Raw genomic sequence first — 144,179 nt, 5'->3', positions numbered from 1 at the left:
ACTCCTGGGATGGTTCACCACTGTTCCAGGTTTTCTCCATTTGTGGATAATGGCTCTCACCGTGGTTTGCTGGAGTCCCAAAACTTTAGAAATGGCTTTGTAACCTTTTCCAGACTGATAGATGTCAATTCCTTTGTTTCTCATCTGTTCAGGAATTTCTTTAGATCGCGGCATGATGTCTTCCTTTTAGGGATTGTTTGGCCTACTTCACTTTGTCTGACAGGTTCTATTTAAGTGATCTCTTGATTCAGCAGGTCTGGCAGGAATCAGGCTTGGGTGTGGCTGGTGAAATTGAACTCAGCTTTCACAAAAAAGTGATTAAAGTACAGTTGTGTACACTTACCATACATGTAGATGTTTGAGTGTATTCACTGTTGCAGTCACTTGGGTTATCCTGCCAGAGGTAGCCCTCAGTTTGCCCGAATACCAGAGGTTTAGAATTTCTACATCGGTTGCTGTCGCTTCAGGACTGAAGTCAGTGGTATAAAAACAGGCAGCTGACGCCATTACATAAGTTTTTTTTGCCCCAAATGTCAGCAGCCCCCAAACAGGAGCTAAGTTATGGTGGAAAAACAACACCAGTAAAAAGTAAATACCAATAGCCCAGTAAGGAGTGAGGAAGAGGGAGAGAGAGACAAGGGGGCTGGAGAGTGGGAAACCAGGACTGCAACAGCAAATACACTCTAACATCTACATTTATAGTAAGTGTACACAACTGGACTATGTTCTCAGTGTTTCACTGTTGCAGTCATCACACTTGGATTGATTCCCAAAGCTGAAGAAAATACAGTTGTGTACACCTACCATAAATGTAGATGTTAGAGTGTCTTCACTGTTGCAGTCATAACTGTAGGGTGCTCCTGCCGGCAGGCAGCCCGAGGTCGGCCAGAATCCCAAAGTCTGGGTCCGGCGTCGGCTGTACAAGCTAGTACCCTGACGTCAGTACGCTTTGGTACATAGCCCTCAGCCGACACCATCTTCTCCAGCCTTTCTTGCCCTAGATGTCAGAAGTCCCCAACAAAACAAAAATGAATCCAACAAGGAAACACAAATACACCACAAAAAAGGAAAAGGGAGAAAAAGAGGGATAGGAGGGAGGACCGACTGCAACAGTGAAGACACTCTAACATCTACATTTATGGTAGGTGTACACAACTGTACTATGTTATTCGTGTTTCACTGTTGCAGTCATAACTGTAGGGTGGAATCCCAAAGCAGTGTAAAAGGGGAGGAGGCTTTAGATAGAAGAAGGGGAGGCAAGAATACCCTGCAAGACAGCAGAGGCAAAGCCAGCCCTGGACTTAGAAAACAGGGGGAGATTGTAGTGCTTGGAAAAAGTATGCACAGAACTCCAAGTGGCAGCTTCCAAGATATCCTTGGTAGGGACTCCTCTGAGGAAAGCTGTAGAAGTGGCAGCTGCTCTAGTAGAATGACTTCTAATGGTACCTGGAAACTGTTTCCCATGATGAGTGTAACAAAATCTGATTCCATAAGCAATCCATTTGGAAATAGTTTGTTTAGAAATAGGTTTTCCAAGAGAACTGGAGGCAAAAGAAACAAACAATTGATTAGACTTTCTGAACTCTTTAGTCTTGTCCAGGTAAAATCGTAACTGTCTGTGCACATCTAATGAATGCAAAATCCTTTCCCCTTTATTTTGAGGATTTGGAAAGAAAGTAGGAAGGTGAATTGTCTGATTTAAAGCCACTTTCGAAATCACCTTAGGCATGAAAGTAGGATTGGTCCTCAAGGATACTCTGTCCTGATGGAAAATAAGGTATGGTTCCACAGCCATGAGAGCTTGCAACTCTGAGACCCTTCTGGCAGAGGTCAATGTTAATAAAAGAACAGTCTTCCAGGATAAAAACTTAATATCTGAAGATGCAGCAGGCTCAAAAGGAGGCAAAGTAAGTTTTTCTAAAACATAATTAAGATCCCAGGCAGGGACAGGAGGGGTCCTGGGAGGCCGCAAATTTTAGCCCTCTCAAGAATTGCTTCACCAAAGGATGAGAAAAACAGGAGGATCAGAAATGAAATGCGAGAAATAGCAGAAGCATGAATCTTAATGGAAGAAAAGGAAAGTCCTTTAGATAAAAGTTCGAAGGTAAAGCAAAATAGAAGAGAGATCAGGTACCAGAGGATCCGAGCCTCGGTCCTGCATCCAAATACAAAACCTCTTCCATTTAGAGGCATAGGATTTCCTAGTGCTAGGCCGCCTAGCTTCCAAAAGAACATCCAAAACTTGTTTGGGAAGACTAGAGGAAATCAAATTCCTTTGAAGAGCCAAGCTGCCAGGCAAAGGGTCTTGAGGTTGGAATGTAGTAACTGACCCTGATGCTGGGACAAAAGCGAAGGGTTCAGTGGGAGAATCCAAGGAGGCCCCAAGAACAGGTGCTTTAAAGTTGGATACCAAAACTGTCGAGGCCAATTTGGAGCAATCAAGATGAGGAACTTGGGCTTGTCCTGTTTTATCTTCAATAATACCAGAGGCAGTAGAGGAAGAGGAGGGAAGGCATATGCTGAAAGGCTTCTCCAGCTGAAGGACAGGGCATCCACTCTCCAAGCTGTTTTGTGGAAGGACCTGGTGCAAAAGCGAGGCAGCTGATGATTGAGATGGGATGCAAACAGATCTATCTGGGGACATCCCCAAACTGCAGTAATCCTGTTGAATAAGTTGGTGTCTAGCATCCATTCGTGAGGATCTGAAATGTTTCTGCTCAGGCTGTCTGCTAAGAGATTCTGTTTCCTGGAATGAATTGAGCCTGGAGATGTAGATTCAAATTTAGAGCTGTGTCCCATAAAGCCATAGCTAGTCTGCAAAGGGGGTATGAATGAGAACCCCCCTGCTTGTTGATGTACCACATGACCGTGGTGTTGTCTGCAATTAGCAGAGGCCCTGGTTGTAAAAGGTTCTTGAAGGCTAGAAGGGCATTTTGAACTGCCAACATTTCCTTCAGATTGATGTGCCAGTGAAGATGGTCCTTTGTCCAGGTTCCCTGCTGGCAATTGTCTAGAAAGTGTGCTCCCCAAGCATAATCCGAGGCGTCCGTGGTTAGGATTTGAGTAGGTTGAGGAAGACGAAAAGGCTTTCCTTCGTTTAAAGTGCATACCCTGGACCACCAGAGGAACTCCCTCTGAAGGCAGGGGATCAGAGGAATCAGAATATCCAGATCGTGGTAATGCTGTGACCATACACTTTTCAGATACCATTGAAGCTTTCTCATGTGAAGCCTTGCGTTTGGAATCAACAGAATGCAGGAAGCCATGTAGCCCAGAGCCTGCAGGAATTTTTTTGCAGTGAGCTGAGATAGAGTTGCTAAGGTGTTGAAAGTAGAAGCCAGCTGAGTTTGTTTTTCTGGAGTGAGGAAGGCCCTTTGTAAGGTTGTATTTAAGAGGGCTCCCAAGAATACCATTGTTGAGAAGGGATCAAATGTGACTTTTTTGTGTTCACTGAGAATCCCAGTAGGAGGAGAAGACGTTGAACAAAGTCCAGATGTTGAAGCAGAAGATCTTTGCTGTCTGCCTGAATAAGGCAGTCGTCCAAATAGGGGTAAATCTGGATCCCCTGAAGTCTGCAGTAAGCCACTACTGGTTCATAGGTTCATACTAGGCTATCTGCCCAAGGGCATTTATAAGCCTAGCCCATAGTTATGTGGCTTTCACCACCCCTTTAGTTTGAAGAAAACTATGCCTATTATTTTGCTGTGCCTCTGTCAAGCAGTGACACTGAAGTAATCCCTGGGGTATATCTGCAATCTCCCATCCATTGGTCAAGATTCCTCTTGAACAAGGCCAGTGAGGTGCTCTGCCTCACATGTATCGGGATTTTGTTCCACAGCATAGGGAGTCTCTGGGTGATGAATCTGTCCCTCCAGCACGTTCTATTAATAACCGTGTCAAGGTTTAAGTCTCCCGCCCTTGTGGTTCTGAGGGATCTAGATTTTTTGAGGTGAAGCATATTCATCAAATCTGGGTTTGACATGGCCTTATATGTCAGGCACAGGTCATCTCTGAGCAAGCGGTATGCGACTGAATAGAGCTGGAGTTCTTTCAGTCGGGCAGCATAAGACATATTTTTGAGACCCTTTATCCTTTTGGTGAGGAACTTTTGGGGCTGGTGAGGAACTTTTGGGGCCAGGCACTTGGTAAAGACTCTGGGCGCAGTAGATAAACCAAAGGGCAGTACAGAGAATTGAAAGTGCCTCGAACCTGCCTTGAACCTGAGGAATTTCCTGCGCTCTTGCCTGATGGGAATATGTAAATAGGCTTCCTTTAAGTCCAATGTCACCATCCAGGTGTCCTGAGAGAGCATTGGAATTAGTTGCTGCAGAGTAAGCATCTTGAATTTTGGAATTTCCAAAAAGGTGTTTAACACAGAAAGGTCCAGAATAGGTCTCCATGAGTTTTGTTTTCTGGGAACCAGAAACAGTCTTGAATAAAAACCTTTTCCCATCTCCGAGAGTGGAACAGGCTCTATGGCTCTCATGGCCAGAAGAGCATCCACTTGAGTTAAGGCCTCTGACCATTGATGTTTTGGCAGATCTGGCCAACCGTGAGCCCTTGGCAAAGTGTGAAAGTGGAATTTGTAACCTTTAAAATCACGCCCAATACCCATCTGTCCTGGGTAATATGAGTCCAATTTCTGTAAAAAAGAGACAGTTTTCCTCCGAGAGGGGCATCCAGGTGAAGGGGTCCTGAAGCCCAACCGAGAGAGTCATTGAGCTTGCTTTCTTTGAGATTGGGATCTGTCTTCTCCCCTTCTAGGTGAAGAAGCAGTCCATTGTCTAGATCTGTAAGAGGCCTGACCTTGACCACACCTCTGGAGCGCCTATATCTTCCCCTTTGAGGCCTGTCAGACGTGGGAAAGGACCAATTTTTAGAGGGCCAATTCCTGGAAAATCTAGGAGGCTGAACTTGCAAGAAATCTTTTACAGTCTGCATAGACTTTGCCTTTTCTTCCATCTTTTTAATAACTTCCTCAGCCTTGGATCCAAAAAGAACATCATGTTGAACAGGAGCATCTAATAACTTAGCCTTAACCTGTTCAGGTAAACTTTGTTCACAAAGCCAGGCATGTCTCCTAATAACAGTACCAGAGGCTGCAGCCCTGCAAGAAGCATCCAAAGCATCAAAACCACAATGTAAGCTATGCTTGTTCACTTGTTCAGTAGCATGCAAAACATCCTGAAGTTCCTTATCCTCTGCACAAGCAGGAAGGGAAGCAAGCTTTTGCTTTAAAACAGACAAAAGAAATTGCTGATACTTAAACATATGAAACTGGCAATTTAAAGCCCTTACAGACAGGGTAGCAGAAGTATATACCTTTTTTCCCCACCTGTCTAAAGCACGAGAATCCTTCTCAGAGGGAATAGGATTTTTAGAAGTAGCAACCTTAGCAGCCTTAGAGCCCTGAGAAATAGTTTCAGGATCCGCAGAAGGGTTTTTAAATAAAAATAAATGAGAGTCAGGAACCCTATAAAATCTGTCAGGCTTAGAAAGAGCAGGAGGCATGGAATCAGGATTCAAATTAGCCTCAGAAAAAGCATCATCTACAATGTCCAAAACAGGAGGGATAGCTAAAGGCCTATGCTGAGGAAGAAGAAGAAATTCCCTAAGCCTCTTCTTGGAAGCAGAATACTCCTGTCCTTCCCACTGAAAATGTTCCCTCATCTCATGCAAGGTTTCCCCAAAAGAGAAATCCTCAGGCGGAGAGGCCGAGGGTAAAGAGTCCTCAGCATCCGAATCCTCATAAGGAGGAAAGGAATAGTCCTGATCTGAGGAAGAAACAGAAGATACAGAAGCCTGGTCAGAGGAATCCAGAGTAACATCCTGTCGAGGCCTTTTCTCAGGAGGGGGGTGAGAACCCCTAATCATTGTAAGCAAATCTTCAGCCATCTATAATAATTGCTTTTGTGTCTTGGGAGTGGATTCAGAAGCAGCTTGAGCAGGAACTTTAGACTTAACAGGAGTCTTTGTCTTTGAAATAGTGATGTGAGTAGGCCTGAAAACCCCCTCAGAAGCCGGTACCTGCACAGCGGTTCCGGACCCATCTGAAGGAGCGACGTCCGAAGGTCCTGCAGCAGTTAAAATAGTGGGCCTTGATGGCTCCCCATGGGAGTCCGTATCGGCCATCTGTTCAGAAGTGGTGGACGACAGGGGCCGCAAAAGCACCTCACTGACGACAGCCGAATCGGACGCTGGCTCCAGCTGCAATGAGTCCTGTTTGGACCTCGGAGGCCTGTCTTTGTCTTTGCGCTTCTTTTGAACTCCGGTAGTGTCCGACGACATTCTATAATTGAAACATCTGCCAAAATAATTTAAAGCCCAATCGTACCTGCGCTTGATAGTACGAGAGTTGAACCTGGCACAGAACCGACAACAAGAAACGTCGTGGTCAGGGCCTAAGCAAGGTAGACAGTAAGAGTGGAAATCTTTATGAGGTATTTGTTTCCCACACGCTATACAATTATTAACTTTTTCTGACATCGGAGGAACAAGAAAAAGATTCCCCAACGGGGTACTTGGCTTTGAGAAGAGAAGTAAGAACTTCGGACCGACAACAACCAAATACGCTGTTCGAAAATCGCCAACCAACGACTTGCGAGCTGCTTTCCACCGCACGGCAAGAAAGACTGGAGAAGATGGCGTTGGCTGAGGGCTATGTACCAAAGCGTACTGACGTCAGGGTACTAGCTTGTACAGCCGACGCCGGACCCAGACTTTGGGATTCTGGCCGACCTCGGGCTGCCTGCCGGCAGGAGCACCCTACAGTTATGACTGCAACAGTGAAACACGAAGAACATTGGGTGGAGGCAGTCAAGAAGAGCTGGGGCTGGCTAGTATGCCCTGCATGTCTGTGGTTGCAAAGCCCGCCCTGGATTTGGAAAAGAGAGGCAAGTGGTAATGCTTGGTGAAGGTATGAACAGAATTCAAGTTGCAGCTTCCAGAATGTCCCTGGTAGGGACTCCTCTGAGAAAGGCTGTAGAGGCTGAAGTTGCCCAAGTGGAATGTGTTCTGACCCCTGAGGGGGTGGTTTCCCATGGTGTTTGCAGCAGAAATGGATACAGTGTGCTATCCCTTTGGAAATGGTTTGTTTTGATATGGCCTTGCCCTCTGCCCATAGTGCAAAGCTGACTAGTAATTGGTCAGATTTCCTAAAGGGCATAGTCCTATCAAGGTAGAATCTGAGCCGTCTGTGAACATTAAAGCGTGCAGGATCCTTTCCCCCCTATTTTGAGGATTAGGGAAAAAGGTGGGAAAATATACTTGGTTGAGAGCCACACTGGACACCACACTTTAGGCATGAAAGTTGGGTTAGTCCTGAGGGAGACCCCGTCAGCATGAAAAATGATGAAGGGTTCCACAGCCAAGTGCTTGTAGCTCAGACACTCTTCTAGCTGATGTGATGGCCAGAAACAAGGCTGTTTGCCAAGAGAGGAATTTTAACTCTGTTGATGCTGCAGGCTCAAAGGGGGGAGGGGGCAGTGTGAGCCTTTCCAACACAAAGTTAAGGTCCCAAGCAGGGTAGGGGCTCTTCTTGGTGGCCTTAAATTGTTAGCCCCTCTCAGGAACTGCTTGATGAGAGGGTGTGAGAAGAGAGGTAGCTCAGTGATGTAATGAGCAGAGATGGCAGAAGCATGGATCTTAATGAAAGAGAAGGATAGACCCATGTGGAGTAGGTCTGCTAAGTAATTCAGGATGAGAGGTAAAGAGGGCTGTGCTGGATCTGCTCCTTTAGTCTGGATCCGGGAACAATACCTTTTCCACTTGTCAGCATAGGATTTTCTAGTAGTGGGCCATCTGGATTCACATAGGACATCCAGTACCTGCTTGCATAGGCTGGCCACTGGAGGAGAAGAGTCAAGGAATAAGCCAGGCTGCAAGGTTCAGGGTCTGCAATTATGGATGCAAGAACTGTCCCTCCTGCTGAGTCAGGAGAGTTGGGATCTGGGGGAGGAGCCATGGAGGCAACGGTGACAGACTGCGCAGTAGTGGGTACCAGTGTTCGCGTGGCCAGTCTGGGGCAATCAGGACTGCCCTTGGTCTTTCCTCCATTATCTTGAGTAATACTCTTGTAAGAAGAGGTAGGGGGGAAATGCATAGATTGAGAGGTTTGCCCACTGGAAGGATAGGGGATCCACATTCCAGGCCTTGCTGTGAGGTTCCCTGGTGCAGAATTTGCTGAGCTGGTGGTTGTAGGGGGAGGAAAATAGGTCCACCTTAGAGGTACCCTATTTATGGGTCACAAGGCTAAAGGTGTGTGTGTACTTTAATTGCCACTTGTGTGGGTCTAGGAGATTTCTGCTTACGTTGTCTGCCAGAGAGTTTTGGTTGGCTGGCAGGAATTGAGCTTGCAGGTGAATATGTATGGCTAAGGCCGTGTTCCAAAGGGTCATGACTAGCTTGCAAAGTGGGTAAGAGTGGCCCCCCCACTTGATGTACCACATCACTGTGGTGTTGTCAGTTTTGATTAGTAGAGGCCCCAGAAAGAGTAGGGATCTGAAAGCTGTCAGTGTGTGCTGAACAGCTAGCATCTCTTTTTGGTTGATGTGCAGATGAATTTGATTTGGGCTCCAGTGGCCCTGAATGCACCTGCCATCCAGATGTGCACTCCAGGCATAGTCTAATGCATCTGTGGCGTGGGGTTGTGTAGAGAGAAGTCCCTTGTTGTGGTTGCATGCTGCTGCCCACCAAAGTAACTCTTTTCTTAGACAAGGAATCATAGGTATGATAGTTTCCAGGTCCTGAAAATGTTGGCACAAAAGACTTTTTAAGTACCATTGAAGTTTCCTCATATGCAGTCTGGCATATGGAATTTGTAGACTGCAGGAGGCCATGAACCCTAGAGCTTGCATGATTTTCCTTGTGGATAACTGGGTTCTGGTGGCCATTTGAGAGAAGTAGCCTGTCAGATGGGCTTGTTTTTCTGGAGTAAGGAATGCCATCTGGGATGCTGTGTCCAAGCTTGCTCCCAGGAATACAATTTTTTGACTGTGGATTAGTTTGGATTTCTTTTCATTGATAGTGTACCCCAGGGAAGTTAGAAGGTCCTTTACAAATGTCAGGTCCTGCAACAGCTTTTTCTGACTGCCTAAATCAGGCAATCATCCAAGTAGGGGTAAATTTGAATACTTCTCTGTCTACAATAGGCAATGGCTGGAGCCGGGCATTTTGTGAAAAATCTGGGAGCAGTGGATATGCCAAAGGGAAGTGCAGAGAACTGATAATGCATGGGATCCTGCCCTGAAAAGTAGATATTTCCTGCAGGAGTCCCTGATTGGGATGTGTAGATAGGCCTCCTTTAGGTCTAGGATGGCTAACAAGGCATCTTTAGACAGCATAGGGAGAAGCTGCTGCAGGGTGAGCATTTTGAATTTTGGTGCCACCAGGAAGTTGTTTAGAATGGATAGATCTAAGATTGGGCACCGGGTGCCCTCTTTTCTGGGTACCAGGAAAAGTCTGGAATAAAAACCTTGGCCTATCTGTTCTGCAGAAACGGACTGAATTGCCCTTATGGAGAGCAGGGACTGGACTTGGTTTTGTGCCTCTGCCCACTGGTTTGGAGGAAGGTCTGGGAACCCTTTTGGGGTTGGCAGTGTGGGCAAATAAAATTTGTATCCCTGGGATACTATGTTGAGGACCCATCGATCGTTGGTGATGGAGGTCCAGTTTTTTTGCATGGGGGAAAGTTTTTCTCCTAGGGGCACAAGCAATTGGGCAGAGGTGAGGGGAGGAGTTAAGTCATTGTGAATTCTTTCCATAAGGGGGTGGGCTTAGCACTCCCTGTTTTAGAACTGGAGGTACTCCATTGATTAGATCTCTGCATACCTTGAAACTGTAGTCTGGGGGGGATTTGTTTCTCCTAGGTCTAGTTTGAGATGGTCTTGAGGAGGCTGGAAAGGGACAATGCCTACTGAATCTTGGAGGCCGCACTTGCAAACAATCTTTGACTGTCTGCACAGACATAGCTTTTTCTTCCATCTTTTTTAAAACCTCTTTGGCTTTAGTGCCAGATTGTCCTTGTTCATAGGAGCGTCCAATAATTTTGATTTGACATGGTCTGGCAGGGTCTGCTCCTTAAGCCAGGCATGCCTTCCAAGTACATAACCTGTGACTACTGTCCTGCAAGATGCTTCTAGGGCATCAAACCCACACTGCAGGGTACACTTGCTGACTTGGCTTGCAGAATGCATAAGCTCCTGTATTTTTTTATTTTCTGCACAGTCAGGGAAGGTAGATAATTTTTGCTTAATAAGTTCCATAGTATGTTGCTGGTATTTCAGCATGTGAATTGACAATTTAATGCTCTAATGGCAAGAGTTGCAGAGCTGTATACTTTTTTACCCCATCTGTCTAAAGCTTGGAAATCGCTGTCCAAGGGGGTGGGATTCTTAGCTGTAAGTTGCTTTTATTCCTTTAGGTCCTTGGGAGATGACCTTTGGGTCAGCAGCAGGATTGTTGAAAAGAAATTTGTGAGTCAGGGACTCTAGTACCTATCAGGTTTCCTGGGAGTATGGGGTAAAGTATCAGGAATTAGACTGGATTTCATAAAGACATCATCCACAACATCCAGAACAGGAGGGATAGCTAAGGGTCTGTGCTGTGGTAAATCTAAAAAATCCCGGAGTCTCTTTTTGGACAGAGGATAATCCTGGCATTCCCAATGGAAATGCTCTCTGAGTATGTAGGGTTTCACCAAAAGAAAAATCCTCTGGAGGGGAGGTAGAAGGAATGGATTCCTCTGCATCTGAATCCTCAGATAAGGGCATGTCTCCATAAGCAGAAGCCTCAGAGTCATCGGAGTCTTGGTCAGATAAAGCTGCTGGGGACAGATCTCTTTCTTTTAGCAGGGGAAGGCTGGCTTCCCCTAATCAGCATAAGGTCTTCTGCCATTTTAAGCATCTGCGATTGTGGCAAGGAAGCAGGCGCTTGAGTTAGGGTCATCATTTTTTTTTAGGCGAAGCTCATACTCTTTGGCCTTAGAAACTCAGTAGTTTGGAAAGAACTGAAGACGTGAAAGAAGCAGTCTGTGTCAAATATTGGTAGTGCGAAGAACTTCCTCAGAAGCTGGTGCCTGCACAGTGGCTCCGGACCCATCCAAGGTAGAGACATCCGCAGGTTCTGTATTCAAGAGTCGTGCGGCATACCGGACTCCAAACGGGTCTCGGTAGAGGCCTGCAAATCCATTTAAGCGGGCATCAGGGGCTGCGAAAGCACCAGAGTACCAGAGAACTGGCGACTAGCTTAATGGAAGTGTCGTCGGCAGTTCTGGACCTGTGCAGTCCGTCTCTGTCTTTATCCTTATGTTTTTTTTCGGAAGATCGGTAGTCGGATTGCTTGCTGAAGCCATTTCAGAATACGGACATAGAGAACAAAAGTATTTAGCTACAATAAGGGCCCAATGACGAATAGTTCGGGTGTTGAACAAAGCACAAAACTGGCAGCGAGGTACGTCATGGTCTGGGCCTAAACAGATGCAGTAAGAATGGAAATCTTGGTGTGATATTTGCTTTCCACAGGCGACACAATTCTTAACTTTTTCTGACATCAGTTAGTGCAAGAAAAAAGGATCCCCAATGGGGTACTTAGCTTTAAAAGAACTTCAATTTCGGAAACTAAAAATTAGGTAGCCGCCGACCGGCACTTGTGCGAACTGCTTCTGGCTCCTCGGTAAGAAAGACTGATGTAATGGCATTGGCTGGCTGTTTTTATACCAGTGACGACCTGGCGTCAGTCCTGAAGCGAAAGCAACAGACACAGAAATACTAAGCCTCTGGTATTCGGGCCGACTGAGGGCTACCCCTGGCAGGATAAACCAAGTGTGATGATTCCAACAGTGAAACACGGAACATCCACAGTTACTTCATGATTTAACAAGGGGGGGGGGGCAATTACTTTTGCACATAGGGCCATTTAGGTTTGGAGAGTTTTTTTCCTTAATGAATAAAATCACAAATGCGTTTTCTGTTTACTTGGGTTATCTTTGTCTAATATTTAGATTTGTTTGATGATCTGAAACATTTAAGTGTGACAAACATGTAAAAAAAAAAAAAAAAAAACAGGAAGGGGCAAATACTTTTTCATTGCACTGTATCTATGAAGATCCTGTGGAACATAACAAAGATGCTAAACAGACAGAAGTAGTAAAGGGAAGAATAAGAAGTTTAAAGGTACAGGATTTGAAATGGGATGAAGTAACAGCCAGAGAGATTGAAACAAAATTAAGAAAAGCCTTTAACTGGAAAACCCCAGGCCCAGATGAAGTAACTAACTTCTGGTTAAAAGTATTAACATCTTTGTACGAAGATTTAGCCATGAGTAATAACTATTTATATGCGCACCCCAAACAGATAGCAACCTGGCTAACAGGAAAAACAATGCTCCTACTTAAGAATAAACCTGCAAGCTACCCTAAAAAGTTAGACAAATAACTTATCTTCCGACATTTAAACTATACACTAGAATTGATGCCATATAATCATTTAGAAGAAAACTCAATTATAGCAAAAGAGCGAAAGGGTAATAAAGTCATATGGAACAAAGGATCATTTGTTGTTAAAGTCATAGTGGAGAACTGTAAAAAGGGGAAGAATTTAAGTATGGCATGGATTGACTGCACAAAAGCATTTGATAGCATCCCACATTCACGGACACAAGAGTGCTTAAAAATGTATAAGATACACCCTATACTGATCAACTACATTACAGTGACAGACCATTTCGCAATTAAGCCATGATAAAGGACAAATTATTCCAGGGATAAAAATTCAAAGGGGGGGTATTCCTGGGTGACACTCTGTCACCGCTGCTATTCTGCCTTGCCCTTAACCCATTAAGCTATCTACTTAGCTTAGGCCGTGGCTATAATTTGGTTCCTAGAAAACAACAAAGTCTAATGACTTATCTTCTCCTTGTCAAGAATTTAAAACTGTACAGGTCATCAGATGAGGAACTGAAAGCACAACTGCCAAGTTTGAAAAACTTCTTCAGATGATAGAATAAGGTCATTTGGTCTTTATAAATGTGCAAAAGCAACCTTTAAAGCAGGGAAACTGCAGCACCAAGAAAACATCAGTTTGGGACAAGAATGTGATATAAAAACTTGAGCAAGAGGGAGTGTATAAATATTTGGGAATTGATGAAGGATCAACAAAAAGTACAGTTTTGTACCTACCATAAATGTAGATGTTCGAAGATCCACATTGCTGCAGTCCTTACACTTGGGTAGTCCGCTGTCTTCGGTCGGCCCGAATATCAAAGTATAAGGCTGACGTCGGTCAAGGCGCATTTGACTGACATCAGGACGTCAGGGTACAAATGCGCATGACCGACGTCATATCCTCAGTCTTTTCTTGCCCCAGATGTCAGAAGACCCTACAAATAAAGGTCAAAACCAAAAGCCAGCAAACAACCAACCAACCACCCTTGCACTAATTATATGTACAATATATACAATATACACAATATGTACAACCCAACCCACACAACCACCTCTAATTACAGAGGGGAAGGAGGGAGGGTAAATTGGACTGCAGCAATGTGGATCTTCGAACATCTACATTTATGGTCGGTACAAAACTGTACTATGTTCTTCATCTCACATTGCTGCAGTCCTTACACTTGGGTAGAATCCCAAAGCAGAGGTAAGGGAGGATGGCTAACTACAAGGAAGCAGGAGCTGCCAAAATGCCCTGCAAAAAGCAGTGGCAAAACCAGCCCTGGATTTAGAGTAAAGTGGCAGGTGATAATGCCTAGAGAAAGTATGCACTGAACTCCAAGTAGCTGCCTCCAAAATATCCTTGGTTGCCACTCCCCTCAAAAAAGCTGTTGAAGTGGCAGTAGCCCTAGTGGAATGAGGCCTAATCCCAGCTGGAACCTCCTTGCCATGATGGGAATATCAGAAAGCAATGCAAAACCCAATCCACTTAGAAATAGTTTGTTTTGACACAGGCTTGCCCTGAGAACTCAAAGCAAAAGAAACAAACAACTGCTGAGACTGCCTGAACCCTTTAGTCCTGTCCAAATAATAACGCAACTGCCTGTGTACATCTAAAGTGTGCAAAATCTTTTCCCCTTTATTTTGGGGATTTGCATAAAAAGTAGGCAAATGAATAGTTTGGTTTAAAGCCACACTAGAAACCACCTTAGGCATAAAGGAAGGATTAGTGCGTAATGATACCCTATCCTTATGAAAAATCAAGAAAGGCTCAACCGCCATAAGGGCCTGCAATTCAGAAACCCTTCTTGCAGAGGTAATGGCCAACAAAAAAGCAGTCTTCCATGACAAATATTTCAACTCAGAAGTAGCTGCAGGCTCAAAAGGTTGTAGAGTGAGTTTCTCCAACACAAAATTGAGATCCCAAGCAGGAGTAGGAGCTCTTCGTGGGGGTCTTATATTCTTTGCCCCTCTAAGAAATTGCTTGAACAAAGGATGAGAAAACAATGGTGGGTCGCAATCATAGTGAGCGAAATTGCTGCAGCATGAACTTTAATAGAAGAGAAAGACAAACCTTTGTCTAGTAACTCAGTAAGATATTGAAGAGCCACACACAAATTAGGCTCAGAAACATCAAAATCTTTTGCTGCACTCCAAAATAAAAATCTCTTCCATTTGTCTGCGTACACTTTCCTTGTACTAGGCCTTCTAGCTTCCAAAATAACATTCAAAACTTGCTGAGGAAGTGGAGGCCCACTATGGTTCAAAACAGAATATGCCAGGCTGTTAGGTGCAGAGAGTGAAGCTTGACATTGAGCAAATGGCTGTCCTCCTGTGACAACAGGTGTGGAATCAAGGCAAAGGCCATGGAGGCTTCCGTGCCAGACTTTTCAGTAATGGGTACCAGTGCTGTCGAGGCCAATCCGAGCTATTAAAATCATCCTTGGCTTGTCCTGTCTGACCTTTAGAAGTACCTTTGGGAGGAGAGGCAGAGGTGGAAAGGCATACACATGAAGATTGCTCCAATTGAAAGAAAGAGCATCCACTCTCCAAGCTGTGGGATGAAACCTTTTTGTGCAAAACTTTGGCAGCTGATGGTTTAGTGGAGAAGCGAACAGATCTATGTCTGGAGTTCCCCATGACACTGTCAATTTCTGAAATACATGAGGATCCAATTTCCACTCGTGGGGATCCATAATTGCCTGCTCAACACATCTGCTAAGGAGTTCTGTGCTCCTGGCAGAAACCTTGCCTGAAGATTGAGCTGTAAACTGAGAGCAGTCTCCCACAAAATCATTGCTTGCCTGCATAGAGGATAAGAATGTTCCCCTTGCTTGTTGATGTACCACATGACAGTTGTGTTGTCTGTTAGAATCAACACCTGCCCTGGAAGAAGTAATTCCTTGAAAGCTATTAATGCAAACTGGACTGCTAACATCTCCATGTTGATATGTAGATGTTGTAGTCTGGCAGGCCACTTGTCTTGTATCCACTTTCCATTTAGATGAGCTCCCCAAGCTTTGTCTGAGGCATCTGTCGTTAAAATCTGACTCGCCTCTGGCCGGGTCACAGAGAGTCCCTTGTTTAGGTGACATTCCTGAGCCCACCACAAAAATTCCTTTTGAATGCAAGGTATTATTTGAATGACAGTGTCCATATCCTGGCAGTGCTGTGTCCATACATTTTTGAGATACCATTGTAGCTTCCTCATATGCAGTTTGGCATTGGGAAGTACCAGAATACAAGATGCCATGAACCCTAAGGCTTGAAGGACTGTCCTTGCAGTCAGCCCGGACTGATGAGATAGTTGATGGAAGTAAAGGGATAGACTCTTTTGTTTGTCCGGGGTTAAAAAGGCCATCTGGGATGCTGTATTCAGTCTCACACCCAGAAAGCACATGTCCTGAGAGGGTACTAGACTGGACTTTATTTCGTTCACAGAATACCCCAGGCATCTTAGCACTGCTATCACATATTCCAAATGATGAAGAAGCTCTTCCCTTCCTTGAGCCAGAATCAGGCAGTCGTCCAAATAAGGATAGATCTGTATTCCTTTTAGCCTGAAGAAAGCTATCACTGGAGCCAGAACTTTTGTGAACACTCTGGGCAGTAGATAAGCCAAAGGGCAATGCAGAGAACTGATAGTGAGAAGTCCCAGCTCGAAAACGCAGATACTTCCTGCAACTTAGACTGATAGGAACATGAAGGTAAGCCTCCTTGAGATCCAAAGTTACCATCCAATGATCTTTGCCCAGCAGAGGTAAAAGCTGCTGCAACGTCAACATTTTGAACTTGGGAATGTCCAGATAAGTGTTGAGGATAGATAAATCCAAAATTGGTCTCCACGTGTTCCCCTTCTTTGGTACTAGGAACAGGCGAGAATAAAATCCTAGGCCCACTTCTGGCATGGGGACCGGCTGTATGGCCCCTATTTGGAGCAACAGAGAAACTTGCTTGTGAGCCTCTATTCTTTGTTGAGGAGGAACGTCTGGCATGCCTTTGAAAGGAGGCAAGGTATGGAAATAAAACCTGTAGCCGTGGTGTATGATTATCCAATACCCATCTGTCTTGGGTAATTAAACTCCAATTTTCTTTGAAAAGTGCCAACCTTCCTCCCAAAGGTGCTGCCAGACGAGAAGGCTCTGGCAGCTGAAAAGGTAGGTCATTGGGTCTGTTTACGAAAGGACTGACCCCTGCCCTCACCCGAAGACTGTGCAGGAGAACTCCCTGTTCTAGGCCTGAAAGAGCCCTGAGCTCTGCCCCTACCACGTCTAGATCTACCCCTAGACTGGGAATCATAAGAAGGATACGTCCACCCCTTAGTAGGCCAATTTCTACTAAACTTTGGAGGCTGGACCTGCAAAAAATCTTTAACAGTCTGCATAGACTTAGCCTTGTCTTCCATTTTCTTTAAAACTGCCTCAACAGGAGAACCAAACAATACGTCAGATTGCAAAGGAGCATCTAAAATCCTTGTTTTAACATGGTCAGACAAATTCTGATCCCTCAGCCAGGCGTGCCTGCGAAGAACTGACCCAGTGGCAGCCACCCTAGACGAGGCTTGTACAGCATCAAAACCACATTGCAAAGAATGCTTACCCACCTGTTCAGAAACATGTACTAAATCTTGCAACTCTTTACAATCAATACCTTCTGCCAGAGCATCAACCTTAGACTTCAATTGTGAAAGGAGATAGTTTTGGTATTTCAACATGTGAAACTGGCAATTCAAAGCCCTCATAGCAAGAGTGGAAGAAGTATAAACTTTCTTTCCCCATCTATCCAAGGCCCTGGCTTCTTTGTCTGCAGGAACCGGATTCTTTACAACAGAAGCCTTAACACCTTTAGGCCCCTGGCTAACAGTTTCTGGGTCCGCCCTAGGACTCTTAAAAAGAAACTTATGAGCTTCAGGCACCCTGTAATACCTATCCGGTTTAACAGGAGCAGGAGGCAAAGAATCAGGATTAAGAGAAGCCTCTGTAAAACATCTTCCACTACATCCAAAACAGGAGGTATAGCCAAAGGCCTATGCTGGGGTAAAAAAAAAACTCCCTAAGCCTTTTCCTGGAATCAGAGAAGTCCTGACCTTCCCACTTAAAATGCTCCCTCATGGAATGAAGAGTTTCTGAAAAAGAAAAATCCTCAGGAGGAGAAGCAGAAGGAGTAGAATCATCCACATCAGAATCAGAATAAGGAGAGTACTCCTGCAAGTCTTCAGCCAAGACTCTGAAACATCTGAAGCCTGCTCAAAACTCCCTAGCTCAGGCTCCACCCTAGGTCTCTTATCAGGAGGGGGCATAGAACCCCTAATCAAAGTAATCAAATTTTCTGCCATTTTAAGCATATGCTTCTTGGGCACAGTTCCAGAAGAACTAGGGGTGACACCAACTGAAACTGAACCTGGCCTGCCCCTAGGAGAAGCCTTTGAAACAGAAGGAGAGGGCCTAGCCACCCTAGGAAGGGAGGGGAGTATAGTAACCTGAGAAGCCCCCTCAGCCTGACCTGCCTCCTGAGAGGCCACATCTTGCAATAATAAAGTCTCACCCTGGGAACACAAAGAAACCTCCGGTGGAGCCACCGGCTCCACCGACACCTCTAAAGAACCGGCGTCCGGTACAGACGGTTCTTCTAACCTAGGCTTAACTGCCTTGTCCTTGCGCTTCTTCGAAGAAGCGGGCGTCGGTGCATCCGACGGCATTTTATAATTGCACCGCTTCCCAAAGACTAACCTGGCACAATCCAACCTTCTCTTTATAGTGCGTTTATTGAATCTAGCACAAGAGCGACAGCCAACAACGTCGTGCTCAGGCCCTAAGCAAGGAATACACAAAGTATGATAATCTCTATGCGGTATCTGTTTCCCACAAGAAATGCAATTATTGACTTTTTCTGACATCCGGTAAATCACAGAGGCAAGAAAAAACGAAAATATTCCCCAACGGGGTACTTAGCCAACTTTGAACTCGGTCTGAAACTTCGAAATCGAAAAATCTCAGAATGCCAACCGGCACTTGCAATGCTGCTTCTGCATCGGACCATGCGGCAAAAAAGACTGAGGATATGACGTCGGTCATGCGCATTTGTACCCTGACGTCCTGATGTCAGTCAAATGCGCCTTGACCGACGTCAGCCTTATACTTTGATATTCGGGCCGACCGAGGACAGCGGACTACCCAAGTGTAAGGACTGCAGCAATGTGAGATGAAGAACATCATGAACAAATGCAAATAAAACATAGTAAGGAGTACTTCAGAAGACAAATTAATCCTGAAAACAGCATTGAGATCTAGGAAGAAAATCCAAGCTATAAACCAATTTGCTCTTCCTGTCATAACTTACAGTTTTGGAATGACTGACTGGCCCCAAAATATGCTGGATAGATTACATAGGAAAACAAGGATGCTTAATGCTCACCAAATGATTTATAAAAATTAGTGCACACCAAGATTATATGTTTCCCATTCAGAAGATGGGCCTCTTTGAAACTGATTACATGTATAGATCTGCAATCATGGGACTCGCACATCTGCTGACCTCACAAGACCCAAATGTAGTGACATTTTTGAAGCAAGAGGACAATAAGTCTAGGATGACTTTCCAGGTTAGTCTAGCAGACGCATATCAGCATCAAGCAGGAATGGAAACCAAACCAGAAGTAGATAAAAATCAGGCAGCAACTGAATGTGCCAAAAAACAAAAGAATATAAGGTGAAGGACCACATGATAAAGCAAGAAATGTGGAAAATGCATAAATATAGTTGCAAGTATAGAAAGCTTCTGGGAAAAAAAAACTCATGTTGATCAGGAACGAGAGCAGGAATGGTTAAGGAGAGGTGAATTCAAACCAAGAGAGGAAACGTTAATATTGGCGGCATAAGATAGTGGACTACATACACGTTGGTTTACAAAGTCTATTAAACATGTGGGACAAACAGATAAATGTAGGTTTTGTAAAACCGAATTAGAAATAGTTGCACACCTTGTTGCTGGTCGTGACATACTAATGGCAGAAGGACTGTATACTGAAAGGCATAATGTGGCAAGACTATTGCACTGGGGATTGTGCAAACATGGTACTTAAGTGGCTGAAAAACAGTGAAGTCACAAAGCATCAGAAAAAATGATGAAGTCTACATTACATGGGATTATCCATTACAAACAGTTCAAAAGATAGATGCTAGAAAACCAGATACAGTGGTCCATGAAATGAAGACAAAAGTAGCATTGGTCAATGAAATTGCCACACCTAGTGAGTGACTAGCATCTTGCATAGAGAGAGACAAAGTTCATAAAATATCAGGATTTGCACGCAGAAATGAGCAATGTGGAAGAAAGATACCCAGAGAGTTCCAATAGTAGTAGGAGCAATGGGTCTTATAAAAAAGAAATCTACAATCATATTTAGATAGGTTACCAATACATGCAACTCCGTACGAATTGCAGAAGTCGTCAATACTGGACACACTGCAGGTGCTGCGAAGAGCACTTCTGGCAGACATTAAAGACTGAAACAATACTAATTTCATGAACTTTAATCATACTTTGACTTGGTAATGGAGTGCATTCCCATCATGCTATTAGAAACCCAAATGATTTGGAGAAGTTAGGAAGACAGGAACCATTACAAAATATAGAAATATCCCCACCGGCATGCATTTGTATAAACATATCATTCAACTTGAAACACCTCAGACGTTCATAACTAAAAAGATCAGTGGCCTCAAAAACCTTAACTTATCAGGACAGACTAGCAAGGCCTCAATGTACTCAGCCTCTTGTAAACTTCTCTGTAGAAATCTGTGCCTAGCCTTTTGAGCCATGAAAAAAGGCTGACTTTCTAACCTCCTGTTCCTTCACAGAACAAATGGTACCTCATGCCAAGTACAGTTGTGTAATAACTTACTGTAACAGTAGATGGCCTACTGATTATTGTTGCAGTATTCCAAACAGATGGGATTTCACCACTTATGTCTGGCTGGGGTAATCAAAGCTCAATCTTCCATCCGACATGACCTTGGTGCGTAAGCATAGGGGTATACAAGCAGACTATAATCCTCTTTTCTACTTTCCTCCTCAGACCATCCTTGGAGTAGGCCAAACACTTAAGATGTTGCATCTGTAATAAGGTGTTGAGCGAAAACAAACAGGCTAGCAAAGTTTTAGGAAGAAAGGATTGGTAAATGTTGCAGGTGTTGCAGTGTTCTACACCAAGGCAGAATAGACACAGGGTGCGGAGGCCTTTATAGGGAATTTGACTACTGGCCTTGCACTTACCTCTCCTAGCTGACATCCAACACAGATACTGCAAAACAATTTATATAACTAAAGGAAGGTACCCCCAACAGAGCACCACATGAAAATCAGTCCGATGGGTGTGAGACCTGCATTTGGACTGGCAGCAGAACAGTATGAGAATCTACGCCCATGTGTCTGCCTCTATACCCTTACACTTGACAGCTGAAGTCACTCATTGGACGTAAAATTCAGAGAAGATTAAGCTTTGGTACCCTGGCCAAATATCTGAGGTGAAAACCAAACTATTTGGAATAATGCAACTTGATCTCAGTCAGGACAGGTAAACCTTCAGATAAATTCAACATATTGGTGTGACAGACTCACATCCCAACAGATCACTCACTTCTGGAACAAATTTCCACTACAGGTCAAGCACATTAGCACCCTTGCCAACTTCAAGGACAATTTAGGTAATTGGATGAACAGTCTCAAATTCTCCTCAGTCCACCCCGTCTTGATTCTAGAAGGAATGTCCAAATATGGACTACTGCTTAGGCTTGTAATGGTCTGCAGACAGACTGCCTACTACTTCCTTATAATCCTATGGCATGCTACAATTAGCTCTTTTCCAACAGTCAGCAGAAATTATGCCTGTATGCATGCCTGCTACTGACAGATGTACGAGAAAAAGAGACTTATTAGTATAGAGTGGCCTGACGCAGAAGGCAACTACAAACGGTTGTAAAAAGGAACAAAAGCAGGACTGACAGCAGAGATGCATTGCAAAAGTGATTTTGAAGCAAAATGGAGCCACTTCTAAAAAGCACATAGTGTATGCAACAATGATATAACAAGGAAACAGCTAATGACTTCAAACTTGATCAGCAATACTCTCTTCCCTATCACAAGTTAACGATTCAGCTACTAACATTTGAGATGGAATTGCACATCCACTTCCCTGCTTCACAATTTTTTATTTTCTTCATAAAACATGCTTCATTAACTAACTAGCACAGCATTATCCCTATGATGGTCATACACATCAGGGCCGGAACAAGTGCTTGTTCAAGTACTTGAAGACTGACGAAGCGCACACACATTACAGCTGCTAGGCATGGTTTCACACCCTTGATCTTTGGTTTAGTGGCTGGGCTGGGGTGCCTTCTGTATGAAGTGCACATGTTGTCTCTGCATCAATTTTTTTTTTTTTGCCAAGAACTTCAGTTTCTTGCACAGCTAGACATGCCACTACCTGAAGTGGCAGTCCACCTAAACTGCCTGCAGGTCTGTGTGTACTGCGAAGGACTAGTAGGCCACTGCCAAACATTCCAACTCTGACAATAAATCAGGTACTGGAGAATGTACCTTAATGGTATTTTCACAAGTTTGGAAGTATTCACTGTCGATGCATACTTAATCAATTATTTCTAATCAGACTACTTCACTTCCAACAGGTCTGCTGCTATTTCTTTGAAATCACTAGTAGTTACTTCTTTCAAAGTTTTATTTTTCTAAATCAAAACTCAGTGATCAGTTTGTATTAAATAACAGTTTTCTGGCAAACACGGGTATAAACAAATTGATTACTTTCTGTTAGTGATTCAGTATTGAATTTTGTGAAAAATATATATGCCCCTTGTAAAAGCAAAGGTACTAAAACAGTTAATCAAAGTTTACAGTCATCTCTGAAATTATTCCAAGTGCCTGGGCTGTAATAAGGCACAAATCTCCAGTTACTGAGGTAAGGTTGTATAGTTTATACATCAGCATTCTCTTTGTAAACCTTATTTGCATGCACAAGTGTCTTTTAAATCTGTAGTGATAACTCAATGAGGCACGAAGAACAGTCACATGACCACACAAAGCTGGGAACAAAAATACCAGCTTTCACAGCTTCCTTATATAAAAAATGTAACATAGCGGTCTCAAATACCAAATTTTGGTATTCCTATCAGCAAGAAATAAAAAAAGTGCTCCTTGATAAGGATTCAATCAAAAAAAAAAAAAAAAAAAAACTAGTATTTTACTAGACATGTCCTCCTTTCCTTTTCTAGCACCAGACGTCGTCAGCTGTATTAAGTTTTGTAAAAGAAGCTTACAGAAAGGTGTAACAAAACACTGTACATTCCTCCCATACAGAAACTGAACTTTTTCCCCTGAAGTCAGTTCACAGTAGTGGACTGGTTATGGAAGCATTGCATCATACAAGGAAAGAAAAAAAAAAAGTCAGTCCATAATTCAGACACACTCCACAAAAGGAGCACCATTATGGCTGCATTGCACGAAATAATTTCCACGTTTTATAAATTACTTGATGCTAAGCTCTATTACCCAGTAGAAGAAACTCAAGTTCACACATTTCTTCAAATACAGTACTGTTACAAATTAAGACCGAATGTGAAATATCACAGTCGTTTGGCAGTTTATTTCCAGGCTGCCAAACCATTGCACCTTGGAAGATCCTGCAGTGCGGATTTTGGGATTTTGAAAGATCAGTGTTGGCATCAAACAAAAACAGTACTACAGCAAGTGCTGAGCGTAAATAAACCTGTCCAGTATCCAACAAAAAAAAATCCTTGTAGGTTTGTACAAGTTTACACATTATATTTTAAATAGTTTTGATGTAATCTGTATGTGATCAGTAAATGGAGATGGTCAAAAAAGAGCATTTAGTCATTCCTGCAATCCATCAACATATTTCTACACTTTAAATATTCAAGTTCTTCCCAGAAATCTGTGATCAAAACTACACTTGCTCCTCAATGTCTAATGCATAATTTAGCCCTTGCACCTTCAAGCACTTCACTAGTACGCTGATACACGGGGCGATGCATGCGTTTCTTGAACCTCTCGAATCATCAGGATTCTACTCAACATCTGCTGCATGAGCTCTTCAGTCACTGGCTGAGCAGAGTACCATATTGGACTATTTGGCGCAACTACAGGTTCTGGGATCAAGTAGAAGGCATCACTGGGTCCTCTGGCTCCTTGGGGGCTACAAGAAAACAAAATCTTTAGTGTTTTTTTTTTTTTTTTAAACAAATGTTACATAAAACATACATTTATAAAAATAAATAATAAAACATTTATTTCATCATGTTTACTTAATACCATCAGTCTGTTTTACATATTACTGATTAGAATACATGTTTGGGAATCTAAAAAGCTAAAGAAAACACAACAGAAACCACATCATCTCTCAAGGCTTTACCACTTTCATCCTTTTAAATGATACACTTCTTCAATCTTTATACTTTACATAAATAATGAAACTAGAACAAATCCTGGTCAGCTTAACATAATTGTCTCCTAAACAAATGATGGATGTTGACTACTGAAATGTACATAACTGTAAACAAAGGAAGACGTTCTATACAACAGTCTCTCCAAGTTCGAGAGTTCTAATGACATTATTGTTAAAAAGGCTAATTAGCAAATAAACTGAAAGGCACTTAGCAGTTATGTTAGTATATACGCATGCAAAGACTTCAAAAAAAGGACCTACATTAAAATCACACCTTTGGAATGTTTATTATGCATTATGGTTGCAACAGTTGTGGTGTAGTGCGTCTCATGTGCTTAACATGTGGAAGTTAGCCTACAGGACAAAAGAACATCGGCTGCCTATCAAAAAATGAAGATAATTCTATTTTTAGCACACTCTTGTATGCAATGACTTGTTTTACATTGGATGGATGGTGTGAATAAATCACAAGTGATTTAGATAAACTAGAAGTCAAATTTATTATTTATTTACTTTACATTTGTTGGCCGGGCTAGTCTAACTGAATACATATCCATTTTCAGTAGAGGACCGGGGAGAAAAGCTCCACAAAAACTTATAAGATATATGAAGAAACATATTAAGGAACATACGAGAATAGATACAAATACATATATGCATACAAGCACATAAAATAATAAAAAAAAAACAGATCAAATCCGAGATACAAATAAAGAAAATTGACATTAGCAGAATGTTACATCCTTTAGGTATCAAATTTTAAAGAAACAGTTTTCAAAGTTAGTCATGGCTAATAGTAGACATGACTAGCATGATAAGTCAATTAGTAATAAAGGTTAGTATTTAGTAAAAATGTAAGATAGTATTCGATACTGTGAGGTCAGAGAGTTAATCAGGAATGGTACAAGAACATAACCAGTGGTTAGTGAAGAAAAGTCTTAGGTTAGTTTTAAATAGTTGGAGAGGTCTGAGCAGTTAGGTCATGTGGTAAAAGATTCCATATTTTACCCACAGAGTTAGAAAAAAAAAAAAAAAAAAGTCACCAGCTGAGTTTCTTGATAGGGTAGTGAGAATCAATAATTTGTTTGAGGAGCGTAGATTCTTCAGGGTCTTATATGGCATTAAGAGGGTGGAAAGAATTGGGGTGCTATTGGGTTGATGTAGGGCTTTGTGAGCTATAGTGAGTTGGCTGAATTGTAGTTGGTGGGGGAGTTCAAGCCAACCTAGTTGTTTAAGGTTCTGACAGTGATGAGTTATATTGGGAGAGTTTGTCGCAAATCTGGCTATGTTGTTATATGATTTAGAGAGTTTGTTAAGGTTATTTTTGGGAAGATTGGTAAATATGGGGGAGGCGTATAATAGGGTAGAGATTAAGTGAGTTCCGGCTATTGTGGTTCTGGCTTCTAGAGTAAGGAAAGGTTTGATTCTGTATAGGGATCCGAGTTTTCTGTTAATAGTCTTAATAGTATTATTTATGTGCGTGTCAAAATTTAGTTGGTTATCAATAGTAATACCTAGGAGTTTAGTGGTGGGGTCTGGGGAAATGAAGGCACCATTGCTGGATATGAGTGTGAAATGTAGAGGGGTGGAGAAGTGGGACGGTGTGAAGAGCAGAAGTTTGGTTTTTTTGGGGTTGAGGAGAAGACAGTGGTTAGAAAACCATTCTTCTATTGTGCTAAAAGCTTTTTGTGTAAGAGTATGAAGTTCGTTTTGGGATGTACTTGAACAGATGATAGTGGAGTCATCTACGTATTGAATGCAGGTAGAGAGTGGGGTAGAAAAATGAAGGTCATTTATGAAAATGGAAAACAGCAGAGGACCCAATATGGAGCCTTGGAGCAAATTAAGTTGGCAGGTTTTGTCAGTGGCCAATAAATTTCCAGGCCTTAATATTACTAACATTAAAATGTACTTAAACTCATTACCTGCTTTACAAACATATATATATTTATATATATATATATATATATATATATATATATATATATATATGCTCTTTTTTCACTGACGGTTTGTTTACTGTAAAGTGATAGTGCTCAACATTTGAATAAACCTCTGTCTTGGTAATGTTTTTCTTAATATATTTCATGCTCCTCACAAAGTGTTTTTGGATTTTTAAAATCATGATGTTTGCTTGTCATAAGCACAAAGCAGTATTGAACAATAATAATGCACCTACTTTCATGAGTAGCTTGGATCCCATGAATGGCATTATGTTAAAACTTCATAAAGTGATCAAAGCACACATTCTTTAGAACAGATGCAAATTTTCGCAAGGAGTACATTCAAAGGACTGGTTTATTAATGTTAATACAGGTGATTTGGAAGACATGACAGTAGGAGCTAGGTTAGGCAATGAAACTGATGTTGAAGCAGTGATCCGTCAGTGGGCATGATGCATGCAAACCTTTTTATTTACCTATAAATCCATTGTTTCAATGTAAAGTCAAGTACTGCCAAATTTGGTATGGTTTACATCTAATGAAGGTACAGATTTAAATGAATTATTAAAACAATAAAGGAAAAACTGTGCCAGGACAAATCTTTGGTTTGCAACATTATTTTCACAAGTGTTTGCAAAGTTCGCAGGTTGCACTCAGCATCAGGGACTAAGTTTCTGATGTACATTACAAAGCAGGGCCCTACTTACAACGGATGTATTCAATGACACCGGCTTAAGAATCAATTTCTACAGAAACACTCGAGAGAAATTGCATATTTAGATACTGCATTTAGGCGACAGTGATTTTCCTTCTCTTGCTCTGAATTTACTCTAATTTTCTCAACACTGGACAAGCACATAACTACAGTAATTAGGACAAAAAAGGAATTCCACAACGCTGCAAAAGCATATAATTTACCTAATATTAAAAAAAAACAAAGTGACTAAAACATCCAGGTTCCTCACACCAAGAATGACAAAATACAACAAACCAGGTCCAAGGAGGTCTATAGACATAATGAGCAAGATACAGCATTCACTTCCATCCAACACCAACACAACAGGGCAATATCTGACAACACTGCACTAACTCAACACGTAATGGAATCAAAGGACAGCGAGAGGAAGAGAGAGATCCAGAGGTCAGCAAATCTCTACATATACCTATATGCAATCCGAGTTTCTAATGGCCATCATTTTAATGTTCTTTAACTTTGTTGATGCAAGTGATTAAGGATTTACGCATAAATTGAAATTTTACTCACAAAGGAAGATTACTCTAACGATATACTGGGCACATGCTTACAAAAGTGTATTTTCAATCCAGCACTGCATTCAGTCTTCACTTTTGTACAAACTTTTGAAGCAGAGTTAAGGAAAATTTTTAACAGTAGACCTAATTACAGATTTTGAACTTGATGACTGATGAAGACAGCTCTTATGGTGCTGTCCAATAGGAATTAGACAGAGTAAAAAAAGGCTGATAAAGGAAACAGAGTGGCCATCATGAATGTGGATGTTGACATTTATAAAAATGTATGATTTAATTAGTACATGAGAACAGTTTTAATCAGGTCAAGTTGCACATTTAAAATCACTGAACAAAGTTGTATTGGATATCTTGCATCAAAGCAGCAAATGTTTTAAGTTATATGAATAGTTCTATGTTGATTCAAATGTTTTAAGTTGTATGAATAGTTCTATGTTGATTCAAATGTTTTAAGTTGTATGAATAGTTCTATGTTGATTCAAATGTTTTAAGTTACATGAATAGTTCTATGTTGATTCAAATGTTTTAAGTTGTATGAATAGTTCTATGTTGATTCAAATGTTTTAAGTTGTATGAATAGTTCTATGTTGATTGTTGCCTCAACATACTTCCCCTCTGCCCTGTCCCCATAGATTTTCAACTCTTTGTAAGAACATATACACATTCCACCCCGATCCACTGAATCTTATTAAGCAGATGCCCTTGCCAAAAAGTTAGAAAACCTGATAAGCCCAATGACACTGCCTCACAGTAAGGCAGCTACACATGAAGATGTTACCGGGCACACTGAGATCGCTAAACTTAGTGTTAAGTTAAAACAAGAGACATTCTTAAACTTACATTTTATACTTTGAGAGATACACACTTTGAGAGAGAGAGTTAATAGCCTTATCCATCTCGGCTTGGACCCCACACTAACACAACCAAGTAACACTAAGATTACATCCAGTGCCATTCCCAAGTGGTCACATGACCAGGCAGGTTAGGGAATGCAATACAGCTCTCCATGGAAAGAAAGGGCCACAAAGCTTAAGATCATACAGATCACCACACTACCCTACTATGGCTAACATGGGCACACTGACTGTTATCTGTACCTTTACAACTGTTCATTTGAATTTTGCTTAATCTTGTTTTAACAGACACCAAGACAGCATTGGACCTTACTGTTTATCTGTACCTGGGCATTTCAGGGGATTATCAAACTGCTTACGGCTAGATTCCAGTGTAAGCCCTATCCTTTCTTGGATAAGTAACCTCACTAGAATGCACATCCAACTAACACATAATTAAAACACATGCTGGGTCCACATCTTAGCTCAACTGGTTAGTGAATGGCTTGTTCTCCACTTAACCAGAGCACAATCAAAGTTCAGCATATGAAACTAAGAGTTTGATTTTTTTTTTTAAACTCATCTTTCTGCTAATTCATCACAAGGCTCCCCCACACAGCATACCAGTTTGTATATATATTTTTGAATTAGGCAGATCTGAAGAACCTTCCTTTGGCAAAAGCACTTATGAAAGATATTTTTTTTTGTTACTCTTTTTTTTCCCAAACACCTTTAGTAAATTTTCACTTGTGACAGGCAAATTTACATTCACATAAAAGTAATCATACTATAATGTAACCTTTTACTTCACATATATTGCCTATATATATCTTATAACATAAGCAACATTACGTAAATTTAATTCCTGCTTTTTTTTTTTTGACAATAAACATCTTTATTAAGCCATCACGACGTCAGCAATCATACATTTATATAAATGAAAATAAACCACACAGACACCATCCTAGTTGCAAGCATTTTACATTACAAACCATGCTGACACACTCCCAGTTGCAACCATTATACATCACTTACAATCTACCCAATCTTCTTCAGTCAAACATTACATACTTCCTTTAAGTCCTGCCGCCTTTCAAACCTCATTCCTCCCTTGTATGTATTGTTCCCACAATTCCTATTTTTTTCTACGTAGTTTTTCTCCTACCCTTTTCTAAAGATCTCAGTTCCAGTTGTTTTATCTCTGTTACTACATTCACTACTTCTAGTATACTTGGTTTAGATTCCGATTTCCATTTTCTAGTAACTGTTTTTTTTGGCAGCCATCATTATTAAACACAGCAAGGCCTTACCATGCCTAGGCAGTTTCGATTTGGTATCATAGCTTAGAAAAATCATCTCCCTCATCAGATCAGTCTGCCCACCCAACATCTCCAACAGTGCATCCTGCAGGAAACAAGTCCAACTCACTGCACTCCCAGGAAAATGTTCCCAATTACCTCTTTCTTCCCAGTCATACCTCCAACACTTGCTGTCTGCCTGAGGAAAAATGATCTGGCATCTACTTGGGGTACAGAAATATCTACACAGACATTTCCAGACAAAAATCCTAAGCCTTCTAAATTGTGTTGGATAACTGGGAGACATACATATACCCTCCCATTGTTTCTTTGTGAATTGCTTATCCAGTCTCTTCCCAATCCTTTCTAACGTCCTCTGATTGATTCTTATAGTGATCATGAAATATTTTATATGCGCTACTAATTATTCTTTTTTAATGTCAGATTCTGTTCTAGATTCTACTAAAACTCTATCACTGCTTCTCTTTCATTTAGGAACCTGCCCCCCATTTCTCTTTGCTTATACTCCAATATCAAACCCTGATAGGGAAGGGCAATCTCTAACCTGTGGTCCAAATAACTTCTTGGCATCTTCCCATTTTCTCATCCTTCCCCTCTTTTATTTGCTCCCAATACCTTGGTTCCTTTGCCAGTTTTCTCCAATAAGTTCCCCCCACCATTGTCTATATCCCTAACTGCAGTCATTCCTATTGGTAGAATTCCCCTTCTCCATCCCAGTGCTGGCCTAGTTTTTAGAATACTTTCTGCTACTTTATGAATACAATATTTTGTATGGTTATTGCTAGTCTTCTTAAGAGATCTGCATCCAAAGATCACAGTCTCTCTCTGTTTCTTGAGCTTCCCCATTTCACCTTCATCCCTTTGCACTTTGAATGCTTGTGCTATGTACAGGAGCCTTAAAGTACAGTTGTGTACACCTACCATAAATGTAGATGTTAGAGTGTCTTCACTGTTGCAGTCATAACTGTAGGGTGCTCCTGCCAGCAGGCAGCCCGAGGTCGGCCAGAATCCCAAAGTCTGGGTCCGGCGTCGGCTGTACAAGCCAGTACCCTGACGTCAGTATGCTCTGGTACATAGCCCTCAGCCGACGCCATCTTCTCCAGCCTTTCTTGCCCCAGATGTCAGAAGTCCCCAATAAATCATAAATGAATCCAACAAGGAAACACAAATACACCACAAAAGAGAGAAAAAGAGGGGATAGGAGGGAGGGAAACACCGACTGCAACAGTGAAGACACTCGAACATCTACATTTATGGTAGGTGTACACAACTGTACTATGTTCATCGTGTTTCACTGTTGCAGTCATAACTGTAGGGTGGAATCCCAAAGCAGTGAAAAAGGGAGGAGGTTTAGACAGAAGAAGGGGCAGCAAGAAGACCCTGCAAAACAGCAGAGGCAAAGCCTGCCCTGGTCTTAGAATACAAAGGGAGATTGTAGTGCTTGGAAAAAGTATGCACAGAACTCCAAGTGGCAGCTTCCAAGATATCCTTGGTAGGAACTCCCCTGAGAAAAGCTGTAGAAGCAGCAGCTGCTCTAGTAGAATGACTTCTCACAGTACCTGGAAACTGTTTCCCATGATGAGTGTAACAAAATCTTATTCCATAAGAAATCCATTTGGAAATAGTTTGTTTGGAAATAGCCTTTCCAAGAGAACTGGAGGCAAAAGAAACAAACAATTGGTTAGATTTTCTGAACTCTTTAGTCTTGTCCAAATAAAATCGTAACTGTCTGTGCACGTCCAAGGAATGCAAAATCCTTTCCCCTTTATTCTGAGGATTAGGAAAGAAGGTAGGAAGGTGAATTGTTTGATTTAAAGCCACTTTCGAAATCACCTTAGGCATGAAAGTAGGATTGGTCCTCAAGGATACTCTGTCCTGGTGGAAAATAAGGTATGGTTCCACAGCCATGAGAGCTTGCAACTCTGAGACCCTTCTGGTAGAAGTCAAAGCCAACAAAAGAACGGTCTTCCAAGATAAAAAACTTAATATCTGAAGATGCAGCAGGCTCAAAAGGAGGCAAAGTAAGTTTTTTCTAAAACATAATTAAGATCCCAAGCAGGAATAGGAGGAGTCCTGGGAGGCCTTAAATTCTTAGCCCCTCTCAAGAATTGTCTCACCAAAGGATGAGAAAAAACAGGGGGATCAGTATTGAAATGAGCAGAAATAGCAGAAGCATGAATCTTAATGGAAGAAAAGGAAAGTCCATTAGACAAAAGATCCGAAAGGTAAAGCAAAATAGGAGAGAGATCAGGTACCAGAGGGTCCAAGCCTCGGTCCTGCATCCAAATGCAAAATCTCTTCCATTTAGAGGCATAGGATTTCCTAGTGCTAGGCCGTCTAGCTTCCAAAAGAACATCCAAAACTTGTTTGGGAAGACTAGAAGAAATCAAATTCCTTTGAAGAGCCAAGCTGCCAGGCAAAGGGTCTTGAGATTGGAATGTAGCAACTGACCCTGATGCTGGGACAGAAGAGAAGGGTTCAGAGGGAGAATCCAAGGAGGCTCCAAGAACAGGTGCTTTAAAGTTGGATACCAAAACTGTCGAGGCCAATTTGGAGCAATCAAGATGAGGAACTTGGGCTTGTCCTGTTTTATCTTTAGTAATACCCGAGGAAGTAGAGGAAGAGGAGGGAAGGCATATCCCGAAATGTTTCTCCAGCTGAAGGACAGGGCATCCACTTTCCAAGCTGTTTTGTGGAATGACCTGGTGCAAAAGTGAGGCAGCTGATTGAGATGGGATGCAAACAGATATATCTGGGGGCATCCCCAAACTGCAGTAATCCTGTTGAATAAGTTGGTGTCTAGCATCCATTCGTGAGGATCTAAAATGTTCCTGCTCAGGCTGTCTGCTAAGAGATTCTGTTCTTCTGGTATGAACTGGGCCTGGAGATGTAGATTCAGATTTAGAGCTGTGTCCCATAAAGCCATAGCTAGTCTGCAAAGGGGGTACGAATGAGAGCCCCCTGCTTGTTTATGTACCACATGACTGTGGTGTTGTCTGTGTAAATCAAAAGAGGCCCTGGATGCAAAAGGTTCTTGAAGGCTAGAAGAGCATTTTGAACTGCCAACATTTCCTTCAGATTGATGTGCCAGTGAAGATGATCCTTTGTCCAGGTTCCCTGCTGGCAATTGCCTAGAATATGTGCTCCCCAAGCATAATCCGAGGCGTCCGTGGTTATGATTTGAGAAGGTTGAGGAAGACGGAAAGGCTTTCCTTCGTTTAAAGCACATGCCCTGGACCACCAAAGGAACTCCTTCTGGAGGCAGGGGATCAGAGGAATCAGAGTGTCCAGATCGTGGTAATGCTGCGACCATACACTTTTCAGATACCATTGAAGCTTTCTCATATGGAGCCTTGCATTTGGAATCAACAGAATGCAGGAAGCCATGTAGCCCAGTGCCTGCAGGAATTTCCTTGCAGTGAGCTGAGGTAGAGTTGCCAAAGTCTTGCAAATTGAAGCCAGCTGTATTTGTTTTTCTGTAGTGAGGAAGGCCCTTTGTAAGGTTGTATTTAAGAGGGCTCCCAGAAATACCATTTGTTGAGAAGGGATCAAATGTGACTTTTTTGTGTTCACTGAAAATCCCAGTAGGAGGAGAAGACGTTGAACAAAATCCAGATGTTGAAGTAAAAGATCCTTGCTGTCTGCCTGAATAAGGCAGTCGTCCAAATAGGGGTAAATCTGAATCCCCTGGAGTCTGCAATAAGCCACTACTGGTGCCAGGCACTTGGTAAAGACTCTGGGCGCAGTAGATAAACCAAAGGGCAGTACAGAGAATTGAAAGTGTCTCGAACCTGCCTTGAACCTGAGGAATTTCCTGCGTTCCTGCCTGATGGGAATGTGTAAATTAGCTTCCTTTAGGTCCAATGTCACCATCCAGGCGTCCTGAGAGAGCATTGGAATCAGCTGCTGCAGAGTAAGCATCCTGAATTTTGGAATTTCCAAAACGTTGTTTAACACAGAAAGGTCCAGAATAGGTCTCCATGAGCTTTGTTTTCTTGGAACCAGAAACAGTCTTGAATAAAAACCTTTTCCCATCTCTGAGTGAACAGGCTCTATGGCTCTCATGGCCAGAAGAGCATCCACTTGATTTAAGGCCTCTGACCATTGATGTTTTGGCAGATCTGGCCAACCGAAAGCCCTTGGCAAGGTATGAAAGTGGAATTTGTAGCCTTTTAAAATCACGTCCAATACCCATTTGTCCTGGGTAATATGAGTCCAATTTCTGTAAAAAAAGAAAGTTTTCCTCCGAGAGGGGCATCCAGGTAAAGAGGTCCTGTAGCCCAACCGAGAGAGTCATTGAGTTTGCTTTCTTTGAGATTGGGATCTGTCTTCTCCCCTTCTAGGTGAAGAAGCAGTCCATTGCCTCGATCTGTAGGAGGCCTGAGCTTGGCCACGACCTCTGGAACGTCTATATCTTCCCCTTTGAGGCCTGTCAGACGTGGGAAAGGACCAATTTTTGGAGGGCCAATTCCTGGAAAATCTAGGAGGCTGAACTTGCAAGAAATCTTACACAGTTTGCATAGATTTTGCCTTTTCTTCCATCTTTTTAATAACCTCCTCAGCCTTAGATCCAAAAAGAACATCATGCTGAACAGGGGCATCTAATAATTTAGCCTTAACCTGTTCAGGTAAACTTTGCTCACGGCCAAGCATGTCTCCTGATAACAGTACCAGAGGCTGCGGCCCTGCAAGAAGCATCCAAAGCATCAAAACCACAATGCAAGCTATGTTTGTTCAGTTGTTCAGTTGCATGCAATACATCCTGTAGTTCCTTATCCTCTGCACATGCAGGAAGGGAAGCAAGCTTTTGCTTTAAAACAGACAAAAGAAATTGCTGATACTTAAACATATGAAACTGGCAATTTAAAGCCCTAACAGAAAGGGTAGCAGAAGTATATACCTTTTTGCCCCACCTGTCTAAGGCACGAGAATCCTTCTCAGAGGGAATAGGATTCTTAGAAGTAGCAACTTTAGCAGCCTTAGAACCCCGAGATATAGTTTCAGGATCTGCAGAAGGATTCTTAAATAAGAACAAATGAGACTCAGGAACCCTATAAAACCTATCAGGCTTAGAGGGAGCAGGAGGCATGGAATCAGGATTCAAATTAGCCTCGGAAAAAGCATCATCCACAATGTCAAGAACAGGAGGGATAGCCAAAGGCCTATGTTGAGGAAGAAGAAGGAATTCTCTAAGTCTCTTCTTGGAAGCAGAATAATCCTGACCTTCCCAATGAAAATGTTCCCTCATCTCATGTAAGGTTTCCCCAAAAGAAAAATCTTCAGGCGGACAGGCAGAGGGCAAGGAGTCCTCAGCATCCGAATCCTCATAAGGAGGAAAAGAATATTCCTGATCAGAAGAAGAGACAGAAGATATAGAAGCCTGGTCAGAGGAATCCATAGGAACATCCTGTCGAGGCCTTTTCTCAGGGGGGGGGGGGTGAGAACCCCTAATCATTGTAAGCAAATCTTCAGCCATCCTTAACAATTGCTTCTGTGTCCTGGGAGTAGATTCAGAAGAAGCTTGAGCAGGAGCTTTAGACTTAACAGGAGTCTTTGTCTTTGCCTTTGAAATAGTGATGTGAGTAGGCCTGAATACCCCCTCAGAAGCCGGTACCTGCACATCGGTTCCGGACCCATCCGAGGGAGCGACGTCCGAAGGTCCTGCAGCAGATAAAATAGAAGGCCTTGATGGCTCCCCATGGGAGTCCGTATCGGCCATCGGTTCAGAAGTGGCGGACGACAGGGGCTGCAAAAGCGCCCCACTGACGACAGCCGAACCGGACGCCGGCTCCAGCTGCAACGAGTCCTGTTTGGACCTCGGAGGCCTGTCCTTGTCTTTGCGCTTCTTTTGAATTCCGGTAGTGCCTGATGACATTCTATAATTGAAGCGTCTGCCAAAGTAATTCAGAGCCCAGTCGTACCTGCGTTTGATAGTACGAGAATTAAACCTGGCACAGAACTGACAAGAAACATCGTGGTCAGGGCCTAAGCAAGGTAGACAGTAAGAGTGGAAATCTTTATGAGGTATTTGTTTTCCACACGTAATACAATTAACTTTTTCTGACATCGGAGGAACAAGAAAAAGATTCCCCAACGGGGTACTTAGCTTTGAGAAGAGAAGTAAAAACTTCGGACCGACAACAACCAAAAACGCTGTTCAAAAATCGCCAACCAACGACTTGCGAGCTGCTTTCCACCGCACGGCAAGAAAGACTGGAGAAGATAGCGTCGGCTGAGGGCTATGTACCAGAGCGTACTGACGTCAGGGTACTGGCTTGTACAGCCGAAGCCAGACTTTGGGATTCTGGCCGACCTCGGGCTGCCAGCCGGCAGGAGCACCCTACAGTTATGACTGCAACAGTGAAACACGATGAACATCTGTGCAGCTCTGAAATATCCCTTCAACTCAGGTAATCCTCAGACCGTACTGACGTCAGGGTACTGGCTTGTACAGCCGAAGCCGGACCCAGACTTTGGGATTCTGGCCGACCTCGGGCTGCCTGCCGGCAGGAGCACCCTACAGTTATGACTGCAACAGTGAAACACGATGAACATCTGTGCAGCTCTGAAATATCCCTTCAACTCAGGTAATCCTCAGACCACCTTGTTCTATTGGAAGGATCAACTTATCCCACTAGACTCTTGTATTCTTCCCTTCCCAGATAAAACCCTTCAACTCTATTAATTGCTAACCACAACTTCTCCTCTGACTGGTAAAAATATACCTGACCTATATATAAAACTAAAGGGACTAAACATAAAATCAGAACTTCCACTTTTTCAGTTTTTGTATCATCTTTTGTTTGGTCTCTTCTTACACATGTTTAGCTGCCATAGCAGAACCAGTTTTAACCCACACCCCAAGTACTTAACGTCCCCAAGAAAATGCATATTGCTGAACCAATCTGTGTAGAAGTACACAGTTTACAGATATTGCCTTTATTTTATCTTCCTTAACTTTGTAACCTGAAAAGACTTGAAACTTGAGTTCCACAACACTGAAGTGTCTCTGTCTGGGTTATCCGGTAGAAAATAATACCTGCAAATAAATCCAACTTTTCTTGATTACCGTACCAATAATATCCTCCGTTTTAGAGTCCCTTATTTTTTTTGCCAGTGGTTTGAAATATAAAGCAAATAAGTGGAATGAGGACACCCCTGCTTGTTTCCTTTGTTCAACTAGTACATATCAGACAGGAACCCCCATTTAAAGTTTCACCACTGAACCCCCTCATATATCCTCCCAAATATCCTTATGATTGTGCCAGGAAATGCAAATGCTTCCAGTGTCATACTTGAAGTGCCTGTTTTCTCAGTTGAAAGCTTTCTCTGCACCAAGACCCACTAACAGTGGTATTTTCTCACATTCTAATTCCCTCTAGATAACGAATGTTTTATTAATGTTGTCAAATATTTGCCTCCCCTCCACAAAACCACATTGATCCTGATTTATCAATTTTGGCATCACCTTTGCCATTATTTTAGCCATTATAAACAAACACTAATGGTTTGGAATCAAAATGGGCCTGTATGAAGCAGGATCCGATGGGTTTTACCGTCTTTTAGATACTGCAGCCACCTCAATTTTCCTCCAAGATGCTGGTGCTTTGCCTCCTTTTAAAATCATGCTGAACAAAACCTTCCGGACCTTTATCACTTTCTTCCTTCTTAGCTTCCAAACTTTCGCAGGAATCCCATCTACTCCTGGAGACTTTCCTGTAGATTATACATAACCATTTTTGTCTCATCTCCTTCAATCTTGTTAATATTCAGCCTCACCTACCTCTATAACCTTGGCATATGCAATTCTTCCATAAACACTTCCATTTTACTTAATTTCCACACTCCTTTGCTTTATACAGATTTTCATAACATTTTTGAAACATCTGTAATTCCACTACATGATCTCTGGTCATTTTCCTTATCAGAGGCTCTCTAAGCTGAGCAACAACTCTTTCCACTTTGCCATTATGCTAAAAGCTTTTGTGCTCGAATTATCAAAAAATATCTTTCTGAACTCATGTTTATTATCCAGGTAGCCGATTACTTTACATTAGCACTCCGCAATTGCGTTTCTTCTTCTGTGAAATTCACCCTATTCTGCAATACTAACCTTTGTCAGTCCATCCAAATAATGTGCGTTACTTCTTAACCATATCTTTCTTTTATTTCTACCCTATTTGTAAACAATTTCATTTTATCCTACTCTCTACCTATAATTTTCTGAAGAAATGTAATATCTCCTACCCATTCCTTAAATTCCTCTCTGTTTAACAGATAGGTGGGGAAGTGCCAGTGTCTTGTTTTTATTTTATTTATCAGCACTTGATCTGAAATAGTTACTGGATGCATATTGAAACCTTTATCAATTAAATGTGCATTCTTGCGAAAAATAATTTCTATCTACCCTAGCCCAGTTTTTGTACATTGGGGAATAAAATTTAAATTCTCTCCAAGCTCCTACTACTAAATTAACATCTTCCATACCAAATATTTTCATAAATGTTTTCAAAATCTACCCTCTTTTGTTACATTTTCCATTTTAGGCCCCCTGATACATCCCCCACTGTTGCAGATCACAAATATTCCCCGCTGAAAGCAGATTTCTCCCAGAATTTCCTTAAGCTCCATTACAGCAGTTTTAGGTGGAATATGAATACATGCCAGTGTAATCCTCCTAATTTACCAGTAGCCCCTTACTATTACCAGTCTACCATTACCTTTCTCTTCTATCACTATTGGAGCTCCTGTAGCATTTAATAAGCACTCTTTCTTTGTCCCAGATATTTCGCTTAACCATCCTGAAATCCTCTCTATCAAATTCACATGCTCACTTCTTTCCAAATGTATCTGGCTGTAGTGCAGCTATTTGCATTCTGCATTTCTTAATATAATTCACTACTCTTTCTTTTCTGCATGTACCTGTGAGACCATTCACATTCAAAGATAATATGGAAAGTTTTGCCATTATAATAAGTTATTTGCACCTGTTATGTAGAACAGATATTTTTTAAATGTCTAATTTCAGCATTTGTGTTACATGCATACATTAATGTTTGGCAGGTTGATCTTTTATACAGCTATGCACATCTTACAAGACTTTGTATAAATGAAAGCCCTCAAAAAACACTCCTATTAACTTAATACAAACTTACAAAACTGTATACATCTTCAAATAATGACTTTTAACCATTCTAATAGGAACATTTGTCCCAAACTGACAGCGACAGCCACAGGCTTTAAGTGACCTATAATGAAGGTCATCCCTACTATGATGCATGGTACAGCCTACTCTTTTCCTTATACCAAGTACTGTTTTGTTTTACCTTTATTCCTTTCTCAGATATAGAAAACAACTTGAATGCTTTCAGAAAAATTATCTTTTAGACATTGAAAGAAAAAAGTATTCCATTTTTACTGCCCTCATCAGATTGTCTCCATAGAAATACAAGAACCCGATATTTGTCAGATTAAGCCATGGGTCTTAATCCAGTGATTCCATTATTCCACAAATTTTACTTCTCATACTCTATACTTTTATACAATCTCTCACCTCAACAACTTAAGAGTACAGTCTATCATCTCAAACATTCTTTTGTCCATGCTTTCTTCCTTTTTATACTGCAGTGCCTACATTTCTTAAAACTAAATAAGAGACACCAGTTTACTTTAGTATCCTTATAACACACAAAAATAACTGAAATTGCTTTATTATGTAATAGGCAGTTTATTTCATGTTTTATAAAAATACTGTTAAAGATTGTTTTCTTACATTTACCTCTTTCCTTCATCTTCTGCTCTCATTAATGTTCTTCCAAACATTAAGGACATGAAGTGAGGCATATGCTTTGGAGTCCCCCTACAAGTTTAACAAAGTCAAAGTCATCCAATATTTCCAGGTTTTCTTTTTCTCCCTTTTTTCACAAATGTGATTAACGAGTTGTTGATTTTCTTCCTGTTGATTTTCATATCCCAACTTCAACTCCATTTAATTTCCAATGTACTCCTGTTTCTTCTAGTCAACTCCTGTGGTTCTCAGTTTCTCAAGCATTTGCCTTTGGAACAGTGGAAACAATTTGGCATAGTCTCTCTATGAGCTTTATCATCAGAATAAGCAGCACAGTCCATTTCTGCTTGATGGCTCACTTTTTGCTGGACAAACTTTCACATTTCCTCCTTAACGTGTTCTGTATCAAAGTGAATACTCCAGAAAAAAAATATTCTGAAAACTGCTGGATACAGCAGCTTGACTCTCAATACCTGCTTCGTGACATTCCGATTGCTGAAATCAATTTTCTGCCAGTTGAAAATAATTATTCACAGTACATCAAACACTGTCTCCAACTTTTAGTACTTTGCCCTTCTGCCACAGTTTTATCAACTCATTCTGCTGGAAAAATTATATCTTTACTATTAGAGGTCTGTGCTTTCTCATGGCCAAGCTTGGAACATACACTGTGCCCTTTGAATTAGCAACTCTTGCTGTGGAATACCAGGTCCAGTTTGTTTGTGCTTTCATCAAATTCAGTCTTTTTTTCCAGTTTCACTGGTACAGCAGGCTTTCCCTGTGTGTTCTGCCCTCTAATTTTACCATTTTTAAAACGGCTCTCCTTGAGCAGTCTCATACTCAGCCAGCTTTTTCTTCATTTTGACTTTTGCAGTTTTATCAGCTCATCTGAACATCTGTTTAGAACTTCTTCCATTTTTTCAAGCCTTTTATTTGGGTTGATATACTCCCTTTGGGTTTCAGATTTCATTTATTTTAATCAGCTCTGAGCACATTTGACTATTTCTTCCTCTGGATTACTGGAAATCCTATTTTAGACCAAAGTCAGTGCCTGAACTGCTTTCTGCTGAACAGCTGCAAGATTCTTTCCAGTTTTCTCCTCAACTTTTGTGAATGATTTTCTTTCATGTTTATCTAATTTTTTTTCTTTGCTGACATCTAGGCAGTACACTTACTATCTAGTAACTGAAATTTACCAAAAAGACACATTCACTGACTTCCAAGATGGCTGCACATTAAGTAAAGTACAGTTGTGTACCTACCATAAATGTAGATGTTAGAGTGTATTCACTGTTGCAGTCATTACACTTGGGTTATCCTGCTGGCAGGCTAACCGCAGTCGGCCCGAATTCCAAAGTCCTGGTCCGGCGTCGGTTGCCACCGCCTCTTCCCTGACGTCAGTGCGACAGGGGTATAAGAAGCAGCAGACGCCATTTTCTTCAGTTTTTCTTGCCCCAGATGTCAGGTGCCCCCAAAAGGGTAGGCTGTAAAAATTATGATCATAAAAAAGCATGCACATAACCTTCATCCACAAGCAAATACACCACATAGGTTGTATAGAATAGAGCAGTACAGATAAATCCCAGCAAAGAAAAAAGGGGGATGGTGGGAGGGTAACCTGGACTGAAACAGTGAATACACTAACATCTACATTTATGGTAGGTACACAACTGTACTATGTTCATCGTGTTTCACTGTTGCAGTCATTACACTTGGGTTGAATCCCAAAGCTGAAGTTTGGTGGCTGGGCCTAAATAGAGTTTGGAGTGGCTATGAGGCCCTGCAGAACTACAGTGGCAAAGCCTGCCCTAGATTTAGAGTAGAGAGGTAAATGGTAGTGCTTTGTAAAAGTGTGCACTGAAGTCCAAGTTGCAGCCTCCAAAATATCCTTGGTTGGTACTGCTCTGAGGAAGGCTGCTGAAGTGGCTGCTGCTCTGGTAAATGTGGCCTAATGCCCTTGGGCACTGATTTGCCATGTTGAGAATAGCAGAAACGAATGCAGTGGCCTATCCATTTTGAAATAGTTTGCTTTGAAATGGCTTTTCCTTGGGAACCTGCAGCATATGTCACTAAGAGTTGCTCAGTTTTTCTGAAGGCTTTAGTCTTGTGCTGTGTATGTCCAAAGTATGCAGAAGTCTCTCCCCCCTTATTCTGTGGGTTTGGATAAAAGGTAGGCAAATGTATGGTTTGGTTAAGAGCCACGCTGGACACTACCTTAGGCATAAATGTCGGGTTTGCCCTTGGAGAAACCCTGTCCTGATGGAAAATAATAAAAGGTTCCACAGCCATTAGTGCCTGTAACTCTGAGACTCTTCTTGCTGAGGTTATTGCTAGGAGAAGAGCGGTTTTCCATGACAAGTATTTTATCTCTGCTGTATTGGCTGGTTCAAAAGGAGGCAGTGTGAGTTCTTCCAAGACAAAATTGAGGTCCCATGTAGGGACTGGAGCTCTCCTTGGAGGTCTTATGTTTCTGGCCCCTCTGAGAAACTGTCTTAGCAGTGGATGAGAAAAAATAGGTGGGTCCGTATTGTAAAGAGCTGAAATGGCAGAGGCATGGATCTTAATTGATGAGAAGGATAGGCCTTTGTCCAGCATCTCAGTTAGGTATTGCAAAATCTGAGGAATATTAGGTTCAAGCGAGTCAGTTCCCTGCGCTTGGTTCCAAGCACAGAATCTCTTCCATTTTTCTGCATAAGATTTTCTGGTGCTGGGCGTCCTGACCTCCAAAATAACATCCATAACTGCTTTAGAGAGAGGTGTGTTCTGAATGATTACATTATCTGCCATGCAGCCAGATTTAGGGTTCTGAGTTGGCTGTGCAAGATCTGATTGTTCTGTTGGGTCAGCAAATAAGGTATTAGAGGCAATGTTCAGGCTAGGCCTTGAGACAAGCTCTTTAGGATTGGGTACCAGTGCTGGCGTGGCCAGTCTGGGACAATCAGTATCATTTTTGGCTTCTCTTGTCTGACCTTTAGGAGTACTTTGGAGAGGAGAGGCAGAGGAGGGAAGGCATATACTGTAAGGGCTTTCCAGCTGAATGAAAGGCCGTCCACTTTCCATGCTTGCTTGTGATAAGTCCGAGTGCATAATCTCTGTAGCTGGCAGTTGTGAGGGGAGGTGACTAGATCTATGTCTGGGCATCCCCATTTCCCTGCTATCATGTTGAAGATTTGTGGATCCAGTTTCCACTCGTGAGGATCCATGAGGTTTCGGGCTTAGTTCGTCTGCCAAAGTATTTGTCTTTCCTGGCAGGAATTGTGCTTAAAGATGCACTTGGTAAGTCAATGCTGTGTCCCACAAAGTCATGGCTTGCCTGCAGAGGGGGTAGGAATATGTGCCCCCTTGCTTGTTTATGTACCACATGACTGTAGTATTGCCTGTCTTTATCAGTAATTGTCCTGGATGAAGTAGGTCCTTGAAGGCTGTCAGGGCATTTTGTACAGCTAGCATCTCTTTTTGATTGATATGAAGATGCATTTGGTTTGTGGGCCATGTGCCCTGAATACATTTTCCTGCCATGTGTGCCCCCCAGGCATAATCCGATGCATCTGTTGTTAGTGCCTGCCTGGCAGTGGGTAAGGTGAATGGCTGTCCCTTGTTGCGGTGACAGGTCTGTGCCCACCACAGAAATTCCTGTTGCAGGCAGGGAATAAGAGTAATTACTGTTTCCAGGCTGTGGCAATGTTGAGTCCAAACACTTTTTAGATACCGTTGTAGTTTCCTCATATGCAGTCTTGCACATGGAATTAGTAGAATGCAGGATTGTCATGTAGCCCAGAGCCTGCAGAATTTTTCTTGCAGATAACTGGGACTTTGTTGCCATGTCTTTGAAGTAAGAAGTCAGATGTCTTTGTCTGGCATGAGATAAGCCATCTGGGCAGTTGTATTTAAGCTTGTACCCAGGAATATTATCTCTTGAGAGAAGAGAGGGCACTAGTTTTGATTTCTTTTCGTTTACTGTGTACCCTAGGCAAATTATTAGTGTTTTTACAAACGCCAGATGCTGTAGTAGAAAATCTTTGTCCTTTGCTTGAATGAAACAGTCGTCCAAGTATGGGTATATTTGAATTCCTCTGTCTGCAAAATGCAATTACTGGTGCCAGGCATTTTGTGAAGACCCTGGGCGCAGTACATAAGCCAAAGGGCAATGCAGAGAATTGGTAGGGCATTGAGCCAGCTATGAATCTGAGGTATCTTCTGCAAGATTGTCTGATTGGGACATGCAGGTATGCCTCTTTGAAGTCCAAAGTTACAAGCCAAGCCTTCTTGTCCAGCATGGGCAGAAGCTGCTGTAGAGTCAACATTTTGAATTTTGGGACGTCCAGAAAAGTATTTAGAATAGACAGGTCCAAAATCTGTCTCCAGGCTTTGCCCTTTCTTGGTACTAAGAAAAGTCTTGAGTAAAATCCTTGTCCCTGCTCTTGTTGTGGCACTGGCTGAATAGCCCCCACGTCCATGAGAGATGAAACTTGTTTTTGTGCCTCTTGCCATTGGTTGCGCGGCAGGTCTGGCATGCCTTTTGCCTTTGGAAGGGTGTGAAAGTGGAACCTGTAGCCCAGAGAGACTATATTTAAGAGGGTGTGAAAGTGGAACCTGTAGCCCCGAGAGACTATATTTAAGATCCATTTGTCCTGGGTGATCTTGTGCCAGTTTTTTGAAAAGAGTGCTAGCTTTCCCCCTAAGGGTGCTGCCAAAAAATAAGTGCTTGGCATTGGCAGAGGGAAGTCATTGGGACCGTTTTCTATAAGGCTGTGATTTGTCTTCTCCGCTTTTGGAGGTAGGAGCACCCCATTGTTTGGGCCTGTATGAGCCCTGGGGCTGTTGCCTGTCTCTAGGGCATCTGAATCTGCCTCGTTGTGGTCTGACACTGGAAAGGACCAATTCTTTGAGGGCCAGTTCCTGCTAAATCTGGGTGGCTGTACCTGTAAGAAATCTTTTTCTGTCTGCATAGATTTTGCCTTATCCTCCATTTTCTTTAACACCTCCTCTGCCTTAACACCAATCATTCTGTAATGGAGCATCCAATAATTTTGCTTTAACATGATCATGCATATTCTGTTCCTTTAATCAAGCATGCCTTCTAATAACAGAACCTGTAACAGCGGCCCTGCACGAGGCCTCCAGTGAATCATAGCCATATTGCAAAGTATGCTTTCCCACTTGTTCAGCTGCATGCAATAAATCCTGCAAATCTTTGTTCTCTGTACATTCAGAATTTGTCAACATTTTTTGCTTTAACAAAGACATTAAGTATTGCTGATATTTGAGCATATGAAAATGACAATTTAAAGCCCTTACAGCCAAGGTAGCAGAAGTGTAAACTTTTTCCCCCCATCTATCCAAAGCCCTAGAATCTCTGTCTGAGGGGACAGGGTTTTTGGCAGAAGTAGCCTTGACCCCTTTGGGACCCTGTGAGATAATTTCTGGGTCAGCTGCAGGGTTTTTGTAAAGAAATTTATGGGTGTCTGGAACCCTGTAGTATCTGTCTGGCTTAACAGGGGCAGGAGGTAAAGAGTCTTGAGACAGGCCGGACGGGAGTCTGGGACCCTGTAGTATCTGTCCGGCTTAACAGGGGCAGGAGGTAGAGTCTTGAGACAGGCCGGACTCTGAGAAAACATTATCCACTACATCTAGAACAGGGGGAATTGCAAGAGGTCTGTGCTGAGGAAGCAAAAGAAAGTCTCCAAGTCTTTTCTTAGATTCGGAATAATCCTGGCTCTCCCAATGGAAATGCTCTGTCATGGTATGTAGAGTTTCCCCAAAAGAATAGTCCTCAGGAGGAGAAGCTGAAGGAATAAAATCTTCAGCATCAGAATCCTCATAGGGAGGAACAGAATATCCCTGATCAGAAGAGGAATCAGAGGAAATGGAAACCTGATCAGAGGAATCATATACAGCGTTTTGCCTAGGCCTCTTATCAGGAGGGGGATGGGAACCCCTGATCAGAGTAATAAGGTCTTTGGCCATTTTGAGCATCTGTTTCTTAGGCATAGAAGCCTGTCCTGGAGAATGGTGCACTGGTTTCCTTGTCTTTAAAACTGTTTTAGACTTTTATCTTGGATGCTGAAGTAGGCTTTATATAAAGTTGTGTAGGCCTGAAGACACCCTCAGAAGCCTATGCCTGCTCAGCGGCTCCAGACCCATCTGAGGGATTAATTTCCGAAGGGCCAATACCTTGAGTATCCAGAGGCCTAGATGTCTCCACGTGGGAGTCGGAGGTGGCCTGTGGCTCTGAGGTAGCAGGAGTCAGGGGCTGAGAAAGTGCCTCACTGAGCACTGGCGACTGGCCTAGAAGAGGCTTTGTCGTCGGTTTTGGACCTCGGATGCTTGTCCTTGTCTTTATCCTTGCATTTTTTATGAATTCCAGTCGTCGGTTGTTCCGACGGCATTATATAGTTAAACCTTCTGCCAAAATAATAAGCAAAATCGTACCTACGCTTAATAGTGCGTTGGTTAAATCTAGCACAAAACCGACAACTACCAACGTTGTGGTCAGGGCCTAGGCAAGGAATACAGTAAGAGTGGAAATCCTTATGAGGTATTTGCTTCCCACAAGAAATACAATTGTTAACTTTTTCTGACATAAGTCTGGAGCAAGAAAAGTTTCCCCAACGGGGTACTTAGCTTTATTGAAGACTTCGGATCTGAAATTCGTTTTCGAAAATCTCAGGAGTTAGCCGACCGTCACTTGCAAACTGCTTATGCTTCGGGCACCGTGCGGCAAGAAAGACTGAAGAAAATGGCGTTGGCTGCATCTTTTATACCCCTGGCGCACTGACGTCAGGGAAGAGGCGACAGCAACCGACACCAGACCAGGACTTTGGAATTCGGGCCGACTGCGGGTAGCCTGCCAGCAGGATAACCCAAGTGTAATGACTGCAACAGTTAAACACGATGAACATCAGGTTAAATCTAGCTCTCCCAGTCAGAAAACAGAAACTAAGCAGAGAAAGCCAGTGGACCTAGATTTCTGGGTAAATTTTGATAACTGGCTAGTAACACTGCCTGGATGCCAGGAAAAAGAAATACAGAGGATCCAAAGGAAAATCAGATACAAAAGGTTACAAAACAAAAACTGACTAGAAAAACTACTGCAGCTGTTCAGCATAAAACAGTGCAAGCTCCATATAGGATTTCCAGTAACCTAGAAGAAAGTACAAGGCAACTGCACACAGACCTGGCTAAAATAAATGAAACACTGATGGACCATACCAGCTTAAACAATAAAAAGCTGGAAAAATGGAAGAAGCTTTAAACATATATTCAGATAAGGTGATAAAACTGCAAAACCAAGAGGTTGAAATGAAGAAAAAGCTGGCTGAATATGAGACTGCACAAGAGATATTTCAAAAAATAATAGAATTAGAGGACAAAGCATGTAGGGAAAACCAGAGATTTTCTGCTGTACCTGAGAAGCTGGAAGGAACAGACTTTAATTTTATGAAAGGACAAATGAGCAACTGGACTATTTTTCCACAACAGGAATTAACTGAAAGGGCACATTGTGTGTATGCTCCAAAGCTACCTATGAGAAAACAACCTACACCTTCGATAGTAAAGATGCAATCTTACCAGCAGGAGGAGAGGATTCTGACAAAACTCTGGAAAAATGACAAAATACTAAAAGTAGGAGGCAGCAGAGTGTTTCTGGAGAATGACTACTCATACACCAGGCAGAAGAGAAGTAAACTTATTCCATTATACAGAGAATGTTGAGAAGCAGGCATGAGATATAAACTGCTGGACCCAGCTATCTTTAAAATACTTTTTTCCTGGAAGAAAAAAATATTTTTTGATGCAGTACATGCTAAGGTAAAAATACAAAAGTTTGTCCAACAAAAAGTGAGCTGTGAAACAGGAGATTCTGCTTCTTGTGCTTGCGATAATAAAGACTACAGAGAGACTGCCAGTGAAACCTTTTCCACTGTTTCAACAGAAAATGTTCGAGAGACAGCAAAAAAGAAAGAGTTGACTAGAATTGAGAGTACGTTGGAAATGAAGCAGAGACAGGGTTTGGGAGAAGGGGATGAACATGAATTGAAGAAAATCTGGAAACATTGGACTTTCTTGGACTTTGCTAAACTTGCAGAGGACTCTAAACTTGTATATTAAGCAGAGATCACCTCTGAATAGAATCTCCTGTTTCCTGTTATGTCATTAATGCTCTGAAAAATATTCAGGAGAGGGGGAGAAAGCTAACGAAGTAAACCATTTTTTCTTAGTATTTAAATGGCGCATGATTTTCTTTGCATGCTGTAAAGTTTTCAGTCATCAGGTGTAACAGCGATACTAATGGAAACGGGCGCCTTTTTTCTCCCTTCTCTCTTTCTCCGTGCTCAGTTTTAAGGAATATATGCCTTGCAATGTAAAATCTGGTTAAAAGAGCATGACAAAAAAAACTATGGTGCTTTTTCTCATTCTGGTATAGGAGAATGACTGAGTTAAGGCCATTAGCATAATCTAGTGACAAGTTTTAATAAAAAGCAAATTGAAAAAGAATATTGATTATAATAAGGCTTTTTTTTTCTGGTAGACAGTTTTGCATCTGGTTCTCATGTCGCTAACAGCTAAGGAGAAATGGCTTGGACAAAATGTTTTCTGAAAGCATTCAAGTGTTCTCCCAGCTGAGAGAGCTGTAATAACACAAAACCAGACAGCACTTAATAGAGCCACAGACTATATCATGAGTCTTAGTATGGATAATCTTTCTTTTAGGTTCATAAGGTTGGTAGTAGGCTATCGGCCCTATACAAGCCTAGCCATAACAATTCCCTGGATATTTCTTCCCACAATATTTACTTCCCTGGACCCCTGTCTAGCAGGGTGACTGACGTGATCACCAAGGTGAATTTCCTATCTCCCATACAATTGTCCAGGGTCCTTTTGAATAGGGCCAAGGAGGTGCTCTGCTTGACATGTATGGGCAGTCTATTCCAGAGTATGGGGAGTCTCTGGGTCAGGAACCTATCCCTCCAACATGTTTTTTTCACTGTCATGACTAGATTTAGATCCCTGGAGCGTGTGGCTCTGAGGGATTGGGATTTCTTTAAGTGGAGCATGTCCAACAGCTCAGGGTTTGACATGGCCTTGTATGTTAAGCAGAGATCACCTCTGAATAGATGAGATGCCACAGAGTATAGCTGGAGTTTTAGACGGTCAGCATAGGGCATCTGCTTTAGACCTGTGATTCTTTTAGTGAGGTATTTCTGTGGCCTTTCCAGTTGTTGCAGATGTCTTGTGAGGTACATACCAAACGGGGCGTTGTACTCTATAATGGGTCTAATGAGGGAGGAGTACAGTAGGATGATGACCTCCTTTTTTCTGGATGAAAATCCCTTAGTGATGAGGTGTGCCACATAGAATTTCCTGACTGTTCTGGCGATGGGGTTATCGAAGGTGAGACCACTGTCCACCTGTGTCCCTTAGTCCCTCATTACAATTTCAGCATTTAGTGTACTGCCACCTATGTGGTAATTCATGGGTACATGGTTTTTCCCAAAGGGGATAACTACACATTTCTAGGCATTAAGCTTGAGCCCATGGCTCTGGCACCAAGCATCTGTTTCTGTAAGGCCCTTTTGTAGAATATCCACATAATTTGGGGATTCAATAATGGCTCCCAGTTTGCAGTCATCTGCGAACTTTGTTGCCAGAGTCCCTTAGTGTTGGGCCTGTACTTCAGAGAAGTGGATGCTAAACAAGAGTGGTCCCAGGACTGAACCCTGAGGTCTGGTGCTGGATTTGGAGTCGGCTACTTCTACAGTCTGGGTTCGGTCAGTAAGCCAGTTGGCAACCCATCGAGTGATGTAGGGATTTATGCCTACCTTAGTAAGTTTATCTAGGATTCCAGAGTGGGGGATGGTGTCAACGGCCTTGGCGAGGTCCAGATAAGCTGTGTGGACCTCCATACCCTCGTCCACAGCTCTGGAGACTGATATGAAGTCAATCAAGTTCAGGAGACAAGATCAGCCCTTCACGAACCCAAACTGGGTGGGGTCCAGTGTTTGAAGGTTGCCAATGTCTTTGTTTATAAGTTCCATGACAATGCCTTCCATGGCCTTGCAGATCAGGCACGTCAGACTGATGGGATGGTAGTTCCCAGGATCCAAGGTGGATCTCCCTTTGTGGAGTGGGATAACTGTGCGCCACTCAGTGGGCATGAAGCCTGAGGTGAGGCTATGATTAAACATGACACAAGTGAGGTGCCAGTTCATTTTGTAGTTCATGTAGTACACAGCCCAGGATGTCATCTGGTCCCATGGATGCTGTATTCTTGGCTTTGGAGAGTGTGGTTTCTACCGGTGTGGCAGTGATTACCGGAATTTGGCAATCTTTTGGCATTGAGATGGGCCCCTTTAGGGGGTGAGAGGGGAGTGAAGATGGCACTAAATTGATCTGCCAGGATATTGGCAATATCCTTGGGATCAGTTTATTTAATGCCATTCTGTTGTAGCTCAGAGCAGATCTAAGCATTGCAATTTAGATTCTTGACAACTATAGAATGCCTTGTGGATGTCTTTGGAATCTTTAGCAATTTTATTTTCATAACTTACTTTGGAGGATTTTATGAGGGATCTCAGCTTCTTACTGAGGCTGGTAAGGGAGTTTTTTGTTTCCCGGGATTTTCCTCTTTTCTGCAACAGTTTCTTCCTTCTGTTGTATAGTTTAAGGCAGGGGGAACACCACATTGGCTTCCTTTTTTTGGAGGAGAGCATCTTGGTTCTATTTGGGATGGCATGATTCACGCACGGGTGGATGTGCTCATACAGTGCCTTCGTGTAGGATTCAGCAGTTGAACTTTCAGCTCCAGTCTGCATGGGTGCCATGAAGTTTGTCACTTCTGACTTGAGTAGCATGAAGTTGGCTTTGGAGAAGTTTTTTTACAGGGGTTTCCTTACTGGGGGGGTGCGGGTGGGATGTGGATGTCAAGGGTGATTAGCTTATGGTCAGATCTGAACAATGAGGGGGTGACCACTGGTGTGGAGCATCTATCTCCCATATTGGTAATGACCAGGTCTAGGATACTGGAGCCCCTGGTGGGACAATGGATTAGTTGATCCATGGCATTGTATTGGAATTTATGAACTCCAAGAACTGTTGGAAAAAGGTGTTGGTAAGAGTAGTTTTCAAAGTTAATGGCAGGGTAGTTGAAATCACCCAGTATTAGGGTGTTTGGTTGTATCTTAATATTTTTCAGTATGTTTAGAAAGGTGTACTGAGAATCTTGGGGGATCTGTAGCAAGCTACAATATGGATTGTAGTCTTACCTAGTGTTATTTGCACCTGGAGAAATTCAGATGCATTGCGTTGGGCAACTAGCCAGGAGGTGTGAATATCCTTGGTGAATATGGACACTGCACCACCTTTAGTGTTTTGGTCTTGGTTTGGTAGCCGAAAAGTATGGTAAGAGTTGTAGCCTGGTATTGCAGGGGTGCTTTCTGGAGCCTTGAACCAGGTCTCAGTTACTGCACAGACATCGATGTTCTCCACTTTTAGGAGTGCCTCAAGAGAGTGCATTTTGAGGTTTAGACTTCTAGCACAGAGTAGCATTACCTTCAGATTTTGCATGCTTGTATCGGTTACAGTGGTGGTTTTGTCCTTTGAACCTTGCCTAAAAAAGGCACTATAGGGGTGGCAAGAGCTTTAGCCAGTAACCTGAATCCCAGGGGTGACAGGTGCAGGACATATCTGGCAACGCATCGTGGTTTGTCAATCATGTCGTCCCAGGCAGACAGATACTGAATCCCCTTTGAATGACGCCAGAAGCTTAGCCAGTTGGTGAAGTCAATCATTTTGTCCTTATACTGTGGTATCATTCTGGGCGAAGGCAGTTAGCTCGAGTCTGTGTGTTTGGCTGTCAATTTGGAGCATCTGTTCCTATTAGGAGGATAAAACTTCAATATCTGAAGACGTACATAGTTTTGTGTGTTAAGTTAACAGGTTTTAGGCGGGTATTGGGTGTGTATTTTTGTTTGAGGGTTTTCAATACAACAAAAAGTTCTGTAAGATGTGACATAAGCTCAAATGGAGATGACAAAAAACTGTATAAGAGATTAACCTGCTAAACAGTACATGCATGCAACACAAAAGCTGAAACTAGACAACAAAAAAAGCTGTTCTACATAAAAGGTGGGAATAATAATCTCTACGAATATGATGTTTCTAATCACTAAGAATTTGATGTTTCTATAATGTCTTTAAATGTTAATGGTCTCACAGAAAAATACAAAAAGAAAGCTTTGTGATCTATATTAACAAAGAGAGGGCAAATAGCTATGCTACAGGAGACGCTTAAAAATAACTGAACACTTGAATTTGATAAAGAAAGGTTTTTGGGTGGCTATTCAGTGGAATACCTGGGACAAAGGAAGAGGTGAGTACTTATATTAACTGTAAGAGGAGCTCCAGTAGTAATAGAAGAGGATAAAACAGACAATGGTAGATTTGTAGTACTAAGGGTCTATTGGCAAGGGAGGAGGATTACACTGGTATGTTTATATTTCACCAAAAACTGCTACAGTGGAGCTGTCTGGTGCAAAAATTCATCAGATTACACACACTCAATCTCTCAGCAAGTACCATTATGACTCTGTCATAGTTCAGGTTGGTGTCACCGACTTGAGACATACCTCTCTAGACTATATGATTGAGTTCTCTGAATATATCACCCAGGCAGGTATGTCCCTAGCTTTGAGCAGCATTTTACCCTTGTCTAGGATGATACCACAATATAAACAAAAAATGACTGAGTTCAATAATTGGCTTAGTTTCTGGTATCATTCTAAGGAGATCCAGTTCCTGTCAGCCTGGGATGACATGGTAGATATACCCCACTGCTTTGCCAGAGATAGACTTCACCTGACACCTTTAGGCCTCCTCCATAATGCCTTTTTTAGGCAAAGTCACAAAAACAAAAAAAAATTTCCAATGTGAAAATATAAAACACAAAGATATTAAGGGTCAAACTGAAACTTTAGGAGTTTAAATCAGAAAATGCACTCTCTGGAAACACTGCTCTCCCAGGAAGGTGTTTACATCTGTGCAGTCACATAAACCTGGTTCAAGGCAACAGAAAGTACCCCGGCCTTACAAGGGTACAATGCCTTAAAACACTTTGACCGCAAACTGAAGGTGTGACAACCAAAGGAGGTGGAGTACCCATCTTCATTAAAGATAATTATATGCCCTCTAGACTGGTTAGACAAGACAGCTCTATTCAGTTACTACAAGTCCAAATTACCGTGGGGGTAAGACCCCTTCCTTCATGTCATCATCAGTTACAGGTCCCCTTCCATGAATCAAGAAGCCCACACAGCTTATTTAGACCTATGTGGGACAAAGTACAACCTAACACTCTAGTCATGGGGGATTTCAACTATCCTCCCATTAAATAAGAATCTTATACGAGCTCAAACTCACTTGCACAAAAGTTCTTGGACAGTGCACCATCCTACAAGAGGCTCCAATATTTGAAACCTAGTCCTCACCAATATGAATGACCTATGCAACACCTCAAGTGTACGGCCCACACTGGTTAAATCCGACCATAAATCAGTCATACACTGGTGCCCTGTATAAACATCTACACAAATGTATAGACGCAACTGTGCCAAAACAAACCATCCTGTTAGACTTCTAGCATTAATAGATTATACAATAAGTGAAAGACGCTCTTCTTTTTCTTTCGGCTTTTCCCGGTTAGGGGTCGCCACAGCGGATCACCTGTCCGCTCATGATTGGCAGTAGAGGTTTATGGTGTCGAGTTGCCAGCCCAACCTTCCACAGAAGGCACTAACAAAAGTGAGAACTGAGAGCTGGAAATCACCCTCCTTGGACTAAATAAGCAAATAAGACAACTAGTAAAATCCTCAAAGAGCAACAATCAGAAAAATTTAGCAACCAAAGCCAAGGATAACCATAAGCCCTCCTTCAGCTACGTCCGCAACCTAAAAGGTAGGACTCAGATATGTGCTGAACTAATTGTGGATGATATCAGACACATTGACACTGTGGAAATTGCAAACCTGGGAGCAGACAGGTTTGGAGAAAATTTCACCCCCCCCCATGCCCCTCAAGCAGCCCACAAACCATGTCTTCAACATCACCTCCTCCCTGCATCTCTAAAGAGCAAGTCATCAATGCTCTCTCCAAAACTAAGAACACAGCCTCCATGGGACCAAACGGCATTTCAGGCTGTGTTCTTAAACAGCTAGCTACTCCACTAGGCACCCTATGTAATCACAGCCTGAGTACTGGCTTTGCCTCCACTGAATGGAAAACAGCAACTGTTTCCACCCCTCCACAACGGTAGCTTGGCAACAGACCCAAAAGTTCAACCAGCCTCATCTGTAAGGTAATGGAACGAATCATCATGGATCTCATAAATAAGGGTATAGTTGATCTCCAAACCCTAGATCTGTACCAGTTCAGTTTTGTCAAGGGTAGGTCATGCCTGCTAAACCTGGTGGACTTTTTCAACCCACAAGTGTCAGTGCTGGGCCCCCTGTTGTTTAGCATATACTTCTCTGAAGTCCAGGCCAAAACAGAGGGACTGTGGCTAACCAAGTTTGAGGATGACTACAAATTAGGTGCTATCATTGCATCCCCTAGCGATGTCAGCATTCTTCAAAAGGGGCTTACACAGATCAATGACTGGTGCCAATGCCATGGTCTTAAACTAAATGCTAAAAATGCATAATTGTTCCTTTCAGTAAAAACAATGTCCCTGCTGATTATAAAATAATCAATAATACCCCAAGTACAAATTCTGTACTGAGAGATTTGGGAAAACAAGTTGACTGACCTCAACTTCAACCACCATGTGTCTATTGTAGTGAGGAAGGCATTCTACGTTGCTCACCTGATTACCAAAGGCATCGCAAAAGAGGTTATAACTTCCCTGTACTCATCTCTCATCAGGCCTATTACTGAATAGAATGCTTCCTTTGGTATATATTGTACCAGACACCTGCAGCAACTGGAGAGACCTCACAGATTTCTAAGAAAATTCAAGGTCTCCAGCATATATATGTCTTTTGCGGACAGACTGAAGTCACAGTCACTGTACACAGCAGCATATAGACTACATATATACAATTTGTGTCTGGCTTACAGGGCTATCTAATCCAAATCTAATGAAAATGCTGCATATCCATAAGTCAAATGGGACTAGAGTCACGCATTCTAGAGACCTCAATCTATCCTGCAATATAAACAGGACCTACTGGAGAGACAGATGCATCTCCTAGAGGCTGCTACTACTCTGAAACAGGCTTCCAATCCATGTCAAGCACAGCACCTCCATGAACCTGTTTAAGTGCAACCTGGATGACTGGATGTGAAACCATAAATTTCTGCTGGAGACTGCCCCTGCTTCTCTCCTGGACATGGGTAATGCTTGCTAGAAAAATCTTGGGCACAGACGATATCACTTATCTAGTATTTTATTGGGATTTTATGGCTAGGCCCTCGGATCAATAGCCTAGTAACATCCTATGAAACTGTGAAAAACTTCTGGGAGAAATAATCAGCTTTCAGCATGGAATATTGCTTCTAGATGGGGACTGGAATTTGATTTGCGTAAGTGAAGATGCATCTAGGTGGCCCAAAAGGTAGATTTTTAAAGAAATTTGTGAAAATATTTGGCATGGAAGATGTGAATTCAGTACTATGAGTTCAGAGTGAATTTGCATATTATTCCCCAATATATAAAAATTGTGCCAGACTAGACAGAATTTACATTTCACAGGAACGTGTATTTAACTGAAGGTCTTGATATCCACCCAATAACTATTTCAGATCGTGCGGCAGTAATAAATAAAAACACGGGGTAATGAAATGAAAATAAGACATTGGCGCTGTCCCACCTATCAGATAAAGAGAGGAATTTAAGGAACGGGTAGTGGAAATTATTCAGGACCTATAAGAGAAGATATAAATTTCTTCTGAAAATATAGCTAGGGAGTGGGATAAAATTAAAGTGGAATTTAACTCATTCACTCCAGATCAGCTCAGAAAATGTTGCCTGCTTACTTCCACCACAGGAAGTGCAGCCTGAGCTTTTTTTCAGATAATCCATTTGTAATGCCATACAGAAAACAAATGTTCATAACTCTAACCATAAGAGCTAGACTAAAAAGGTTAATGTGAAAGTTGTTCAGCAGACACTGACCTTTTCAACAGTGTAAATGTTGACAGTGTGTATGTAAGTCATTATTAAATATTTGCCAAGGAATGTTGATATTGTGTATATTTTTTACTTTTTTGGTACAGCAAATAATAATATCTTGGTGAATGCACCAAGTAGACATATACAATTTGTAATTAATTTGTTTCTATTAATGTTAGCTTTTAAATGATAACTTAACCATTACAGTGAGATGCTCCATTACGGAGATTTTCACAGAAATATGATATTTCTCATAATTCATAAATAAAGCATAATATCTTCTCACCTGTAACAGCCGACTAAATGTCAGTGTACAAGTTGCGTGGCTCAATGTCAGCTTCAAAATGATGCCTCATCTGTGTCGTCACCATACTCCCTTGCAAATATATTGACATAATAATGATAAATATTGCAAATGTATAATTTTCATAATTCTACAAGAGTAAACAAACTGATATCTGTGCATGTGCACAGCATACAGACAGTTATTTTTCCACGTTGTAAGGAGTAATACTGTCTTCAAAATGAGGCATTACTTGGGACACTAACATGCTCTCTTGCAAAGTTATTTTCCAAAATATGAAAAAAATTGATAATTTTCATAACCTTAGTCCTAAATAAACTTTGATATATGTACGTGTGTACAGCATACAGACATAGTGCTTTTATCATGTTGTAAGGACCAACTGTATTCAAAATGAGGCATCACTTGGTACAATTACATGCTCCCTAGAAAAGTTATTTACTAAAATATGAAAAAAATCATAATTTCCATAACCGAAGTCCTAAACAAAACATGAAATGTGTACATTTGTCCAGCAGACACAGTTCTTTTCCATGCTGTAACTACTAACACTGTCTTTAAGATGAGGCATTACTTAGCCTGTTGACATGTTCCCCGACAAAGTTATTTAGCAAAACATGAAAAAAATATCATAATGCTCCTAACCAGGGTCCCAAACAAAGCGTAATATCTGTACATGTGTATGGCATACAGACTGTTCTTTTTATATCTTGTAAGTACTAATACCAACTTCAAAATGAACTACTACTTAGCATGCTGACATGTTCCCTGAAAGTTACTGACCAAATATGAAAATCATAATTCTCATAACTGGAGTCCTAAACAAAATGTGACATCTCTGCATTCGTCCAGCATTCAGACAGTTCTTTTTCCATCCTATAACATCTAATACTGTCTTCAAAATGAGGTATTACTTAGCCTATTGGCATGTTCCCTGACAAAGTTATTTAGCAAAATATGAAAAAATATCATTCTCATAACCGAAGTCCTAAACAAAATGTGATATCTGCACATTTGTCCAGCATACAGACACAGTTATCTTTCCATCCTGTAACTAATACCGCTTTCATAATGAGGTATTACTTGCCCTGATGACATGTTCCCTTGCAAAATTATTTAGCAAAATATGAAAAATATCAAAACTCTCAACCATAATTGTAGCAAAACTGTGATGTGTACACCATACAAAGTTTTTTCCATCTTGTAAGGACTAAAACTGTCTTTAAGATGACAAGTTCCAGACTTTTACAACTAAATCTGAAAAATATGTATAGCACTCAAAAACTTATGGAGTGTCCCACACCTTTGCTTGCAATGTGACAATGACTTTTAGTAATGTGAATAACAGTGACAGCAGCCAATAATTTTACCTGCAAGTGTTAATGAGTCAGTGTTGTACTGTAACTGTACATATTGTTACAATGTTACCTGACAAGTGCTGAGTCAGTGTTATACTGTAACTGTACATATTGTTACAATGTTACCTGACAAGTGCTGAGTCAGTGTTATACTGTAACTGCACATATTGTTACAATGTTACCTGACAAGTACGGAGTCGGTGTTATACTGTAACTGTACATATTGCTACAATGTTGCCTGACAAGTACTAATGAGTCAGTGTTACACTAACTGTACATATTGTTACAATGTTACCCGAGTACTGACTCAGTGTTATACTGTAACTGCACATATTGTTACAATGTTACCTGACAAGTACTAATGACTCAGTGTTATACTGTAACTGTACATATTGTTACAATGTTACCTGACAAGTGTTAATGAGTCAGTGTTACACTAACTGTACATATTGTTACAATGTTACCCGAGTACTGACTCAGTGTTATACTGTAACTGCACATATTGTTACAATGTTACCTGACAAGTACTAATGACTCAGTGTTATACTGTAACTGCACAAATAATGTGATAATCAGATGCATGTGTTGACTGCAAGATTATGCATGCTCTTACAAAGGTGATAATTACTCCACATAACTTTTTGAGCAAACATTCATTACATTCATGGTGCAAGTGTTCTGTAAGACAGAGTCATTACCATCCATCAAGAAAAGTCAGAAGTACTGCTGTAAAAGTTTTATAATTGTTCTGTATTACTTAACCCTTCCTGTCATCTAAATTCTACACGACTGATAAAAAGCAGAAAAAAAAAAGTATTGCATGATGGTTATTGACATATTCTCTTAGACTTGGTAGCACTCTCCTCAAACAGTTGTCCTTTCTCGGCATACTCAACAGCTCCCTACCACAGTTATTTGCCAAAATAAGAAAAATATCATAATTTACATAACATAATTCATAATCAAATGGTTATCTATACCTGTGCACAGAATACAGATAGTCCTTTTACAATCTGAAAATGAACAGCTACTCAGCATGTGTACTAGTTCCCTAGCAGTTCTTTTCCTGTGTTGTAAGCAGTGACAACGGTGTTCATAAAATATAGCAACAGAATTTTACTTACCACACTGGTCCTACTTAGTTATGGCCGTTTTCCATTCATTCTCACTAGCTACATGGTACCAATTTATCGTGCATAACTGTCATCACGCCATTGTGGAGGTCAGTCAAGAACAACACAATGCCATCCTCAGGTGAACGCCATCACTTCTAAAAAGGTGAACATCATCTGTGGTGATGCTGTGATGGCAGATTGTTGACCCTCTGACCCTGTGCATCAAGCCATGCATGAACCCATTCTGTAAACATCTGGCCTTGTGCGCTGCCGATTGACTGTTTGCTGTTTTCCATATCTAGCAAGGAATTATGTCAGACCACACAAAATGACAATGTGGCCATCATGACTGCAGCTGTTCAAAAATTGTACCTTTCACCCTTGACAACACCAAATGACACACGAGTGATGCTGCAGAGGTACATACCTACCAGCCCTTTCTTCTTCTTTCGGCTTTTACCGGTTAGGGGTCAACCACAGCGGATCACCTGTCCGCACAGAAAATTACACACAATGACTGAGAAGGGGGCACAGAAAGGGCACATGTAAAGAGAAAAGCAAGGCAAGGACAACCACTCCACTAATATGCTGAGGACAGGCATGGGGCTTCAGCTGGTGGGTGTCTGAAGCATCCCATACCTGTGCTAAAGCTAGAATCACAACCTTAATTTCCCTGATAGTTATGCGGGCTTGTCCTTTGACCATACACTCTGCACTGGTCTAAAGCATCTGATTCTAGAAGCTGATAGGTAGGGGGTTGGAGGGTAGGTAGTTGAGAAAGAATGACAAAAAACAAATGGATAACACAGATGGAACATTATGGACGGCACAATGGTGCAGCAGTAGCTTTGTCACCTCACAGCAAGAGGTTCTCTGGTTTGATTCTCAGCTGGGGTTCCTTCTGTGTGGAGTCTGCATGTCCTCCCTGCGTTCATGTGGGTTTCCTCTGGGTGCTCTGGTTTCCTCCCACCTCACGAAGACATGCATCTGGAGCATTTCTCCCCGAGCCTCTGCTGAAAACTGGCTTTGTTCCAAGTCGGACTTTACCAGGTAACAAATGTTAAATAAATAAATGTTAAATAAATATTTTTCTGATTATGTCAATTTTCATTCTATCCTCAACCTGTGGGACATAGTTCCCAGCTACCATAAACCCTGGGTAGCTCGTGGAAGGATGTTCCTCAGCACCACTGAACCAAAAGATGCTCTTCCCCTGGAGGCCAGACACAATTTCATGCATACATACACATAGACGTGTGTGTATGTTTTTATGCATATATGCAATACACACATACACGTACATATACAGGGAAAAAAATCCAGTTAAATCAAAATTACTGACTACAACACAGAACATGTATAGAAGCTTAACTAAATCAACTCAAAATGTATAAGTTGTGCCAGAGTAAGCAGGTACTGTATGTATGTACAAGGACTTCACTTACTCCAACATTAACCATTCCAACCAGTTACCCCTTCAGCAGTCTAAGTATGCACAAGCATCACAATGAAACATCGCCCCAGTGAGCCCTTCAGCAGTCTAAGTATGCACAAGCATCACAATGAAACATCGCCCCAGTTACCCCTTCAGCAGTCTAAGTATGCACAAGCATCACAATGAAACATCGCCCCAGTGAGCCCTTCAGCAGTCTAAGTATGTACAAGCATCACAATGAAACATCGCCCCAGTGAGCCCTTCAGCAGTCTAACTATGTACAAGCATCACAATGAAACATCGCCCCAGTTACCCCTTCAGCAGTCTAAGTATGCACAAGCATCACAATGAAACATCGCCCCAGTGAGCCCTTCAGCAGTCTAAGTATGCACAAGCATCACAATGAAACATCGCCCCAGTGAGCCCTTCAGCAGTCTAAGTATGCACAAGCATCACAATGAAACATCGCCCCAGTGAGCCCTTCAGCAGTCGGTCCTACTATGCACAAGCATCACAATGAAACATCGCCCCAGTGAGCCCTTCAGCAGTCGGTCCTACTATGCACAAGCATCACAATGAAACATCGCCCCAGTTACCCCTTCAGCAGTCTAAGTATGCACAAGCATCACAATGAAACATCGCCCCAGTGAGCCCTTCAGCAGTCTAAGTATGCACAAGCATCACAATGAAACATCGCCCCAGTGAGCCCTTCAGCAGTCGGTCCTACTATGCACAAGCATCACAATGAAACATCGCCCCAGTGAGCCCTTCAGCAGTCTAAGTATGCACAAGCATCACAATGAAACATCGCCCCAGTGAGCCCTTCAGCAGTCTAAGTATGCACAAGCATCACAATGAAACATCGCCCCAGTGAGCCCTTCAGCAGTCTAAGTATGCACAAGCATCACAATGAAACATCGCCCCAGTGAGCACTTCAGCAGTCTAAGTATGCACAAGCATCACAATGAAACATCGCCCCAGTGAGCCCTTCAGCAGTCTAAGTATGCACAAGCATCACAATGAAACATCGCCCCAGTGAGCCCTTCAGCAGTCTAAGTATGCACAAGCATCACAATGAAACATCGCCCCAGTTACCCCTTCAGCAGTCTAAGTATGCACAAGCATCACAATGAAACATCGCCCCAGTGAGCCCTTCAGCAGTCGGTCCTACTATGCACAAGCATCACAATGAAACATCGCCCCAGTGAGCCCTTCAGCAGTCGGTCCTACTATGCACAAGCACTAGAATGCAGCATTGGCACTGATAAACCCTTCCAAGTCAGACACTATTGCATATGTATCCATTCTTTAAATGAAAAGGATGGTGGCTATATTCTTTGTTTTCAGCACGTTTTTGCTCTAGATAAATCAAATGCAGATCACTCTGAATATAATTCTGAAAGATGTTCCACTTCTCTTTGGTCGTGGAAAATTATGAAGGTATTCTATCTACTTTCATTTTTTTCCAATAAAATCATTTCTGGATTACCAAGACTCATCACTAATTTCAGAATAGTCAAATTATTTCTATTTCAACAAGTCTAACTGCTGACAATTGATTTTGCCAACAGATATGCTACTGAAGGTCCTATGCAGGCTCTGAGGTTCAGAGACAGGGTTAAGAAAAAAATTAGTACATTTTGCTTACATTTTTCACTTTTTTCCTGAGATTGAATGATCTCAAAGTAAGTATATTTGAAAATTAGGATTTGGGGGCTAAAGCCTTCATAATGAAAGGGAAAGAATGCACAGACTCCATATAGAAACAATTTAGTGTGCGTTTTTGTGTCATGACATGAAGCTACATTTTGCATCTGCCTGAATTGTTGCTGGTTTGACTCACTTTCATTCATCAGACCCCCCCCCCAAAAAAAAGCAAGATCTATTTCAGCATTATCAGCCCTGCTTGCCGCCCTGGAAGATATGAATGATGTAGCATGTTATACTCAGCATTTATTATCCTAGATTGCACGTAATACATATATTATTTTTCGCTCTCAGCGACATTGTTTAAAACGACATTCAGCTGACACATACTTGTAAAGTTTGTTTTATTTACATCAGAATACTTTATGCTGGACAAAATGAACCAAAAAATAGCAAGTTGCATTTACCTTTTCATTAGGGTTGTGATGAACTATCTGCCCACTCTTAAAAATATCAAACTCTGTTGTCTGATGCCTATCATCACACGATGAACTATAATCTGCAAAATTTGTGTGTGTGCCTCAATATTTATACCACCACTATGGCTACAGGTATGTAAGAAAGTCACTGTTCTCACCAACAAGAATTCCCATGGATTTTGTGACAGGCCTCTCCTTTGGTCCATTCTGGCTACAGGTTTTGTCACGTCAGTACAGCCTAAACGAGTTGGGATTATTAAAATAGCCTTAATCATGTACGAGTTGTTAAAAGACCACAAGAGAGATTGTGTGTACAGACCTAACAAGGACAAAGTTTGTGTACATCTCTGTCTTCAACACAGTGCAACTTACTGCTAATTTGGACTCTGTAGATGCTTTAGGTAGTGAACGCTCAGCCATTTAGACCTTGACAAACTGGCAGGTTAGCCAATCATATGTCTGGAGTGTCCACAATTTTCAGGGATGTCCCTGGGTTTTCCTTTAAATGCTGCCCTGTACCTCATAAAAAACTGAAGATTAAAGTCACTACACATTTCTGGACATAACTACAGACTTCTCATTTGTCAAAATATGTACAGTAATACAAATTCTCTTATGCTATCATTTTTAAATGATTGCTATCAGTAAATTAAAAATGTCTACGGCCTTTGTCCCCGAGGTCCAGGAGTATTTTTGACTTTCTGCATGCAGTCAATACATTACAGGCCATACCACAAATTTCTCAGCTGTCCCTGATTTTGCTGAAAATGTGAGTTTGGCAACTTTTTTGTTTGAAAACTGTTCCCAAACCCTAAATGGCCAGTTTTGCGTGCTGCTTTTAATAATAAATAACTGGATCACGGGCAAAGCTAGTAATGCTAGGTAATCGGCTAGTAATGCAGCATTTAAGCCAGTGAGATCTGGTGAAAAACATATGAAAACAGATAATGAAAGAGGACGGTGCACAGCTGAGCACACTTATACCATGTATTCACGTTATACATGACAAACTGTTCTCATCTGCACCAACAGATGACAACCATGCGCACACTTCTCAACTGTCTAGATTGTTCGCCAAGTCCAGATTTTTCATCACATTTTTGGCATGTTACTCAAAAATGTGTGGTTTCAGACTTCATATCCTTCAGAAAATGAATGCCAACTCAAATCCCGTTATGGAATACTGGTACCTCAAAATTCCTACCTACCCCTACCGGAGTTCCTCAGGGTTCTATTCTCGGGCCTTTGCTCTTTAACATCTTTATCAATGATCTCCACTCTTCTATTCCTCTTGCTCAAATAGTACAATACGCAGATGACTCCACTGTTATCTGCTCTGCTAACCTTCCGAGCTCCAAGCCAAAACCCAATTGGCCTTCACAACCATAGAAAATTGGATGCTTCAAAATCATCTTTCCCTCAATGCCAATAAATCCCACATCATTCTCTTCTCCCCCTCAAAAGCTCTGACTCCTGATAAGTCATCCTTCATAATTTCCAGCCTCTCCCAGTCCTCAATAGAAGTTGTTAGTAGTGCTAAATTACTCGGAGTAACCATTGATGAACACTTGAAATTTAATAATCATATTCAACTAAACAAAGAAAACTCATCAGAAGCTCGGTATGCTTTATAGAAATGCAAACTTTCTTACTCCATCTTCAAGACAAACTCTCGCCACTACCTTCCTTCTCCCTTCTCTACTGTATGGTGCTCCTCTTCTATCCAATCTCTCCACTTCTATCTCCACAAAACTTGAAAGTTGCTACTACAAAATTGCCAAATTCGCTACTAACTCCGCTCATTCTACACACCACTGCATCTGCCTCCGTAGTCTTCAATGGCTAGAACTCCCTAATCAACTCAATTTCCTCCAACTTACTACTGCACACAAACTAATCTTTAAACCCACTGCTTGCCCAGCATTATCTAATACCTTCACCATATACACTCCCCTCCAAGGCCCCTAAGATCTAGCCACCAAAATCTTATTTCAGTTTACAAACCCAAACGACCCCCTGGCCAACTCCTACTTTCTTACACTACAGCAAAAAAATGGAACTCACTTCCTTCCCTTCTAAGAGCCACTACAAACTATGAACACTTTAAATCTCTTCTTCATTCTCACCTTTTCCAAAATTGGAAATGTAATTGTTTACTTCCTACCTAGATCTCAATATATCCTAGTTCCATCCCACCCCCCTGGTTCCCCTTCTTCTGACACTCTCCCTAGCTCCCCTCTCTTCTTCATTATCTCCTCCTTCCTCCCTGAATAAACCCTTTATTTTCCTTCAAGTGCTATGCTTACTCTCACCTTAAATCTTTTGACTTTTTTCTCAAGGTGGTCTCCTGGACTCAACCACAATTTGAACATTAGTTATCTGTTCTTTTTCTATCCTCTTCTGACACCTCTCCTTTAATTTCTTTGCTTCTTATTCGTTTCTCCCATGCATCCCTGCTCTTGCATTCAAACTCTATAATTTCCTTTCCTTTCCTACTTTACTAACATTCACAGTTGCACTAATATATCTTTTTCTTATGTATAGTGCCCAATGCACCTCATTCTTGTTTGGAAATTGTTAAAGTTTTATGCTATTAGAACAGAGTGTGTTTTTGTGTGTATTAGTTTAGATCTGTTCTGCTGTGTTTTTGTGTGTAATGTATTATCATGGAGCTTTTCTCCCCGGGCCTCCACTGAAAACGGGCTTTCGGGCCCAGTGGACTTCCCCAGTTATCAAACTGGAAATAAATCTAGTAACCTCCTAAAATTTATAAGAGCGACATTTAAAATTGGTCCCTGTTTTTTCAGCATTTGCCTGCCATTATTTTAGGCTTTGTCTAGATTTCTTGCCAAGCAGTTGAAAGGTACGAGTCGGGTAACGCTTATGTTGCCAATGAAAATAATCATTCAAACACGCGCATACGCCATGAAGTCACATATAATATAACAAACGCATTCCTTTCCATTCACCATTCATACACGCGCATACGCCGTGAAGTCACATAAACGCATTCCTTTCTGTTCACCATTCATACACGCGCATACGCCGTGAAGTCACATATAATATAACAAACGCATTCCTTTCTGTTCACCATTCATACATGCGCATACGCCATGAAGTCACATATAATATAACAAACACATTCCTTTCTGTTCACCATTCATAGATGCGCATACGCCGTGAAGTCACATATAACAAACGCATTCCTTTCTGTTCACCATTCATACATGCACATACGCCGTGAAGTCACATATAACAAACGCATTCCTTTCTGTTCACCATTCATACATGCGCATACGCCGTGAAGTCACATATAATATAACAAACGCATTCCTTTCTGTTCACCATTCATACACGCACATACGCTGTGAAGTCACGTATAATATAACAAACACATTCCTTTCTGTTCACCATTCATACATGCGCATACGCCGTGAAGTCACATATAACAAACGCATTCCTTTCTGTTCACCATTCATACACGTGCATACACCGTGAAGTCACGTATAATATAACAAATGCATTTCTTTCTGTTCACTGTGTATGGCTATCAGTGTCGTAAATTATTCACCTTTTATTTCAATTTGTTTACCTGTAAAAAAGAACAAAAGATTTGAAATAATCCTGCATTTTTGACCTGTGCCAAGTTAAGGAAAGCCAACAGATTTTGTGTTAAGTACATCAGTGGGACCACGCTCCGGCACAAGAATCTGTTTTTTCAACATTCTTGAGATACAATGTATATAAAATATTGTTAATAAAGTACATGCTGAATTCATTAACAGGCACGTGAAAATGAGAAAATCGCCTGTTTTCTGATAACTTGAAGGCCCTTTCAGAAAAATCACAGTCAGACAAAAACGATATCTGCTATACTCAAGACTGAAGCTAATCACAGCATAATCATGCTTATAAAAAAGTGACATAGCTATTGTTACTCATTTAATTCCATTATTTCTGCAACAAACAAGTGCAGGTTGCTCTTAAGTACAGATGATTCCCCATTTTGTATTTAAACTGAACATATTGATCAATCCCTAATGAATTATTTCAGGCTCAGTCCAAGTGTGAAAAAAAGGAACACAACAAAACAAACAAATTTCTGTATATGAAGTGCTTATAAGCTTTTACAACATTTACACAGTACAGGAAGGCTGACGCTAAAGAGGAAAACTGAATAATTGTTACCAAATTACAAAGATGTGTGCCTGGAGAGTTTTTCCCCAGGTCTCCACTGAAAATTGGCTTTGTTTCAAGTTGGACTTTCCCAGTAAACAAATGTTAAATAAAAAATAAAACAAATTAAGGGGATGGTTCTACAGAAACACGGGGTGACAACACAGAATCATCATTGATAGTCCTAATGGTTATAATGCACTGTCATACCACGGTAGCGTATTCCAACATTTTAAGCTCTACTTTTCCATTCTGTCATATCACGTCTCCACCGAAAGCTGAAGAATCTTCAACACTGGAATTCCAAAACAAACATCTCATGCACCAAATCAGTAATTGCTCCTTGCTTCAGAATAAGTGGGGCTACAGAAGTTGAGAGTGGAAACTTCATCAAAAAGGTAAGTGTTGCATCTTACGGGGGAAATGTCAATAATATGTAGTCGATGCCATAAGCAGTTGTTGCGGCCAAGGTGCCGGTATGCTGTACCAGCGGGTACAGTTACCCAAAAGTCCTGCATTTAATATGGTAATGGATATTTTACAAGATTTGTACAGTTCAAAAACCGTGGCCAGCCTCTAGAAGAAGAAAAAAAAACTAAACTAACTCTAGATGCTGAAGGAAAAAGCTGTAGCAGAAGTGTCTCAGCTCTACTCCACCCACAAGAGTGCTGGAAGGGTTACTACAATCTACCAAATATTTGGGGAAAACAAAAGAAAATTAGGTTGGGGGTGGAGGTGTTGTGCAAGTGGTGGCTTGGACTGCAAGAATCCAACTGGCTGCCACCACTTGCTTTAGCAACAACTTTTTAAATGGATTTTCTACTTAAAGTTTAATGTGACCTTAATGTAAAAACACGCTGAATCGTACGTACATAAAGGAAGTTACAAGTTCAGTTAGGATTTCAGCATGTTTTACATTAAGCTCAACTACTAATCTGCACTACAGTTTCTCGTGCTTGTGGAAGGCACTTGGGGGGGGGGGGGTAACAGCTTGCAATTCATATCTTCTCATGAGTTAAAAATAGAGTGGAAATAAAAGAAAGGGAGATATGGCCAAGAAGTAACCAGAATTAACAAGAATTATTTAGAGGATCTAATTATGTTAAAGTATTGCAAAATAGGGGGAACCTCACAGACCAAGAGCAACTGTACAATGCTAAACAGAAAATAAAGGATTACCTCTATAATATGCATATGTTTAGAAAGACTGCTGTTAAGCAACTGTTTTTGATAACTCTAGAGCACAAAAACTTTTAGCACAACCCAGACAACAAAGAAAGGGCTGTCACCAAGTTAGGAAGCCTACAAGGTAGATAACAAGGGATCCTATAGAAATATTAAAATATTTTGGAAATTCTATGGAAGTCTGTATAAAGCAAAGACATATGGAAATCAAGAAAAAATACAAATGGAAATGTTTATGGAAGAATTAAATATGCCAAAGTTAAAGGTAGAGGAGGCTCAATTACTAACAGCTAGGATAGGAAGAGAGGAGATAAAAATAGTGAAGATGTATAACCAATCCACAAGAAAGTTCCCAAGAACAGATGGCATTCTTGTGGAAGTTTGGAAGCTAGGAGGGGAAAAACAAAGATCTGGAAGTTTAACAGCATTTTAAGAGGAGGAGAAGTACCAACATCCTGGGAAAAAGCGGTTGTAGCTGTAACACCTAAAGATGGTGAAGATCCCTCAGATCCAGCTTCATACAGGCCCATTTCAATACTAAACCATGATTATAAAGTGTTTATAATCGCTAAAAGAATGGCAAAAGTGTTACCAACATTGATAGCAATGGATCAATGTGTCTTTATGGAGGGCAGGCAAACATTTGACATTAACTGAATATGGATGATCCAGAGGGAAGCAGAATAGAAGAAAATACTACCGTTGGTGGGTCTTGATGCAGAGAAAGCATTTACAGAGTAAGCTGGGACTTCATGAGCAGAGCAATGGAAGCAATTGCATTCTCTGACAAAATTATAAGGCTGATTAGAAGGATATGAGTGACCAGAGGGTGAAAATTAAAGTGGGTGGGGTCCTCTTTGATTACCTCTGCTTGAGCAGAGAAACCAGGCAGGGGTGTCCTCTCTCTCCCCTTTATTTGCATTATATTTAGCACCGGTGACAAAGAAATAAGGGACTCAGAAATTTAATGATATAATTGGTATGGTAGTCAAGAAAAGCTGGCTCTATTTGCAGATGACATTTTATACCTGACAAAACTAGAGAGAGACATTACAGCACTGTGGAACATCTTGAGACAGTTTCAAATCTTTTGGGGATACAAAATTAATGAAGCTAAAACAAAAGCAGCAGTGGTAAATTGTGTACCCACATACAAAGAGGTTGAGCAATACCCATACTTTTGGGGACATAATGAAGGATTTAGAAGTATGGATTAAAAATGATTCTGGTGTGGCAGCTAAAGATATGTGGGAAGAGACTAAATACAAATATGAAAACTTGAGAAAATGCTCTGTTATATGGATATCAATAGTAAGATACAAGCAATGGAAAAATGTTTTTAGTCCTTTTATAGTCTTGTAATTAGGCATACTTTTATCAACCAGAGGAGAAGTTGCTGATGGTTAATAAACAGCTGAAGGATTTTACCTGGGAAGGAAAGATGGCAAGAGTCAAGTGGGATATGCTGATCCTTCCATCAGAAAAGGGCAGATTGGGATTACCCGATTTGAAGGGGCATTTCAGAGCAACACAGTTAAGGCTCCTATACATAAAAGCAGAAAACTATAATTCAAAGTGGAAAGAGACGAAGATGAAATGGGGGAGCTTCAAACTAGGATTTTGGATGCAGACCTTTAAGGAGAACAATAATCATACAGATTATATTCATAAAGTAGCAGAAAGTATTTTATAACCCAAGCCAGCATGGGAATGAAAGGAGATTCTGCTGATAGGGATGACTGCAATTAGGGATACAGACAACAGGCAAGAGGGGGGCTGGAATTTATTAGAGGAAACTGGGAAAGGAAGCAAGGTATTGGGAGCAAATAACTAGAGAGGCAAAGGTAATAGAATGGGAAGACTCCAAGAACTTATTTGGAGTGCAGGATAGACATTGCCTTTCCTATCAAAGTATAGCAAAACAAAAGAAATAAGGTGCTCCTAAACGAAAGACCAGCATTGGTATAGTTTTAGTATAACTAGAACAGAAGTTGCTGTTATAAAAGGAATAATTAGTACAGCATACGACATATTGCAGAATAACTAAAATAAATCAGAGGAGGTTAGACAGGACTGGGAAGAGATTGGATAAGCAATTCACAAAGAGAATTGTGGGATATATGTTATGTCTCCCAAATAAGCAACAAAGTCTAGAAGATTTAGGATCTTTGCCTGGAAGTGTTTACATCGGTATTTTTATACCTCAAGTAGACTCCAAAGAATTCTTCCTCAGGTAGCAAGCAAATGTTGGAGGTGTGATGAGGAAGAAAGACTCTGGAAGCGTAATGAGTTGGCAAACTTTAAAGATTCCCTGCAGACTGCTCTGTCGGAGATGATGGGCGAGCAAATTGGTGTAACTGAAGAAATTATTTTTTTGAGCAAGGATACAGAATCGGAATTGCCTAGACATAGTAAGGCTTTGCCAAGTACAATTATGATGGCTACCAAAAAAAAAAAAAGCAATTACTAGAAAATGGAAATCAAAGTCTAAACTAACTTTACTAGAAGTAGCGAAGATAGTAAGATAGATAAAACTGGAATTATGGGATCTTTAGAAACGTGTATGAGCAAATTACACGGGAAAAATGTGAACCTTTGGAAAAACACATGCAGAGGAGGAATAAGGTTTAAAAGAAGGCAGGATTTGAATGAGCTATATAATGGTTGACTGAGAATGACTTGAAATAATGATAAGTGATATATAATGTTTGCAGCTACAATTGTGCTGCACAGTTTGGAACGTATGTTTGCAAATGAGATTATGTTGGTATGGTTTATTTTCATTTATATAAATGTAAGATTAAGATTTTTTTAAAAAACAAGAAATTCACTGGCTCTTTTTTCAGGGTTTCTATTTCACACTGGGAGAGCAGAAATTAAAATGTTACTCCGTCTGCGGCCATCTTCTAAGTCAATCTCCCTTTGGGCATTAAGAATATTTGGAAGGAGAGGTACAGGAGGGAAGGTACAGAGGAACTTCCTTGTTCTCTAGAAAGAGGACACATCTGTCCTCCAGGCTGTGGGACAAGGGTTCTTGTGCAGAACTGTTGGGGCAGATCTCAATGTTCAAGATCCACTCATGGGGGTCCTCTCTGGAAAGAATTAAGTGGCCTGCCAGCACACTGCCCTGACAGGGAGTTATGTGGCTGTGAGCATTACGTTCATTTGTGTTGCCAAATTCCACGTCTCCTGTGCTAATCTTCAGAATTAGTAAGACCTGGTGCTTCTCTGTGTATTCATGTACTACGTGACTGTAGTATTGTCTGTGTACACTTGAAGCAGTCCTAGTCTCAAAAGGTGGGTGAAAATCTGAGGAGCTTGCCAAAGAACCCTCATCAGGCTGAAGTGTTCCTTCAGGAACTGGGATTGCCATTTCCCCTGTCCTGTGTGATCCAGTCCATTCCCCCATACCTTGTTCAAAGCATCAATATGAATTTAACAGGAAGAGGTGAAAGGTAATCCTGGGCTGAAGATGTCCTGTTCCTTCCGCCACATAATCTCCTTCTTGAGACAAGGGAGGAGGGGAATCAGAGTGTACAACAGGTGACAGTGCTGGGACCATGCAGACTTCAGGTACCCTTGGATTTTCCTCATGTGGAGTCTGGCCAGAGGGGAGCATAGAGATGGTGACTCCACCATGAATACCAAAGTCCTTAGCATCACCCTTGTAGAGCAATAGGTTGAAGACGAGAGGTCCTGGAAGTTAACTGGACAGACTGAGAACCTTCTCCTGGGGCAGAAGGCATACATTTTTGAGTCCAGGGTGCTTCCCAGAAACACTAGGTCCTGTGTAAGAACCATGTGCATTTTTTTTATAGTTTAAAGTGAAACACAGACCTGTCAGAATACATAGGGTAAACTGAAGATGCTGAAGAATCATCTCTGGAGAAAAAAACCTAGATCAGAAAGTTATTCAGGAAGAGGAAAATCTGAATTAGAGTGCGGCAGAAAGTTACTACAGCCACTAGGCACTTTTAAAACACTACTGCTCTACCCTTTGGTCATTCCACAGGCCAAAGAAACTAAAAATACAAGGAGCCAGATTAAAATTGGAGGGATCTCTTGCAAGAGGGACGAACAGGAATGTGTAGCATTCTTCAAATCTAACGATACTAAGAAAGCCTGTGGGAAGATGAAAGATAGAAGAGTCTGAAGAGAGAGCATTTTGAAAGATGGCACATTCAGTAAGTGTTTAGGGTACACAGGTCTAGGATGGGTCCCCACTGCCCTTCTTAAGACTAGACAAATCCTGGAGTAAACTCTTCTCATGAATTCTTTTGAGACTTGTTCGATGGTGCCCTGATTCAAGAGGTCTTGAATAATGGGGGCCCAAAAGGGATATTTGGTTTTGTGGAGGTAGTGGCATGCCACTCAGAGGGGAAATGGTTTCCCAAGACATGGCATAGCCATCCCAGATGATGGAAAGGACCCATTTGTCTATGGTAATAGCTTCCCACATTACCAGGGAGAGCAACAGCCTTTGAGAAAGAGGGGTAATGGGGCAGAGGGCAGGGGTAGGATGCTACAGGATTACTTACAGGTTTTTGCCTCCAAAGGGTGCCCTCTCAGCATCCTGTTGGGATTTTTCAGACACTTTTCCTTGGTGTTTTCCTTCATTTATAGACAATCATTGGATCCCTTCTAATGAAGAAGGTAGACTTAACTGGGTATTTCTTAAGGGATCCAGGAATCAAGGAAATGGGTCTCTGTCTGCATTCTTTTATGGTCTTACTTTGGTCTTGACAGTTGTAAACAGACTGTCTGCCTGACGGCCAAACAGCAAGTCTTTGTCCAAGGGCAAATCTAGAATTTTTGATTAAAAATCCTCAGGAATAAGCTGACTGAACCCATGCAAATTTGTGGACAACAGATCCCGTACCAGCTGCCCTAGAAGCATCCACAGCATCGTAACTGTACTTAATGCTATGTCTGGCAATGACTGGCCTGCAAAGTAAGCTCTGCAGCTGTTGCAGAATCTGCTGTAGGAGGATCCAGGATAACTGTCAGAGGAGTTAAGAGGAGAAATCAAATACTTGGTCATTCGTGTAAATCAGTGTGTGTGATTATACGTTTAAGAAGCTTTCCAGTGAGTCAGCACACACATACAAGTACTGAGCATGTGCAAGCAAGAATGCCATTTAGAGTGAACAGCCAGAGTTTGAGCATGCAATATGTAGTCAGTCAGTTAGTTCATTTAAGTTCAATGTTCCTGCTATCCATCCTGATGTATTTTTATTCAATAAACTACTTAAATGAACACCCAAGCTTCAGCTTCTTTTTTATGTACATAAGAAGATTGACATGGCGTCAAAATGGGATCCAGAGTTACAACTGTGAGGCAACAGATTAAAGCTGGAAGAATATACAGGAGTAGATCATCCCTACTGCTCAAACACCTTGCAAAACAGGTCAGAAACAAATTCCAGATTACTAAAACTTGCTTAAATTATTTCTTTTGCTACAACTATAAAACAAAGTACTCAGCATGCTGAAATTAATTTCTTAAATGAAATGTCCGAAACTGCAACATACTGACAAAAATATTCAAAATAATGAAAATGTTTGAAACATCCAAATTGCATAACAAAAAAAGGGAAAAATGACTATTTTTTGCGATGTGCTGTTTTGTATTAACTAAAGCTATTCAAAATATCTGAAGTGTGCATAGTGTTTGCAAGTGTGTGCAGTATTACAGTGCAGTTATTTCACAAAGTTGTTTCAACGAATATTTCACAAGGTAAAGTCATTTCAAAGAATGTTTTGCAAAGCACAGTTATTTCAAGGCATATTTTGCAGAGTACAGTATTTGAGAGAGTTTATTGTACATTTGAATATTGTGTGTGTGAATATTTGTATATAATTACAACAGCCATGATTGCATTGTGTTTTACTATAATCTGTGGGCATGACAGATGGCTTAAGCAGACCCGCACCACTTGTTTCATAATATCGCAGAAAATTGGAGATTGTTTGAGCAGGAATACAATATTTTCAAACAGGCTGCTTTTTCTGACATGCACGTACAAAGACATTTGTTCTGCTTAAATTAGCTGGGTTCAAATGCGAAAGAGAGCATTAATTTGTGCATGCACCTGCTGTTTCCGCATGGGAGGGAGGAAGACCACCATATAGTGGTACTGCCTAAAACAAGGGAAGACCCAGAGTACTTAAAACAAATTTAGAGAAATGTGTAACCCCAAAACAAATACTACATTGGAAAGGCGCTTATTTTACACAGGGAATCAAATGCCTGGTGAAACTTTTCCAGCATATATAACGGACTTGAGAAATAAAGCTAAAGTGCAAATTTGGTGGTTTGAGACACGAGTTGATAAAACACAGGCTTGTGTGTGGTAATAATAAGAATAATGACACCATGAGAAAGATTTTGATTCGACACAATGATTTAACTTTAAATAAGGCCATTGGGATTGGTCAGATATACGAACTTACAGAAAAGCACACAAGTATGCTTACAAACGGACAGCTGTGGATAGCACAGTAACAAAAGCTCATGTTGATAGTATGCGGCACGTGGTTAAAAGAAACGGGCCTAAGCACATAGCAGCTACTCACATCCTGTGCCAGTCCCTGGGAAACTCAGTCTTTCCAGCAAATTCTAGAGCATGCTCTGTGAAGCACACATGCTCAGTGAAACATAAGGGTGAGTCAGCAAAGTCAAAACATGTGCTTCTACCTAGCTTTATAGTCAACTGTCACAACTGTGGTGGAAATCACGAACCCAACAGAGATTAGATTTGGTCAGTAATGTCATTCTTGCACCAAGTGGAATAATTTCAAAAGGTTTTGTAAATCAAATAAGGCACATTCTTTTACTAAGAGTGGCCATTCAAAGAGGCAAGTTGATCAATTAGAAAGCAGCAACCCTACTTTTTATGTTAATGGTGTGTCTGTGCTTGGTGAAACAGTCAATGTAGTACATTTGTGGGCAAAGAAAGTACAGTTGTGTACACTTACCATAAATGTAGATGTTGAGTGTATTCACTGTTGCAATCATCACATCTGGGTTACCTGCATGCAGGTAGCCCTCAGCCGTCCTGAATACCAGAGTCTTGGGATTTCTGCGTCGGATGCTGTCGCTTCTTCCATGACGTCAGGTCGTCAGGGGTATAAAACATGCAGCCAACGCCATTACATCAGTTTTTCTTGCCCTAGATGTCAAGTGCCCCAATCAGGAAGCAATTACATGGTATGCAATACCCCCAGCATAAAACAAATAGCAATGATATAAGACATGCCACACAAAAAGGATAGGAAAGAGATCAAGAGAAGTCAGGGGGCAGGAGGGAGGGTCACCAGGACTGCAGCAGTGAATACACTCGCACATGATGACCCAAATGTGAGGACTGCAGCAGTGAAGACACTCGCACATGATAACCCAAATGTGAGGACTGCAGCAGTGAAGACACTCGCACATGATGACCCAAATGTGATGACTGCAGCAGTGAACACACTCGAACATGATGACCCAAATGTGAGGACTGCAGCAGTGAACACACTCTAACATGATGACCCAAATGTGAGGACTGCAGCAGTGAACGCACTCACACATGATGACCCAAATGTGAGGACTGCAGCAGTGAACGCACTCGAACATCTACATTAATGGTAAGTGTACACAACAGTGAATACACTCGAACATCTGCATTAATAGTAAGTGTACACAACAGTGAATACACTCGAACACCTACATTTATGCAAGTGTACACAACAGTGAATACACTTGAACATCTACATTTATGTAAGTGTACACAACAGTGAACACACTAACATCTACATTTATGGTAAGTGTACACAACAGTGAATACACTCGAACATCTACATTTATGGTTAAGTGTACACAACAGTGAATACACTCGAACATCTACATTTATGTAAGTGTACACAACAGTGAATACACTCGAACATCTACATTTATGTAAGTGCACACAAAGTACAGTTTTGTACCTACCATAAATGTAGATGTCCGATAGGTATGCATCTGCAGTCATCACATATGGGTTGTCCTGCCTCAGGCAGCCCTTCGGTCGGCCGGATTCCAAAGTCTGGGTCTGGCCTCAGCTGATGTCGCACATTCCCCGACGTCAGAGCGTCTGGGGTATAAAAGCATCAGCCGACGCCATTTTCCTCAGTTTTTCTTGCCCCAGATGCCAGATGCCCTCTAAGGAAGGCTAAAATTTGGAGATATGCATTGCAAAAACAAATCCAAACATTCACAGTACTATAAAAACAAATACACCATAATAGATCCCCCCAGCTAGCTATAAGAGGGGTAAGTACCCAAGAAGTATACCACAGAGGGGAAGGAGGGAGGGTAAACCTGACTGCAGATGCATACCTATCGGACATCTACATTTATGGTAGGTACAAAACTGTACTATGTCCTTCAAGGATGCATCTGCAGTCATCACATATGGGTAGAATACCATAGCCAATCTGGGGGTGGAGGTACTAAGTAAAGGATGGTGTAGTTAAGATACCCTGCAGGACTGCCGTAGCAAAGCCTGCTCTGGATCTGGAGTATAAAGGTAAATTGTAATGCTTGGCAAATGTATGCACGGAACTCCATGTAGCAGCTTCTAAAATGTCCTTGGTAGCCACCCCTCTTAGGAAGGCTGTGGTGGTGGCTGTGGCTCTCGTGGAATGAGGTCTAATGTCAGCTGGCACAGTTTTTCCATGAAAGGAGTAACAAAAACGAATGCAATTTCCTATCCATTTTGAAATTGTCTGTTTTCCTTGTGCCCCAGCAGCATATGCTACAAATAGCTGGTCAGTCTTTCTGTAACTTTTAGTTCTGTCCAAGTAGTAGCGCAACTGTCTGTGTATGTCCAGGGTATGCAGAAGTTTCTCCCCTTTATTTTGTGGTTGTGGGAAGAATGTAGGCAAGTGAATAGCTTGGTTCAAAGATACCCTGGATACCACCTTTGGCATAAATGTAGGATTGGTTCTCAATGAAACTCTGTCCTGATGAAAGATAAGAAATGGCTGTACTGCCATTAGAGCTTGTAACTCCGATACTCTTCTTGCTGAGGTTATGGCCAGAAGGAAGGCAGTTTTCCAAGACAGAAACTGTAGATTTGCAGATGCTGCTGGTTCAAAGGGAGGAAGTGTTAGTTTTTCCAACACGAAGTTAAGATCCCAAGTAGGTAGAGGCGGTTTCCTTGGAGGATTGATGTTTTTGATTCCTCTTAGAAACTGTCTCAGGAGAGGATGAGAGAAGACAGGCGGATTAACATTGTATTCTGCTGAAATTGCTGAGGCATGTATCTTAATGGAAGAGTAAGACAGGCCGTTGTGGAACAATTCTGCCAAATATTCCAGTATATGTGCCATGTTCATCACGGTCACATCTAGGCCCTTTGTTGTGTTCCAAATGTGAAATCTTTTCCATTTTGCTGAATATGCCTTCCTTGTGGAAGGCCGTCGAGCTTCCATAATGATATCCTTCACTCTCTGGGATAGCTTATCCTGAGGAGGAGTCATGGTATTTTCCAGGCAGTTAGCTGCAAGGTTTTCAGGTTGGAATGCAGAGTCTTGAAATTGTGCTGCATCAGTAGAAGTGGCCATAGGGGGAGAGGCCACGGTTTCGTCTGTGACATGCTCTTTAACAGTGGGTACCAGTGCTGTCTTGGCCAGTTTGGAGCTATCAGAATCACTCTGGGCTGCTCTGCCCTGATCTTCAGTAAGACCTTGGACATTAATGGGAGAGGTGGGAAAGCATACACTGTTAGAGCTTTCCAGCTGAAAGAGAGAGCGTCCACTTTCCATGCTTGTGGGTGGTATGTCCTTGAGCAGAATTTCTTCAGTTGATGATTGTGGGGGGAGGCGAACAGATCTATGTCCGGCCTCTCCCATGATTGTGTTATGAGTAAGAAGATGTCTGGGTGCAGCATCCATTCGTGTGCATCCATGATATTTCTGCTTAAGCTGTCTGCCAGTATATTGTCTTTCCCTGGCACGAACTGGGACTGCAGCTGTATATTGAGTTTCAAGGAAAGTTCCCACAGATTCATTGCCAGTCTGCAAAGAGTGTAGGAATGGGTGCCTCCTTGCTTGTTTATGTACCACATAACTGTGGCGTTGTCTGTCCTTATGAGCAGGTGGCCTTGATGAAGAAAAGGTTTGAAGGCCTCGATTGCTTGTATCACTGCCAGCATTTCCTTTTGGTTTATGTGCATGCGCAGCTCTTTTTGTGACCATAGCCCTTGGATACATCTGCCCTCCATGTGTGCTCCCCAACCTTGGTCTGAGACGTCCGTAGTGATGGTTTGGTTGGCTCTTGGCTTGCTGAAGGGCAACCCACTGTTCGACTGGCAGGCTTGAGCCCACCACAGAAATTCCTTTTGGAGGCATGGAATGAGTGGGATCAAAGTTTCTAAGCTGTGACTGTGCTGAGTCCATAAACTCCTTGGGTACCATTGTAATTTTCTCATATGCAGCCTTGCTTGTGGGATCAGAAGAATGCAAGATGCCATGTAACCCAGGGCCTGCAGGATTTTCCTTGCAGTCAGCGGAGTTTGTCTTGTCAGATTCTTGAAGTAATCCGGTATTTGTTTTTGTTTTTCTTCTGTGAGAAAGGCCATTTGGGTGGTTGTGTCTAGATCTGCACCCAGAAAAGTTATTCTTTGGGATGGAACAAGTCTTGATTTGTGGATGTTGACTGTATATCCCAAGGCCTGCAGTAGGTGGATGACATAATTCAAGTCCTTTAACAAAGTTTGCTTGCTGTCCGCTTGTATAAGGCAGTCGTCCAGATATGGGCAAATTTGAATCCCCTGAAGTCTGCAGTGTGCAATTACTGATGCCAGGCATTTCGTGAATACTCTGGGCACAGTAGATAAGCCAAAGGGCAATGCTGAGAATTGATAATGCTCTGACCCTGCAAGAAATCTGAGGTGTCTTCTACAACTTTGTCTGATAGGGACATGCAGGTATGCCTCCTTGAGGTCTAGAGTCACCAGCCAAGACCCCTTGCCCAGCATGGGAAGGAGTTGCTGTAGTCAGCATTTTGAATTTTGGTACGATGAGGTAAGTATTCTGTGCGGACAAGTCGAGAATAGGCCTCCATTGATTTTCTTTTCTTGGAACAAGGAAAAATCTGGAGTAAAATCCTTGGCCTTGTTCTGAAAGAGGTACCTTTTCTATAGCTTTCATTTGTATTAAGTTGGAAATTTGTTTCAAAGCCTCTGCCCTCTGATTTGGTGGCAGGTCTGGCATGCCTTTTCTTTTTTGGCAATGTGTGGAAATGGAACCTGTATCCTTTGTCTATTATTTGCAGTGTCCATGTGTTCCTTGTAATGCTGTGCCAATTTTTTGAAAATAAAGAAAGCTTTCCGCCCAAAGGTGCTTCTAATTGAGCCCTGGTCGTGAGTCAAAACAAAGTCATTGAGTCTGTCCTGGTGTAGCAGTTGTAGTTCCTGCACTACCTCTCTGGTTGGGAGGCTGCCATTGACGGCCTCTGTAGGAGCCTCTAGCTTGCCCTCTACCTCTGGCACGCCTATTCCTGCCTCTCTGAGATCTGTCTGAGTCCAGAAAGGACCAATTCTTAGTAGGCCAATTTCTGCTGAATCTCGGTGGTTGGACTTGCAGAAAGTCTTTGACTGTTTGCACAGATTTTGCCTTTTCTTCAAATTTCTTTAAGACCTCTTGAGCCGTGGAACCAAATAATTTTTGCTTTTCCATAGGAGCATCCAAAAGCTTAGCTTTTACATGGTCTGGCAGAGATTGTTCCTTCAGCCAGGCATGCCTACGTATGACTGCACCTGTCATAGCTGACCTACATGAAGCCTCCAATGCATCATAACCACACTGCAAGAAATGGTTACTAACCTGCTGGGAGTTGTGCACCAGATCCTGAAGGGATTTGCGATCAAGGGGTTTAGAAGAAGACAGTTTCTTATGCAATTCATCTAACAAATACTCTTGGTACTGTATCATACGAAATTGACAATTTAATGCCCTCATGGAAAGAGTTGCAGAAGTATACACTTTCTTACCCCATCTCTCTAAAGCTCTGGACTCCCTTTCAGAGGGTAGAGGATTTCTAGCAGTGGCAGCTGCAACCCCTTTTGGGCCCTGGGAAATAGTTTCTGGATCAGCAGAGTGGGCCTTGTACAGGTGTAGATGTGAGTCCGGGACCCTGTAGTACCTATCAGGTTTGGCAGGAGCCGGAGGGAGAGAGTCAGGGGCTGTACTAGCATCAGAGTACACATCAATAACATTCAAAACAGGAGGTATAGCTAAACGCCTTTGCGGAGGTAAATGTAAAAAGGTCCTTAATCTCTTTCTATAATCAGAGAATTCCTGACCTTGCCATTGAAAATGTTCTCTCAGAGTGTAATGTCTCTCCAAAGGAAAACTCTTCAAGAGGGGAGGCCGAGGGAATAGATTCTTCAGCATCAGAATCCTCGTAGGCCGAATAAGCCTCCTCCTGGTGGTCTGACAGAGTAGAACCATCAGTGGACTCATCTGAGGAGTGGGGGTCAGAGGGCTCAACCCTGGGCCTTTTGTCTGGAGGTGGTTGAGAGCCCCTGTCCGGATGAGGTTGAGAACCTCTAATTAAGGAGATAAGATCCTCTGCTAAGCTAAGAATCTGTGAGCCAGTAGAAGGTCTCTGAGAGGTAACCTTGGGAGGCAAAGCTTTAGTAAGTTTAGCAGCTTTAGCCCTAGAAAAAGCCTTAATGGACATGGATGCAGGAGGTCTGGCTGCACCTCGTGCAGGAGTAGACTTGTCTAAAGGAATGGTGTCGGAAGGTTCCTGGACACCAGTTTTAGAAGGTAATTCAATAACCGACTTGGCCGGGGCCTCCGGGGCAGAGGTAGTCGGTTGTGCGGTTTCGGTAATCGGAAGTACCAAGGACTCTGTTTCAGCCGAGACAGAGACACTCGTGGTAGGCCTGACCGTGGTTTCAGCCGAAACCGCGGCCCGCTTGTGACAGTCCTTGTTCTTCTGTTTCTTAACTAAATGCGAAGTCGGAGTCTCCGACGGCATCTTGTAAGTAAAACTAGCCCCAAGGAATTCCTCTGCAAACTCCGACCGACATCTAAGAGTTCGTCGGTTGAAGGAAGCACAGGCTGAACAGGCCGAGACGTCGTGGTCTGGGCCTAGGCAGGGGAGGCAGCAAGAGTGGAAATCCTTATGAGGTATTTGTTTCTCACAAGTTAAACACTTATTAACTTTATCTGACATCGGCTGAGGCAAGAAAGAGTCCCCAACGGGGTACTTAGCTTTTTCGAAGTCTTCGGTAGCTGAATCACAGGAGCTGGCCGACCGGCACTTGCGAACTACTTCTGCTTCGGGCACCACGCGGCAAGAAAGACTGAGGAAAATGGCGTCGGCTGATGCTTTTATACCCCAGACGCTCTGACGTCGGGGAATGTGCGACATCAGCCGAGGCCAGACCCAGACTTTGGAATCTGGCCGACCGAAGGGCTGCCTGAGGCAGGACAACCCATATGTGATGACTGCAGATGCATCCTTGAAGGACATCAGTGAATACACTCAAACATCTACATTTATGTAAGTGTACACAACAGTGAATACACTCGAACATCTACATTTATGTAAGTGTACACAACAGTGAATACACTCGAACATCTACATTAATGGTAAGTGCACACAACAGTGAATACACTCGAACACCTACATTTATGCCAGTGCAAACAACAGTGAATACACTCGAACATCTACATTTATGGTTAAGTGCACACAACAGTGAACACACTCGAACATCTACATTTATGCTAAGTGCACACAACAGTGAACACACTCGAACATCTACATTTATGCTAAGTGCACACAACAGTGAACACACTCGAACATCTACATTTATGGTTAAGTGCACACAACAGTGAACACACTCGAACATCTACATTTATGCTAAGTGTACACAACAGTGAACACACTCGAACATCTACATTTATGCTAAGTGCACACAACAGTGAACACACTCGAACATCTACATTTATGGTAAGTGTACACAACAGTGAATACACTCGAACATCTACATTTATGGTAAGTGTACACAACAGTGAATACACTCGAACATCTACATTAATGGTAAGTGCACACAACAGTGAATACACTCGAACATCTACATTAATGGTAAGTGCACACAACAGTGAACACACTCGAACATCTACATTAATGGTAAGTGCACACAACAGTGAATACACTCGAACATCTACATTAATGGTAAGTGCACACAACAGTGAATACACTCGAACATCTACATTTATGTAAGTGCACACAACAGTGAACACACTCGAACATCTACATTAATGGTAAGTGCACACAACAGTGAATACACTCGAACATCTACATTTATGTAAGTGCACACAACTGTACTATGCTTGTGTCTCACTGTTGCAGTCATCACATTTGGGTTGATTCTCAAAGCTAAGGAAGGGTGGATCTAGTTATGAAGCATTAGGGCTTGCAATCAAGCCCTGTAAGACTGCTGTGGCAAATCCAGCTCTGGATTTAGAAATTCGTATAATATTAGGACACATTTGGTTAAGAAGGATATATAAAGGAACTGGGTTATTTTAATGGCATCTGATGATGGTAAAGCTGCTTTAGATGACAGACCATATTTCTCATAAAGGAACATGAGAACATTGAAAAGTAAGTTATGTTACAAGGACTTTAACAGAAGTTTTAATTTACCCACTTTCTCTAGATCAGGTACATTTTGTTGTATGAATTGTTCTTGTTGCTCTGATCTCATGAGTACTGATAGTAATGTGTTTAAACATCTGATAACTGGTAAAGTATACAAGTTTGACTTATTAGCAACTTGTACTACCATTAATGTGGTTTATTTAGCAACCTGTGTTTTGTGGCCCACCTTTTATGTGGGCAAAACAACAAGGAAGCTGAAAGAACGTATTATTGAACACAAGTCAGAGATCAGAAGAGCTAATGACAAGAATGCTTTATTTAAACATATAAGCACATGTAGTTTTAACCATAGGTTTAGATTTAGAGTCATAGACAATGTATGTATAACGCTAAGGGGTGGGGATAGTAACAATTTGCTTGAGACTAAGGAATATGAATGGATTCTCAAATTGACTGCTGGCCATTCTCCAGGACTAAATTCCATGGTTACATTAAAACCCATCCTCACTAAATTGCAACAAACTAAACTATACTGTTAGATTTATTGTTGTTTGATATGTTTAATGTGCTATATGTTTTTGATGTATTACATCTTTTTGATGTAGAATATCGTATTAGTCTTATATGTATTTTACCACTTGAAGGTCTTTTTATGTTGTTTTATTTATATTTGTCACATGATCTTTGGGCTGCATGTCATGTGATACTCTGATGTGTATTTAAACTCAGTTGATTTTAAATTGTTTATTAGCACTGAGAAAGGGTTATACCCGAAAGCTTTGCAGTTTGCCGTTTCATAAAGGTGTTTTTTCTCTATGAACTGGTTTATTTATTGATTACCTGCAACTTTTTGTATTTTGTTCTGGTGTCTTGCTGCTGTTTGGGAATACCAGAAGAGTTTGTGCAGCCCATTCATCCATTTAACAACATAGAAGTTCTGAAAACTACAAATTCAGTTAAGTCTCTTTTAGTGAATGAGACTAACTCGCTTTTGCAGTTTGGTTTCTACATGTCTGTACACTGAGAATGATGGTCCTTTTAATACTGAGAACACTGTGGATTTTAATATGAAATTACAATTACTAGAGAGAAAAGTAGGTGCTTTTAAGCGCCTACAATGGCAACGTTTCAGTTTTTCGGCTTTAGATAGGGGCATTGTCCAAAGAGGTTTGAGAATCTTGAAAATGCCCTCATATGGGAATGCCTATCCGGACCTACTAAAATGCTGGCAGCAATTAAACATCAAGCTGAGCCTGGATTACATGGCTCTTATGGACGATTTCTTCTCCGCTAGTGAAAATGAGCTGAAGGAAGAAATTATGACTATGGAAAATATTATCATGTCCATGCCTTGTTTTAATAACATGGAAAATATTATCATGTCCGTGCCTTGTTTTAATAACATGGAAAATATTATCATGTCCGTGCCTTGTTTTAATAACATGGAAAATATTATCATGTCCGTGCCTTGTTTTAATAACACGGAAAATATTATCATGTCCGTGCCCTGTTTTAATAACACGGAAAATATTATCATGTCCGTGCCTTGTTTTAATAACACGGCAAGTGCCTTTATGACTATGGAAAATATTATCATGTCCGTGCCTTGTTTTAATAACACGGAAAATATTATCATGTCCGTGCCTTGTTTTAATAACATGGAAAATATTATCATGTCCGTGCCTTTTTTTAATAACACGGTGAGTGCCTTTATGACTATGGAAAATATTATGTCCGTGCCTTGTTTTAATAACACGGAAAATATTATCATGTCCGTGCCTTGTTTTAATAACATGGAAAATATTATCATGTCCGTGCCTTGTTTTAATAACATGGAAAATATTATCATGTCCGTGCCTTGTTTTAATAACATGGAAAATATTATCATGTCCGTGCCTTGTTTTAATAACATGGAAAATATTATCATGTCCGTGCCTTGTTTTAATAACATGGAAAATATTATCATGTCCATGCCTTGTTTTAATAACATGGTGAGTGCCTTTATGACTATGGAAAATATTATCATGTCCGTGCCTTGTTTTAATAACACGGCGAGTGCCTTTATGACTATGGAAAATATTATCATGTCCGTGCCTTGTTTTAATAACACGGAAAATATTATCATGTCCGTGCCTTGTTTTAATAACACGGAAAATATTATCATGTCCATGCCTTGTTTTAATAACACGGCGAGTGCCTTTATGACTATGGAAAATATTATCATGTCCGTGCCTTGTTTTAATAACATGGAAAATATTATCATGTCCGTGCCTTGTTTTAATAACATGGAAAATATTATCATGTCCGTGCCTTGTTTTAATAACATGGAAAATATTATCATGTCCGTGCCTTGTTTTAATAACACGGAAAATATTATCATGTCCGTGCCTTGTTTTAATAACACGGAAAATATTATCATGTCCGTGCCTTGTTTTAATAACACGGAAAATATTATCATGTCCGTGCCTTGTTTTAATAACATGGAAAATATTATCATGTCCGTGCCTTGTTTTAATAACATGGAAAATATTATCATGTCCGTGCCTTGTTTTAATAACACGGAAAATATTATCATGTCCGTGCCTTGTTTTAATAACATGGAAAATATTATCATGTCCGTGCCTTGTTTTAATAACATGGAAAATATTATCATGTCCATGCCTTGTTTTAATAACACGGAAAATATTATCATGTCCGTGCCTTGTTTTAATAACATGGAAAATATTATCATGTCCATGCCTTGTTTTAATAACATGGTGAGTGCCTTTATGACTATGGAAAATATTATCATGTCCGTGCCTTGTTTTAATAACATGGAAAATATTATCATGTCCGTGCCTTGTTTTAATAACACGGAAAATATTATCATGTCCGTGCCTTGTTTTAATAACATGGAAAATATCATCATGTCCATGCCTTGTTTTAATAACACGGAAAATATTATCATGTCCATGCCTTGTTTTAATAACACGGCGAGTGCCTTTATGACTATGGAAAATATTATCATGTCCGTGCCTTGTTTTAATAACACGGAAAATATTATGTCCGTGCCTTGTTTTAATAACATGGAAAATATTATCATGTCCGTGCCTTGTTTTAATAACACGGAAAATATTATCATGTCCGTGCCTTGTTTTAATAACACGGCGAGTGCCTTTATGACTATGGAAAATATTATCATGTCCGTGCCTTGTTTTAATAACATGGAAAATATCATGTCCATGCCTTGTTTTAATAACACGGCGAGTGCCTTTATGACTATGGAAAATATTATGTCCATGCCTTGTTTTAATAACATGGAAAATATTATCATGTCCGTGCCTTGTTTTAATAACACGGAAAATATTATCATGTCCGTGCCTTGTTTTAATAACATGGAAAATATTATCATGTCCATGCCTTGTTTTAATAACATGGTGAGTGCCTTTAGGACTATGGAAAATATTATCATGTCCGTGCCTTGTTTTAATAACATGGAAAATATTATCATGTCCATGCCTTGTTTTAATAACACGGAAAATATTATCATGTCCGTGCCTTGTTTTAATAACACGGAAAATATTATCATGTCCGTGCCTTGTTTTAATAACACGGCGAGTGCCTTTATGACTATGGAAAATATCATGTCCGTGCCTTGTTTTAATAACATGGAAAATATTATCATGTCCGTGCCTTGTTTTAATAACATGGTGAGTGCCTTTATGACTATGGAAAATATTATCATGTCCGTGCCTTGTTTTAATAACATGGTGAGTGCCTTTATGACTATGGAAAATATTATCATGTCCGTGCCTTGTTTTAATAACATGGAAAATATTATCATGTCCGTGCCTTGTTTTAATAACACGGCGAGTGCCTTTATGACTATGGAAAATATCATCATGTCCGTGCCTTGTTTTAATAACACGGAAAATATTATCATGTCCGTGCCTTGTTTTAATAACATGGTGAGTGCCTTTATGACTATGGAAAATATTATCATGTCCATGCCTTGTTTTAATAACACAGAAAATATTATCATGTCCGTGCCTTGTTTTAATAACATGGAAAATATTATCATGTCCGTGCCTTGTTTTAATAACATGGTGAGTGCCTTTATGACTATGGAAAATATTATCATGTCCGTGCCTTGTTTTAATAACATGGAAAATATTATCATGTCCGTGCCTTGTTTTAATAACATGGAAAATATTATCATGTCCGTGCCTTGTTTTAATAACATGGAAAATATTATCATGTCCGTGCCTTGTTTTAATAACATGGTGAGTGCCTTTATGACTATGGAAAATATTATCATGTCCGTGCCTTGTTTTAATAACACGGCGAGTGCCTTTATGACTATGGAAAATATTATCATGTCCGTGCCTTGTTTTAATAACATGGAAAATATTATCATGTCCGTGCCTTGTTTTAATAACATGGAAAATATTATCATGTCCGTGCCTTGTTTTAATAACATGGAAAATATTATCATGTCCATGCCTTGTTTTAATAACATGGTGAGTGCCTTTATGACTATGGAAAATATTATCATGTCCTTGCCTTGTTTTAATAACATGGAAAATATTATGTCCGTGCCTTGTTTTAATAACACGGAAAATATTATCATGTCCGTGCCTTGTTTTAATAACATGGAAAATATTATCATGTCCGTGCCTTGTTTTAATAACATGGAAAATATTATCATGTCCGTGCCTTGTTTTAATAACATGAAGTGCCTTTATGACTATGGAAAATATTATCATGTCCGTGCCTTGTTTTAATAACATGGAAAATATCATGTCCATGCCTTGTTTTAATAACATGGAAAATATTATCATGTCCGTGCCTTGTTTTAATAACATGGAAAATATTATCATGTCCATGCCTTGTTTTAATAACACGGAAAATATTATCATGTCCGTGCCTTGTTTTAATAACATGGAAAATATTATCATGTCCGTGCCTTGTTTTAATAACATGGAAAATATTATGTCCGTGCCTTGTTTTAATAACATGGTGAGTGCCTTTATGACTATGGAAAATATCATCATGTCCGTGCCTTGTTTTAATAACATGGAAAATATTATCATGTCCGTGCCTTGTTTTAATAACATGGAAAATATTATCATGTCCGTGCCTTGTTTTAATAACATGGAAAATATTATCATGTCCATGCCTTGTTTTAATAACATGGTGAGTGCCTTTATGACTATGGAAAATATTATCATGTCCTTGCCTTGTTTTAATAACATGGAAAATATTATGTCCGTGCCTTGTTTTAATAACACGGAAAATATTATCATGTCCGTGCCTTGTTTTAATAACATGGAAAATATTATCATGTCCGTGCCTTGTTTTAATAACATGGAAAATATTATCATGTCCGTGCCTTGTTTTAATAACACGGCGAGTGCCTTTATGACTATGGAAAATATTATCATGTCCGTGCCTTGTTTTAATAACATGGAAAATATCATGTCCATGCCTTGTTTTAATAACATGGAAAATATTATCATGTCCGTGCCTTGTTTTAATAACATGGAAAATATTATCATGTCCATGCCTTGTTTTAATAACACGGAAAATATTATCATGTCCGTGCCTTGTTTTAATAACATGGAAAATATTATCATGTCCGTGCCTTGTTTTAATAACATGGAAAATATTATCATGTCCGTGCCTTGTTTTAATAACATGGTGAGTGCCTTTATGACTATGGAAAATATCATCATGTCCGTGCCTTGTTTTAATAACATGGAAAATATTATCATGTCCGTGCCTTGTTTTAATAACATGGAAAATATTATCATGTCCGTGCCTTGTTTTAATAACATGGAAAATATTATCATGTCCATGCCTTGTTTTAATAACATGGAAAATATTATCATGTCCACGCCTTGTTTTAATAACACGGAAAATCATGTCCGTGCCTTGTTTTAACAACACGGCGAGTGCCTTTATGACTATGGAAAATATTATCATGTCCGTGCCTTGTTTTAATAACATGGAAAATATTATCATGTCCGTGCCTTGTTTTAATAACACGGAAAATATTATCATGTCCATGCCTTGTTTTAATAACATGGTGAGTGCCTTTATGACTATGGAAAATATTATCATGTCCGTGCCTTGTTTTAATAACACGGAAAATATTATCATGTCCGTGCCTTGTTTTAATAACAAGGAAAATATTATCATGTCCGTGCCTTGTTTTAATAACACGGAAAATATTATCATGTCCGTGCCTTGTTTTAATAACACGGCGAGTGCCTTTATGACTATGGAAAATATTATCATGTCCGTGCCTTGTTTTAATAACATGGAAAATATTATCATGTCCGTGCCTTGTTTTAATAACATGGAAAATATTATCATGTCCGTGCCTTGTTTTAATAACATGGTGAGTGCCTATCAGCAAATGCTTGATAGAATGCAAACCCTTGATGACAGGCTTGAAGCCACTAAAAAGCTTAAACTTATCCGTGATGTCAATGACTTCCAAAGGGGTCACATCTTCTCTTGGCAGAAGTATGATTCGAGTAAGCGTTATAATAATGTAACGCATATTAAAAAAGTTCCTTTAGATAACCTGGATGATTTCACTGATTCTTTGCCGGCTAGTATGTCACTCCAGGAATCGGCATCTGCTAATTTGTTGAAACAGATGAATGAAAGCACGCCTACTGTGATTATGTCAGATGCAGCTGTTGTGAGTGTGTGCTCGCACAATGGTGAAGACAAACGAAATGGAGGTAGTGGTACACATTTGAATGGTCCCAAAAAAAATTAACATTGAATTTGTCACACAAACGTTTCCAGTTAGATCAGCCGGAGGAGATCTCAGAACGCTCTACGCTGAGAAGCAACTCGCTAACAAGGCAAGCTGCAGCTCCAATTAAAAGAAAGAGCAACAGCCCTTTAGGGCAGGGGAAAATGAGCCAAAAATAATAAAAGGTACTCTAAATCTACCTGCTTTTGACCTAAAAGATTTGCATTACTCTTTATTGCAAAAGGGACTCGGTTTTATTCCAATGGCTAGCGATGATCTTGTCACTGCTTTAACTGACCTTAAACAATTCATCAGAAATGTTAATCTTAAAAGTTTTGTTTGGTAGTTCCTTTTCTGTTCAAACCTGTTGTAAGAGACGCAGTACCTTTATTCCTGCTAGTATACCTGTGTTAACTGCTTTCCATGATTTATGTGAAATGGAGGTGAGGGATATATATTCTGAAGATTTGAAAATGAAGCGTTATAATTTAACATGTGATGAACATATAGCTTTGAAAACATTACAGGCTAGGTATGACATTATTATTAAACAAGCTGATAAAGAGGGTGTGGTAGTTTTAATGGACCGGGTAAAATATTTGCAATCTATGACTCTTACTTGAGGATGGCAATGCATTTAAATGTATTACACACTTGGATGTTAAGAAATGTATAAATTCAGTAAACATGATGATAAATGATTTACAAATTAATGGTGACATTAATTTGGATTTATTTCATTTTTTTAATGTCCCTTGTCCGGTAATTCCACAGCTCTATGGCCTTCCAAAAATACATAAATCAATGAATAATCCACCTATGAGACCCATAATGTCTGGACGTGGTTGGCTCACTGAGCCTATTTCCATCCATCTCCAGACACAGTTACAACCTTTTCTCTCACAATGTAGTAATGTTTTGAGGGATACTACAGATTTTATATCTAAATTACGGCACTGATATAATGATTCAAATATTACTTTTTTAAATCAAGGTGATTTTTTATTCGTAACCTTAGATATTTCATCTTTATTTACGGTCATACCCAACGATTATGGCATTGATTCTATTAGGGATTTTTTGACTTCACAGGCTATTATAACAGCAACGCATACAGAAAATATCTGTTCTCTTCTGGATATAGTCTTGACTAACAATGTATTTTTATTTGATGAACGACTATATCTGCAATTAACTGGTGTAGCCATGGGTACCATCAGTTGCTAATACTTATGCTAATCTGGCTCTACACCAGTGGGAAAAAACATATGTCTGTAGTAATAATTCCTTGAACAAGTATGTATGTTTTTATCGACGCTTTGTAGATGATAGTTTCATGATTTGGAGGCTCGTCGTCTCAGCTGGTTGAATATGTGCAATACTTAAATGCAACTACGAACTTTTTAAAATTTAAGATGGATTTTTCAGACCATACAATAGCCTTCCTTGATGTTAGAGTACAATTATTGGAAGGGTGTCTCCATACTTATGTCCACAAGAAGGAGGTTTATGCTGGTAGGTATATTTATAACACCAGCATGCATTCCCCCCATGTTTTCAAAGCTATAGTGACATCACAGTTCAGCAGGGCTAGTAGGTTAAACACAGATGAAACGTGCTTTAAAAAACAGCTTGATGAAATGGAGGATTTTTTGAATAGTGGGTATGATTCTAATTTTTTACTAGATCTAAAAAATCAGATCATCACTGATAGAAATACAAAACTTAAACCAACTTTTTTATTGAATGATGAACCTATTTGAGTAAGGTTAAACACAAAGACCTGAAATTTAGATACATTACTTTGTATAATATTAGGACACATTTGGTTAAGGTTGATATAAAAAGGAACTGGGTTATTTTAATGGCATCTGATGATGGTAAAGCTGCTTTAGATGACAGACCATATTTCTCATAAAGGAACATGAGAACATTGAAAAGTAAGTTATGTTACAAGGACTTTAACAGAAGTTTTAATTTACCCACTTTCTCTAGATCAGGTACATTTTGTTGTATGAATTGTTCTTGTTGCTCTGATCTCATGAGTACTGATAGTAATGTGTTTAAACATCCGATAACTGGTAAAGTATATAAGTTTGACTTATTAGCAACTTGTACTACCATTAATGTGGTTTATTTAGCAACCTGTTTTGTGCCCCGCCTTTTATGTGGGCAAAACAACAAGGAAGCTGAAAGAACGTATTATTGAACACAAATCAGAGATCAGAAGAGTTAATGACAAGAATTCTTTATTTAAACATACAAGCATATGTGGTTTTAACCATAGGTTTAGATTTAGAGTTATAGACAATGTATGTACAACGCTAAGGGGTGGGGATAGTAACAATTTGCTTGAGACTACGGAATATGAATGGATTCTCAGATTGGCTGCTGACCATTCTCCAGGACTAAAATTCCATGGTTACATTAAAACCCATCCTCACTAAATTGCAATAAACTAAACTATACTGTTAGATTTAATACTGTTAGATTTATTGTTGTTTGATATGTTTAATGTGCTATATGTTTTTGATGTATTATATCTTTTTGATGTAGAATATCTTAGTCTTATATGTATTTTACCACTTAGTCTTTTTATGTTGTTTTATTTATATTTGTCACATGATCTTTGAGCTGCATGTCATGTGATACTTTGATGTGATGTGTATTTAAACTCAATTGATTTTAAATTGTTTATTAGCACTGAGAAAGGGTTATACCCGAAAGCTTTGCCGTTTCATAAAGGTGGTTTTTCTCTACGAACTGTGGTTTATTTAATGATTATTTGCAGCTTTTTGTATTTTGTCCTGAGAATGTTGACACCAGAGACTTAAGTACCATTGAAATTTCCTCACATGCAGTCTTGCGCATATGGAATTAGTACAATGCAAGAGGCCATGAACCCTAGGGCTTGCAGTATTTTTCTTGCAGACAGCCAGGTTTTGGTGGTCAGTAGACAGAAATAGTTTGTCAAATAAATTTGTTTCTCTGGAGTGAGGAATACTATCTGGGAAGTTGCGTTCAAGCTTGCTCCCAGGAATACAATCTGTTGCCTGGGTACCAGTTGTGATTTCTTTTCGTTGATTGTGTACCCCAGTGAAGTGAAGTGTCTCTCTACAAATGCCAGTTGCTGAAGTAGCAATTCCTGACTGTCCGCCAGAATCAGGCAATCGTCCAAGTATGGGTAAATCTGAATTCCTCTCTGCCTGCAATATGCAATGGCTGGAGCTAGGCACTTTGTGAAAACTCTGGGCGCAGTAGATAAGCCAAAGAGAAGTGCAGAGAACCAATAGTGCATAGAGCCTGCTCTTAATCGTATGTATTTTCTGCAAGATTCCCTTATGGGAATGTGCAAATAAGCTTCTTTTAAATCTAGAGTCCTTGGCTAGCATAGGAAGCAGCTGTTGAAGAATTAACATTTTGAATTTTGGAAAGTACAGTTGTGTACACTTACCATAAATGTAGATGTTCAAGTGTATTCACTGTTGCAGTCATTACATTTGGGTAATCTGCTGGCAGGTTGCCCTCAGTCAGCCTGATTAACAAAGTCTTGGGTCCTGTGTCGGTTGCTGTCCCTTCTTACATGACGTCAGATCGTCAGGGGTATAAAATATGCAGCCGATGCCATTACATCAGTTTTTCTTGCCCCAGATGTCAGGTGCCCCCCAAATGGGGAGCAAAATATATATATGTATAAGTATATAAAACACACAAAAAATACCTCCAAACAAAAGCAAATACACCAAAAAGGCTTTTAAGCACATTAAAAGAAAGGAGAGGTATAGCAAGAAAAAAACAGGGGGCTGGAGGGTGGGTAACCAGGACTGCAACAGTGAATACACTCGAACATCTACATTTATGGTAAGTGTACACAACTGTACTATGTTCTTTGTGTTTCACTGTTGCAGTCTTTGGGTAGAATCCCAAAGCTATGGTTGGGAGGATGGAGTTGTACAGCATTAGGAGCAACTATAAGGCCCTGCAGGACAGCAGTGGCAAAGCCAGCTCTGGATTTGGAGAAGAAAGGCAAATGGTAATGTTTGGTGAACATATGAACTGAGCTCCAGGTAGCAGCTTCTAGAATGTCTCTGGTAGAAACCCCTCTGTAGAAAGGCAGCAGAAGTAGATGCAGCCCTGGTGGAGTGAGATCTGATCCCCTTGGGGATAGGTTTACCATGGTGCATATAGCAGAAACGAATACAATGGCTTATCTATTTGGAAACAGTCTGCTTTGAAACAGCCTTTCCCTCTGCACCTGCAGCAAATGCCACCAATAGTTGTTCAGATTATTTTAGAGATTTTGTCCTGTTTAAGTAGAATCTAAGTTGTCTGTGTACATCGAGTGAATGCAGAATCCACTCACACTTGTTCTGTGGATTGGGAAAGAAAGAAAGTTGGCAGATGAATGGTCTTGATTAAGAGCCACACTGGATACCACCTTAGGCATGAAAGATGGTTTGGTCCTGAGAGCCATCCTGTCCGGATGAAAAATAATTAAAGGCTCCACTGCCATAAGAGCCTGTAATTCTGAAATCCTTCTAGCTGAAGTGACTGCTAAAAGGAAAGCTGTTTTCCAGGATAGAAATTTTAGGTCTGCAGTAGCAGCTGGCTCAAAAGGAGAGCGAGTGAGTTTTTCCAAATCAAAATTAAGGTCCCATGCAGGAGTTGGTGCTCTCCTGGGAGGTCTTAAATTTTTGGCCCCTCTGAGATACTGCTTTAGCAGAGGATGAGAGGAGGGGAGGTTCTGTGTTTTAATGAGCTGAAATGGCAGAGGCATGGATTTTTATAGAAGAAAAGGATAGGCCTTTGTGAAGCATCTCAGTTAAGTATTGCAGAATCTGGAGAATATTGGGCATTGCTGTGCTTAAATCCTTGTGATTGGTTCCAGGCACAGAATATTCTAGTACTAGGATCATAGGTAGGTAACTAGGCTATTGGCCCTGGGGCCTATACAAGGCCAGCCAAAAAGGTATCCTGGCTGTTGCCACCCAAGAAAATAATTTTCCTGTGCCACTGTCGAGCAGAGCCACAGAGGTGATCCCTGGGGTGAATTTCCTATTTCCCATCCAATCATCAAGATTTTTCTTGAAGAGTGCTAATGAGGAGCTTTGTTTGATATAGATAGGTAGTTTATTCCCGAGTATGGAAAGTCTCTGGGACAGGAATCTATCCCTCCGGCATGTTCTGTTTATTGTGGTGACAAGGTTTAGGTCCCTAGAGCGTGTAGCTCTGAGGGGATTGGGATTTCTTTAAGTGGAGCATGTCCAACAGCCCTGGGTTTGACATAGCTTTGTATGTTAGGCAGAGATCACCTCTGAGTAGGCGATATGCGACGGAGTAAAGCTGGAGTTTTTTGAGAGGGTCTGCGTAGGGCATCTGTTTGAGGCCGGTAATCCTCTTTGTGAGGTATTTCTGCGGCCTTTCCAGTAGTTGTACGTCTTGTGAAGTACATACCAAAAGGGGCGTTGTACTCTATAATGGGTCTAATGAGTGATAAGTAGAGAGGAACAATGACCTCTTTTTTTTCTGGATGAGAAACCTTTTGTGATGAGGTGTGCCATGTAGAAGGATTTCCTGACTACTGTGGCGATGTGATTATCAAAGGAGAGACTACTGTCCACCTGCGTCCCAAGGTCTCATCACACTTTTGGTGTTAAAGTATACTACCGCCTATGTTGTAGTTCATGGGTACAGAGTTTTTACCAAAGGGGATGACAATGCACTTTTTGGCAATGAGCTTGAGGCCATGGCTTTGACACCAGGCATCTGCCTCAGTGAGGCCCTTCTGTAGGATGTCCACATCACTTGGGGACTCGACTATGGCTCCTAGTTTGCAGTTATCTGCGAACTTCATTAGCCAAAGACCTTCTACCAAACAGGAGAAGACCCAGGACTGAATCCTGTGGTACTCTCCACTTGTCACTGTTCTGAAGTTGGATTTGGAGTCTGCTACTTTCACAGTGTGGGTTCTGTCAGTGAGCCAGTTGGCAACCTATTTTGTCACATAGGGATTTATATCTAGTTTAGTGAGTTTATCTCTAATTCCAGAGTGGGGATGGTGTTGATAGCCTTGGCAAGATCTAGATAGGCTGTGTGAAACACCTTACCCTTGTCTACGGCTTTGGTGACTGCTTCAAAGAAGTCTATCAGGTTTAGGAGATATGATCTGCCTATTACAAACCCGAACTAGGTGGGGTCCAGTTTGGAGATTACCAATGTCTTTGTTTATAAAAGTTCCATGATGATACGTTCCATTGCCTTGCAGACCAGGCTCGTCAGGCTAATGGAGTGGTAGCTCCCCCCTTGTGGAGTGGGATAACCATTGCTGTGCGCCATTCAGCAGGCACAAAGCCTTAGGTGAGGCTATGATTGAACATGGTACTTCGGTGGGGTGCCAGTTAGTTCTGTAGTTCATGTAGAACGCAGCCCGAGATGTTGTCTGGTCCCATGGGATGCTGTGTTCTTGGCTTTGGAGAATGTGTTTTTTTACCTGTGCAGCCGTGATTACAGGAACCTTGCATTCTTCCGGTACAGAGATGGGCTCTTTAGGGGGTGAGAGGGGGGTAAAGTTAGCACTGAACCTATCTGCCAGGATGTTGGCAATATCAGCTGGGTCTGTATATTTAGTGCCATTCTGCTGCAACTCAGAGCAGATCTGAGTGTTGCCATTGAGATTTTTGACATAGCTATAGAATGCTTTGTGGTTGTCTTTAGAATCATTGGCGATTTTGTTTTCGTAACTAACTTTGGAGGATTTTGTCAGGGATCGCTGCTTCTTAACGAGGCTGACCAGGGAGCTCCTCCACTCGTGGGATTTTACTCTCTTTTGCAACAGTTTCTTCCTTCTGTTGTACAGTTTGTTTATGGCAGGGGAACACCAGATTGGCTTCCTTCTTCTGGAGGATAGCATATTGGTTCTGTTTGGGATAGCACGATCCATGCACTCATTTAAGTGCTTATAAAGTGCAACTGTGTAGGATTCAGTAGTCGTAACTGTATTGTCCATCTGCATGGGTGCCATGAAGTTGGCTTTGGAGAAATTTTTAACCATGATTTCCTTAATGGAGGGTGGGGGCAGGATGTGGATATCTAGGATAATTAACTTATGGTCGGATTGGACCAATGAGGCATTGACTTCAGGTGTGGAACACCGGTCACTCATGTTGGTAATGACTAGATCTAGGATATTGTTGCCCCTGGTGGGGGTGTGGATAAGTTGATCCAGGGCATTGGAGTTTATGAATTCCACCTGGTGGGGGTGTGGATAAGTTGATCCAGGGCACTGGAGTTTATGAATTCCAGAAAGCAATGAGCTAAGAAGTTGGTACAGGAGTAGTTTTCCCAGTTAATGGTGGGGTAGTTGAAATCGCCCATTACTAGGGTGTTTGGTTGAACCCCAATATTTTCCAGTACATCAAGAAAAGAGGAGTGGGAATCCTGGGGCATGGTGGGTGATCTGTAGCAAGCTACAATTTGGATTGCAGTTTTGCCCAGAGTTAGTTGCACTTGGATAACCTCGGCTGCATTATGCTGAGCATGTAGCCTGGAGGTGTGGATATCCTTAATGAATATGGCACACCTCCGCCTTTGGTGTTCCAGTCCAGGTTACATGGCCGAAAAGTGTGGTATAAGATACAGCCTGGTAGTGCAGGGGTGCCCTCTGGAGCCTTGAACCAGGTCTCAGTCACTGCACAGATATTGATGTTCTCCATTTTAACGAGTGCCTCGAGTGAGTGCATTTTGAGATTTAGACTTCTAGCATTGAGTAGCATCACCCTCAGTTTTTGCTTGCCTGTTCCTGTTACGGTGGTGAATTTGTCATTTGAACCTTGCCTAAAAAAGGCACTAGAGGGGCGGCAAGAACCTTGGCCAGTATCCAGAATCCCAAGGGTGACAGGTGCAGGCCATCTCTGGCAAAGCATTGTGGTCTGTCGACCATGTCACCCCAGGCAGACAGATAGCCTAGTATGAACCTATGAACCTATCTGCCCAAGGGCATTTATAAGCCTAGCCCAGAGTTTTTGTGGCTTTCGCCACCACTTTAGTTTGAAGAAAACTATGCCCATTATTTTGCTGTGCCTCTGTCAAGCAGAGACACTGAGGTAATCCCTGGGGTATATCTGCGATCTCCCATCCATTGGTCAAGATTTCTCTTGAACACGGCCAGCGAGGTGCTCTGCCTCACATGTACCGGGATTTTGTTCCACAGCATAGGGAGTCTTTGGGTGATGAATCTGTCCCTCCAGCACGTCCTATTAATAACCGTGTCAAGGTTAAGTCTCCCGCCCTTGTAGTTCTGAGGGATCTAGATTTTTTGAGGTGAAGCATGTTCATCAAATCTGGGTTTGACATGGCCTTGTATGTCAGGCACAGGTCACCTCTGAGCAAGCGGTGGCGACTGAATAGAGCTGGAGTTCTTTCAGTCGGGCAGCATAAGACATATTTTGAGACCCTTTATCCTTTTGGTGAGGAACTTTTGGGGCCTTTCCAGCTGCTGCAGGTGTCGGGTCAGATACATTCTGAATGGGGCATTGTACTCAATCATTGGTCTGATGAGTGATGAGTACAGGTGGATGATGACCTCCCTTGATCTAGATGTGAATCCCTTCATGATCAGGTGGGCAATGTAGAAGGTCTTCCTAACTACTTTAGCAACGTGAGTGTCAAATGAAAGGTTACTGTCAACCTGGGTCCCCAGATCCCTGATAACTTCTTCTGTGCTCAGTGGATTGCCACCTATATGGTAGCTAGGGGTAACCTTGTTTTTCCCGAAGGGTATGACTATGCATTTCTTGGCGTTTAACTTTAGGCCATGGCTCTGGCACCAGTTATCCGTTTCTGTGAGACCCTTCTGAAGGATATCTGTGTCAGATGTGTTTTCGACTATGGCGCCCAGTTTGCAGTCATCTGCAAACTTTGTCAGCCATATCCCTCCTGTGTTTGCTTGTACTTCAGAAAAGTAGATGCCAAACAAGAGTGGGCCCAGGACTGAGCCCTGTGGGACCCCACTTGTGACAGGCTTCGAGTCCGACATGGCGCCAGCAACTCTGACCCTGTGGGTTCTGTCACTTAGCCAGTTTGCAACCCATCTTGTGATGTATGGGTTTACATTTAAGCTGATGTGTTTTTCAACGATACCCGAGTGGGGTATTGTGTCGAAAGCCTTTGCTAGGTCGAGGTAGGCTGTATGGACTGCCTTTCCCTCATCAATGGCCTTGGTGACTGTTTCGAAAAAGTCGACCAAGTTTAAAAAGCATGATCTGCCGTTGACAAAGCCAAACTGGGTTGGATCCAAAGTTCCCTATGTCTTTATTTATAAGTTCCATTATGATCCTCTCCGTGGCTTTGCAGATCAGGCTTGTCAAGCTGATGGGACAGTAATTTCCAGGGTCAGTGGAGGCACCGCCTTTGTGAAGTGGGACCACAGTTGCCGTGCGCCACTCCTTGGGTACGTATCCTGAGGTGAGGCTAAGATTAAACAGCTGTCCTAACTGCGGGTTTAATTCCTCATTCAGTTCATGAGCACACAGCCCGAGACACCATCCGGTCCCATGGATGCTGTGTTTTTCGCCTTAGAGAGAGCAGTTCTCACCTGGGCGTTAGAGATGTTTGGGGGGCTACAATCCTCTGGTATAGATATCTCTCCTTTTGGGGGGGAGAAGTTTGCACTGAACCTGTCAGCCAGTATATTGGCAATGTCTGTAGGTTCAGTAATTTTCACATCATTTTGAACTAATTCTGAGCATATCTGGGAGTTTCCTCCCAGGTTTCTAACATAGCTAAAGAAGGCCTTATGATTGTCTTTTGAGTCCTTAGCGATTTTTCTCTCAAAATTTGCCTTGGATGATTTTATGAGAGCTCTTAGTTTTTTACTTATAATGATCAAAGGTGTCTTACCTTTTAAGGATTTTGCTCTATCTTGTAGTAGCTTTCTCCTTTTGTTGTAGAGCTTGTTTATGGCTGGGGTCCACCAGACTGGACGCTTGCCTTTGGTACAAAGAGTCTTTGATGCTGGATCCCTTTAGAATGGCACCAGAAGCTTAGCCAATTGTTGGAAGTCAATCATTTTGTCCTTGTACTGCGGCATCATTCTGGGTGATGGCAGAATGCTACTCAGGGTTGGGGTCATACCTGCCTGGGCAACAAGATCGGAGAGCTCTTCCACGTCTCTTTTCATGTAGTCCAGGGAGGTATGTCTCAGGTCGTTCACACCAACATGGACAATGACAGAGTCATATTTGTACTTGTTGTGGAGTAATCAGAGTGCGTGGGTTATGTGGCGGATCCTGGCACCCAACAGGCAGCTGACAGTAACCTTCTCCTTGTTTAGCCTGGTGAGTGGGACATCAGTGTGCCTGACTATACAGTCACCTATGACTAGTGTGTTGGGTACATTGTTTTGCCTTATTGGCTGTGGTTGAGTGGCCCACTGAGTCTGCAGGCTATGTGTCACTTGGGTTGTGTTGGGGGGTGGAGGTTGCTTGCATTTCTGCTTTGGAGGTCTCTGTTGCTTGAACAGATTATTATTGAGAGCCTCCGCAAATGTTTTTGTGTTTCTATGTGTGGATTTTGGTGGTGTAGATTTAGTGAGACTATGTGATGAGTGTGGTGTGGTGCAAGTGTTTACCTTCTCCTCTTGACTGTCAAGTTCAGTCTTGATTGGAGAGAGCTTTACCTCCAGTTTGGCTAAATAAGTGCATCTCTCACATGTTGTAGTATTGGGTGGTAGGAGGAGAAGGTTGTCTGTGTACTTGAGGCAATTTCTACATTGCCCCAAGATGCCCAGATTCATCAGATAGACAGGAGAGAACACTGGGAGCTGACCCTTGGACTTGCCTGAATAAAAAACAGTTTTCCTCTAGATAAGTGAGGAAAGTGAGTACAAGAGTTGTTTTTCTCTAAGGAGGTGAGGAAAGCAAGTACCAAAACTTTTTTCCTCTATGTAATGAGGGAGTGCAGTAGTAATTAGTAGGTTATTTAGTGCTTACAGGTTCTGAACAAGTGCTGATCACGAATAAGCAAATTCAAGTGCTAAAACTAAGAATCTGTATCTGGACTAAACTAGTTACAGGAAAGGGGGGAAAACAAGTGCAAATGTGGGCTTTTAAATCAGAATGTTGAGAGAGAAGGAAAAACTGCCCAAACGGCCAATAACTACAATTTCTGGGCCAGAACCCCTCATGTGGTAGATAGGTTACCTAGTGCTTACCACTCCCACTGAGAAGCTAGAAGGCTTCCCTCCAACACAAAGCTCGGGGGGGGGGGGCTCAGAAGCTTACATACAGTCCTGGATACAGCAAATCTGGACTACACTAGTTACAGGAAAGTTTTATATATATATATATATATATATATATATATATATATATATATATATATATATATATATATATATACATACATATATACATATATATATACATACATACACAGAAAAGTAGCTAAAACAGCAGTCAAAACAATTCAAATGCAGTGCAAGTTAGCACACGAGTATGTAGCAATGTTAGACCAAACAGTTTACAAAATGCAATTAAATAAAAAATTACTAAAAACAAGTGCAGAAGGAGTCTATTAGGTAGAATGAGGTAAAGAGATGGGACTAGGAGAAGTGTCCCAGACTAGGCCTTCTAGCCACCAAAATGACATCCATCACAGGTTTGCTGAGGGATGTTTAGGGTGAAATTAGTTGATTAACCACTCTGCAAGATTCAAAGTTTGGAGCAGAGTGTGCAGAATTTGGTGGTTCTGCTGAGACAGTAGGTAAAGTGTCGGAGGCAGGTGTCACGGAGGAAGGTGTGACACATTGCGCAGGAGTGGGTACCAGTGTTGGCGAGGCCAGTCTGGAGCAATCAGAATCATTTTTGGTTTGTCCTGTTTGACTTTTACTAGAACTTTGGAGAGCAGAGGCAGAGGGGGAAAGCATAAACTGATAGGTTTTTCCAGCTGAATGATAGAGCATCCACTTTTCAAGCATTTTTGTGATGAACTCTTGTGCAGAATTTGTCCAACTGATAGTTCTGGGGTGAGGCAAAAAGATCTATGTCTGGGCTCACCCATTTGCGTGTCAACATGTTGAAAACTTGTGGTTCCAGTTTCCATTCGTGTGGGTCAATAGGATTTCTACTTAGTCCATCTGCCAGAGTATTTAGCTTTCCTGGCAGAAATTGAGCTTGCAGTTGTATTTGATAGGTCAAGGCCGTGTTCCACAATGCCATGGCTAGTCTGCAAAGGTGGTAGGAGTGTGTGCCCCCCTGCTTGTTTATGTATCACATAACTGTGGTGTTGTCTGTCTATCAGTAGTTGTCCTGAATAAAGGTAGTCCTTGAAGGCTGTCAGTGCATTCTGTACAGCTAGCAACTCTTTCTGATTGATATGTAGGTGCATTTGATTTGGGCTCCATTTGCCCTGAATGTACTTCCCTGCCAGATGAGCCCCCCCAAGCATAATCAGATGCGTCTGTAGTCAGGGTTTGGGCAGCAGGGGCTGGAGTGAATGGCAGTCCCTTGTTTTGGTGGCAGGCCTCTGCCCACCATAGGAACTCTAGTTGGCCTCTGCCCACCATAGGAACTCTAGTTGCAGGCAAGGTATAATAGGAATCATTGTTTCCAGGCTGTGACAATGCTGACTCCATAAACTTTAAGGCTTGCAGAATTTGTCTTGCAGATAGCAGGGTTTTTGTGGCCATCTGTTTGAAGTAAGGCACCAATTGAATTTGCTTTTCTGGCGTAAGGTAAGCCATCTGGGCAGTTTTATTCAAGCTTGCATCCAGGGATGTAATTTTTTGAGAGGGTACAAGTTGTGATTTCTTTTCATTTATGGTGTACCCTAGACAAGTTAGAACCCTTTTTTTACAAACGCCAGATGGTTTAGAAGAATGTCCTTGTTTTCTGTCTGAATTCGACAATCGTCCAGGTATGGATATATTTGAATATTTCTTTGCCAACAAAATGCAATTACTGGTGCCAGGCACTTTGTGAAGACCCTGGGCGCAGTTGATAAACCAAAGGGCAGTGCAGAGAACAGGTAATGCAAGTAGCCTGCTTTGAAGCGGAGATATCTTCTGCAAGATTCCCTGATTGGAATATGCAGGTAAGCCTCTAAGTCTAGAGTTACCAACCAGGCATCTTTGCCTAGCATAGGTAGTAGCTGTTGAAGAGTCAGCATCTTGAATTTTGGAATGTCCAGAAATGTGTTTAGAGTGGATAAATCCAGAATTGGACGTCATGATTTGTCTTTTCTGGGTACCAGGAAAAGTCTTGAATAGAAACCTTGTCCCTTTTCCTCTTCTGGTACTGGCTGAATGGCCCCCATGTTCATGAGGGACAGAACTTGTTTCTGGGCCTCTGCCCACTGATTTGGGGGCAGATCTGGCCAGCCGTTTGGGATTGGCAACGTGTGGAAATAAAATCTGTATCCCGGGGATACTGCATTTAAAACCCATTTGTCCTGGGTAATAAGTTGCCAGTTTTGTGCATGAAGTGCCAGTTTTCCCCCCAAAGGGGTGGCTAAAAGGTAAGTGCTTGGTGATTGTAAAGGGAAGTCATGGAGACTTGTTTACCATAGGGAGGTGCCTTGCTGCTTCCAGAGTTGGAGGTAGGGGCACCCCATGGTTTTGTCCTAAAAGTCCCTTGTGAGTGAAACCTGGAGCCTTTGGACTGTCTTAATTTGACTTGAGCGGCTCTCGAGGGGACTGGAAAGGACCAGTTTTTAGTAGGCCAGTGTCTACTAAATCTTGGAGGTTGCGCTTGTACGAAATCTTTCACAGTTTGCATAGATTTAGCTTCATCTTCCATCTTTAACACTTCTTCAGCCTTATTACCAAAGAGACAGTCCTGTTGTAAAGGAGCATCCAACAATTTTGCTTTAACATGGTCAGGCAGAGTTTGCTCTTTGAGCCAAGCATGCCTTCTTAGCACAGATCCAGTTACAGCAGCCCTGCAAGAGGCCTCCAAGGAATCAAAACCACATTGCAAAGTATGTTTTCCAACTTGTTCAGCTGAATGTAATAAATCCTGCAAAGCTTTATTTTCCACAGTCAGAAATTAACATTTTCTGTTTAAGTAATCCCATGATATGCTGTTGATATTTAAGCATATGAAATTGACAGTTTAAAGGCCTGATTGCCAAGGTCGCAGACGTGTAAACCTTCTTACTCCATCTATCCAGCGCCCTGGAATCTCTATCAGAAGGGGTAGGATTTTTAGAAGTAGAGGCCTTAATGCCCTTGGGACCCTGAGAAATGGTTTCAGGGTCAGCAATAGGATTTTTGAAAAGGAATTTGTGGGAGTCAGGAACCCTGTACTGTCTGGCTTACAAGGAGCCGGAGGCAGAGAATCAGTAGTCATACTAGAGTCTGAAAAAACATCAACAATGTCTAGAACAGGAGGTATGGCCAAAGGTCTATGCTGAGGAAGAAGAAGATCCCAAAGTCTCTCTTTAGATTCAGAGAAATCCTGTCTTTCCCAGTGAAAATGTTCCCTTAACGTATGTAAAGTTTCCCCAAAAGAAAAATCCTCAGGGGGAGAAGCAGAAGGAATGGAATTTTCTGCATCCGAGTCCTCATAAGTAGGAATAGACAAATCCTGTTCATTAGAAGAGTCAGAAGAAATAGAATCCTGTTCAGAAGAGTCATAGTCAATGTCTTGCCTACGCCTCTTAGAAGGGGGGGGGGGGCTGGCTACCCCTGATCAGAGTAATTAAATCTTCAGCCATTTTGGTCATTTGTTTTTTAGGCATAGGGGCCTGCACATGTGGCCCAGGCGTCAGACAGATTTAGATTTTGGCCTTAGTTTTGAAGATGGCGTTGGTCTAATATGCAAATCTGTAGGCCTGAAAACACCCTCAGAAGCCTGCACAGCAGCTCTGGGCCCATCTAAGGTAGAGACATCTGCGGGTTCCAAATTTGAAGCATCTCGTGGCATACCAGACTCTGAATGGGTCTCAGTAGAGGCCTGTGAATCAGAAGTAGTGGGTATCAGGTATTCCGGTAGTCGGATTGCTAACAGATGACATTTCTGAATAATTAAATCTTGAGCCAAAATATTTAGAAGCAAAAATATACAGACGTTTAATCGTGCGTTGATTAAATTTAGCACAAAACCGACAGCAAGGCATGTTGTGGTCAGGGCCTAGGCAAGGAATACAGTACAAATGAAAATCCCTGAGGTATTTGCTTCCCACAAGTAATGCAATTATTAACTTTTACTGACTTCGGTAAGGAGCAATTAAAAGTTTCCCCAACGGGGTACTTAGCTTTTAGTTGAAGACTTCGGTTCTGAAACTCGAATACAAAAATTTCAGGAGTCTGCCAACCGGCACTTGCGAACTGCTTCCACTTCGGGCACCGCAGGGCAAGAAAGACTGATGTAATGGTGTCGTCTGCATGTCTTATACCCCTGACGACCTGACGTCATGGAAGAAGGGACAGCAACCGACACAGGACCCAAGACTTTGTTAATCAGGCCGACTGAGGGCAACCTGCCAGCAGATTACCCAAATGTAATGACCGCAACAGTGAAACACAAAGAACATTCCCCAAAAAGGTGTTGAGAATAGACAGATCCAGGATAGGATGCCAAGAGTTTTCTTTACGGGGGACCAGAAACAGTCTGGAATAAAAACCATGTCCCCTTTGCTCTGCTGGGACAGGTTGAATAACCTTGATACTGAGAAGAGAAAGTACATGCTTTTGGGCCTCTGCCCACTGGTTTGGTGGTAGGTCTGGCCATCCGGTTATGGATGGGAGTGAGTGGAATTGGAATCTGTATTCCTGGGAAACAATGTTTAAGACCCATTTATCTTGGGTAATGCATTGCCAAGTTTTGGCATGCAGTGCAAGTTTTCCTCCTAAAGGTGCAAGTACTTGGGCAAGGCTTGGAAGAGTTAAGGATAAGCCATTGTGCAACTTTACCAAAGGATGGAGGCTTACTATTCCCTGTTTTGGACATGGGAGCACTCTACGGCTTAGATCTGTGCATAGCTGGAGACTGAAGTCTTGGTGGTCTGCAGCCCCTGGGTTTGGACTGAGAAGACCTGGAAGGGACTGGAAGAGACCAATTTTTTGAAGGCCAATGCCTACTGAATCTAGGTGGCTGTACTTGTAAGAAATCCTTAAAAGTTTGCATAGATTTAGCTTTCTCCTCCATTCTTTTGAGAACTTCTGCTTTATTACCAAATAGATGCTCTTGATTTAATGGTGCAGCCAGTAATTTTGCTTTGACATGATCTGGCAAGTTTTGTTCCTTAAGCCAAGCATGTCTTCTAAGAACAGACCCAGTGACAGCAGCCCTGCAAGATGCTTCTAAAGCATCAAACCCACATTGAAAAGTATGTTTACCAACTTTGTTAGTAGAATGCATTAACCCATGTAAATCTTTGTGTTCTGCACAATCAGGAATCAACAACATTTTTTGTTTAATTAGCTCCATAATATGCTGCTGATAATTTAACATATGAAACTGGCAATTTAAAGCCCTAATGGCAAGCGTAGCACAGGTGTATACCATTTTTCCCCATCTATCTAATGCCCTGGAATCCCTGTCCGAAGGGGTAGGATTTTTGGCAGTTGTAGCCTTAATGCCTTTAGGTCTCTGGGAAATGGTCTCTGGATCCACAGTAGGATTCCTAAAAAGGAATTTGTGGGAGTCAGGCACTCTATAGTACCTGTCAGGTTTCCTGGGAGCTGGAGGCAAGGCATCAGGGGTAAGGCTGGATTCCAGGAAGACGACATTTACAATTTCCAGAACAGGAGGGAAAGCTAGAGGCCTGTGCTGAGGCAAGCTTAAAAATTCCCTGAGTCTCTCTTTGGACTGAGAGTAGTCCTGGCTCTCCCAGCAGAAATGTTCTCCAAGGGTGTGCAGGGTTTCACCAAAGGAAAAATCCTCTAGAGGAAAAGCAGAGGGAATGGAATCCTCTGCATCAGAATCCTCATAGGTAGACAATATATATATATATATATATATATATATATATATATATATATATATCTTGGAAATCAGAAGGATCAGAGTAATCAGATTTGTGATCAGAAGAATCAGAAGGAAAATCAGTTCTGGGTCTTTTTGAGGGGAAAGGCTGATCAGTCATTCTAATCATTTGTTTTTGTGGGATGTGGGCCTTAGAATGCGCTTTGGTTGTCTGTTTCCTAGGCGTAGTGCGAACTTTAGGCCTAAGAAATTTGGTATTTTTGGTTTGAAAGGAAGTCTCAGTTTAATATGAAGATCAGAAGGCCGGAAAACACCCTCAGAAGCCGGTGCCTGCACAGCGGCTCCGGACCCATCCAAGGTAGAGACATCCGCAGGTTTCATAGTCTAAGAAGCATCTCGATGCATACCGGACTCTGAATGGGTCTCAGTAGAGGTCTCAGCTATGATGTTCACAAACCAGTTACTCTTTCCTTCAAGAGAGTAGTCCAGTAGCCTATGCATCCAGAACTCTTACCCATACCGAGATGCAATATACCCAGATTGAGAAAGAGCTTTTGGCAACTGTGTTTGCATGTTCGAAGTTTCATGATATTTATGGTAGACCTATCCAGATTGAAATCACCAACCTTTAGTTACTATTTTGAGAAAGCTTATGTATACAGCTCCAGCCAGTCTGCAACTTATGATGCTCAAATTGCAGAAGTACAATTTGTCTTGTTTAAAAAAAAAAAAAAAAACTTTATCCAGATCACCCAGAAAAAATATAGAACAGCATAACAATGAGCAACTTGATTTTGAAGTCATGGAAGCTTTTCTTCCACACGTCTTGATGAGCTCAGAGCTCACACAGCTTCAGATCCAATTCTCCAGAAGCTCAACCACTATCAGTCAGGGAAGGCTGTCAACGCAATCTTGTTTACCTGTAGATGTGCAGGAAGTTGTGGGAGTCAGGCACTCTATAGTACCTGTCAGGTTTCCTGGGAGCTGGAGGCAAGGCAGAGATGAGATTTTGTCAGATAATTGTATCATCATGAAAGGTCCTAAAGCGACTGTTCCAAAATCCTTGCATCAACAGTATATTAAGATTTTGCATTGTGGCCACCCAGGAACTGATTCTACCAAAAGGGTGAGAGGTCTAGTATTCTGGCCTTCTATGTCAAAAGATAAAGTACTCTCATCTTGTTCAGTAATAGCACAAAGCTGCATCAACAGAAAGAATCACTTTAGTTAAGCCAGAACTACCTTGGTCGACAGTAGCCATTGATATCCAAGTGGAATGGTCAACATTATTTGGTGTTGGTAGACTCTTATGCAAATTGGTTCGAGACTGACCGAATTCCCAACCTAACTTCCAGTAGTCAGTAAGTTGAAGCAACATTTTTCTGTCCATGGTAGTCCACACAGTTATTTCTGACAGTGGTGCACAGTTACTAGTCAGCAGTTCAAGACATATGTAGAAGAGTGGGACTTTGTTCATATTATGAGTAGTCCTGAATACCCTCAATCAAATGGTATGGCTGAAAGTGCAGTTCAAAATGCAAAACAGCTGTTAGAGAAATCCAGACATGGCAATACCTATGCGTTTCTCAACTTGTTAAATCTCAGAAACATTGCTCGTAAAACATCTTGGTTCACTTGGCCAGAGACTTATGTCGAGTCAAACCAGAACCACATTACCAATCATCAGTAATTTATCGGTTCCAGGTGGCAACAACAACAAAGTAAAAAGTCCAGCTGTTGAAGATGCGTTTGTCCCAGAAGCCTTACTATGACTCTCCTGCTTTACCTGGCTGATTGGTTTCAGCCAGCCACCTTCTCTCCAGCTCTCCCACCTCTAATCCCTCCTTCCCCGCTCTTACTTCCATCCTGTTTTCCACTCCTTCCTATTACAACTTGCCCCACCCCTTCCCACTTTCCCTTCCTGCCTGCCCCTATTCTTTATAACGACGCCACTACCTGTGGTGCCATTTTTGAAAAAGGTATCCCTGTTACCCCTTGCAGATCAACCCCGTAGGCTGCTAGCTGTGCCTGCTGCCCGTGCTGCATTCTACCCTAACGAGTGCAGACTAAACATCCTACCCTGTAAGGATTTCACAACGGGACCCTACTAAAGCCCACCGAAGAGCATCTCTACAACTAGCCCCCCTCAGGAATTACTCCCAGTGTATGTACTGCTGCATATTGTACCTGAAAAAGTGCTTCTAGTACCTAAACTATCATAGTGCCTGTACTCCCCCGTGCTTGCTAACCAGCCTACTGCGGTCTATCTCCTGACCGCTACCTACCCACTAAAAGCTGTAATTTAACTATCTAACCTCTAGGTGACACTGCTCACCTTCTAAAGTTTAAAATCTAGTTATCTACTTCCCTCTTTTCTCTCCCGTAGCCATCCTCAACCTCTTAGTATTATTCCCCACTGGTCTGCTCTGTCCTGTGCTTGGTCCTGATCTCCACTCACACTCCCAAGCCTGGGCTTACCTTGTTGCTCCACCTTCCTCCAGACTCCCAATCTCCTGCTTTACCTGGCTGAGCCACCTTCTCTCCAGCTCTCCCACCTCTAATCCTTCCTTCCCAGCTCTTACCTCCATCCTGTTTTCCACTCCTTCCTGCTACAACATGCCCCACCCCTTTCCACTTTCCCTTCCTGTCTGCCCCTAGTCTTTATAACGACGCCACTACCTGTGGTGCCATTTTTGAAAATGGGATCCCTGTTACCCCTTGCAGATCAACCCCACAGGCTGCTAGCTGTGCCTGGTAAAGTGCCACAATTGATGTAGGCTTAATGCCATGTGTATAACTTATTGTATACTAGAATAGTACATGTTTTATATTGTGCCTTGGGGTTTTCATCTATTTGGTTAAGGATACTTTGTGAGCATGTTTCTGTGTGGTTTAATGTTCTGTTCAGAACGCTCGCATCTCCCAATTCATGTTTTATCTCTCTCCTGTATAGCTTGTTGCCATTTTTATAGCTGCTTTCTTGCTGCCTCACCTGTGTTTGTAATTGTACTAATTTGAGGTCTCATGCTGTATAGCTGACCAAATGCAATGTAGTTGTGCCTGCAACTGTTTTATGTACCTGTATCCCTATGTGGCTAGAGGGTGCCCTGTGTGCACGTTAAAAAGTATTTCTGTGTGGTCTGAACGCTCACAGATTTAATCCCCAGCTCTCTGACCCTTTTCCAGTTTAGAAAGGGAATGCTCCAGGAGCATATTATTGAGTGTTCATGCATGTGTGGACTGAACGTTCGCTAACTCCAATACCCTGCTTTCAGCTACAACTGCAGTCTGACACAGTAATCCATGCGTCTGCGAACATGTAACAGTTCCTTTATCATTACATGGTTTGAACGCTCGCTAGATAATAAAACTTCTAAAAGTGACCAGTTTCACTCCATTCTGGCGGCTGCCACATGTCTAATCAATTACTAGCCCTACTTTTAACATATCTAGCAGTTCGCAGACATTTTCCATTAGTACTTAGGACATTGGACATGCTGCTGCACTCTGAAGGTGATCAGTATGTAGTCTTCTGGCCGTTGCTGTAATACATCTCCTAAGACAAACGGTGCTCTACAGGTTAAAACTGTCCCACTCCTAGGTACTTCTCACTGGACCCTTTTTTCCCTATACATTCTGGTTCTAATGAGTATGTGGTGCTTTTTGAAATAAGGGGGTTTGCTATTTCCAACAGGGTAAGCCTGTGAGAGTAGTCTTCTGAGCGGTCTGTGTTCTGTTCCAACCACTTGCAAATGCTACGGAACGGCACTATTCCCAGTTAAGGCTATTGTTTGTAAAGTGAATGCTAAGAGAATGTGCTCGCTAACTTAGAAAGCCTAACGCTGAATATATATGGTATAAAGTGTGTATGCTACATGGATCTTTTGCTGCAGATGTAAACTGAATTGAATGTTAATCTGTTTCATGGTGTAAAGTGTGTATGCCAATTCGTTATCTCTGCTGTAGAACCAGCCTCTTAACCTAGTACCTGCCTGTATTTGCTAATTTGTTTCTGTTACTGGGGCTATTTGCCTCCTCTCCCTTCTTCCCCTATTCTCCCAGCTAAAGCCCTAAATGTGCTAATGCTTGTGTTGTTTTTTTTTTTTGCCCTACAGCTGCCCGTGCTGCATTCTACCCTAACTAGTACAGACTAAACATCCTACCCTGTAAGGATTTCTCAACGGGACCCCATTAAAGCCCACTGACAAGCATCTCTACAACTACCCCCCCCCCCAGGAATTACTTCCAGTGTATGTACTGCTGCATATTGTACCTAAAAAGTGCTTCTAGTACCTAAACTATCATAGTGCCTGTACTTCCCTGCGCTTGCTAAGCGGCCTACTGCTATCTATTTCTTTGACCCCTACAAGCTGTAATTTAACTATCTAACCTCTAGGTGGCACTGCTCACCTTCTAAAGTTTAAAGTCTTATCTACCTCCCTCTTTTCTCTCCCATAGCCACCCCCAACCTCTTAGTACTATTCCCCACTGGTCTGCTCTGTCCTGTTCTTGGTCCTGATCTCCACTTGCACTCCCAAGCCTGGTCTTACCTTGTTGCACTCCCAAGCCTGGGCTTACCTTGTTGCTCCACCTTCCTCCAAACTCCCACTCTTCTGCTTTACCTGGCTGATTGGTTTCAGCCAGCCACCTTCTCTCCAGCTCTACCCACTCCATTAGCCCTGCAGGCTCACACTGCTCCCCTACCCTGCCCCCAAATTCCACCCACCCCCACTAATCCTACATTTATACTTAACCAACCCCCACCCCCTAATCACTCACCAATCATCCCCTACTATCATAACTCAACCAACCAATCTCCTCCACCCTCTGCCCCTCCCTCTTGAACTCCATCTCCCAATCACAACCTCTCCAACCCCATTCAAAGTCCACATATACTCCCTTGTCCACCTCAGCTGATACTCGCCTATCTGCCCTACTCATTCCTCCCTCTAATACTCATCCACACAACAACCATGACATGTCCTACAACTCAGTTCAAACCCCATTTACTTGCTTTCTATTCTTACTCCCTTTATATCATGCTATTCTTACTCACTTTATATCATGCTACCTCCTACCACTCTAACCAACTCCACCCCTCCTTCCTATCCAACCCCTACACTCCCACCACACCTCTTCATCCAACTATAAAACATTTTCACAACATCCACCTCCCTTGTCCAACCCAACCTCCTCCAAAACTTCAAATTAAGGTTTGTCCCCCTCCAACCTACATACCACAAACACAAACCAACTCCCTACTGTTCACAACTACTAAAAACTAGCTCAAAAATATCACTACCCTTCCTCAACTTCCTCTACTTAGCAAAGGACATACATCCAAACCCTGGACCAAATACTTCCTCTTCTCCAACCCCCACTTTTACAAGCAATAAAACTAGCCACAAACACCTCAAATTCTTCACCTTGAATGCCCAAAGCCTAAGGAACAAAGTAACCCACTTTCATGCCTGGCTCAACCATAACCTACCCGATATTGTAGCCATCTCCGAGACCTGGTTAAAACCCCACATTTGTGATTCTGAAATCCTACCACCCGGGTTCCAAGCCCTGAGACATGACCACTTAAATAGAAAAGGGGGTGGGGTAGCCTTAATCTACTTTAACTTGCTGTCCACATCTCCCTACCCTAATCCTATCCCTCCATTCAACAATGTTGAGCTAGTCATAGGCCTTCTAAAACTAAATAACCATAACAATGCTGAGCTAGTCATAGGCCTTCCAAAACTAAATAACCATAACAATGCTGAGCTAGTCGTAGGCCTTCTAAAGCTAAATAACCATAAAAAAACATGTGTAATTGCCCTCTACATCCCCCCAGGCAATAACATCTCCACTCTTGGAGAAATCCTCCTCTGGACCTCTACCAATATTAAACTAGAGACCTTCATACTTGGAGATGTAAATATTGACTGGAATAAAATCAACAACCCAAATCCCACTATATCCAATCTATTCAACTTTACCCAACTATCACCAGACCCAACAAAACTAACCCTCCAGGTACAACTCTAGACTGGATCCTAGTATCCGACCCCAATAAAGTCAGACTCTGGCACTACTCCTGAGCCTATAGGTGACCACTTGCCATCTTTCATCCACAGAGCTACTCACTCCTCTCCTCACCTACACCAATATACCCACACCCGTAACCTCACAAACTTCAACCCCACAATCTTCTTGGATGCCCTAAAACAAACTGGAACCCCCTAAAAACTTTACCACTAGACAATGCTGTAGAATTCTTCAACTCTGCCTTCTTAAGCATCCTCAACTCCCTAGCTCCACCAAGAACAAGGAGGGTCAAAACTAAGTACATCCCCTTGGCTAACCAAAGGCACCAAAAAACTTACACTACAAAGACACAAATTTTGGAAACCTACCACCAAAATAAACAGCCACAAACTCTCCTTATATATAAACAACTTCGCAACCTACTATATTAAACTCCAGACCAACCAATCTAACCCCCCCAAAACAATTCTGGAACTCGATTCTCTTCTCAAGCCAGGTACCAAAAATAACCCCTGCCCTGACTCAAACAAATCTGACTCTGAAATAGCCTCCCTATTCAACTCCTTCTTTACCAACTCCATCGCTGACCTGACCAAGACCTTCCTTAACAACAACCCGCCCTCCCAACCCATCCAATCTTCCACACCCCCTACACAACTCTCTGCGTCTAATCCCCCACCATTCTTTGAACTTACACCCATCTCCACCTCCCTCATAAAAAGATTGCTCTCTAAAGTAAAACCTTGCACCAATGCCCCTGACAATATTCCATCTTCATTTCTAAAAATAGCCGCAGACAGTATTGCTCTTCCCATCTGCATTTTAAATCAACAGATCCATGCAGGAATGCTATGTGCCCAAACTATGGCGTGCTGCTTTTATCCTACCTCTCCATAAGGGAGGCAAAAACAATAGCATATCTAATTTCCGCCCTACAGCTATCCTCTCCCCTATCTCTAAAATCCTAGAGAAATGTATCCACCCTACAGCTTATGCCATACCTAGCCTTACATCAACTAATTACTCCAACCCAACATGGATTCCGACCCAGATTCTGACCTGGCCATAGTACTATCCCTGCCCTGCTCTCATTCTTAGATACAGTAAATCTAGCCCGTGACTCTGGTAACATTGTCTCTACAGTTCTACTAGACCTGTCCAAAGCATTCTATACCACTTCCCTCACCCACCTCTTAAACCACCTCTCTAGCCTTCATCTCTCCAAAAATTCTTTATTTTGGTTCTCAAGCTACCTCTCTGGTAGGTCTCAGGCCATGAAATGGGGGAAGGGCACCCTCCTCCTTCCAACCCCCACTGGTGTACCCTCAGGGATCTATACTTGGCCCAATGCTGTTCAACATCTTCATTAATGGCTTCTACAAACCCATACCCATTACCAAAATTGTACAATATGCAGACAAATAGACTTTAATCTGCTGCGCCCCCACCCTCCCTCAGCTACAAATAACCCAAACTGCCTTCTCCTCCACTGAACAATGGATGCTCCAAAACCACCTCTCACTTAATGCCAACAAATCCAAAACTCTGTTATTCTCTCCATCAAAAGCATCCCCTCTTGATAAACATTATTTCAAAATTGTAAGCCACAGCAACACTAGGGGTCTCTCCCTCCGCTAAACTTTTTGGGGTAACTATTGATGAACACCTAAAATTCAACACCCACATCCAGAAAAACATTAAGAAAATTCATTAAACTTGGTATGCTATACAGAAACATCCACTTCCTTTCCCCTCCCACCAGACAAATCATTGCCACTACCTATTTCCCTCACTTTTATATGGTGCTCCTCTCCTATCTAACCTATTTGCATCTCTCTCCTCCAAACTGGAAGTCTGCTATAATAAAATTTCTAAATCTGCCACCAAAGCCAAATTCTCCTCCCATCACTGCACTGCCCTTCATTTGTTAAACTGGCTTGAACTCCCCAACCATCTAGATTATCTCCAAATTACTACAGCCCATAAACTATTTTTCAACCTAATAAGTGCCCAGCCCTATCCAATATCCTCTAACCATACTCCCCTCCAAGATCTCCAAGATCAACCCACCAAAACCTAATCACTGTCCGTAAACCCAATCGTCCTGCTGGGCTGTATCTGCTATCCTTTTCTTTAACTGAAAAATGGAATTCCTTGCCATCCTCCCTAAGGACTTGTGAAAGCTTTGATACCTTAAACTCTTCTACACTCCTACCTTTCTTCCAAATGGAAATGCAACTGCTCTCTCCCCACATAGCCTTATGCCTCTCTCTCTCCCCATAAACCTTTCTCTACCTCTGAGCCTAAACCTAACCCGACATAACAGTAAAAGCAATCACCTGTACAACCCTCTTCTACCTCTACCACCTCTGCTCTCTTTCACTTCTCTTTCCCCCTTTCCCAGTTGCCTTTTCCTCCATATGCTTCAAATACCTTCTAACCTGGGAACATACTCCTGTTCCTCAGCTGGGAACTTCTAACCTTCTAACTTATTTAGCTAAAAATATAATCTGCAACAACTTATTCCTGTTCTTTAGCTTAAAATTAAACTCTGCACCCTCAACTTCTTCTCAATTCCCTGTTCCTACTCTATAGCATACCTTCATAAATACTTGACACCATGAAACCATATAACTTATGTTGTTCTCTGACTATCATTTTTGATTTGTGCTTCTCTTTACTTTGACTGTAACTGTGCAACACTGTGCAACACAATCTTATTTAATTGTACTCTCACCTCATTTAATTTTGATTTTTATGTGAACTGTGTATAACTGCATATATATTTTTACCTCACTTCATTTTGATTTTTATGTGAATAACTTGTGTATAATCACTATCTAATGGAGAGCTTTTCTCCCCGAACCTCCACTGAAAATGGGCTCCCTGAGTCCAGTGGACCTCCCCGGTTATCAAACTGAAATAAATAAATAAATAAATAAAACCAGTAAACCGCTAAATTCTTTACAAAAAAGGGATATGGTGAGGATGCAGATGTCAAAAGGTTTTGATCGCTTTGGATTTGTGAAAAGTTTGTGTCAAGTGCCCAGATCACACATTTGCAACCACAAGCAGTGAAATTAAGATGAAACTGGAAACATTTGTTACCAGTATCTGAACCACTGTTGCAGCATCTTGCCCGAAGACTTTAGTGCTTAGAGTGACTTGTCCAATGTTCCTGTTCCAGAGGACATTCCGTTAGCAATTCCCATCCCTGAGAACATCCCTGAAACTCCTCAAGCAGAACATTCCCTAGTGACTATCCCTGTTATCAAATCAAAACCTAACTATTATGTCACAAGATCAGGTCACATCTCGAAACCTACTTCTAGATGCATGGCAACATGGACATGACTTTTATTAGTGACTGTATAACTGAATGCCTATTGAAATGTCATTATTTACATGAGACAGCTCAGTAGAGGGAGGATGTAGATCAGTGTGTGTGTGTGTGTGTGTGTGTGTGTGTGTGTGTGTGTGTGTGCGTGTGTGTGATTTACCTTTAAGAAGCTTTCCAGTGAGCACATGCAAGCAACAGTGCCATTTAGAGTGAACAGCCAGAGTGTGAACCCTAAATAAGTAGTCAGTTTAAGCTCAGTGTTCCCGCTATCCATCCTGATGCATCTGTATTCAATAAACTACTTAAACGGACACCCAAGCCTCAACACCTTCTTTATGTATACAAGAACAGCGACAATTTGAGTCTGGTAATTATTCTAAAGGCAAAGGTGGCAGAGGTATAAATCTTCTTTCCCATCCATGCACAGCCCTATTATCCATCAGCACTGGACAGAAGCTTGGAGGGCTTACCTGAAGAGGGAGACTACAGAAGGGTCTGACACAGGGTTCTGGTTCTTGTATACATATCTGGAGGGGCTTACCTGAAGAGGGAGACTACAGAAGGGTCTGACACCGGGTTCTGGTTCTTGTATACATATCGGAAGTTATCAGGGACCTTGTAAAACCAGTTTGGTGTCTTAGGAGTTGGTGGCGGAGAATCAGGTGCATAAGAGTAGACAAAGGCGTCCTGTAAAAGCCTCAAGGACAGGTGGGACTGGAGAAGGAGCAGAGGTACCCCATCTCCAAGGTGTGCAATACCTCTCCTGAGCATTAGGGATCTGCATGGATTGCCAATCAAAAAAAGGGTTTCATCATATTTTGTAGCCTTCTCTACAGTGGAATCAAGTGAGATGGAGTCCACTTCATCACAAGATATTTACTCTGGAGAATGCAGTGGAGAGGAATAGTCCAGAGAATGGTCAGAATCACAGTTCTGCTCTTCCACCAGAAGAGGAGGAAACCACAGCAGGTTTAAGAGGAGTAGCCTGTGGCTGTGAAGATCCAAAGGAGGGAGGCTTTAAAGATACTAGCTTTGAACAATCCTTCTGAGAAGTCCATCTACTCCTCTCTAGCTGCTGAGGATGACGCCATATGCTTAGTCTTCTGCCTTTGCTTTTTAAGAGTGATGTCTGCTTGGATGAGACTTCAAAGTTTGCAGCCAAGTCCGACCTCTATTAGAGAGGCTGGAATTTCTTCTCTAATTAGTACTTGAGGGACATCTTGCAGTCCTCCTGAAAAAAGAGATGTAGTTCCTCGGACTGAAATGAGATGCAGCTCCTCAGATGTACTGACAATCTGCAATACCCCAGGAGCCATAATGGCCTCTGAAGGGGTCTCCGTAGTGGGCAAGTGAGAAGTAGCCTGATGTGCTATGGTTTCTGAAACCTCAGCAAGTATGTTGGAGTTAGAAACAGACTGCAGAATCATTCGAGGCCTCAAGTATTTTTCTTCAGTTGAAGAACTTCCAATGAAGCAGAGTCCACTATCTTGGATTGGGCTAAGCTTTTAAGACACTGGGTCCCAAAAAAAGTTTGACAGTAGAAAGCCGAGGCCTAACTGTTTTTGGAAAGAATGACTGGCACAGCAAGACTTGTGATGGTGTTCTGGGCCTAGGTACCCACCAGGGGCAACAATATCCTAGATCTAGTCATTACCAACTTCAGTGACCGGTGTTCCACACCTGAAATCAACGCCTCATTGGTCCGATCCAATCATAAGCTAAATTACCCTAGATATCCACATCCTGCCCCCACCCCCCAATTAAGGAAACCATGGTAAAAAATTTCTCCAAAGCCAACTTCATGCTTCTTAAGAGAGAAATGATGAACTTCATGACACCCATGCAGATGGACAATACAGTTACGACTACGGAATCCTACACAATTGCACTTTATAAGCACTTACACGAGTGCATGGATCGTGCTATCCCAAACAGCTATCCTCCAAAAAAAGGAAGCCAATCTGGTGGTCCCCTGCCATAAACAAACTACAACAGAAGGAAGAAACTGTTGCAAAAGAGAGTAAATTCCCATGAGTGGAGGAGCTCCCTGGTCAGCCTCAGTAAGAAGTTGCGATCCCTGATAAAATTCTCCAAAGCTAGTTACAAAAACAAAATCGCCACTGATTCTAAAGACAACCACAAAGCATTCTATAGCTATGTCAAGAATCTCAATGGCAACACTCAGATCTGCTCTGAGTTGCAGCACAATGGCATTAAATACACAGACCCAACTGATATTGCCAACATCCTGGCAGATAGGTTCAGAACTAACTTTACCCCCTCTCACCTCCTAACGAGCCCATCTCTATACCGGAAGAATGCAAAGTTCCCGTACTCACAGCTGCACAGGTAAAAAAACACACTCTCCAAAGCCAAGAACACAGCATCCATGAGACCAGACAACATCCCAGGCTGCGTTCTACATAACTACAGAACAAACTGGCACCCCACCTAAGTACCATGTTCAATCACAGCCTCACCTCAGGCTTTGTGCCCGCTGAATGGCGCACAGCGACAGTTATCCACTCCACAAGGGGGGAGCCACCACAGACCCTGGGAAATACCGCCCCATTAACCTGATGAGCCTGGTCTGCAAGGCCATGGAACGTATCATCATGGAACTTCCCAGTTCGGGTTTGTAAAAGGCAGATCATGTCTCCTAAACCTGATGGACTTCTTTGAAGCAGTCACCAAAGCCTTAGACGAAGGTAAGGTGGTTCACACAGCCTATCTAGATCTTGTCAATGCTTTTGACACCATCCCCCACTCTGGAATTATAGATAAACTCACTAAACTAGGTATAAATCCCTATGTCACAAGATGGGTTGCCAACTGGCTCACTAATAGAACCCACACTGTGAAAGTAGCAGACTCCAAATCCAACTTCAGACCAGTGACAAGTGGAGTACCACAGGGTTCAGTCCTGTGTCCTCTTCTGTTTGGTATCAACTTCTCTGAAGTACAGTCTCTGAAGTAGTCTAACACAGAAGGTCTTTGGCCAATGAAGTTTGCAGATGACTGCAAACTAGGAGCCATAATCAAAACTCCTAGCGATGTGGGACATCCTACAAAAGGGCCTCATTGAGACAGATGCCTGGTGTCAAAGCCATGGCCTCAAGCTCAATGCCAAAAAGTGCATTGTCATCCCCTTTGGTAAAAACTCTATACCCATGAACTACAACATAGGCAGTAGTACACTTAACACCGAAAGTGTGATAAGAGACCTTGGGACACAGGTGGACAGTAGTCTCTCCTTTGATAATCACATCGCCACAGTAGTCAGGAAATCCTTCCACATGGCACACATCACAAAAGGTTTTTCATCCAGAAAAAAAGAGAAGTCATTGTTCCCCTCTACTCATCACTCATTAGACCCATTATAAAGTACAACGCCCCTTTTGGTATGTACCGCACAAGGCATCTACAATTGGAAAGGCAGCAGAAATACCTCAGAGGATTATCGGCCTCAAACTGATGCCCTACACAGACAGTCTAAAAAAACACCAGCTTTACTCCATCACATATCGCCTACTCAGAGGTGATCTCTGCCTAACACACAAAGCTATGTCAAACCCAGAGCTGTTGGACATGCTCTACTTAAAGAAATCCCAATCCCTCCGAGCTACAAGCTCTAGGGACCTAAACATTATCACTACAATAAGCAGAACATGTCGGAGGGATAGATTCCTGTCCCAGAGACTTCCCATACTCTGGAATAAACTACCTATCTATATCAAACAAAGCTCCTCATTAGCACTCAAGAAAAATCTTGATTGGATGAGAAATAGAAAATTCACCCCGGGGATCACTTCTGTGGCTCTGCTCGACAGTGGCACAGGAAAATAATTTTTCTTGGGTGGCAAAAGCCAGGGTACCTTTTTGGCTGGACTTGTATAGGCCCTAGGGTAGATAGCCTAGTATCTACCTATGAACCTATGGTATGAAAGTTCTTACACAGAATCTGTCTACCGCACTCTTAGTTACCTCTCTTAGCTGACATCTACAAATTTAACAAAACATCAAAGATAAAAAAGAAGGGTCCTCAACAGGGTATTAATTTGGATAAATGGACAAAGCAAAGGTACCAGTGACCAAACAATGAACAGTTCTACAGATGCACCACCTATGTTCAAGCTGTCAGCGAGATAGTCTAAGGATGCACACCTGTACAAGTGTCTTTATAAACCAAAGCACACAAGCTGAGGTCATACGTCGGATGGACAACCCAGGGAATGTATGTAAAGCTTTGGTACCCTGGCTGGACATAAAGGGTGGCAACCCATAGAGAGGAATACTGCAACAGTGATTTCAGTCAGGACATCAAGAAGCATGTCTGCCTTCAATAGGTCCTTTTCCTCATTTTACATCAAGCAGAAAATCTTTTTCTATTTTACCAGTTATAGTTTTCTTACATTGGGCTTCCTTTCTTATTTTAAAGTTGTCTGCATTCACAGGTATATTGTTTGCAGCAAAAAGGTATAGTGGTTGGTTTACAATACTGTTTGGCAAGATAATGGGGCTTAGGACAACACTGCATTTGGATGCTTCCATGAATATCAGTGTGTTCCACCACCAAATTCTCAGCCACACTGCAATACATGCTGGATCCTACTGAACTGGTAAGTTTCTTCAGCATGGTGAGATTTAAAGCCCTGCTGCAGAGCACCTGCTGTGAAATAATCAAAAACTTCAAAACCGAGTGGAACTGCTGCAGATTTAGGCTCCCCCAATCTGAAGAGGTCAAAATATTTTAGTGTTTAACATTTCTTTTATCTCCATCTAAAAATGTTTTTTCATCTTGGTAAGGGTGTCAACCAAAGGAAGTTTCCTTTATTGAAATCACACAGAGTAGAATGATACTATTTGCATACGTAGGTCATTCTTTTTGCCTGTACTGGAGGATGAGCAAGTGTCCATGCTGCAAGGGATGCCCTCACTATTGCTCGACCAGCTCAAAGGACAGAGTCAGATACCTGCTTAAAACCACTTCCCACCAGGAGTTCCAAGGAAACCAGGAAATCGTTACCAGCCTGGTAGCTGTGCAGTCAGGGAAGGGTACCTTAGCTGTCAAAAATAATCACGCAAACTCCTAATGTCAAGTTTACTGCATTGCCAGTATATCACCACGTGCTAAAAACTGAAAATGGAGAATCAAGTCATAAAAGTCTGCCATTTTAATGGAATGTATGTGTAATACGACTCCCTGATACTCAGCCTGGAAGGACATGCTAGCAGCTACTTGCACGTCTGCCACAAAACATGCCGGTAGATGGATCAGACGACAGCACTACCAGGGACTGAAAATATTACTTGCTGGTTGTGTCAGTTTTGGCCCAATGTCAGGCATGCAGATTCTCTCTCCGTCTAAGTTGAGGGTCTTCTCTCTCTCACTGTCTAAGTTGAGGGTCTTCTCTCTACGTTCCTTATGTTCTTGTTCTTTCTTTTGGGGAATGCCTGCAACACGGCATTTATGTTCTTGTATGTCAACCATGCTCTGCTCCCATATGTTTTTAAGTGGAATTTTTGCAACTCTGGCAACCAATGGACAAGTGAGACTCTCCAAACAGAAAAAAAAAACAGCATTGCAGATGATCATATTTATATGGGACTTACCAAATGCACTTAAAAGCTCTTCCACTATTTAAAAAGCATACTTTCAGAATAACTTCACTGGCAAAGGTGCTTTGGACCATAGTCTGCAAAGTGACCTCCGATACATATACAAAAATAAATAAGCATACAGACAAAAAGTGAAAATGGAATGGCAGCTCTCCCTTTGTCTGGGATACAGGTACACAGTCCCAGGTGATGGGACATCAACCTACGCACTTCTAAAAGCAGAACTCTAGCAGTCAAGCTGGTTGAGCATAATTTAACCTGCAGCTGACTTCCATGTGCAATGGAGAGTACTGCAATATTCACCATTAACGGTAATTAGTGAAATACAGTAGATAGTTGGCCTGACTTCGAGTCATACAAGGATCCTAGCACAGTGCATCTCCTCCCGCGACACACTGAAGTGCTCCTGTGTTCCTGATTAAATGCAGTCAGACAATTTTCAGTGGAATAAATAAAAACTCATTGGGGGGATATTGTGAGGATATGCCAGGAGAAAGGAATAGCCTTCCACATTTCTTTTAGTTCAAATAATAAAAATAAAGTAGAACAATGTAATAATCACTGCTAGAAGACATACTCTCTTCTGCCCTTGGACAGTTCAGCCACAGATAACAGGAATGGAACATGCTCCTTTGAAAATGAGAAAAGAGTAGTTTTCTTCCCAGGGTAGGTGCTACTGAATTACCAATGAAAGACACAAAGGACTCCAGTGTGACTAGAGTAAAGTGGTAAAGCCTTGACTATGCATTATGTGAGCAAAGTTTGTTTAGTGTGTCTGGCACTAGAGTACGCTGGCAGGGGAGGATAAGGTGCCCATCCGGGGGGGGGGGGAGAGAAGCCAACTGCCACAATCTTTTAGAGGAGGGGTGGTGCTACATCCTGGAGGCAGGCTTTCAGCTCAACCTGCTGCCTGGTGGTGGTAGCCTTCAGTGGCAAGTGTATGGGAATACGCACTCCCAAGGGGGAATGAAGAGGGAGTGTTGCTCATTTATCCCCCCCCCCCCCCGAATGGGGTCAGTACTACATCAAAACACATCCGCAGTTGCTGGAATACTGGCAAGGGCATAAGAGACCCTCACGGCTGCCGTATGACTCTGACTCTATACATAGTCTCTCTTATGGGATGAGCAAGTGCCAGAGTCTTACTGGTGACTGCTTTATGGCTAGCAGGCATTTAGGGAAAAAAATAACCCTAGGAGAGAACAAAAGGAAAGATCACATGGGGGAATGCAGGTAGGAAATATTACTGTAACAGTGATCCTACCTGAACACTTGCTATGGTGATCTACATTCACACAGCTGTGTAACTGTGCTTGTAGTATTCATAACGCAAGGGATTTCTAAAAACAATACCTGTACAGAAGGTGGGCATCATCCAGGTAGCAGAGGATGAAAGTAGAGGGGAGGTTCTGTGTTGTAATGAGCTGAAATGGCTGAGGCATGGATTTTTATGGAAGAAAAGGACAGGCCCTTGTGAAGCATCTAAGTTAAGTATTGTAAAATCTGAGGAATGTTGGGCACTGCTGGGCTTATCCCGAGACTGATTCCAGGAACAGAATCTTTTCCATTTGTCAGCATAAGATTTTCTAGTACTAGGCCTTCTCGCCTCCAAAATGACATACATCACAGGTTTGCTTAGGGATGGTAAGGGTGAATTTAGGTGATTAGCCACGCTGCAAGATTCAAAGTTTGGAGCCGAGTGTGCAGAATTTGGTTGTTCTGCTGAGACATAAGGTGTCTGAGGCAAGTGCCACGGTGGAAGGTGTGACACATTGTACAGGAGTGGGTATCAGTGTTGGCGAGGCCAGTCTGGAGCAATCAAAATCATTTTTGGTTTGTCCTGTTTGACTTTTATTAGAACTTTGGAGAGCAGAGGCAGAGGGGGAACGGCATAGACTGATAGGTTTTTCCAGCTGAAGGATAGAGCATCCACTTTCCAGGCTTTTCCAGCTGAAGGATAGAGCGTCCACTTTCCAGGCTTTTTTGTGATGAGTTCTTGTGCAAAATTTGTCCAACTGATAGTTCTGGGGTGAGGCAAAAAGATCTATATCTGGGCTCCCCCATTTGCGTGTCGACATGTTGAAAATCCATGGTTCCAGTTTCGAGTCATGTGGGTCCATGAGATTTCTGCTTAGTTCGTCTGCCAGAGTATTCAGCTTTCCTGACAGGAATTGAGCTTGTAGTTGTATTTGGTAGGTCAAGGCCATGTTCCACAATGCCATGGCTAGTCTGCAAAGGGAATAGGAGTGTGTACCTCCCTGCTTGTTTATGTACCACATAACCGTAATGTTGTCTATCATTAATCGTCTTGGATGAAGGTAGCCCTTGAAGGCTGTCAGTACATTCTGTACAGCTAGCAGTTCTTTTTGATTGATATGAAGGTGCATTTGATTTGGGCTCCATTTACCCTGAATGCACTTCCCTGCCAGATGCCCCCCCCCAAGCACAGTCTGATGAGTCTGTAGTTAGGGTTTGGGCGGCAGGGGGTGGCGTGAATGGCAGTCCCTTGTTTTGATGGCAGGCCTCTGCCCACCATAGGAACTCTAGTTGCAGGCAAGGTATGACAGGAAATAGACAGGAAATAGAAGTTATGTTCTTACCATAACGTTCCATGTTAGTTGTCTTCTTCTCGCCGCCTTCTTGCTGGATGGGTTCGGAGCCGACCTCGGCTCCGACTCGGCCACTCTAAAAGCTCGAGAGTTGGTTCCACCGGCTCGAGGCTCCCCTTATATCCCACAATGCTAGGCGAGAGTTACCTCAGATCTCGTTTGTAAGCTAACCCCAGCTTATAAAAGTAAAAGAATAACTCTAAACAGAGTCCACCTCTAACAACAGGAAGAAAGAAGGGTGATCTACATCCTGAACCGGGAAATATGCACAATAGCATATGCCTAAGAAAGAGGTGGTAGAAAGAGAGGTCACAATCACAACTCCTCTAGGTCTGTCCAGGCCCGGGGGAAGGAGGGTGGGACGCAAGAAGAAGGTGAGAAGACAACTAACATGGAACGTTATGGTAAGAACATAACTTCTATATGTTAAGTTGTCTATCTCGCCTTCATTCTTGCTGGATGGGACCGCATCCCTAGCACCTTGTCCCGGGTGGCCTAACGGAACAGACTCCTGAGAACAGTGGAACCAAAGTTAGCTCTATGCCTAGAAGCTAAGTCCAACTTATAATGAGAAATGAAAGTGTGAGGAGTAGCCCAAGTAGCCGCTGCACAAATGGTGTCAATAGGCAGTCTGTCTTGGAAGGCTAAAGAAGTAGCCAAAGCTCTGGTGGAATGGGCTTTAGGTTTATTAGGCAGTTTTTGGTGTCTAATTTCATATACAAGGGAAATCAAAGATGTTAGCCATCTGGATAATGATACCTTTGAAACTGAAAGTCCCTTTCTGCTTTCCGCATAGGAGACAAACAGCTGATCAGATTTTCTGAATTGTTTTGTTCTATCCAAGTAGTACCTCAATTGACTATGAACATACAGGCAGTGTAATTTTTGTTCAGACCTATTGGAATATTCTGGAAAAAAGACAGGGAGGTCAATGCTTTGGTTTAGATTTGACGTCGAGACCACCTTAGGCAAAAAGGACGGGTTAGTTCGTAAGGATACTCTGTCCTTATGAAACAATAGATAAGGAGGTCGACAGCTGAGTGCTTGAAGCTCTGAAACTCTTCTAGCTGAAGTAATAGCTACCAGAAAAAGAGTCTTCCATGATAGCAATTTTAAAGAACAGGAGACTGCAGGTTCGAAAGGGGGAAGAATCAAAGAAGCAAGTACTAAATTTAGGTCCCAAGGAGAAGGAGGATTTCTTATAGGAGGTCTGAGAAGAAAAACTCCTTTCAAAAAGGCTTTGCAAAGCTTGTGGGACATTAAGGCAGATTCAGAAATACCTACATGAAAGTTAGAAATAGCTGCCAACTGAACTTTAAGAGTAGAGGGAGATGAACCTGCATGGAAGAGTTCAGCTAGAAAATCAAGGACTAATTGGATGGAAGCAGTGAAAGGATCTATGTCCTTTTCTTGAGCCCAATATGTGAAGCGTTTCCACTTACTCAAATAAATCTTCCGAGTGGAAGATTTATGGGAAGCTATCAAAATATCTTGAACAGAGTGAGATAATTGAGGAAGCCTGGCTAAGGGTGGAACTGGAGGAACCAAGCAGTGAGGTTCAGAGAGGGGAGGGAGCGATGAAACTGACCCGACTGATGGATCAAAAGATCTGGAACTAGGTCCAGATTCCATGGTCGCTCCAAAAGAAATTGATGTAGAAAGGGGAACCATACCTGTCGAGGCCAGTAAGGAGCAATGAGGATCAATGAGGCCTTCTGAGCGATAGCTTTCTGTATCACTTGAGAGATTAGTGGGAAGGGAGGAAATGCATACAGAAGTCCCCGGGGCCAAACTTGGACTAGAGCGTCTCTGCTGGGTTGGCCTGGTAAAGGGAATAGAGTGAAATATTCTCTGCACTTGCTGTTTTGGGGAGTAGCAAAAAGATCGCAGCAAGGCTGACCCCACTTGAGGAAAATTTCTCTCACCACAGTGTCTTTCAGAGACCACTCGTGAGGCATGAGGATTGCTCTGCTCAACTTGTCCGCAATTTGATTGGACTTCCCGGGGATGTGCGTTGCTATCAGAAACCGCTGAGAAGAAATCGCCCATTGCCACAGTCTGAGTGCTTCTCGACACAGAAGGTATGACCTGGTTCCGCCTTGTTTGTTGATGTACCACACTACAGACATATTGTCTGTCTGGATTGCAATCGTTCCCAAGGGAAGAGAGTCTTGAAGGGCTTGCAACGCTAAAAGCACTGCTCTCATCTCCAGAACATTTATGTGCAAGTGGCATTCGTTTGGTTGCCATGTGCCCTGGACCGTCCTGCCCTGATAATGCCCCCCCCACCCGATCAGGGAGGCATCCGTTGTCAAAGTAGCAACCGGAGGGGGTGGAACAAAGGGTCTTCCCAGCAAGAGCTGAGGGGAAGACATCCACCACATGAGATGATTTTTGCACGCTTGCGTGATCATAATGGTGTGAGACATTGGAAGTTCCTGGTATGACCATTGAGTAAAGAGCATCCATTGAAGGATCCGCATATGGAATCTGGCTAATGGAAGCAGAGGTATGGCCGCCGCCATAATTCCCAACACTTTCAGGACTAATCTGGCTTTGATTCTGTTGTTGTTGAAAAGGAGTGAGACCAGTTTGTGAATGTCTGTTATTCTCTGATGTGTTAGTCTCGCAGACATGTCTACTGTGTCTAGATTTGCGCCTATGAAAGTAATAGTACGACAAGGTGACAAAACAGACTTTTCGCATTTATTGAAATGCCTAACTTTTGACAAATGCGAAAAGTGTAATCCCTGGCCATCAGAAGGAGATGCTTGGTGGGAGCTGTGAGGAGCCAGTCGTCCAAATATGGAAACACCTGGAATCCTTGTCGTCTCAGGTGAGAAGCTACCACTGCCATGCATTTGGTAAACACCGGGGGCAGTGGTGAGACCAAAGGGCAGGGCCCTGAACTGAAAATGACTGGTTCCCAGCCTGAAGCGGAGGAATCTTCTGGAGCGTTTGTTCATTTTATGTGATAGTACGCATCCTGAAGGTCTATAGAGCACATCCAGTTTCCTTTGCCCAAAGGGGAAGGATGGATTGCAGCGTGACCATCCGAAATCATGTTGTCTTGACTGATCTGTTCAAGATACTGAGTCCCAAAATTGGTCTCCAGTCCCCTGTTTTCTTTGGAACTAAAAAGAACCTTGAGTAGATTCGGATCCTTGCTGGTCTGCTGGAACTGGCTGAATTGCTCTTTTGTAAGCAGTTTTGAAATCTCCAAAACCGCTAGATCCCTTTGAGCGGGTGCAACATCTGGAAGGGATTTTTTTGATTGATTTGGAATGCGAAGAAAGGGGATAGAATAGCCTTCGGAAATGATGGACTGTACCCATTTGTCTTGAGTCAGGGATAGCCAGGCTTCTGGGTACAGTGACAATCTTCCCCCGACTGCCTCCGAAGGTGGGCAGTCGGGCAACACCTCAGGGATGCTGAAAGGGCTTGTCAGGAAGGCTTCCGATTGCCCTGGTTCTGTGGACCCCCTGCCCCTAGGCGGCGTCTACCATTGTTATTCCCTCTGCCTCTGGCGAACGACTCTGTGCGTCAGGCGAAGTCCCTTGAGATTGTTTACGGAACCACATCTTTCCACCTTTCTGGCCTTTGGGGTAAGGCCTAGAAGGAGTAGAAAAACGGACTCAGACGGCAGAAAGGGTCTTGCCATCAGTTTCGCACCTAGTCAAGGTTTCTTTCACTTGAGGACCAGAGAGATGATCCATCAAACGGGGAGTTAGTGAAAGACGTCTTGAAGGGGTCCGCAAAATTGCATAGCCGCATCCAGGCATGCCTACGTAAGGCCACACCTGTCCCTGCAGCTCTACTCGCTCCATCAGCCGCGTAAGAGAGAAAGCGCATGGAGGAGTTGGTTATGGAGTTAAGGGTAGCCAGCTGCATATTCATCTTATCTTGAAAACCCGCAGCTGTAGGGTCCTTTAACATTTCACTCGCTTCCTTGATCAAGTCCCTTTGAAGACGAGTAAAATGGCATAGGTAGTTCAGCGAACGCATGGTAAATGTCGCTGACGAGAACATCCGCTTCCCGTACCTGTCCATGGACCTAGATTCCTTGTTAGGTGGATGGACAGGTACTGAAGGATCAGCTAGCTCCTTCTTAGTGGCAGCAGCTACCACCATAGCATCCACAGAAACTCCTTTTGTTAAGAACTGTTTGTCTGCTGGTGCCGTTATGAACTTGGAGGGCCTCCTGGGAGTGGGGTCCACTGAATCAGGAGCCGTCCATGCCTTCTTAGCAACCACCTGCATGAGGGGGTCAAGGGGAGACACCCAGGAGGTGGAAGGGCGAGAGCCAAACGCCTCAAGGTACACAGATTCATCCTCCGAAGGGTTGAGGGCTGGCCAATTTCCCTCTGTTTCAGGATCTCTAGTATGTCTGCAAATGAGACATCTTCAGAAGGGGAACGGGGAACCCTCAGAATCATCCAAATCTGTGTCAGGCGTGATGGACTCAGGTGAGTCAATGTGTTTCCTCTTACACTTCCTCTTCCGAGGGGCTCTTCTGCCAAATCAGGAGAGGCCTCGAAGAGGATGAAATCCCACAGGGGTTCCTGAGGAGCTGGCTCTCTGCGGTCCGGGATGAGGGAGTGAGTCGACTTGACCTGAGGCACCGTGGGAAGGGCGGGCGGAGCCGACTGTGGAGTAGAGCCAGGCTCTAACACACTCCGCATGACCTCGAATGCACCCCTGTCAGGCAAAGCCAGAGGTCCCCGGCTCCGAAGCTAAGAACCTCCCTCGGCACTGACAGTGATGGCTCCGGGGCCGATCTCGGCGCCGCACTCACCAGCGCCGCAGCACCGAGAGGAGAGGGGTCGAACAAGGGTCGATGCCACTCACCCCTCGGAGCAGACTAGGGAAGTCCGGCCGAGATTCTTCCAAGGAAGAAATCGGAGCTGGCGACGGAGCCGAAGACAATTGTATCGGCTCCGGCGCTATCACAGTCTCGGTTCCGGCGACCCGGCTCTGAGCTCAAGAGAGTCGAAGGAGGAATATATTGATGGACCGGGGCAGGCATCGACTGATGAGTCGGGCTCTGAAGCATCTGGGCCAGTGCCTCGGACTTAAGAAGTTGACTCACTACCCTCTGAAGGTCATGATCCGACAGCCTCGATGACCTAGAGGAGTGAGATCTTTGGCTCCGTTCAGACAGCAGGGGAGATCCTGGAGCCGAATGAATGGAGCCAAGAGATGGTGACCTGGACCTCTTCCTAGTTGTCGGCTCCGAAGGTCTGGTCGGAGCCGACACGGGAACTTCTAATACCTCGGCTCCGGCCGGGAGGAACCACAGAAACTGTGGACTGAGACTCATCGGCTCCAGCCGGAGCCGATGTAGGCAAAGGTTTAGAAACCTTAGGTCTCGGCTCAGTAGTCGGAGCCGAAGACCTAGATGCCTTAGAGGGCTTCCCTGTAGATACAGAAAGGGAATCCTCTGGCTTGAGTAAGCCCCTTAAAATCAATTTATTTTTTCTTTCCTGCAGGACCCTGGGGCTGAAGCCATGGCACACAGCACAGGAGTCCTGCAGGTGCAAAGGTCCCAGACAGTAGACACAAGAAGTGTGAGCGTCTGTCAGAGACATTTTCTGACAGCACGCATCACACTTCTTGAATCCGGAGACCTTTGCTTCTTTAGACATAACTACAGGTGTAATCACACACACAGTCACAAACACACTAATTACACCCTGTCTAATTAAAAATATAATAAAACACTAACTAGGTTTTAAAAGAAAAAATAACACACACTCTCCACTAGGGAAAGAAAAAAGGCCTGAAGGCCCAAGGGAAGAACTTAAAGTTCTTGAGGGAAAAAAACAGGAATTTTAAAGAAGGGGATAAGAATTTCTCTAAACTAAGGGAAATACGTAAAAATATTAAAATTAAAGGGGTTTTAATAGACTAAGTACACTAGAAAGTCACTTACCAAGAACCGGTAGAAAACCAACACCTCGATAGCTGTAGCGACAAACGAGATCTGAGGTAACTCTCGCCTAGCATTGTGGGATATAAGAGGAGCCTTGAGCCGGTGGAACCAACTCTCGAGCTTTTAGAGTGGCCGAGTCGGAGCCGAGGTTGGCTCCGAACCCATCCAGCAAGAATGAAGGCGAGATAGACAACTTAACATTCATTGTTTCCAGGCTGTGACAATGATGACTCCATAGACCTTTTAAGTACCACTGAAGTTTCCTCATATGCAGTCTTGCATATGGAATTAGAAGAATGCAGGAGGCCATGAACCCCAAGGCTTGCAGTATTTGCCTTGCAGAAAGTAGGGTTTTTGTGGCCACCTGTTTGAAGTAAGTCACCAAATGAATTTGCTTCTCTGGTGTAAGGAAAGCCATCTGGGCAGTTGTATTCAAGCTTGCACCCAGGAATGCAATTTTTCGAGAGAGTACCAGTTGTGATTTATTTTTGTTTATAGTGTACCCTAGACAAGTTAGAACCCTTTCTACAAATGCCAGATGGTTTAGAAGAGTGTCCTTGTTTTCTGCCTGAATTAGACAATTGTCCAGGTATGGATACATTTGAATATTTCTTTGCCTACAAAATGCAATTACTGGAGCCAGGCACTTTGTAAAGACCCTGGGCGCAGTAGATAAGCCAAAGGGCAGTGCAGAGAACTGGTAATGCAAGTAGTCTGCTTTGAAGAGGAGATTTCTTCTGCAAGATTCCTTCATTGGGATATGCAGGTAAGCCTCTTAAATCTAGAGTTGCCAACCAGGCATTTTTGCCTAGCATAGGAAGTAACTGGTGAAGAGTCAGCATCTTAAATTTTGGAATGTCCAGAAAGGTGTTTAGAGTAGATAAGTCCAGGATTGGACACCATGATTTGTCTTTTCTGGGTACCAGGAAAAGTCTTGAATAGAAACCTTGTCCCTTTTCCTCTTCTGGTACTGGTTGAATACCCCCATGCTCATGAGGGAAAGTACTTGTTTCTGGGCCTCTGCCCACTGATTTGGGGGCAGGTCTGGCCATCAGTTTGGAATTGGCAACGTGTGGAAATGAAATCTGTATCCCTGGGATACTATATTTAAAACCCATTTGTCCCGGGTTATAAGTTGCCAGTTTCTTGCATGAAGAGCCAGTTTCCCCCCCAAAGGGGGAGCTAAAAGGTAAGTGCTTGGTAAGTGTAAAGGGAAGTCATTGAGACTGCTTACCATAGGGAGGTGTCTTGTTGTTTCCAGATTTGGAAGAGGAGGCACCCCATTGTTTTGTTCTGAAAGTCCCTTGTGACTGAAACCTGGAGCCTTTGGAATGTCTGGGTTTGACTTGAGTGGCTCTTGAAGGAACTGGAAAGGACCAGTTCTTAGTAGGCCAGTGCCTACTAAATCTTGGAGGTTGAACTTGTAAGAAATCTTTCACAGTTTGCATAGATTTAGCTTTATCTTCCATCTTTTTTAAAACTTCTTCAGCCTTATTACAAAAGAGACGGTCCTGTTGTAAAGGAGCATCCAACAATTTTGCTTTAACATGCTCAGGCAGATTTTGCTCTTTGAGCCAAGCATGCCTTCTTAGCACAGACCCAGTTACAGCAGCCCTGCAAGAGGCCTCCAAAGAATCAAAACCACATTGCAAAGTAGATTTTCCAACTTGTTCAGCTGAATGCAATAAATCCTGTAAATCTTTGTATCTGAAGTAGGTAACTTCATTTGATCATCAACCTGTGGTATTGGATCTGACCCTGCAGCTTTCCAAGCTAGAGATCCGAGCTCCACGTTCCTCCCCCTTAGCCATAATACCCTGCTACCTCCTTCCAATCCTCAGATCTTGTTTGCTGTGGCTTTGTCAGGCACGTGTTTCTCGAGCTCCTAGCATTTAGGTGATTGTAAGTAGATTTTTTTCTCAAAAATCTTTCTAGCTTGTGTGTGTGTGGATAGTATAATTCCCTAGTTTAACCCCCTGAGTTTTACCCTCGTAGTTTAAAGCTTGGTGAACCCTTTCCCTTACAGTGTTTGTGTGGGCGCGTGTGTGTTTTAGTTTAGAAATCATGGCCGAGGCCCCAAAGGCCATCTTTTCTAAGTACACTGAGTGTGGCCATAAGCTTTCCCCAGCGGATGGCCACACTCAGTGCATCCTCTGCCTGGGGGTACCACATTTATCATTGGGCTGCCAAATTTGCACAGCCTTTAACCCCCGGGCCCTGAGGGATAGGAAGAATAATCGGATTCTGGTGGGTCTCCTACCTGTGGAGTCTGCTTCCTCCTCCTCTCCCTCGGTGGCTACAGCCGCGGCTGCACAGCTTGCTGTCCCCTCTCCCCTGGCTGGGACTCAACCTCCCACTTCCTCCCAGGGAGAGGAGAGAGGGAGAAAGAGGCATAGAAGCCACAAGCGGCAGGCAGACTCTGCCAACTCGGCCCCGGCTGCTAAACTGCTCTCCTCACCCCAGAAGGTCTCCGGGCCTTCCTCCCCTCGGCTCCGTTCTCCACGTTTTTTCCCGGAGCCGGAGGAGGAGGCCAGACCATCTTCAAAGGTCATCACGGCGGCCCTCCCGGCCAGCTTCGGTGGCCTCCTCTAGGTCAACCCGTAGCCTCTCAGATGCTGATACGGACCGGATGATGCGTCGTTTCCTCCAAACCCAACTGCAGATGGGAGTGCTGCTGCCTCCCCCCTCTGGGGGGGGGGTTTCAGCCACACATTTTGCCCCGATAGCTCCTTCTCCGATCCACTATCGGGTTTCAGAGCCTTTGGATCAGAGGAGTCTTGGAGTCAGGGAGTCGGCGCCGATGGTTATCGCTAGCTCAACACTGGCCATGCCCTCGAGTTTATCGGATCAGAGCTCTCGAGGCAGAGATTCGTACATCGGATCCGAGGGGGCCAGTGGGTCTTCGGCTCAGTTTCGGTCAGAGCACACTTCCCTCTTGGGTCCGAGAGCTTCGGCTCAGACGCCGATCCCCGTGCCGGATCAGAGGGTGTTAACCACGGAGCAGAGAGAGATCGGTTCACCCTCGGCTTTCGACGTGGTGGAGAGGATCCTCTAGAGAGGTTCGAGACCCCCTGCTCTTTCTTCGGATTCCACCTCTACTCCCTTGCAGCTGGGCTTCTCTTCCATAATCCAGTCCCAGGGACAGCTTGCGTTGACGCCCCAGCCCGTTCCACTGGTGGAACAAGACCCTGTTGGTGAGCCCTCCTCGGACAGTCCCACCGAAGAGGCACCTCACAAACATGTGTAAGAGGAGGCACTTGGACTCCCCCGAGGCCCTCACGGAAGACACCGATTTGGAGGAAGGGGAAGGTTCCCCCAGGTCACCCCCCCGAGGATGTCTCCTTTGGAGACATTATGGAAATGCTTCGCCTAAAGGGGGGGGGGGTGGTCAGCCCAAAAACCTTCCTCGGACGAGTCAGTGTTCCTGGAGGCGTTCTTTGCAGGCCCGTCCACCTCTTGGGTGTTCCCTTCGGCCGACCCCCTGGTTGACCTCATCACTACCAGGGCATGGAAGGAACCGGATACTGTAGAGCCAATCCCCAGGAAGTCGGATCAGATTCTTAGTCCCCCTGTGGATAGGACAGCTTGGAGTAAGGGTTCCCCAGTAGATGCCATGGTGGTGGCGGCAGCCACCAAAAGGAACTTGCTCAGGATAGTTCCTCGATCCATCCCCCTGATAAAGGAGTCTCGGCCGATGGATCATATCAGGAAGCGGATGTTTGCTTCAGCTACCTTTTCAATAAGGGCGTTGAATTATTTGGCCCATGTAATTAGACTTCAGTGTGATCTGGTGAAAGAATACGCTGAGCGTGAAAGAATACGCTGAGCCCCCCCCCCCCAAAGTCCATGTAGGCCGAGGACAAATGGACTTTCTCTGCTCGCATGGCCACTCTGAAATCTGTTTCAAACACGTCTATGCGGCTACTTTCCCATGCCATGGAGGGAGCCGCTAGAGCCAATGGGTCCGCCTGGCTCCGGGCTTTGTGATTTTGCGGAACCTTTCAAGGCGTCCTTCGCGAACACACCCTTCGACGGCTTTACCCTATTTGGGAAGACCGTCCGCAACACACTGGTTCAGAGCGAGGAAGATGCTGTCTGCTGGAGTCCGCTTTTTGGCTCCTCAAAGGTCTTTTCCAGGAACCAGAGAGGACAAAAGAAGATGTGGTTCCGGAAGTCTCAGCAGTCCTGTTACGCCCTGGACCCTTCGTCTTTCAGAGGCAGAGGGGGACAAGGTAGACACCGGTCCAGAAGCAAAGGGGGGCCGAAAAATTTTGGGTCGCGGGAACCTTTTTCTGACCGACCCACGCAGCAGAGGTTGCCCGACTGCTCCTCTCTGGAGGCAGTCGGGGGGTGTTTCTCAAAGCACTTGGCCCAATGGGAGTCTATCAGAATAGACCGCTGGGTGCTTAGAATAATATCCAGAGGTTACTCGATCCCTTTCATAAACCTGCCTCCTCAGTCGAGGCGCCTCCCCGATGTTCCACTCAGTCAGAGGGAGGCTGCAGCTTTAGAGGTAAAAAAGCTGCTAGAAAAGAGCCATCCAGCACGTCCCTGCAGGACAATCTGGATTAGGCAATTACTCCAGGCTCTTTTTGGTGCCAAAAAAGACGGGGGACTTAGGCCTATTCTCGACTTTTCAACAATGAACGTCTTCATTGCCAAGGAGAAATTCCGGATGGTCAAACTTCAATCCATTCTGCCCTTGCTGCAGGAGAAGGACTGGATGTGCTCCATAGACCTCAAGGATGCGTACTATCACATTCTCATGGACAGGCGATCCAGGAGGTTCCCCCGCTTTCGGCTAGGGGCCAGTCATTACCAGTTCAGGGTCCCACCCTTCGGTCTCACCACAGCCCCCAGGGCGTTCACCAAGGTCATGGCAGTTGTAGCGGCCCACCTGAGACTTCAGGGAATACAGGTTTTCCTTACCTAGACGACTGGCTCCTTACTGTCCCCACCAGGCATCTACTCTGCTTAGCCATGGATTGCTTCCTACTTCTAGCGTCCCGAATGGGGATCACCATAAACTTGAAGTAGTCATCCCTTCAACCAGTTCAAGTCTTGGATTTCATAGGGGCCAAAATAGACATGCTTCAGACCAAGGCCTTCTTGACATCAGACAGACTTCGCAGTTTGACCTTACACGTTTTAGCCCTTCTTCAGTCACCGGCCCTGTCAGCGGAGTCAGTCCTGAGGGCTTTAGGGTCCATGACAGCAGCAATCTCGCACCCTTAGCTTGCTTACACATGAGGATTCTCCAGTGGACTTTGCAGGTTCAGTGGTCCATCCTTCACCACCCGTTGGACTTACCGATTCCTCTCAGCAGAGTTTGCAGAAATTCCCTCATCAGATTCCTCTCAGCAGAGTTTGCAGAAATTCCCTCATCTGATGGCTCCAATCTCGAGAGCTTCAGGAAGGTCGACCGTTTATGCCGCAACCTCAAGCCACGGTGACCACGGACGCTTCTCGCCTCGGGTGGGGGGGGGGGCATTACTTGGGCAGAACTGTCCAAGGTACGTGGACTCTGACAGAGACCATCCTGCATATCAATGTTCTGGAGATGAGGGCAGTGCTTCTAGTGTTGCAAGTCCTTCATGCCTTTCCCCCTCCAGGGACTATTGCGATTCAGTCAGATATGTCAGTGATCTGGTACATCAACAAACAGGGGGGAACCACTCTTACCCTCTTTGCCGAGAGGCCATGAGAGTTTGGGACTGGGCGATATCCACCAACTGTTTTCTGTTAGCAATGCACATTCCGGGTCGGTCCAACATCCTAGCGGACAAACTGAGTCGAACTATCCTCTCACCTTACCAGTGGTATCTCAATCCCTTAGTGGCGAAACAGATCTTCCGCAAGTGGGGTCAGCCTTGCTGCGATCTCTTCGCATCGCCTTCCAATGCAAAGTGCAGCAAGTTTTTTGCTCTAATTCCCCCTCAGGGGGAACGCTCCAGAGACTCTCATGCTTCATGCTTGGCCACCCAGTCTTCTTTATGCTTATCCTCCTCTTCCGTTGATAACAAAATTCTTACAGAAAGCTCGTCGGTTGGGGAACAAGATTATCCTCATAGCCCCATTCTGGCCTCATCAAGCCTGGTTCCTGTGCCTACAGTCTCACCTTATAGCTCCTCTCTGGACCTTGGATCCCATCCCGGATCTGATATCTCATCCTTTGGGACTGATACCCTCAAATCTGGTCGATCTCAAGGTCACAGCTTGGTTGAGCCAGTTCCATTAGTTGCTAGGACTCCCGGTATCTCGTCTGCAGTCGGATCTATCCTGGTAGCGGTGCATAAGCCTTTTACCAGGAAGGTTTACAATAGTAAATGGAAGCGGTTTTGCATTTGGCGTCTCATAGGAGTTTGGACCCTTTCACTAATCCCATCCCAGCAGTGCTCGATTTCCTCTCTCATATTTTTCAGCAAGTGGCCAGTTCTTCTACTGTAAAGGTTCAAATGGCTGCCATCTCCCATTTTCACATTGGGGACAATCTCAATCCTCTCACATCCACCAAGATTTGCAAGACCTTTCTGAAAGGTACGTTCCTCGAGACCTCCTACTAGGAACCCCGTCCCACCATGGGATCAAACTTTGGTCCTTCAGGCTCTGACTGGACCTCCTTTTGAACCTGCAGCTTCTGTTGATTTTGAAATTCTTGCTCTGGAAAACTGTCTTTTTGGTAGCGATTACCTCTGCTAGAAGGGTGTCGGAACTTCAGGCCCTCTGCATTAAAGCCCCGTATCTTGTTTTCCATAAGGACAGGGTCTCTCTCAGGACTAACCTGTCCTTTCTACCTAAAGTGGCCTCCGAGGCGAACATCAATCAGTCCATTAATCTTCGTTTTTTTCTCTAATTACCAAAACAAAGTGGAGTACAAACTTCATTTGTTAGATGTTCATAGACCGTTACGTTTTTATTTACACAGAACAGATGCATTCCGCAAGTCTGATCAGCTCTGTCTCCTTTGCAAAACCCTTCTTCGGTAAGCCTGTGTCGAAAGTAACTCTGGCCAGATGGATTTAGAATTGCATTCTGCTCACATACAAACTATCTGGCCTGCCGGAGCCTACAGGGGCTCATGCTCATTCTACCCACTCTATGGCTACATCTGCTGCATTCTAGTCGGGAGTTCCCTTGGATGACATTTGCTCTGTGGCTACTTGGGCGTCCTCTCATACCTTTATCTCTCACTATAAATTGGATTTAGTGTCTAGAGGTAGGGGAGCCTTTGGCTCTGCAGTGCTCTGGAATATCCTTTCCTGAGGACCTCCCAAGTTTTTTGGTAGCTGGGGACTCTGTCCCACAGGTTGATGATCAAATGAAGTTACCTACTTCAGATAAAGAAGTTATGTACTCACCATAACATTCCATCTGAGTAGGTAACTCCATTTGTCAGCAACAGACCCTCCCTCCTTCCCCCTAACCTGGTTCTTTGATTACCTGAACCCTAGGATGTTTTCTCAGGTCTTTTGTTTAATCCTTAGGATATGATTCTTCAGGTTGTTGTTTTGTCGTTGTGAGGTTATATAGATGGGCAAACGCGATCTGAGGATTGGAAGGAGGTAGCAGGGTATTATGGGTAAGGGGGAGGAGCTTGGAGCTCGGATCTCTAGCTTGGAAAGCTGCCGGATCAGATCAGATACCCACAGGTTGCTGACAAATGAAGTTACCTACTCAGATGGAACGTTATGGTGAGTACATAACTTCTTTTTTCCACACAGTCAGAAATTAACATTTTCTGTTTAAGCAGTCCCATGATATGCTGTTGATATTTTAGCATATGAAATTGACAGTTTAAAGCACTGATTGCCAAGGTTGCAGAAGTGTAAACCTTCTTACCCCATCTATCCAGCGCCCTGGAATTTCTATCAAAAGGGGTAGGATTTTTAGCTGTAGATGCCTTAATGCCCTTGGCACCCTGAGAAATGGTTTCAGGATCTGCAACAGGATTTTTGAAAAGGAATTTGTGGGAGTCAGGGACCCTGTAGTATCTGTCCGGCTTACAGGGAGCTGGAGGCAGAGAATCAGGAGTCAAACTAGATTCTGAAAAAACATCAACAATGTCTAGAACAGGAGGTATAGCCAAAGGCCTATGCTGAGGAAGAAGAAGAAAATCCTTAAGTCTCTAGATTCAGAGAAATCCTGACTTTCCCAGTGGAAATGTTCCCTTAAGGTAAGTAAAGTTTCCCCAAAAGAAGAATCCTAGGGGGGGGAGAAGGAATGGAATCTTCTGCATCAGAGTCCTCATAAGTAGGTATAGACAATTCCTGCTCATTAGAAGAGTCAGAAGAAATAAAATCCTGTTCAGTAGATTCATAATCAATGTCTTGCCTAGGCCTTTTAGAAGGGGGGGGGGGGTTGGCTACCCCTGATCAGAGTAATTAAATCTTCAGCCATTTTGATCATTTGTTTAAGCATAGGGGCCTGCACATGTGGCTCAGGCGTCGGTTTTTTAGGCATAGGTCCAGATTTTGGCCTTAGTTTTGAAGATGGTGTCAGTCTAATATACAAATCTGTAGGCCTGAAAACACCCTCAGAAGCCGTTGCCTGCACAGCGGCTCTGGACCCATCCAAGGTAGAGACATTCGCGGGTTCCATAACTGAAGCATCTCGCGGCATACCGGACTCAGAATGGGTCTCAGTAGAGGCCTGCGAATCAGAAGTAGCAGGTATCAGGGGCTGCAAAAGCACCTCACTGAGTACTGGTGACTGGCTTAGGAGAAGCGTCGTCAGCAGTTTTGGACCTCAACGGCCTGTCTCTGTCTTTTTCTTTGTGTTTGTTTAGGTATTCCAGTAGTCGGATTGCTAACCGATTACATTTCTGGATAATTAAAGCGTGAGCCAAAATATTTAGAAGCAAAAATGTACCAACGTTTGATAGTGCATTGATTGAATAAAGCACAAAACCGACAGCAAGGTATGTTATGGTCAGGGCCTAGGCAAGGAATACAGTACAAATGAAAATCCTTATAAGGTATTTGCTTCCCACAAGTAATGCAATTATTAACTTTTAACTGCGGTGGTGGTGCTACGGTAGCGTTGTCACCTCACAGTTAGATGTTGTCCGTTCGATTCTCAGTTAGAGTGTCTTCTGTGTGGCACCATGCGTGAATGGGCATTCCTTCGTTGAAGGTTGTGCGTTAGGCCCGGTAAGCCAGCAAGTAAAAATCTACTGCCAGCAAGCCAGCACGTAAAAATCTACTGCCAATCATTAGCGGACCAGAGTTCCGCTGTGGCGACCCCTAACCGGGAAAAGCCGAAAGACACAACAACTGACATAGGTAAGGAGCAAGAAAATGTTTCCCCAATGGGGTACTTAGCTTTTTAGTTGAAGACTTCGTATCTGAAACTCGAAAATGAAAATTTCAGGAGTCTGCCAACCGGCACTTGCAAACTGCTTCTGCCTTGCAAACTGCTTCTGCTTCGGGCACCGCGCGGCAAGAAAGACTGATGTAATGGCATCGGCTGCATGTTTTATACCCCCTGACATCATGGAAGAAGAGACAGCAACCGATGCAGGACCCAAGACTTTGTTAATCAGGCCGACTGAGGGCAACCTGCCAGCAGATTACTCAAATGTAATGACTGCAACAGTGAAACACGAAGAACATCCAAATATCTTGTTGCTCAGGCATTTCAATCACTCAAGTTCTGAATGGCACAGCTCATGAATACCAACAAGCTGGGCAAACTGTAAAGCTACCCACTAGATGCCAACATTCTTGACATGGTCCTCACCAACCGCCCCCCTTGCCTGTACCCCAAACAGCATCTCCTAGTCCCTGGCTAAATATGATCACAAACTGGTAACCTTTTCTGTCAGGCCTAGTGACATTAATCAACAAATGAAACCAGCTGCAGGTATTTCTCTACGGCAAACCTACTTCAGCGTGTAGAAAATGTGAAATTCTCAACAAACCCTCGATAACAGACCCAAATGAGGACTGCCACATTCCCCTCAGACCTTTTCTATGGTGCTGTTTAGGTGTTAGTAAAGTCAGTACCCATCTGTCCCAAACATAATGGTAAATTCAGGAATAAATGTCTATGGTAGAACTCCCATATAAAATTATATAATAAAAAAAGGAAAATAAACATTTGTAAGAAATTCCCATCCCCCTACTGTAAACCCACACTAACATATATGCAAGGAACATAAGAGCACTATTAGAAAATGTTATGAGTCTGGACTTAGAGGTTGCCACAGATGCCAAAAGGATACTACAAATTTTAATTCAGCAAGTCAGAAAATCAATGAAATATCTCCAGTAATGCACCAAGCTCATCTAGATTACATACACTGATCCCAGCGATATAGTCGACACATTAGCAGACAAATTTAGTGCCGTTACCCCACCTACTCACACTGCTGCCCCTACTATTCCTGAAAACTTAGCGTACTCTGAAATCACCTATGACAAAATTAGACTCCCCAAATGCTAAAAATGATTTTTACACAGGACCACAAAAGCAGACAGGTTACACTTTCATCAGTACCAAGCATGTACTACCGGAGCCTTTAAAGTGTTCAACCTCAACTGGTCTACTGGAGAATAGCGACTGTCACTCACCTACACAAGTGTAGCCCCTGTACAGACCTAGGTAATTACAGGCAGTGACTATAAAGGTATAGAACATAACAGCACAACACGTGTGGACACAGACAACTTAAATGAACTACACAATTGCTCATTTTGGTTTTGTGAAGGTCAGTTTCTGCCTCCTGACCCTAGTAAGCTGTTTTAAAAAGGCTGCAAAGGTTGTGGACAGTGGCTGTTCTGTGCACACTAATCTTTACCTGGTCAAAGCATTTGGTACTATTTCCCCAAGATGAGTTACTGAAAAATTAGACAAACTTGGATTTATAAAGTCAATGAAGGGGACTGGAAGTATGTATTATGAGGTGTGCAAGGTAAGCGATGGAATGGATGGAGTAAGGGTAATGGGAAAAAGGAACGCTAGGGAATAACAAGAGAACAGGTGATGGGAAAAAGGAACGCTAGGGAATAACAAGAGAACAGGTGACGGGAAAAAGGAAAGCTAGGGAATAAGAGAACAGGTGACGGGGAAAAAGGAACGCTAGGGAATAACAAGAGAACAGGTGACGGGAAAAAGGAACGCTAGGGAATAGAAAGAGAACAGGTGACGGGGAAAAAGGAACGCTAGGGAATAACAAGAGAACAGGTGACGGGAAAAAGGAAAGCTAGGGAATAAGAACAGGTGACGGGAAACAGGAACGCTAGGGAATAACAAGAGAACAGGTGACGGGAAAAAGGAAGCTAGGGAATAACAAGAGAACAGGTGACAGAAAAAGGAAAGCTAGGGGATAACAAGAGAACAGGTGACGGAAAAAGGAAAGCTAGGGAATAACAAGAGAACAGGTGACGGAAAAAGGAACGCTAGGGAATAACAAGAGAACAGGTGACGGGAAAAAGGAAAGCTAGGGAATAACAAGAGAACAGGTGACGGAAAAAGGAAAGCTAGGGAATAACAAGAGAACAGGTGACGGAAAAAGGAACGCTAGGGAATAACAAGAGAACAGGTGACGGGAAAAAGGAAAGCTAGGGAATAACAAGAGAACAGGTGACGGAAAAAGGAACGCTAGGGAATAACAAGAGAACAGGTGACGGGAAAAAGGAAAGCTAGGGAATAACAAGAGAACAGGTGACGGAAAAAGGAAAGCTAGGGAATAACAAGAGAACAGGTGACGGAAAAAGGAACGCTAGGGAATAACAAGAGAACAGGTGACGGGAAAAAGGAACACTAGGGAATAACAAGAGAACAGTTGACGGGAAAAAGGAAAGCTAGGGAATAACAAGAGAACAGGTGACGGGAAAAAGGAACGCTAGGGAATAACAAGAGAACAGGTGACGGGAAAAAGGAACGCTAGGGAATAACAAGAGAACAGTTGACGGGAAAAAGGAAAGCTAGGGAACAGTAACAGAATGAGTGACAGGGAAACAGGAAATTTAGGGAAACAGGCAATGGAAGAAAGGAAACCTAGGGAACAGTACGACAGCAGAGTAAAGATGCACATGTTACAGTAAGAGTAAAACTTGCAGTGCAAAAATACATGCTTGCACTCCATGCCTCACACTAACTGAAAGTGTAAACTTGCACTAACTGCCACACAACTTGCATTCTACACTGCACACTGACCTTTGCAACCTCTAGCAACCTGGGCAAGAAGTATTCACAAGTAGCAGTACCCCCAAAACAAACATTAGAACAGTACTTGCACTACAATACAATTGTCACTGAATAGGTGGCGACTGTTACTCTGCAAAACATTTACCTAGATGAAAAACGACTAAACTTGCACCCCTAGAACTAGGAAACTTTCTGAAGCCAGTAGCATGAGCAATACCAAAGTTATACAACAGTCCTATTAAAGCACTTGAGGATGATGAAAATACATTCAATGCAATAGTATTCACATTGGGATAGCAACAATAAGTACAACCACTGCAAGGAACCACATTGGGATAGCAACAGTAAACAGAACCACCCCAAGGAACGCTTACAGGCATCCAAGCCACATGAGCAAAGGCAATACAGTGCTCCAGCAGTAATCGAGAATGGCAACATATTCAACGTAATAGAACTTCAGTCTTTTAACAATAGTGAGAAGGACAGTACATTCAATCCAAAAGAATCATAGCAGGAAAGCTAAGAACAGGCAGTACAGAACAGTGCAGCAAAACATACATTAAAAGACCCGAATCAACCACGTCATCACAAGTAACCAAAACAGCTGAATCTCAATGTGCTACGAGAAACCAGCTCCAGCTAAATGACCACGCTGCTAGGGAAACAGGTTGCCCAAGGATGTTAATCAGGGTTTTATCCCTGTAGGTCATGGGACTGGGTTAGGTCACACAATTAAAACTGTAATGAAGCTAACAGGCAGATGGCTTCTATAGTACATACTTAATACACCCAACTCCAAAATTGAAAAAAGGAATTGAAACAAGTGTAGGCATGAAATTTGTGAATACTTACCATTTGAAGCGGTAGAAGTCGTACAGTTTTATGGGGCACTGTAGTGGGTTTTCAGGGTTTTCAAGCTGCTCAACATACGTTTCTTCTAAAGCTTAAAAAACAAGAACTGCTATAAGTACATTTTTATAAACACTGCATTGGAGTACATCTGTAGGCTGGCAGATTTGCAGTGGCATCAACAGCTTCTGCAGGCATTTCAAAAATAAATGTGAAAGATAACAGTAATCTTCTTATGAGAGCTGTGCAGTGCATATTTATGAGACACAGACTACCAGTGTGCACTTCTCTACAGAGAGTGGGTGTGGCAAAACAGAGAAAGTGCGGGTGTGGCAATACAAGGCTGTTTTTGTGGTTCCAATTACTGTACTTCAGGTCACGCCTACTTAACTAAACACTTCTGCATACATTATACATGCAAGCTACATTAGACCTACCTTCCCAAAGAATTCAGGGGATCTTCAGTAAAGAACAGCTTCATGTAAACTGATCACGATCATCTTTCTCAATGTACTGTATAATAAATTAAAACCAACCACTCCAAAACACAGTGTTTTTCTTTTAATTAACGCCTGATAAGGAAGTCACAAGGCAAAGGAAAATAATTCACTAATGCTACACACTGACACTATAAACTAAATACAGGTAGTGGGATCTGTACCAGCCATAGAAGATTTGGATGAAGACCCTCTACAGTGTGTAACCATTACAATTTCCTCTTCAGATACATAAACCTCAGCATAATACTCATGCCCAGATGCATGCCAGTTGGACCCCCAATACACTGAACTGTCAAACTTGAAATACAAAAATAAGAAAACTGCATACTTGTCCATTTTACAGAAAATGCATTTACTGGTGCTGGATGCAGAGAAATTTCAGAACACACCAGACACAAGAGGGACATACACTGACTGCATAAAGTAAGTGTATAACCAGTGCATGAGCATAACAGAGGGGGAACATGCACTCACTGCATAAAGAGTGTACAACCAGGGTCTATATTAAAACACCAAAAGGGAGAAATATCGAAAGTTCACATGAGAAAAAATACAGTAACTCGACATTGCTATTGTGGGGGGGCTGCACCCCCTCCGCTAAATATATATTCCAACTCCGAGATCACACTACAGTGAAGAAAGGGCAAATATTCTGATCTTCACTGTACTGCAATAAAAAAAAAAAACAAGAGTTCCTGCATATTCGCTCATGTGAGCGTGCGATATTTCTCCCTTTCGCTGTTCTAACAGAGACCCTACAACAAGTACATGAATCAGGTCATCTATGAATGACTTAGCACCCTGTTCTCCACGAACAAGCAGTGCACTGCTGGAGAGACGGCCCCCTTCCAGCCTGGTTCCAACCCAGTGACTAGCACAGCTCAGACGACATTGCGGCTGGCTATCCCTGGCCAACCAGAGATCTGCGGCACTGCGGTATCATTACGTTTAGGCAGGATTCTGACTTAGAGGCGTTCAGTTGTAATCCCACAGATGGCAGCTTCGCACCATTGGCTTCTCAGCCAAGCACATACACCAAATGTCTGAAGCCGCGGTTCCTTTCATACTGACCAGGATTACTATTGCAATAACACATCAGTAGGGTAAAACTAACCTGTCTGATGACGGTCTAAACTCAGTTCATGTTCCCTATTATTGGGTGAACAATCCAACGCTTGGTGAATTCTGCTTCACAATGATAGGAAGAGCCGACATCAATGGATCAAAAAGTGATGTTGCTATGAATCCTTGGCTGCCACAAGCCAGTTATCCCTGTGGTAACTTTACTGACACCTCCTGCTTAAAACCCAAAAAGCCAGAAGGATCTTGAGGCCCCGCTTTCACGGTGTGTATTCATACTGAAAATTAAGATCAAGTGAGCTTTTGCCCTTCTGCTCCACAGGAGATTTCTGTCCTCCCTGAGCTTGCCTTAGGACATCTGTTACTCTGACAGGTGTAGCACCTGTCAGAGTAAGTCTCCCCCCCCTGAGTGGATCCCACTTGGACCCAGAAGCGAGAGCCCCAGTGGGGCTCGACCCCTTGCCTCACTGAGTAAGTGAAAAAATGATAAGAGTAATACAAATTAGACTTTGGCAGTAACAGGAAACTGCTAGGAAGTATACCAAAGAAAATAAATTAAACTTTCCTGGGAAGCCAAAGCTGGAGGAGGTGGAAATAAAAGTCTAAATTAACTGTTTAGTAGAATATTGTAAAACAGAAAAAAATGGAAGTGGGATCTTTAGAAAATAGGAGCAAATTATGTAGAAATAAATGGGATCTAGTATGGGAACAATGCATGCAGAATAATGTTTAGGAGCAGGAGCGAGGTTCTATGGGAACAATGCATGCAGAATAATGTTCAGGAGCAGGAGCGAGGTTCTGTGGGAACAAT

At 42.6% G+C, this 144,179-nt stretch overlaps 1 long non-coding RNA gene across 1 annotated transcript; it reads right to left on the bottom strand.

Moving 5' to 3' along the window:
• Positions 1-22,948: 22,948 nt before the first annotated feature.
• Positions 22,949-142,286, bottom strand: LOC122815921. The gene is made up of 2 exons (XR_006367014.1): positions 141,792-142,286; positions 22,949-23,666 (listed from the first exon to the last, which is right to left on the bottom strand). It is a non-coding gene; the product is annotated as an uncharacterized LOC122815921 (long non-coding RNA).
• Positions 142,287-144,179: the final 1,893 nt, after the last annotated feature.

This window comes from Protopterus annectens, chromosome 11.part0 (assembly GCF_019279795.1).
Source record: "Protopterus annectens isolate FY-2018-M chromosome 11.part0, PAN1.0, whole genome shotgun sequence".
Taxonomy (NCBI): domain Eukaryota; kingdom Metazoa; phylum Chordata; order Ceratodontiformes; family Protopteridae; genus Protopterus; species Protopterus annectens.
Note: the sequence above shows the minus strand (reverse complement) of the source record. Positions and strands in the feature narration are given on the sequence as shown.